The following is a 119,978-nucleotide window of genomic DNA, read 5'->3' on the forward strand; positions in this document are numbered from 1 at the left end:
ACCTTCTCCGCAGTGTGCTGGTTTAAAGTACCTCCTATGTATCAAACCTGGAAGGCTTGCTTTATCAGCTCATCTTTCTCCGGCCTTTCGTTTTCATTTCCTGCACTGCATGAAAATCTAGAGCCTCACCTGGGCCCTCGCTCTGCAGCAGCAATCTGACCATGGACCTGGCCCCCAGTACTTCAGTCTCCTGGAGTCAAGTCCATGACCACATCACCCTCAAGGCCAGTTTGAGCTTGCTCAAGCCACCCTGCCAACTCTGTCTTCCCAGACTCATTTATTCAGCCCTCAATTCCTTGTGCCCAAACTCTGAGACAGAGCTCTCCCCTCTCCTTCACCTCTGTGTGAACCTTCTCACAGGAACCGGATGCTCTGTTGGGAACTGCTCTGCTCTAAGCTCACATTTCCTCTCTTCTTCTCTAGACAGGGGCTCACTACAGAGTGGTCAAGCGCGTCTGGAACTTTTCGGCAAACGACAGATGTGAAAACAGTGCCTCGTGCTCAGACTGTTCCAATGTCGATGTTTGGATGAAGAGGATTCTTTTCTCTTTGCCATGGAAGATGAATTCAGGTGATGTGGGCCAGGCATCCTCGTTGGAAATAAGGATGTGGTAACTTGCCCTAGACGGGGAGATGAGGACAGGATGGCAGCCAAGCCGGTTCTTGGCATCTGCTTGCCTTGAGATGTGCTGTGGGGCTGAAAAGTGAAGGAGAGCTCGCTCCTATACCTCAATACAGTCTCACAATCAGCATAAGCCGGCAGACCCAAACCCGGGCAATGCCAGAGGAAAGGACTGCCACGCTTCACAAAACTCTAAGCAACTCTGTGGAGCCTTGTTTCCTGACAGTTATTTCAGTCCACCTGCCAGATCATACCCACGGTTGTGGGTGGGTATGACAGCTAGTTTGTTATTAATGGGGAAAAAGAAAGAGGTTGCTTATTCAGTGTGTCTAACACCATTCCACACTGGATTTACCCAACACATTTCTGCAAACTGCTCAGAAGTAAGTCTCAGGTTCATGTTCTGTTCAAACGAAACCTTCATCATTTATTACCAATGAATTTATTACCTCATAAATGACTATCTGTTTATATGGCTTATATAATATAATCATTTGTTATAATTTATACTTGTGTTTGACTTTCTCTTGGGTGGCGCACACCTTTAATCCCAGCACTCGGGGGGGGGGCAGAGGTAGGCGAATCTCTGTGAGTTCGAGACCAGCCTGGTCTATAAGAGCTAGTTCCAGGACAGACTCCAAAGCTACAGAGAAACCCTGTCTCAAAAAATAATAATAATAATAATTTTTAAGTGTGTGTGTGTGTGTGTGTGTGTGTGTGTGTGTGTGTGTGTGTGTGTGTGGTGATGGCAATGGCACATATCTTTAATCCTAACACTCACGCTCAGAATGCAGAAGCAGAGGATCTCTTAAGGTCCAGGCCAGCCTGATATATCTGGTCTAGCAAAATCCAGGGTAGCTAGGGTTATAAAGAAAGATCCTCTTTCCAAAAAAAAAGAAAGAAAAAGTGCATGATGCTATTGAGTAACTCTCTTTAAAAATTACAGTCATGATGTCACAGCACAGGTGTGGGTTCACAAGTCCGTGTAATGAAGACTCAGAGAGAGACACCCTTAGAATGAACTTAGCCTGTGGCGACCGCAGGGTCCCCACCCTCAGTGGACTGAAGTACATTCCCTTTGCCCAGGGCATTACTACTTTTCCCATAGTTAGCCAGTTGATTTTCTTATGCTCAAAACAACCCGACTGAAGCTTCCAAAAATACAGCCAAGTGCAAACTCTTGATAAATCACATCATGGCTTTCTGGGTTCCTCCAAATCAAGTTTTGCATAGGGTTTGTATCCTTGGGAAACTCTCAGACAAGATCCACATAGGGCAACAGAAGGTATCTGTAACACAAAGGATGGATTGGGGTTAGGTGTTAGTTGCTAACTCTCTGGCACCAGGCCAACAGGAAATTCTGCAACAAATATATTTCCAATGATTAGTCAATGTGTATAGATTTAGAATAGAAAACATATCAAATACTAGAAAAATACTCTAAATTGAGTTCAACTCAGATATGGCCAATTTTATTTAAAACTCTCGTTTGAATCTTCAATGTTCAATACATATTGTCAACAAAAAAGTCATTGTTCTAGTCCTACCTCAGTAATTTCTAGATGTCCTCAGACAGTGTAAACAGTACTGAACTCCAGTTCATAACATTATCTGTCCTCGTGTAACAAAGTGTCCGCCCCTAACAGAGCTGCCCCAGTAGAGCACAGTTCCCTGATGCACGAACAGTGCGAACGTCACTGTGTGAGCCTGAAAACACATGGCAGCGAGCACTCCCATGCCTGTCCCAGTGAATAACCAGCTTGTCCCAGGACCAACTCTGGTTGACGAACTTTGAGGTCACAGAGGCACAAGTGCCACATGCCAAGGTGGAGATGGTGGCAACAGCAGCTGCAGCAGCATGGCAGGTTTCAGGTATCCCCTTTCCTTCTGTGACAAGGCCCCCTGGAGGTTCTGGAGCAGGATTCCATGTGGTCAAAATGATACCATGTCCTGGAAGATCTCCCACTAGGCCTGCTGTGACCAGAGGAACCGGTCACATTTCTCAAGCATGCCTTGTATCAATGCTCTGAAATCCCACAAAAAGAAAACAGCAAATTCAGTTGTCCAAGTTCATTCTTAATAGCAAAGCAAAAACTCTAAAGACTTAAGAGGATTCAAGCACTGTGGTCAAAAGACACAGGCAGAAACCAGCAGAGTGGACGAGGACGTCATCACTCGGGGAACTGGAACGTGGCCAAGCATGGACGAGGCCTCGGGGTCAATGACCAGTGTTGGGTAAAAGAAAGGGATCAACAGAATGGACAAGTGATCTGGAATAGGAGAAAATATATGCAGACCCCACCTGGTAAGAGGCATCTAGACATTTAGAAAACAGTAGAATTCCACAATCAAACTAGCAACCTGATTCTACAGTGGGCAATGAACTTAATTATCTCCCTAAGGATAAAAGTAAGCATAAATGTTCAATCAGCATCACCAATTGTTAGGGAAATGTAAACCAGTTGAGCAACTCTAATGTAAAATTCCAAAATATTCTCAAATCTAAAAATTTCCAAAACCTGAAATGCTTGTGTTCCAAGCTATGTTAGCTATGGGACATTAAACCTATGCTGTGACTCAACACAGAGTCAAATGGTCGTCAGGGCTCTGGGAATGAAGGCCTGTTTAATAGCTATGACACGTCAATTCAGAGGAAAATATGCTGGAAACTGGCTGCCCAGCAACATGCACACACTAAGTGACTAAATGCTCTAGATGGCATTTTCACATGGGTTTGCTTTTTCCTTTTCTTCTTCATACAGTCCAGGCTGGCCTTGAACTGCTAATCCTTCTGTCTCCACCTCCCCAGAGCTGAGATTAAAAGTGTGTGCCTTCTCACTTGCCTTGGTTTTTGTTGTTTCTACAACATCTATTTTACAACAAACAGAAAAAGAAAAACTAAACTAAAATGACTGCGTGTGTGCACGTGTGTGTTCTGCCCTGTGTTTTAAGCTGGATATTGAACGCAGGGCTTAATATATAATAACTAAATCCCTGCCTCTAAGCTACATGCTCAGCCCCTTTTCACCTTTGAGACGGATTTTACTAAATCTCCTGTGTGTCTTTGAACTTGTGGTTCTCCAGCATTGACCTCCTAAGCAGCAAGCTCACAGATCCAAGCTACCAGGCCTGGCCAGTAACAATACCATTCTACAGAACTGAGGTGCATGACAGTGGGGCACTCACATTAACCTGAAGAGTACCCTGATCATGGTGAGGAGGAAAATTTTACTGTGGCCTCCTCTTTTACACCATAATCCGCAGATGTGTCTCAGTCTCCTCATGAGCTAGTGAGGGCTTGAGATTACATGATCTCTGCACTCCCATCTACCTACTGTTGAAAGTCTCAAGTAACATGCTCAGACACCACAGACAGTGTGTGGCAGGCTGGCATTACCTCTGCCTTCTCTCAGCGATCCTCAGGATGTCACAGGTTCTGGTAAACTTTGCTGACAACTCAAGGGCCAGACCACATTCCTGTAGCAGTGACCAGGCCTGATCTGGGCCCAAGGCCTTAGCTAACAGGAGTGCCACATTCCCCACATTGATGGGAGCAGGCCCATCACTCAGGCTCCCATTTAGTGGCTCCTGAGGAGTTGGCCTTGTGCTCCTGTTCTGTAGTAGATGTAAGAGAAGCTTCCATTCCTCCAAGGTCTCGGGGATCCACCCTGCACACAGAAACACAGAGCACACAAGCTCCATACATGAAGTGTGAGAACTGTAAGAACACAGCAAAACAAACACATTCAAGAACAGCGTCTGTTCACTTCAGCACAAACCTTCTGAATTCACAAAATTAAAATCATCCTCAAACTTTCTGGATATGCAACAAGGAAGAAAACAGACACATATGTGAGAACACATGAGCAGGTGTCCATAGAAGCAGAAAGGGTGTTAAAGTCCCTGGAACTAGGATCATAGGCGAGTGTGATGCACCCAGCATGGGGGGATGGGAACCAAACTCTGGTCCCCTGCAAGAACACCATGTGCTCTTCCCTGCTTTGCCATCTTCCAGCCCTCTTCTTCTTTCAGACTCATTCTGGCTGCTGAAACAGAAAGAGCTTCAAAGTGGGCAAGAATGAAAGTCAGAGGTCCAGTTGTGAGACTCCATCCCAGGAGTGATTTCCTTTACAACAGCATATGAAAACACGGGGTAGCGTGCTTCAAACGAGAGCAGTGGTTAGACAGAAAAGATGCTGTAATATACCAAAGGCTAGGCAAAGTCCCCACAATTTTAACAGCTATCTCAAACTGTGTAGACAACAACTAAAATGTTCAAATATGCTTGCTGAGCACTGAGGAGAGACTTCCAGAACACCACAATGAGGAGTTGGCAGTTGGGATTTCTATACCTTTGTCCCCTTCCATCAGACTTATGTCGTTCAGATACACAATGGTGGTGAAGGCCTCCCTCCTCCTCTCCAGCTCCAGACACAGTGTAAGATATCCAGGCCAGAAACTTAAAGGGAACAAAGTTGATAAAAGGAGTAAGTGCATGAATGTCTATGACTCCCCTGTTCATATTAGCCATATGTAGTCCTTAAAGCTTAAGGTAAAAGTAAATAAAAATTAAAACTCAGAGTTAATTTGTTGTTACGATAATCTTGTTTGTTTGTTTGTTTCTAGAGACAGGGTTTCTCTATGTAGTCCAGGCTATCTTGGAACTCGCTCTGTAGGCCAGGCTGGCCTCAAACTCAGAGCTCCGCCTGCCTCTGCCTCCCGATGCTGGGATTAAAGGCGTGCGCCACCACCGCCTGGCTCTGAAGTCTTTATTTCAGATTTATCTATTTTTAAAAATTTTAAAATTTTTTATGTGTATGGGTATTTTGTTTAAATGTATGTCTGAATATCACATGTACCTGTTGCCCAAGGAGTCCAAAAGTAGGTACTGGATCCCCTGGAACTGGAGTTAGAGACAGTTGTGAACTGCCACGTGAGTGCTGGGAATTGAACCTGGGCTCTCTAGAAAGTACTCTTAACCCCTGAGCCATCTTCCCAATCCCAAGATTTACGTATGTATGTATGTATTTACTGCTTTGTATTTGTTTGATTTTTTTCGAGATAGGGTTTTTCTGTATAGCTCTGGGTGTCCTAGCACTCACTTTGTAGGCCAAGCTGGCCTCAAACTCACAAAGATCCGCCTGTCTCTGTGTCTGCCTCCCAAGTGCTGGGATTAAAGATGTGCACCACCACCACACAACCCAAGATTGATTTGTATATTATGTGTATAAATGTTTGTCCAGATACATGTTTGTGCATAATGTGCGATTCTGGTGTCCCCAAAGGTCAGAAGAAGGCATCAGATCCCCTAGGTCTAGAATTACATCAGTTACGAACCTCCACGTAGCTGGGAATTGAAACTAAATCTTTTGCATGAGCAGCAAGTGTTCTTAATTACCGAACCATCTCTCCAGTCTCTAAAGTCAGCCTTGTAATTAAAGATTGGTGATCACATGTGGCTAGAGGGCCGTGCAGTAGAGGATTCCCATCATCACACAAACTTCTACTCGACAGCCTGGATCTAGTATGAGTAAGAAACAAAGCTTTGTGTACTTTGTAAGTAGTTTTGTTTTTTAATTTTATTTTCATTATGTATAAGGCTTCTTTGCCTGCATGTTCCATATGCGTGTCTGGTGCCTGGGGAGGCTAGATGAAGATATCAGATCCATTGGAATTGGAGCTCCAGAGGGTGTGCTGGAAATCAAACCTAGACCTTCTGGAAGAGTCGCCAGTGCTCTTAACCCCTGAACCATAACGCTATCTCCAAATCCCAGTCCATGGACTTTCTCCTTGGTGCTTCCTAATCACCAACCCTCCATCCTGCAATAATTCACAGAACATCTTCCTGCAGGCTTTCCTTTCTCATGGACAGCACTAGAAATAATCTCCAGGGAGTCTGAAAGATGGCCAGAGAGATGGGTCAGCAGGCTAGTGGACATGCTGCCTACCTTGACAGCCCGAGTTCTATCCCTAGAACTCATACGGCACAAGAGAACCAATACTAGAAGGCTGTTCTCTGACTACCACACAGGTGACATAGCATGCACTTGCCACCCCCCAAAATTAAATTAAAAATAAAACAAATGGCTATTTATTGTTTAAGTTCCAAAGAGTATCTCATGATCTCACTAGCTGCCACCCGCCCAGTCAATGAGTAAGTAAGTATCACATAGCTGTCACTGCATGAACTCCCTCTAACGGAGCAGAAGCAGAGGGCCCCCGCCAGTGAGCAACCCTGTCAGTTTTTCACCCCATCCTGTTTCCCTCAGCAGACTCATCCCACTCCACAGCCTTCAGGACTGACTACCAATCCCCCTTCTTCCTGAGCCCTTCACCAGGAAACCTATCCTGATCTCTCCCTTCTGGGAAGTCTTTTATCTGTTATAACTGGTGTGGACTTAATAAATATCAGCTGGGGGAACTGACTCAGCAACTGAGCAGAGGAAGTACAAGCACCTAAATACTATCCCTTAAATCATGGGCTAGAAAGACAGCTCAGGAGTTAAGCTCATTGGCTGCTCTTGCGGAGGACCTGTCTGTAACTCCAGTCCCAGGAAGTCCTGATGCCCTCTTCTGGACTCTGTGGTGCACAGACATTCATTCAGGCAAAACGGCCACACACAGAAAGTAAAAATTTTAGTATTAAAAAAGTTACATTTAAGCATCAAATTTAATCCTTGCATAAAATAGAGCACAGCAGTGCAGGACCCTGACTAGAGGTAGTTCTGCATCCCAATCTGTAAACATCCTCACTTACCCATAGCACCTACAGATGTCAGTCATTTTCTCTTTGGTTGTAAAGTCTGCAGGAAGTTTAATCAGAAGTAGGATCAACTGACTATAACCCCAGGAAAGCAAGTGTGAATGGGGCCTATGAAATGAAAAAATGCAGGAAATTAGACAGGAAATAAATTCTAGAAAGTACTTCATAGTCATCTAATAGGAAAGACCGCAGTTGAGGCATTACCACTATTACAGTTTCCAAATATTTCTATTTTACTCCTTAAAAATTTAAACATAACTATATTATTATCTCTTGTTCATCTCAAAATGAAATAACAAACAGAAATGGGGCCTGGGGCTGTATCAATGCTAGAATGTCTGCCTAGCATGCAGGTACTAAGTTTAGTTCTAATTCTGATTTAATCCAATTTAATCCTAATCCTTGATTCCACCACCCACAGCCACTGCTATCTTCCTAGGGTTTTTTTGAGGAGTAAGTCAAATAAATTAGGCATTTGGCAAGAGGAAGTGCTTTCAAAAGGCTTCCCTTGGGGAGAATACAAGACTGCTTCTGAGTCATGTACTGGTCATTTTATTTGCAGATTCTATTTTTTCAAATCCTCCGGGTAAATTCACAAATTAATTGACATGTCTTTTGAAAGAAAACATATATGCATGCACACGCACACACACACTCACACACACACACTGTTTTCTTTAAAACCGGCCAATCCAGGGTTCACTGTGGGTCTCCAAAAGAGCTGCAGGAAGACCAGTTTAATTCTTTGGTGTTATGTGCAAATTTTTACATGAATGTGCATTTTTCTGAAAGGAACTGTGAGATTCTTAAAGGGCCATAACCTCACGCTGTTCAGAACCTCTAGGATGTACATGGATACACAATCTTGATGCTCCCAGTACCTGGTTCAGTTTTTTTACTGCTGTTCCTGAAGGGAGCCCGAACACTACAGGGGAAAATTAAGTTCCACTTGGAGGGAGGTTCACAGAGGAGGACTGCTTACCTGGGATGTCCTTCATCATCTACTGTACTTGTGCTTGGTGGAGCATCATGGGACACTGCCAAAAGCAGCCAGTCAAGTCTTAAAGACTCTGGTTGTAGAAGGAACTCAAGGAAGGATGGCCTGAGGGCAAGACGGGGTGAAAAACTATTAATTTTCATGAGAGAAAACAAAGGAGGTGGATGTAAAGAAAACAATAAAGGACAACTTGGAATCTCCTCTGGCACAAAGGGCTAGAAAGGCTACTGAGAGTACCAGTCTACTAAATGAGTAACCTAGGTGTAAGGCGATTAGGAAAAGCTAGAGGGAGGCAGGGAAAGGGGAGGGAGAAGGAGACTGGGGAAGGAGAGGGGTGGCCCGGTGGCAAACACAGGGAATATAACTCAACGGGAGCTGACTGCATGGAGAGGACAAATGATGGCCCAGCCTGAAAGAAAAGAAGCAGGACCGCAATCCGATCCTGAAAGCCAGGCTACTGTAATGAAAAGCACTCACTGGCAGGGGAATAAAAATCTTGTCTGCTTTGCATGAAATCCTGTTGAATCAAGAATTTGTTTTCTTTTTGAAGATTATTTATTTTTATTTTATGTGTGTGTGTTGCCTGCACCTATGCACACCATATGAGGCCACTCAGATCTCCATAACTAGAGTTACAGACTGTTGTGAGCTGTCACATGAATGCTGGGAATGGAACCTGGGTCACCTGCAAGAGCAGCAGGTGCTCCTAACTGCCTAGCCAGCATCTCTGCAGCATGAAGGACTGAAAGTTATGCCGAGAATCTGAGACTCTCTCAGAGAGGAGGGGAAGTGTGTGCTGAGGGTGTAAAAATGCCCAAATCCTCATCTTCCACAGTAGGTGCCTCACCCTCCTCACAGCTCATACAACAGAAACAACGTTCCACCTAGAACAGAGACTACACACGCCTTCTCACCACTGATCTTCAGGCCTTGACTTCACCAGACTGTCGAGATAGGCCAAAAACTGAGCTGGATGATGACGGCAAAGCTGTGCGATGTCTGAAGGCGAGATGGATGGGTAAAACTTGATGAAGGCTCGAAGGGCAGACTCCCCAAACCTATCATACAATCTGTATTTGAAAACAGCACATCAGTCTCCAACTTCAATGCCATATGATTTGGTTATACTATGGACTCATTAGAAATAAAAATAAATATTCTAATAAGAAGCTGCACAAAAAGCCAGGCAGTGGTGGCACATGTCTTTAATCCCAGCACTTGGGAAGCAGAGGCAGGTGGATCTCTGTGAGTTCAAGGCCAGTCTGGTCTACAACAGCTAGCTCAAGAACAGCTAGGGCTGTTGCACAGAGAAACCCTGTCTCGAAAAAAAAAAAAAAAAGAAGCTGTACAATATGCAAATGCGCCAAACTTTAGATACTAATCCATAAAAACATTGCGAATGTTTAGGGTCCCACAAACAATGTACAGGACTACCCACCGGGTGGCAAACGCGATCAACAAGGGGCTATCTGAAGGGACCGAGCCATCCAGGAACTGTAATGCTGTGGGCAGGTCTCTGTCTTCCATCTCCGTGTATGCAGGATTAGAACTTGCCATTTCTGAAAAGAAAGAAAAAAAAACAGCCTTTCCCTTCACCTCTTTGCTGCAACTATTCTTGCACACATTCATTTAACCGTCTTCACCACACCCGACTGTCACCCACTAGTGTCAACCCAATTATTTGTTAAGCATTGCAGGAGACAAAAACAGAACCTGACAGGATAAACTCTCAACTTTTTAAAACCATAAAGTTAAATTGGGAAATAAAACTCACTAGTATAAACTTTGTATATGTGTGTGCTGGGGTACCTAGAGATCAGAAGAGAGCATTGGATCCCCTGGAGCTGGAGTTATAAGCCATCTGATGAGGATGCTAGGAATCAAACTCAGGTCCTCTACAAGAGCAGCAAGCACTAGTACTTAGCTTCTCCTCTTCAGACTCATGTTCTGAAATTTTCAGAGAACAAATAATCTCTACTATGCTTGAAAAATAAGTTTATAGGCTGTGTACCATATATATACATATGTGTATGTATGTATCTGTGTGTGTGTTTGTGGTATGTGTGTGTATGTGTATGTGTGTGTGTGTGTGTGTGTGTGTGTGTGTGTGTGTATCACAAGCCAGATATCTCTATTATCAATGCCAAACTGCTCAGGCTTTACAGAATTAGTATTACCATATCATCTCTTAGAAATAAATTCAGTAAAGTTGATTTAAAAATAGTTCACCTTTAAAAGTGAAACCAAAACAAAGTCAAAAACAATATTCAAGGAAATATTCACCCTAAGTAGGAAGAACTGACTTTGAGGAGCAGCCAGAAATCATTTACAGATAAACTTACTAGATGAAGTGAGTGACAATCTTGTTACAAATCTCTTTAGGGTTAAAAAGAAAAAAGGCACACCTTTGAGCCTAGTACTCAGAAGGCAGAGGCAGGCAGATCTCATGAGTTTGAGGCCAGCCTGGTCTATGTAGTGAGCTCCAGGACAGCCAGGACTCTGTGGAGAGACACTGTCAAGAAAGAAAGGAAAGAAAGGGAGAGAAGGAGGGAAGGAGGGAGGGAGGGGGGAGAAAGGGAAGGAGGGAAGAAAGGATGAAGAGAAAGAGAAAGAAAGAAAGAGAGAGAGAGAGAAAGAGAGAAAGAGAGAAAGGGTATGACTCTAACGTAAAATGAGATTTTTTTTTCCCAGTAGTTTTCAGTGGTCCTAAGACACATAATCAAGAATAGTTTCAGAACCTGCCTTCCATCAAGAAAACAGTCAGCTTGTTGTGATGCGGGAAAAGAAGGGCTCACTCACTGTGGCAGGAGTGCAAACTGTCAGTCGCTATAACAATTTACAGGAGTTTTCTCACAGAGCTGGAACTGGATCTGTCGTATGACCCGGGTGCACCACTGCTGGGATTTCACCCCAAAGATCCCAAGTCAACACACCAAGATACCAGCTTATCCATGTCGTAGCTGCAGTGTTCACAACGGCTAAGAAACTGAACAAGCCTGCATGTCCATCAGCAGATGAATGAATAAAAAGATGGTACATATAAAGATAGAATTTATGTAGTCATAAAGGAAAATGCAATTAAGACATCTGTGAATGCAATTGGAAATATGTTAAGCAAAACAAGTCAGACTCAAAAAGACAAATGGCATATGTTCTCTCTTATATTGATACAGAGAGAGCAATAGAACAGAAGAGAACTAGACAGGGGGAAAGGAAGGAGAAAATATATGATGACACATACGTGACAATGTCATGATGAAACCCTTTACTGTCTGTGGTAACCTAGAAAATACCAGTACTTATTCTCAGCACGTGTTTGCGTGTGTGGGAGGGAAGGCATGCCACAGCATGTACATGAACACATGGTGGAGAGTGTTCTCTCCTTCCATCTTAATGAGTCCTGGAGATGGGAGTCACAGTTCCAGCCTGGGACAGCAAGTGCTTCTGCCCTCATAAACATCTCCCTGATCCTCAAAACCATTAAAGACAAAACAAAATAACAAAACCACACCCTCCAACACTGGAATATTATCAGACAGGTGGCACCTGTCTAAAGTCAATTTTCAGCTTCTAGGAAAAGGAGAGCGATTGCCCCCATGCTGCCTTCCATTTCACTGTGTCAGACAAGAACTTAAAGAGCAGAAGCGGCTTCATGCTGGTACCCATGACTTCGGCTGCACACCGCATGCTCTAGCTAGGACTGCTATAGTGGTCGCCAAGCACTCAAGACTTTCCTGCCAATTTCTGGGATCAAGGCTGAAGATGACCACACAAGGGAAAAGACGCAGTTTAAGTTAGGAGTGCTGCTGTTAGACACTCTATTTGAAAACAAGTATCTTGCTTATGTCACATCAGCACAACCTGTGCTTTGAAGCTGCTGTGTGTGACCTGGAGCAGAACTGTAACTGTAGATGTGATTTCGAGGAAGTTTGGAAGACCTTCGAGTGAGATGACAGGCAAGTATGTCACTACCTGTGGCGACTGACTGGGCAACGAAGAAAAATTGTGTTTAATGTCACAACACAAGCTACAGTCAATGTGGCTTCTGTTACTCAAGCAGAATTTTGAAGGCAAAAAAAACCCCAAAAACCAAAACAAAAAACTTCAAAAATAGGGTAATGCAGCAGAGAAGAGCAACAGGTATGAATACAAATCTGTACGGGCGGACAGCAGCTAGTGTGCAGTCATCCAAGCCGGAGCAGTAGTGGCACACGCCTTTAATCCCAGCACTCGGGAGGCAGAGGCACGTAGATCTCTGAGAGTTCTAGGCCAGTCTTGTCTACAGAGCATACTCCAGGACAGCCAAGGCTACACAGAGAAATCCTGTATCAAAAAACAAAACAAAAGAAAAGAATTTTTTTTATAACAGAGTAACACAGTAAGTCAATGTTTGAAGAACTATTAAAGCTTAAATGGGTAGAACACAGGGCCATTGAGATGGCTTAGTGGAAAAAGATGCTTGTCACCAAGTCTGATGATACCTGAGTTCAATTCTGGGGACCCACATGGTGGAAGGACAGAACTGATTCCAAAATTGTCTTATGATCTCTAAAATTGTGCCATGATACATTCGCATATATATGCAGGCATATGCATGCATACACACATACATTCACACATACAAATAAAAAATTTAAAAAGACTGGGGGGGCTGGAGAGCTGACTCAGTTAGAAGCACTTGCTGCTCTTGAGGAAGACATAGGTTTTGTTTCCATCCACCCACAACCACCTGTAACCCCTACTTCAGGGGATCTGATGCTCTCTTCTGGCTTCTTCAAGCACTGCATTATACGGCATATATACAGACAAAGAGACACATATACATACAAAAAAATACAAATGATTTTTTTTGTTCCTTTTGTTGTTCTTTTGTTTTGTCAAGACAGGGTTTTTCTGTGTAGCCCTGGCCGTCCTGGAACAAATCAATACTTTTTTAAAGGAGTCAATAGTTGGGCAGTGGGAGCACTCACCTGTAATCCCAGCACTCAGGAGACAGAGGCAGGCGGATCTCTGTGAGGCAGGCCAGCCTGATCTACAAAGCATGTTCCAGGGTATTACACAAAGAAACCTTGTCGAAAGAGAGAGAGAGAGAGAGAGAGAGAGAGAGAGAGAGAGAGAAAGAGAGAGAGGAATAGATAGAAAACAAAAGGGAGGGGAGTGCTGGTCAGCAGAGGCACGTTTTCTACTCAAATCTTTGTCAGGCCTCCACATTATAAAACACCTCTACAAGTGGTAATGACATCTGACTATTACCTTTCAGTCCTTCAACAAAAGTGTCCCAAACACAAGGGCTGTTGGTGTAACTTAGCTTGATACTCTCCCTTGCTCTCTTCAAGTCCAGGAGAAAAAAATACTTCTTCAGGAAACAGCAAGCCAGGACCTCAGGAGACAGCTGCTGTAAAGCGCAGTCCACATGTCCCCCTGTGCTGTCCACTACAGAAGTCAGCACACCTAGTTCCAAACACAGTGTTGTCAATTCTGCCAGGTCTTTCTGAAGACTGTTCGATATGGTATATGGAGAATATACTCGAAAAATGTCGCCCAAGGGCTCACTGAGGCTGCTTACAGATTCACAGGCTGTATGACCACCAGTTTCTTCAACGCCCAAAGAATTCCTCTTTTCTTCTTCACTGTCTTCATCTAATCCTCTCTCTTCTGACTCACTAAGGAGGTGCACATCCGGGCTCAATTTCACAGGCAGACTGCTGCTACTGGAAATGTCAGCAGAGCCATTCAAGGCAAACGTTTTCTCTAATTGTGAAAGCCACTTCTGTAAAACTGTTCTTAGTGACTTGGGTTCAAATAAAACCAGAGGGTCCAGTAACTTGGTCCTATGCAAAACAGATGAATGTGAACATTGTCTCATTTGTTTTTAAAAATTAGATTATTTCAGAACAAATCTAACTGAAAAAGCATACTCTTCTAGAATAAATGTTGCTTTTGAGTTCTTTAAATGACAATTATCCCAGAAGTCCAATGAGACAGACATCACCGCCTCTCGAGTACATTACTGACTCCTGAACATCCATGGCAAATACCTCTGACCTAGACAGTCAAGACGACTACTGATACTGCCCAAGGCCAACCCCACTCAAGGTAAATCCTCCACACTCACATTGCTTCCGCTGTCCCTGCTCTGAGTTCTTGAAGCCTGTCTTCTTCAGGAAGTTGACTAATTTCTTTCTCCCTAGAAAAGCATAAAAAAGAAATAACCCTATTCACAAGCATTAGGGGCAACCAAAGCTTTCTTAGACCACGACTCCTATCCACTGCTTACTAAATGGCGAGTGTGCCACATGTTACACTGCCTTAGAGCCTTTCACTCCTGTTATCTTTACCAAACATTCCGTTTCTATCACTACGGGATAGCACATCCTAGAGCTGGCAGGCCAGGCAGCATTAATGACTTAGAGTTTAAGCTATTCAGAAGAGCTAGGACAGGACCTGGATCTCAGCCACCTCCTCTTAATCTAACACTCCTCTGACATTCCAGGAAGGTGACAAGACGACAGAGAGGGAGAAAGGTGAATGAGATACGAAACTAAAACCCTGTCTCAACAGAGTTAATTCCTCGTAAACTAGAATTTACAGTTTCTGAGCTACACAACAATCTTCAGTGAGCAGCGTCATACATACAGGGTCTCTCACAGTACAGTCTCACACATTCACAATGGCAGTGGTCTAGCATTTCAGACTCTGACATAAGGCTTACTCAGTGTCTTCCTCTAGATGGCAGGTAACTACATTCACTTCCTCTTTGTGTGCTTGGTCAACATCCTTGGATTCAAATGTCTCTTTCAGCTCCGGGCTTGCATGAAGGGTGCCAATCTTCTCAGTTGTTTTACGCACAAAGCAAGAAACACTGGAAGTCAAATATCAAAAACCTAACATGAAAATGTATCAACACTGTCAAGAGTGAAAAATCTGGTTCCTGACGTTCCTGTTTCCATTAGTACTACATAGCCAGCTTGAGTTTAACAACAAGACAGGTTGCTTAAAACAATTTCTCTGAGCAACCCCATTTCACATGAGGCTCATATAAACTTATAGTAAGATGACTCACTGTGTTTGTAAAACTGTCCTGAGGCCAGTGAGTCAATGCTAAAGGGTAGGTTTCCAGGGCAGTTTTCTCTTCAATGTAATGTCTCTTTCAACTCAGTTAAGCATGTGATCATCAGTCACTTCCTGGTCAGAGAATAATAAGGAACAGACCCTTCTACAGGAAGAATGTGCACCCAGAAAGACACAGGCAAGTAGCTGGGCAGAAGATACATCTTCTCTCTCATTATCAGTGCCAAGATTGGTTTCATACACAGACTAAAAAGAATTCTCAAAAATCTCCAGTTCTGGGGCTGGAAAGATGGCTCAGTGGTTAAGAGCACTGGGTGCTCTTTCAGAGGTCCTGAGTTCAATTCCTAGCAACCAGATGGTGGCTCACAACCATGTATAATAGGATCTGATGTCTGATGTTCCCTTCTAGCATGTAGGTATATATGAGGAGCACTCATACATAAAATATTAAAAAAAAAATTAAATCTCCAATTCTCAAGGGCTGGAGAGATGGATCAGCAGTTAAGAACATTGGCTGCTTTTCAAGAGGATGCAGGTTCAATTCCAGTCACCCATATGGCAGCTTACAACTGTCTAACTTCAGTTACAGGGGATCTGACATCCTCTCACAGACATACACACAGTAATTAATGTTCATAAAATCTCCAGTTCTCCTAGGTGTGGTGGTGTGCTTTTAACCCCAGCACTCAGGAGGCAGAGGCAGGTAGATCTCCGTGAGTTTGAGGCCAGGCTGATCTACATATGGAGTTCCATGCCAGCTAGAGCTACATAGTAAGAACATGTCTCAAGAACGGGGGAAATCCTCCAGATTAACCCATTAAGTGAGAAAGGATCAAGAAATAACTAATAGGCCAGACAGACACCTCAGCTGGTATAGGGTGTTTGCTACTCTTTTAGAGAACCTTGGTTCAGTCCCCAGTACCCATATAAAGGTCACAACCGCTTGTGACTCCAGTTCCAGGAGATCTGACATGGGTTAGCCTCCACAGGCAGCATGGTGTAAATGAACTCACACAAGTTCACACACATCAATACAAATAGATAAATCTTCACACACACAGAAAAGACTAAATGGGCCAGAGAGGGGCTGAGCAGGTAAAGGCACTTGCCACCAAGCCTGACAAGATGAGTCAGACCCCTAGACTCCACACGGAGAAGGAAAAACTGATGAGATGAAGTTGTCCTCCACCTCCACGTGGACACACTAGGGCGCACACCAGGGAAGACGCTAACATACTTAGCTGTGCCACGTCTGTAGGGGCTCATCTACGACTAAACTACTCAGCTACACAAATGAAGAGGAACACTCAGTTCACCCAAGGTTAAAGGGAACACAGTTCACATTAACTGATTGTTAGAGAAATAGCGTGAGACCTTCTATTTAACATTTAAAATGCCTTCTCCTTCTCAGTATGTCATGTGACAACTGAAGCAAAATGGCATGGCTGGTTCATTTACCTTTCTTTAACAGCCTGAAGAGACACCAGCGGAGACGGGGAACGAAATGGCAGTGGAATGCTGAAGGGCAGAAAAGCTTCACTCTTATCTGTCTCAGACATCACTGGACCATGGGAAACATTGTCTAATAAACAGAATCAGGGAGAAATAAACATCTAATCACATGCAAGTTTTTTATACAAAGCTAAACAAGTTCAGCAATGAATAAACCAAAGGAAATGAAGGATTCAGTACCAAAATCATAACAGACCCAGATACAAATGAGCACAGAACACAGGTTTCTGGGATGCATGGATGGTCCACATGAAACACTGAGCCGGGTACCTTTATCAACTACTAACCCTGTATCCCCACAAGTCACAAAGGTAGTTTAGAGTTTCTACTAATCTCTTCTCAACAATTCAGTCACAGGAATGCTGGAACATTGAAAAGGGAAGGCAATGGCTCCCAAAACTGGAGCTATCTTTCATTCCTGGTGGAAAATAATGTGGTTAGTTATGGTTAAAAAAAAAAGTATTCATTATTTTGGCTAATGATCAGTCTTAACCTGTCCAGCATTTTGATACATGAACCAAATTAGACACTTTACAAATGTTAGTCCAAACAAGAGGTTAAAAACAACCTACACATCACTATTTCCGAGTGACCAGCAGATCTATAGGTGGCTAGTCTCTAATACCTTAAAATTTACTCATAACTGACAGAAACTCTCTGCATAAGACTATCCTGTCAATTCACAGAGAGCACTGTCCCTCATCAGTGACCAACAAGAGATGCACTCATCACCGTCATTTCTGTTTGCTCCACAGTCCTGCTCTGGCTGTTCTTCTTCCTGGGGTGAGGCGAATTCTCGAAGTCTTTCATCTTCTGAGAAGGTCTGACTGTGAAGGGAGCAAGAGTCTTCTTCGGACTGACTGCCTCTTCTACTACTGATGATCCGATAAATACCGGAGTCCAAGATGCTAAAACTTTCCTAAAAATGAAAAGAATTCCCCTCAAAATCAAAGTTCTTCTGTGTAAGACAGCACGTCTTTTTCGGAATAAGACCAACACTGGGCCAAAGGTCAGCAGTCAACTACAGTTATCGGCACACACTAGTGGAGAGTGCGGGCACCTAGCATGGGCTCAGATGAGCAAGTGACACCATGTCTTCCACCAAATTCTCAGCTTGGCTTTGGAAAGCAGGCAGTGAGGAAGGGAGTTGAAATGAGACAGTCCTGAGTAGCACTGAGACCTCAGGTGACATAAAACATCTGAAATCCCAGACTGAAAGTCACCACACCTAAACAGGAAGCTATGTGAAGGGCATTTGGGAACGGCAGGCAGTAAACAGTGACATAAACAAATGCAGCTTCAAAACACACTTGACTTTCCTTAGCTGCCCATCATGGGAGAAAGCTCCCCTGCTATATTTTGGATTCTATGGTGCCACTGGGAGGTGGTAAACCTTCAGAGGTAGGGCGCAGTGGAAAGTTAGGTTACTGGAGGTATGCTCTTAAATGTGATACTGGGGCCATTCCCTCCTTGTTTCTCTCAGCTCCCGGATATCATTAGGTGAGCAGCTTTCTTCTACCATGTTCTTCTTGCCAAAGGCCTAACGGACAATACCAGCTAACCATGTACTAAACTTTCTCAAACCACACACCAAAATAAGCTTTCCCTTCTTACAAAGTGTTCAGCTCAGGGAGTCTGAAAAGTAACAAAAAAGCTGACATCTCCATGACACTTTCCCCAAAAAATTACTCCATGGAAAGCAAAACAGATCCTTGGACTTGCTCATTTCCCTGAAAGATCCAAAAACTCATCAAGGAGTTACTGGACTGGCAGAATGGCTTAGTGGGAAAAGGCACCTGATGCCATGTATAATGACCTGATTCAATCCTCAGGACTCGGATGGGGGAAGGAAAGAGCTGATTCCTGACACCTGGCCTCAGACCTCCATTTGTGTTTGCTGGCATATGCATGTCCCTTCCCCAACACACACACTAAACAAATAAGCTAAAAAGAAAAGCACTCACATGTGATGAAATGGAGCTTCTTCTACTGCTGCAAGCTGAATCCAAAGGCTCAAGTTTTAAGATCAGTTCATCCAGGTGAGAAATTAGTTCACTGCAGGTTATAAGATCCAGCTGCGATTTCAAATGCTCTAATTTATCGGCGGTCAATGTTTTTCTTGCCTAATAAAAGGATTAAAAAAAATCCCAAGAGAACAGCTTACTGTTTACAGCCACATCTATATCTAAACAGCCACAGTGCTCACACAAGAATAAGGTGTTTTGAGGTTTAGTAAGCTAGCAAGACTTAATCAGTACATATTATATATTAAGAGTTACCATATGCACAATCATCCTCTTTAAATCAAGCTCTGAAATTAAAATATATTTGTAAATTAATCTGACTTTTTGCTTGCTTTTTGTTTTTCAAAACAGGATTAGAGACCCTGCTAGTCCTTACTGTCCTTGAACTCACTTTGTAGATCAGGCTGGTCTCAAACTCACATAGATCCACCTGCCTCTGTCTCCCACGTGCTGGCATGCACCACCACACCCAGCTCTGATATTTTCTTAAAACCAAAAATTCACCATCTTTATTACCCTTCACAGATATAACTGCCAAGCTTTCTTTGAAGACTTTAACTGTACATGTGTAAGTCATACAGAACAGTTAATAAAGATAAGCAACTTTATAACAATCCGGAAGGTAGGATGGTTTGACCAACCCATAATTAACAATGACAGGTAAGCTCTAACTCACTCTGCTGGTAATGATAGAATTCTGGAAGAGACAGCACGTGCGAGCAGCCAGGTCCCACAGGCCTCTCCTTAACAGGCGTTCCACACAGCGCTCAACAGACAACAGGGAAAGATGGGAGATTTTCCCATTAAAGTGTAAACAGAACAACTCATTCTTGTAGACAGCTACATCCTGAATATCTACAAAAAACAAAAACAAAGGTGAACAGACAAGACATTAATCAAATACCTCTTGCTCTTTTTTTAAGGCCTGGGCTAGGGAAGCAGCTTAGCGATTGGGCCCTTGCCTAGAATGTTCAAGGCCCCACTCTTGATTCCCCAGCAGTGGAAGGGAAACCCTATCATTTTTACATGAGCTAAAATCAGACTTACAAAAATCTTAAATAAGATTTTGCTTGCCAAGCTGTGGTAGGGCACGCCTTTAATCCCTGCACTCGGGAGGCAGAGGCAGGAGGAGGATCTTGTGAGTTCGAGGCCAGCCTGGTCTATAGAGTGAGTTTCAGAACAGCCAAGGCAACACAAAGAAACCCTGTCTTGGAAAAAATGATTTGGCTCAGTGTAGTTTCATTTCTTTTTGTACTTGTACTTCAATGAAGAAATCATAGTTAGACACTTTTCGAGGATTAGAAAACAAATGAGCTTTCTGATCTAAAATCCTAATTTTAAAATACTGACTCCTGTGAAAAGGAATTGGGAGTACAAAAGTAGAGTGTATGCTTTGAGTCAGACTATAACAATCGAGAAGATTACAACCTGGCACTCACATGAATAGATTTTAACAAGTATATGAATGGATGAATCTTGCATGAGTAGGTATGAGCACCATGAAAGAATTTAACATACTAATTTGCAAGGGACATCCTCAATTGGTGGAAAACAACCTATAAGAAATCAATGTGGATCAATCATGACCTCCCTCCTTTCTCTGCAGAAAAGATTCTAAAAGTCAAAGCCAAAGCACTATCTTACCAGCTATGCTAAACTTTCCCATATTTCTGGTTTCAACCATGAGCACAGGGACTGATTTTCTGTTAGTCACATATAATGACTATTCCCTGCATTTTCAACTTCTCACATTATAAAATAATCATAATATAATTAATTTTCACACACAATTAAAAGACTAAAAGTTACTTAAGAAAGAAAAATACAATTACCCTTGACTTCACTCCAAAGAAGAACTTGAATATTCTGAGGAATGAAAATATAAATTCCTTTTTCTGTCCATGTCAGCACACAGTGTTCACTGGAAGAGAAAATAAAAGAGGTCAAAAACAAAACAAAACACCCTCATGTACACTAGAACATAGAACTTTAAAATTCTCTGGACTCAATCTCTCATTGGCTATTAAAGTAAAATCAGACAATACAAAGGAAATACAGCAGTGGCCCAGCTGATTCAACCTCACCATCTTCTTCCTAAGCCCGATAAAAACATAGGATCAAGTGGTGTCAAATTGGGAAAATTTAGGCACAAACACAAATAGCTTCTATGAAAAAAAAAGAGACTGATCTCTGGCAAAAGAAAAACCTATTAAGAGGGAATTATGTGATCATTATGCAACTTCTCAGATAAAACAGACAGACACTCATTTAAATAGACCAGTACTCATAGTCAATCAACTCAGGAATCCCTATCAAGAAAGGCAAAATTCTGACTTGATCTGTGTATCTAGGTGAACACAGGCTAAGAAGACCTGGCCAAGTCCATCCGCACCAGAAGTATTAAGAAGGGCTCCGGTTATATTCTCTAATGAGGCCCATTAAGCTACAAAAGTGCTATTTTGTCAGAGAGGTAATCACATGCCAGGGTCATTCAGCGTGAAGGCAGAAGACCTCACATTTAGACTGCAGAGTGCAGCCACCAAAGCTGGAGCTTCCCTCTGAACCTCACGGGACTTTCTCCCTCGTTTGCCACCAGAAACTCTGGCCCTTTCTTCAGTACACACCCCTGACTCTCTGGCTGTCTCCCCTATATCTACAGACGTCACTTTCTCTCGCGTGACTGCCAGGTTGTTACCAAGCACACATGCTCTCCCAGTCTAGCCACTCTCCCCTGATGCCCCACAGTCCACAGTCTAGAACCTTCTCCTGACGTGGCTACTTCTTAAAGAAACATCTCCAACAAGATTATAATCCTGAGAACTTACAGCTTTTTTCCATACATATCCAACAGTATATAATCACACGCCTAAGATCATAATCAGTAAAATTGGTAAAAACACCTTTAAGAGCCAGAGGGGATGTTCAACTTGTACAATTTATTTTTTAATTACATTTTTTGTTTGTTTTGTTTTAGCTTTTGTTTTTCAAGGCAGTGTTTCTCTACATAGCTGTGGCTGTCCTGGAACTCAGAGGTCTGCTTGCTTCAGCCATATGGGTGCTGGGACTAATGGCATGCCACCACAACAGGCTAAAAATTCTATTTTTATTTACTTTGTGTGTATGTGTATGGGAATGCGTGTGACATGAAACATTTGTGAAGGTTAGAGGACAACTTACAAAAATCTGTTCTCTCCTTTGACCATGTGGATCTCATGGCTCAAACTCAGGTAATCAGGCTCGGTAGTAGGCACCTTTATCCACTGAACCATTTCAGACACCCAACTTGCAAAATGCCCTATATGTAATAATCCAAGGGCTGAGAGAGGGCTCGGTGGTTAAAAATATTGATTGCTTTCCCAGAAGACCCGGGTCAATTCCCAGCACCCACATGGCAGCTCACAACTCTGTAACTCCAGTTCCCGGGGCTCTGACCCTCACACAGATATACATGCAGGCAAAACAGTAATGCACATAAAATTAAAAAAAAAAGGAAGAAAGAAGAAAAGAAATAATAACCCAAAGGCTGGAAAGTTAGTTCAGTGGTTAAGGGCATTCTGTTCTTCCAGAAGTCCCAAGTTCAGTTCCCAGGACCCATGGCCAGCAGCTTATAACTGCTGCCAACTCTAGCAACAGGGGATCCAATACACTATCTTCAGACTTCCTTCACCACCCCACACACAGAGCATTTATGTAAACACACACACACCTAAGTGAAATGAATATAAAAGAAATAGCAGATAGCAGTCTGGATTACATGAAAGATACAAAGGAGACGTAAGAGCCCATACTTATAATTCATAACATTCTTCATCCTCTCATTCCTTCACTGGTAATAAACCAGGTCACAAAAGCTAAAAGAATTGTTTAAGGAGTCAAAGAAAAAATATAAACAAAAAAGTCAAAGAAGGCTGGCCATTGTGCCACACACCTTTAATCCCAGCACTCAGGAGGCAGAGGCAGGTGGATCTCATTGAGTTTGAGGCCAGCCTGGTCTACACAGCAGGTTTTAGGCCAGCCAGGACTACACAGAGAAAGCCTGTCTCAAAACAAATAGATGATAAATAGGATGGATAGATAGATAGATAGATAGATAGATAGATAGATAGATAGATAGGTCAAGGAAGCTGGGCACAAGCCTATGATCACAGCACTAAGGGAACTAAGGCAAGAGGATTGTCACAAGTTCAAAGCCAGCCTGTGCTACAAAGCAAATACAGGGCTAACCAGGGCTATGCAGCACTCTTAACAGTAACAACAACAAAGTGACACCAATGTACCTTCAGAAAATACAACACATAAGAAGCTGGCAACCATCTATAGCTCCAGTTCCAAGATATCTGCAGGCCCGAGACACACGTGGGTCATATACACACATATAGAAAGAACACTCATACATATTAAGTAAATATATCCAAAAATATTTTTTAGAGAATGCCTCCATGTGAGATTTTGAGGGGGTACCCGTAGAAACACCATTAGACACAAATGTGGGGGCAAGAATAAACATACAGAACAGAAGCAGCTTGCCTGCTATTGTTTTTCAAAAGCAGCCTTCATCGAATGAACGACTGTCTGATGGTCTAATGTGTACTTAGCACTGTGATGCTCAAATGAATACTGACAGTGGCAATGAGTGAGGGATGGACATAGTCTGAAGAGAGGACAGAGAAACAAGTATCTAACCCACGCCAGAGCAGTCATGAAGGCAAAGCAGCATCAATTACTGCTGAGAAAGCTAAGCTTGACCCTGAAAGGCCTGGCTTCCTGCAGCAAGGGAGGTAAGAGAGTTCCCTTTAAATTACTAAATTCAAAGCGACAGTCTACCTGGAGAACCAAGCATGCTCCTAAGAAGGAATACATTCTTTTTACCCCAACCCCACCCCGGAGCTGAGGACCAAACCCAGGACCTTTTGCATACCTAGCAAGTGCTTTACCACTGACCTAAATCCCCCACCTGAGAAAAAAAATACAATCTCTAACATAGCTAGGTCACGATGTAACATCTCACTCCACACATCACATATTCAACAAATATTTATAAAATGACTACCATCTACCAGATACTATGTCAAGAACTACAAACACAACACTGAATAAAGTAGCCACAAACCCACATGGAGCTTACTGTTTAAGGGTAAGGAGGGTATAAATATTTTATGAACACAAAATTATAAACACTGATAAATGCTATGCAAAAAGAGCAATAATGAAGGGAGTTTTTAAATATGATTTATGTAACTATAGCAAGTAAGTGGCTGCCTTTCTCCAGCAACTTTCAGAACAGATTATTAATTTCAGAGTTAAAATACCTATAATTCACTTTAAATACCTTGGTGTCGATGTTGTGACATGAGCTAATTTAACCTTTGGGGGGGGAGTTAACATTTTCACTATATTTTGAAAGAGCAGCTAGTTACCTTTGAAAAGCCCCGGTCTGTAGACCACATGGCAGAGCACCTATAAAAATCACTATCCTTCTCTGAGTTTTCAGTCAGTTATATTAACTAGCAGAAGGGATATTAGGAATAACTTCTCACAGTAAAGTAAGCGGAGTTCAAGCACAGATCCCACACTGCACCTCTGCCCATGCACAGCTGCTGACAGAGTAGCACTCCATGCTGCTTAGTATTTAACTCTGGGCCTACTGCAATGAGGTAAGCTAACCCTTACATGCAAATGAACTGAGTCGGCCTGGAGCAGATCTTTCATGCAAGTTACTTGTTGGAAAAACCTAAAAGGCAGAAAGCCGAAGTTTCACTGAGCTTTCAAAAACAGGTTCCACAACTGTTTATGTCCTGTATGCTAGCACTGTGAGTTTATAAAAGAATGAGTACCCTCCAGTGAATATTAACTGCCAGAAAGCACCCTGACAATTATAAACTCTCCTTCTAGTTTGGAAAAGGATCTCTTCATTTATCTTACTGCTGAATATTATATGCAACACAATCATGTACAAATGTCCCAAAGATAAATTAACATAAAAACAACCTTAAGAGATGAAAGTGGCTATCCCCCACGACCTCAGAGGAACTCTGAAGCACAGGCTGCGACTGCACAGAGAGGACCAAGAGGTGAGTGATCACCCACCTAGCTGGACACGCCACTCTCTAGGCCCTTGTACCTGGGCCTGGGGCCCCTCCCCCAACTAACTCAGCTTCTCTAGCCAGCCAGCAGGCAAGCTTCCTGCAAGTAGGCTATTCCAACACCCCCAATCCATTGATTGGACCCTGTAAGTTACAAGTCCCACTCTGTCCCCAAATCCTCCTATCCCCCGCAACCTCAGAGGAACTCTGAAGCACAGACTGTGACTGCACAAAGTGGACCAAAAGAGCAGACCTACAGAGGGGGCCAAGAGATACCTCAGTGGCTGAGACACAGATCGCAATAGGACAAAGCAGATCGAGAACAGTTCCCAAAGACACTGCCAGCACCAATTGGAGAAAGAGATGGGTTGGCACCAATGCAAGAATTCATCCAACAACCTAAAAAGCAACTTGGTAACACCAGAACCCAGTGGTCATACAATAGGAAGACTTGATCATCCTAACCCAGAAGAAGCAGAAGAAAACAATTTTAAATGTAACTTTATGAGGATGATGGAGACCTTTAAAGAGGAAATGAAAAAATCTCTTAAAGAATGGAAGAAAAGAAAAAATTGGAAGAAATCAATAAATCTCTCAAAGAAACCCAAGAAAACTAAGAAAAAACAATCAAACAGATGAAGCAAATAGTTCAGACAGTTCAAGACTAGAAGACTGGTCTGAGCTCCCAAGGTCCAAATGAGGAGCAGAAGGAGGGAGAACATGAACAAGGAGGTCAGGACCGCGAGGGGTGCGCCCACCCACTGAGACAGCAGGGTTGATCATTGGAAGCTCACCAAGGCCAGCTGGACTAGGACTGATGGAGCATGTGATCAAACTGGACTCTCTGAACGTGGCTGACAAGGAGAGCTGACTGAGAAGCCAAGGACAATGGCACTAAGTTTTGATTCTACTGCATGAACTGGCTTTGTGGGAGCCTAGTCTGTTTGGATGCTCACCTTCCTAGACCTGGATGGAGAGGGGAGGACCTTGGACTTCCCACAGGGCAGGGAACCCTGACTGCTCTTGGACTGGAGAGGGAGGGGGAGGGGGGAGGGGAATGGGAGGAGGGGAGGAAGTGGAAATTGTTAATTAAAAAAAAAGAGAAGAAAAACATTTTAAAAAAAGACTAGAAGACTGAAATGGAGGCAATAAGACATAAACGGAAGGGATTCTAGAAATGGAAAATCTGGTAAATGAATGGGAGCTACAGAAGACAAGCATAACCAAGAGAATACAGGAGATGGAAGAGAGAATCTCAGGTGCTGAAGATACTGTAGAGTATAGATACATCAGTCAGAGGAAATGTTAAATCCAACAGATTCTTAACACAAAACATCCAGGAAATCTGGGACACCATGAAAAGACCGAACCTAAGAATAATAAAAATAGAAGGAGAAGAACTCCAGCTCAAGTGCACAAAAAATATATACAACAAAATCATAGAAGAAAACCTTCCCAACCTAAAGAAGGATATCCCTAGGAAAGAACAAGAAGCTTACAGAACACCAAATAGACTGGACCAAAAAAAAAAAAGGGCCCTCGCGATATAATAATCAAAATGCAAAACATACAGAATAAAGAATAAGAAATAAAGAAAAAGGCAGACCTATCAGAATTACATACACCTGGTTTCTAAATGGAAACCATGAAAGTCAAAAGGTTCTGGGCTAGACGTGCTGCAGACATTAAGAGACCACGGATGTAAGCACAGACTACTATCGCCAGCAAAGCTTTCAATCAACATCAATGGATAACACAAGATATTCCATGACAAAACCAGATTTAAACAATATGTATCCACAAACCCAGCCCTATAGAAAGTACTAGAAAGAAAACTCCAACCCAAGGAAGCTAACTGGATCCCAAAACACACAGTCAAGAGATAACTTCCCATCAGCAACCCCAATGAAGGGAAACGCACAAACACTATCACGGAAAATTAACAAGAATTAACAATGACTAGTCATTGATGTATCTTAATATCACTGGACTCAATTCACCTATAGAAACACACAGGCTATAGATATAGTAGGGAGGGCCTTGGACCATCCACAAAGCAATGCACCTTACCCTGGCTGAGGATTGGATGGGGGTGGGGAGGGAGGGTATGTGGAGGGAATGAGAGAAGGGGAAGGAGTGGGAAGGTATGTATAATGAAAAGAGATAGTTTGTTTTCTTTTTTAGAAAAGAAATATATATAAATAAAAAAAGAACACAGGCTAAGAGAATGGATACAAAAGAAGGATCCACTCTTCTGCTGTATACAAAACACACACCTCAACGTCAAAGACAGACATTACCTCAGAGTAAAGGGTTGGGAAAACATTTTCCAATCAAATGGACCTAAGAAATAAGTGGATTGGGCTGGAGAGATGTCTCAGCGGTTAAGAGCACTGACTGCTCTTCCAGAGGACCCAGGTTCAATTCCCAGTACCCACACGGCAGCTCAAACTGTCTGAAAATGCAGTTCCATGAGATCTGATACCTTCACACCAATGCACATAAAATAAAGTAAATCATTTAAAAAAGTTAAAAAAAAATGAGGGTGTAGCTTTCCTAATATCTAACAAAATAGATTTCAAACTAAAATCAATCAGAAGAGATGAAGGAGGACACTTCATACTCATCACAGAAAAAAAATCCATCAAGATGAAGTCTCAATCTGAATATCTATGCCCCCAATACAAGAGCACTCACATTTGTGATAGAAACATTACTAAAGCTTAAATCACACATCAAACCCCACGCTAATAGTAGGAGACTTCAACACTCCACTCTCGTCAATGGACAGGTCAACCACACAGAAACTTAGCAAAGAAATAATAGAACTAACGGGGCTAGAGAGATGGCTCAGAGGTTAAGAACACTGACTGCTCTTCCAGAGGTCCTGAGTTCAATTCCCAGCAACCACATTATGGCTCACAGCCATCTATAATGAGATATGGTGCCCTCTTCTGGTGTACAGGTTTATGCATGGAGGCCAAATGTTGTATACATAATAAATAGTTCTTTTAAAAAAGAGAGAGAGAACTAACAGATGACTCAAATGAACTTAACAGACTTAATAGAACATTCCACTCAAACACAAAAGAATGTACCTTCTTCTCAGCACCTCATGGAACCTTCTCAAAAACTGACCATATACTCAGTAACAAAGCAAACCTCCACAGATACAAAAAAAAAAAAAAGAAAAAAGAAACTGGAATAATGCCTGTATCTTATTGGAATACTACAATGAACCTGACAGAGGAGAAAGTGGGAAGTAGTCTTCAATGCATGGGCACAGGGAACCACTTCCTAAATATAACCCCAGTAGCACAGACACTGAGAGCAACAATAAATAAATGTGACCTCCTGAAATTGAGAAGCCTCTGTAAAGCAAATAAGACAAAAAGGCAGCCTACTGAATGGGAAAAGATCAGACAAAGGACTGACCTCCAAAATATAGAAAGAACTCAAGAAATTAGATATCAAAATACCAAATAACCCAATTAAAAAATGGGGTACAGACCTAAATAGAGAATTCTCAACAGAAAAATCTCAAATGGGGGCTGGAGAGAAGGCTCAGTGGTTAAGAGCATTGCCTGCTCTTCCAAAGGTCATGAGTTCAATTCCCGGCAACCACATGGTGGCTCACAACCATCTGTAACGAGGTCTGCTGTCCTCTTCTGGTCTGCAAACACACACAGATTGAATATTGTATACATAATAAATAAATATTTAAAAAAAAAATCTCAAATGGCCAAAAGACGCTTAAGGAAATGCTCAACATCCTTAGCCATCAGGGAAATGCAAATCAAAACAACTCTGAGATACCATCTTACACTTGTCAGAATGGCTAAGATCAAAAACATCAATGATAGCATATGCTGGAGAGGATGTGAAGTAAGGGGAACACTCTGGGAATACAAACTTGTATAGCCACTCTGGAAATCAGTATGGCAGTTTCTTAGAAAACGGGGAAATCAAACTACCACAGGATCCAGCAATACCACTCTTGAGCATATACCCAAAGGATGCTCAATGATGCTACAAGGACATTTGTTCAACTATGTTCACAGCAGTATTAATTTTAATATCCAGAACCTGGAACAACCTAGATGCCCCTCAATTGAAAAATGAATAAAGAAATTTGGTACATTTACACAGTGGAGTACTACTCAGTGGTTAAAAAAAAATGGCATCTTGAAATTTGCATGCAAATAGATGGTATGTACTCACTCATAAGTGGACACTAGCTGTAAAGCAAAGGATAACAAGCCTATAGTCCATGATCCCAGAGAAGATAAGTAACAATAAGAACCCTAAGAGAAACCCTGGGAAGGGGAAATAGACAACATATCCTGAGAAAATTGGGGGGAGGGGGGAAAGGAAAGATTGAAGGGGAGGAAGAAGAGACAGAGGAGAACTTGAAGGAATGGAATAGTCAAATGGGGGAAGGACAGAATCGGAGAGCAAGGAAAGAGATACCTTGATAAGGGAGCTATTATGGGCTAGCAAGAAACTTGGCACTAGAGAAGTTCCCAATAATCCACAAGGATGACCCAGCTAAGACCCTAAGCAGTAGAGTAGGGGGTGCCCAAACTGGTCTTGCCCTATAATCAGATTGCTGACTATCTTAAATGTCACCACAGAACCTTCGTCCAGCAACTGAAGGAAGCAGAGGCGGAGACCCACAGCAGAGCACTGGGTGAGCTACCAAAATTCAGTCGCAGAGTAGGAGGAGTGAAAATATGAGCAAAGAGGTCAAGACCATAACGGGGTCATCCACTGAAACAGCTTACCTGAGCTAATGGGAGCTCGCCAACTGTGGCCGGACAGGGAAGAAATCAGCATAGGACAAACTAGGCCCTCTGAATGTGGATGACAGTTGTACGGCTGGGACAGACTGTGGGGGTCACTGGCAGTGGTACCAGGATTTATCCTTATTGCTTGTACTGGCTTTTTGGAACCCATTGTCTTTAAATGGATACCTTGCTCAGCTTAGATATAGTAGGGAGGGCCTTGGACCTTCCTTAAAGCAATGTGCTTTACCCTCTCTGAAGAGTGGATTGGGGGGTAGGGGGGAAAAGGTGGAGGGAATGGAATGAGGGGAGGGAATGGGAACTGGGATTGGTATGTAAAATGAAAAGCAATAGGTTTTTTTTAATAAAATTTAAAGAAAAAAAAGCTGGAAGCGGGACTAGAGATATAGCTCAGGGGTTAAAACTACTAGCTGCTCTTCCAGAGGAAATAAATTCAATTCCTGGCACCTACACAGTGGCTCATAACTGTCTGTAACTGCAGTTATAAGAGAGCTGGAACCAGTCATACAAGTGGTGTACAGACAAATATACAGGCAAAACACTCATGTGTAAAGTAAGACTTAAAAAAAAATCACACACACACACACACTAAAGTTGAAAGGCCTGGATGTAGTAACAAGCAACAGTAGTCCCAGTTACTTGGGAAACTGAGAAAGGAATTACTTGGGCCAAAGAATTGGAGGTCAGCCTTAACAACACAGCAAGAATCTATCCTGGGATTCAGCTCACTTGTAGACTGCTTGCCTAGCATGCATAAGACCAAGTCTGATTCCCAGAAACACATAAAAAAATTTTTTAAGCTGACTGGTTGGAGTTTAGCTTATGGGAAGAAGAATCACTCAGCTATACAGGCCCTGTATTCAAACTCTAACATCATTTTTTAAACAATTGAAAAACAGGCTGGGAGGTAGTGGCACACACCTTTAATTCCAGCATTCAAGAGGCAAAGGCAAGCAGATCTCTGAGTTCGAGACCAATCTGAACTACAAAGTGAGTTCCAGGAATGCCAGGACTACATAGTGAGACCATCTTGGAAAAAATGAAACAACAACAAATCTGAAAAATATAAAAGCAAATACTTCTGAATAAAGAGAAAAGGGCAAAGGAAAAACTTACCTAACATGCAAGAGTTTGGGGAACGACAAAGACTGGGAGGATCCAACTGCAGGATCATACTGAGGCTCTGATCTGGAAGGCAAACAAACACACCTGCTGACGGTCTGATTACAACCTAAAAGTACTTTTTGAAATATAGAGAAAATTTCAACTTGAAAACCACTTCAAGAGTCTAAATTGCACCTCACTTTACTCAAGTCATTTTAGTCATAAGAAAGACAACTGCTTAAGGACTGTTCTGGTATCTCTAAATCTTCTGATAGAAATTATACCTCACTCTCACAAGGTATAGTCAAATCTTGGACATTCCACAACACTAGATTTTAACCCAATGCTCCAGGAAGTCCCATGCGGAGAATGGCTACCTTGTAGTGATCACAGGAAGGGGTGGCAATGACAAGAGCTTCTTGAACTGGTGTGTACTCAGCACTTCCCCATCAAAGTTCACTTCCCACATCCTGGAGCCCGGGCGTGCACAGTAAATCAAAGGCTGCTGGCCCCCAGCAAATTTTCCGGGGAAGAAACAAGCTCCATATTCTCCATCTCTTTCCTTGTTTCCAATTTTCCAAAACTTTTCCCTAATTTCCAGAAACAAAGACAAAGTAGGTTTATTTACAAAAAAGAAATGTTAGAAACAATCATATTAAGGAACTGAGAATAGCACTACAAATCAGCACGGCCATATAACCCACACACCCACACGTCCTTTTCCTCTTTCTGTTCTCTGTACTACCCCAGAAAACAGTGGCATGGATTGGTCCAAACAGGGCTGGTTACCGTAACCACTCTGTGACAGGAAGCCAAGATCTTCATTTCAGTGCTGTTTATTATCAAGAGAATGAGGAGGGCCTGTTTCAGATCCAAAAGGCATTACTGCTAAAAACCACTCGGTTCACCTGTGACCCTTACTGACCGCTTTCCAAGTCACTACGTATAGCACAATTCTTTGGACATTCCATGCAGGCTCTTCCTCTACCTTTCCAAATGTCTCCAAGATCTTTCCTCACTACAAATATCCAATGAACTCTTCCTTTTCTTAAAATCTTTTGAAATTCTGAGTCCTAGAACATTCTGCTCCTTAGCAGTCCATGAGTTAGATATGAGAGCTAAGCTGCATGGGAAACAGAGTGATAATGATCAGCTTCTTCCTAAAAACTCCTGTTATCGAGCTGGAGAGATGGCTCAGAGGTTACAAGCATTGCCTGCTCTTCCAAAGGTCCTGAGTTCAATTCCCAGCAACCACATGGTGGCTCACAACCATCTATAATGAGATCTGGTGCCCTCTTCTGGCATGCAGGCAGGCATGGAAGGAATGTTGTATACATAAAAAATAAATAAATATTTTTTAAAAAAAGACTCATGTTATCTATTCTCTTTTTGTTTCTTGTCTTTGGGTTTTGGCTTTCTTTGTTGAACCAGGATCTCCCTCTGTAGCTCAGGCTGACCTAGAACTTACTATGTGGCCAGGTTAGATTTGAACTCTCAGCAGTTCTCTTGCCCCAGCCTCCCAAATGCTGAGATTACAAGCATAACTTTCTTTTTACAAACAAACTAACGGGTTCCACTCTGACATTTCACACATGTACGCCATGTACTCCGCTTGTAATTACCTCCCCATTAGCCTCTTAATTTCCTCTCCTACTAGAGCCTTCTCCATCTGCTTTGACAAGATCCAGATGCAGTTAAACAAGTACATATGCTTCTTTACTAAACATCCATATATAATTCTAGACTGCACATGAGCGACAACGTGTAGTGTTTGTCCCTTTCCTCCCTCTAACAGTCCGCCTTCTCCTCTGGTCATTCATGTATAAGCATGTGTGCATATATGTTTTTATTCAAGTCTAGATTCTACATCTGTCTATTTGTTTTCTGTTAAGTCTGCTTCATGATTTGCCTGCATCATTTTTCCTTTGAAAAATGTCCTAGGCTTCCATTTGCTCAATTATCTGTTTTTTACACTCTGCTTTTGCAGCAAGTACCACATCACACATGGCAGTTGAGTCTACTTGAATGGTGGACTATGAATTACAAATACAGGGTCTGGTCTACAAAAAGCACTCAGTAGTTTTGTTTTGTTTGGGGCAGGGTCTCATTACGCAGTCCAGGATGGCTTCAAACTCAGTCTGTTAGTCCCCATCTCTGCCCTCAAATACTGAAATTACAGGCAGGCTCCAGCTCACTAGGCTCACGACCTCAGTCTTTTGTTTGTTTGTTTTCTGAAACAGGGTTTAACTGTGTAACATTCTGGCTGTCCTGGAACTCTGTAGACCAGGCTGGCCTTAAACTCACTGAGATCTGCCTGCCTCTGCCTCCTGAGTGCTGGGATTAAAGGCGTGCGCCACCACTGCCAACCTCAGTCTGTTCTTGGAGAATGATTAGCAGTACTTGACCCGAAAATTCTGAAATTCTAGACAGCTGATGTTGTAGCCGGTTAGTATACCTCTCAGTGTCACACAAGAAGGATCGAGTCAGTGAAGACACAAGTAATCTTCCATCCAGATAATCTAACTGGACAACACAGGAGTCGACTGTTATTATTGTCTGAACAGGAAACATCACAAAGGCAGCAGCTGCCTAAAAGGGGTGGGTGTGAGAAGGAAATACATTCACAATGGTGCACACAATCTCTCTGTCTGCCCTGTTAAAACACACCAGGAGTGGTGGCACACACTTATCGTCTCAATACTCAGGTAATCAAGACAGAAGGACTCCTATGAGATCAAGGCCAGCCCATGCTATGAAGGAAGACCCTATCTTGATAAATTAGAAAAGAAAAAGTTCAAAACAAATGTTCAAAAAAAATAAAGCCGTGCAGGGTGACTTATACCTTTAATTCAGCATTTGGGAGGCAGAGGCAGACGGATTTCTATGAGTTTGAGGCCAGCCTGGTGCACAAATGAGGTCTAGGACAGTCAGGTTATGTAGAGAAACCCTGTCTTGATGAATGAATGAATGAATGAATGAATGAATGAATGAATGAATGGCAGTTAAAAGTACTTATTCTTGTGGAGGTCTAGGGTTCAATTCCCAGAACCCACATAGTTCTTTACAACAGTTCATAACTCCAATCCCAGAATGTACAAGACATAGGAACACATTTGAGTAAAATACTCATGCATGTAAAATAATATAAATAAAATAAACCAGAATTTAATTTGTCTACAAGGACATTAAAGTTTCCCTCACTTAAAATTTGTGAGGTTGAAGGTGGTAGTACACACCTTTGACCCCAGTACTTGGAAGGCAGAGGCTAGAGGATCTCTGTAAGTTCAGGGCCAGTCTGATCTACCTATTCAGTTCCAGGACAGCCAAGGCTACATGAGAAACCCTCAAAAGAACAAAATAATTAAATAAAAATTTGTGAGATAGGGCTGGAGAGATGGCTCAGAGGTTAAGAGCATTGCCTGCTCTTCCAAAGGTCCTGAGTTCAATTCCCGGCAACCACATGGTGGCTCACAACCATCTTTAAAAAGAGGTCTGGTGCCCTCTTCTGGCCTGCAGACATGCACACAGACAGAATATTGTATACACAATAAATAAATAAATATTTAAAAAATTGTGAAATAATTTGATAGCTAACTACAGAAATTTCTCAATGTTCAGTTCATTATTATCTACTTGTAACTTGGAATGAAAAAAATATTAGCTTTGAAATATATGAGACAATTTTTCTCCTAATGACAGTATCTCTCCTTTTGAATAAAAAGCAAATAAAGTCTTAGCTATATGTAGGGTTTCAACTGCATTTTTTCCTTTTGGTTTTTTAAGATGGGATTCCTGTGTGGCCCTGGCTATCCTAGAACTCAGCAAGCTGGTCTCAAACTCAGAAATCCTCCTGTCTCTGCCTCCCAAAGTGCTGGGATTAAAAGCATGTGCCACACTGTCCAGCTCAATTGTATTTTGAATCAGACATGTATCAGGAATCAAATAATAACTTTGATGGGTCATGATGGACAAGCCGGAAGATTCTGGTATGTCCAGTTAAACAACAGAAGCTATATTTCTTCTGCCAGCGCTCTACACTAAAACAAGTCAGTAAAAGGTAACTCTCCAAGGCTTAGGAAATACGGCAAACAAAAAACTAACACCTGACACCACAGCACAGAAGCAAGGAGCTGGAAGGTTTCCTCACCTTTGCTTGTTTCAAAGTGTTGAGTTTGATGGCAGACACTTTGCCCGCATGGTCACCTACAAAGACTCTCAGAACAGCTGTGTCCCAACAGAGGGCAGTGACTTTTCGGCCTTTGTGTTCTGAGGATACATGAATTCGCTCTGGTTTCCCACGACGTTCTTGGTTTAATTCCCAAACAACTACGAGACCTTGACTGCAAATAAGTTATAGGCAAATCAAATCACCACAAAAAAAGTTACGGCAATGACAAAAAAGATACAATTGCACCATAACATTTACCATATTAAATACAGTGTAAACTCTTGTTTACACTTGCAGGGGAAAAAGTGGAAATCAAAGCATTCACTTCTTTGTTTTGGCCATCAAATCAATAATTTAGGAAAACTTAAAGTTCTAAATTATCCGATTCCATTCTCTCTCTCTCTCTCTCCACTTGTCTGTCTGTCTTTGTGTGTATGTGTGTCTGTGTGTGTATACAAGATTAGAGATACTCTTAAGATATTTTAATATAGGCTTATACATGAAAATCAGACAAAGCAGGAGGTTCTGAGAGAAAAGTAAGACATACCCAGGTGTGAGCAGGGGCTCCTCAAGGAGAGGCGGCTCTTCCCATTTTAGATGTTGTTGCCTCAAATCAGCATTTTTCACAAACACTAAGGTGACCAAATACCCCTCCCAGATGGCTTGGGCACTGAGCAGATATGATTCCCCAGAACACGAATTTCCATTCTAAACCAGTACCGTGCTAGGTGATGTGAGACGACTGGTCACCCTGACAACAAGCACACTTGTCAGCTTAACATGCACTTAGAAAAGACCGCCATTCAAAGAGTATCTTACCTGGTAGCTACAGCAACATAGTCATCGTCATGGGAACAGCAGGCAATCTGAGTGATCGCACCTTCCTAGGGCATCAGACAGAGAACAGTTTGTCTCCATTCTTCTTTTACTCTAAATGATTGATTACATTGGAAAAGTTCACATTCAAGAAAGCATACTCCAACCAACGTGTGAATGTCCTCGTTCTTACCCGGTGAGAGAGGAACAGCCTTTGCTTCCAGCCGTCTTTCTGAATAAGATTGAGTCCTCCTCCTGTGCTGCCTAATGCCAACCATTTCCGAGACACAGCGATGCTGGTGCACTGAAAGCATGAGGAGACGAGAGTGAGATGACGGTGCCATTACCACTCTGCACTGGGATGCAGCTTGGTTGCAGGACACTTGTCTGGAACTGACAAAACATAAGCTGCATTCCCAGAACTGTTAAAAATAACCCTGGAATTGAGTGCTGCAGTCCGTGCTCACTGCATCCCTTCCCTCTCTCCCTGCCCAGGACACAATGAACGGCGCTCATTTCTAAATCTAGAATGCTGAACTATACCAGACAAAGAACATTTTGCTTTTAAACTTTTAGTTGAATCTCAAAAAGCTGAATAGGCTGACTTACATTAATGAGTAATTTTTCTTTGTTACAAGCCAATTATTAAATGGTTCATATTTTGTATAATTTGGTCAGGCCATTCCAGTGCTGACCAGGAACAAAACAGCTACTTCAATCATTTTCTCACTTAAATCATTTCTATCTGCAGAACCATCACATACACCCACAGCCCTTATAGCAAATGAAACTGGGAGGCCTCAGATGCAGGTCCTATATCGCCATGTCTCTTCAAAATCATTTTTGACTGAGCCACCAGAGCAAGGTGTGCTCATGCTGTACACAATTCTTGTGTCAAAATGTGTTAATAAGTTGACTAAAAACCATTCCTAATCCTCTTCAACTTTCTTTCCAACACAGAAGTTGACAAACCCAAGTATTCACTTTTGTAGGTTCCTTTGCTGCCATGGTGGCCAAGGTATTCAGTCCCAGCCAGAGGACTCAGCTTGCTAGAAACTTCTTGGGAAGCTTTGTCTTCTCTAATGAAAAGTAGAGTTAAGAAAATGTCCAAACCTTTGTTCTTGGCCCCTCATCCTTGCTGGAGTTACTAATATAGACAAGATGAGTAAGATCAGGCAGGATATTATATCACTACTGCTACTGTAATTAAGCCAATAGATATGATGGGAGAAGAGGGATGGAGAACATGAGTAATGTGTTCAATCACAAGAACAAGCCACACACGCAAAAATATGTTTCCATAAAGGCATATGAACAACAGCAGCTGACAGAAACTCACTCCTATCTGCTACACCTGGGAGGAGCACAGAAACATATTCCAAGAACAATTCTGTGTTTTGAAAGAACTGTCTTGTTTCTTGGCGTGTTCTCAAACACTCCAAATTCTCCCACAGTTCCACTCTTGGACTGTGTCCAACAGTACGGTGTGCTGTGACTTGCAGCTGAGAACACTGCTGATGGTGACCTTCACCACTGTAGACTGCACTGGCCTGGCTGTTGGTTCCTCTTCTCCCTTTTTTTAGAGGACTCAAATCTGCACTGGGACATCAGGCTTATGTCTGCAATCCCAGCACTGAGGAAGCTCAGGCAGGCATTTCACCATGAATGTGGGACTAGCCTGGGCTACACAATGAGTTCCAACAAATTTGGGCAATAGAGTGAGACTCTGTTGAGAGAGAGACACACCGGGGGGGGGGGGAGGAAGGGAAGGAAAGGGAAAGGAAGGAAAACGAGAAGGGTGAGTGATTTAAGGTAAGAACAAAAATTTAAGAATAAAATCATTTGTGATTAAGATTTTATTCTTCACTGTGTTTGATGAAGAATCTGAGGTTTCAGGGAACCATGTACTTTCCAAGGAGCTAACTGGCTTTTGCCTTATTCCCTACACATGGCTGTATCAAAGTTCTCCTCTTGAAGTAAGTGCAGTAATTCATGTTGTTCAAAATAGGGTATGCTCATTTATACTATTTTAATGCCAATAAAGTACATTACTTCCTAAGAGAAGACAGCAAGAGTACCAAGAAGAAGGAAAATGAGGCAACAGTAGTGTATTCCAGAACTGAGAAAGAATCAATTGATAGTTCAAAAAATAAAGAAAGAGCTACTTCCATGTAAGGTAAAACAGGCAAAAGCCCCAAGAGTCCACAAAACAAGAGGGGCGAGAACACAGGTAGGAGCAAGAATGGCAGAGCAAACAAACACATTTTTGGATATAAAATGAAAGTAATGGGCTACATAAGACTCTGTCTCAAAACAGAAGTTCACCTTTAGACGACTAGAATCCAGCCGCAAAGCTGTGAGTAACGGGTCCAGGGACTCAAATTCTGCAAGAACATGGCTGTAGGCTTCTGGTATCACTGGCACAAAAGTCATTTAGCCAGAAAGATGAAGGTTGTTCTGCAAAGGATTTCCCACTAAAACAAAATTGCAAAATATAATTTAAAATTATCACTCATTCAACAGAGAAAGAAGCAACCATCTCTAGAAATTGGGCGTTGGGGGGTAGACCTAAGTACCAATTACATGCAAAGGTTCATTCACACTGTAAGGGACATACCTAGATTATATGCAAAGGTTTATTCACACTGTGAGGGATATACGTAGGTATCAATTACATGCAAAGGTTCGTTCACACTGTGCCATTCCCTAACTCTCAGAATTTTAGGTCTGGTTTCCGAGTCCTTCCACAGTTCTATCCCACTATAGTGTGGAACAATTTAAGTAAGAAAAATGAATAGACTAGGACTTAAAAGGAAAACTGGCCAAGCTCCTCAAGGGTAAGGTAGCAATCCCACCGTTTCTTTATATCACAAATCATCTGTCTATAGGAAGCTTTTGTTAAGAGGCAACCTTGAGCTAGGAATGATGGTGCACGCCTTTAACTCCAGCACTCAGGAGGCAAAGGCAGGTGGATCTCTGTGAGTTAAAGGCCATCCTGGTCTACAGAATGAGTTCCAGGACAGGCTCCAAAGCTACAGAGAACTATGTCTTAAAAAAACAACAAATATAATGCCAAATGAAACATTTTATCTATTCAACTACTCTCAAGTACATTTTGGGAGATTGGGGGTCAAATGTCACCAATTTCCATGGGAAAAGAGAAAAGAAATTGGTGACCTTGCCGGTCTTTGTTGTGTTCTAAGATGTTCATCTTTCATATGATCAAAAATCAAATGCTTGCCATCCACTCAATCCTGACAGTGCACATGACAAACAAGGAAGCACTTGTATTTGGCGCAGCGTTCACCATGGGCATGATGCCAGAACCTGCAGGCTTTAAGCCGAGGCTCTCATCATCCTCGTGAGACTTTCCTCCACAGTGTCAGCAGTGCCATGATGGTGTATGAGTCAGGGTATAATTCTGTGAAAGCGGGAGCCCTATAACCAATCACTTCAGTGACCAGTGTGCAAGTTTTCTGCTGCCTTTTGAGCTTTATCTGTAAACAGCTTAAGAGGCGGGCTTGAGGGCTTGCCATCAATGGCAAGGAGCACAACAGAGTTGATCATAGCTAATAAATATCAAGCAGCTACAAGGCACATCGGCAGCTTCAAACCGCTCCTCACTAATTTAACTTCTCAGTCTTCTCCTACCTACCAAGTTAGTGAAGGAGGAGCAGCAGCAGCTGAGAAGACAGCACAGTGGGGAAAGGGTTTAATGCACAGACATGACCTCAGTCTGGATCTCTGGCACCCACACAGAAGCCTGACAGGGGAGTACCTCAAGGAAGACACGTGATATTTACCTTTGGCCTCCACATGCAAATGGGTATGGACACACACACACACACCAACACACACAAAAAAGAATTAAAAATTCTAAAGCAAACAGATACCATGAAAAAATTCAGAAGCATCTGTTTGTATTTTTGTCTATGCCTTGTATTTTTGACACTATTTTAGAAGCACATTTATTCATTCATCAAATATGTACTGAGCATCACTCATATGCTAGACGTTGGTCTAGAAGATCATAGCAGAGGACAAACAAAAAAATCCTAATCTTCTCAGAGCTTCCAGTGGTAAAACACACAGAAACATGTAGAAGCTGGTTTCTCTTATTTCTATGGTGTGACAGATTCAAACCCAAGATCTTTACATTCTGGGCAAGTGTCCTATCACTGAGTGTACCTGCCTGCCTTTGTGATTTTTTTTAATTATATACATGTATTCTATGCTACTATTATGTTCTCAGTTCAACTTGACCTCTATAATTGTATATTCTATATATTCTGAAACAAAGCAAACAAAATTTAGCATGACTATACTCAAAGTATTTGACAATTCCTTACCCAAGAAAAATTTCAGTCATTTATCTTTTTCTAATTAGTTTATTTTTATTTTATATTCATTGGTGTTTGTCAGATCCCCTAGAAGAAGAGCTAAAGAAAGTTGTGAGTTGTCATGTGGGTGCTAGGAATTGAACCTGAGTCGTCTGGAAGAGCATCCTCTGGAGGTCACACAGTGCTCTTAACCGCAAAGTTGTTTTTCCAGCCTCCAGTCATTTATCTTAAATAGTAAAATAACAGGGATAGTTGTGAGGACAGACATGATCAATAAAAGAATTCCAGAAACCAGTTCCAGTCAAATAAAGAGAAAATCACAAATACCATACTATATACCACAGCTCTCATAAGGAATCACAGTCAGAGAAAACATCCTAAAGGAGTACACTGTTCCCAGGCCAGCTTTTATCATGAGAAGGGGGAAGGGCTGCAGGCAGAGCTGAAAGAGGAGAGGCAGAAAGTGCTGAAGGTAGTCAGAGAATACAAGTCTTGTCCTCAGTTAAATATAAAATGGAAATAACAGAATAAGAAAGCTATTGCCATAATTTAGGCTTGAGGTACAAAACGCTTCCAGTCTTAAAGTCAAGGGACCTAAACTTAATTTGGTAGGTTGCAGAGTCACTGAAGGATTTACTGTGGAGAATTTACACAATTCCTGTAAAGTGCTACGGGCAGATGCTAGAAAACGTGGATTTAAAAGTAAGGAGTAAGTTATGAGGAGGGGAAGATGAGGCATACCCTTTACCCAGAAACTCTGTGGGAAAGAAGAAAGCCTCTCTTTTGACATTCTGAGTAGAGAAGACTTAAAACTCATTTGTTACTAGTAGTAGCTAAAAGCAAAGAATAGCTTCCTTTTCCATACAATGTTATCTCCTCAGTACTTCCTTTTTAGCTTCATCTCCTTACCCTCTCTCCTATTATTCAACTATTCTGGACTATCCTGTTCTTTCTTTCCAGAAAGGTGAACTTCTGTAGTTTTAATTATGCTGTTCGAACCAATAGGCCCTACTTTTCTAAAAAGCTGAGTTTAAACATTGCTTCTGTGTGCTAGCAGATAAATAAAATGAAATAAAAACTTATAAAAATGCCAAACTTGTAGAAGGTGGTAGCAAATGCTTGCTAAAAATCAGTGAACATCTAACATCTTTTTAAAAGGTTGGATTTCCCAAGGGTCACAACGCTCACAAAAAGTAGGCCTGAAAGTAGACTACACAAGAGAAAGGAAGAAGACGAGGAGGAGGAGCCCTGACTTTGGTCCCAAGAACTCACAGCAATTGGAAAGAGAGACCCAAATACACAAAGTTGTCCTCTATGTGTGCTGTATCATGCCACCTTCTCCCCAATAATAACAGAAAGTAGAGCACACGAAAAATGGAAACGTTTTCTCCACTTCCCCGGATTATCCTGATGATAATCAAGAGCAGTAGACAATGGCTGCTGCTTACACGGCCAGCGCAAATCACAACGCACCTAGTCCCACCAGGTGCACGGGAGGAAAGACTCCACAGAGACAAGGGTAACAAAAACTGAAGAAATTATGCAGAGGGGGATTAGCAGACTTTATTTCCAGAAGAGAATCGTCCTGTTCAGGAAATAATGATCAGGAAACTCTGCCTCAGAAAAATTAATAACTCGCTCATGCATCCATTCATGCATGCATGCATGCATGCATGCATTCGTTCATTCCACGTTGCGAGAGCCTGCCGTGTTCTAGGTCCTGGAGGCCCCGCTGGAGACGAGGGTGAGCAGAGCAGTCCCTTACCACAAGCTCTCGTCAATCACAACTACCTTTCAAACCGCCGTGACTTTAAACGGCGTCTGTCGCTGTGGAGGAGGAGAGTCTGGGACGCGGGTATTCCGAGCGACGCTCACAGAGCTGCAGGCTGACAAGCCAGCCGCGACGCCTCCAAAGCCCAGCAGCCGCTTCCGTCCGCCGGCCTCACAGACCCCACGCACTGACAGCGGAACCTCAACTCCAGACTCGAATCCTGGTCCCCACAAGTCCCACCCCGCCCTCGCCGACGTCATCCAGCGGCGCCGGGGACGCGGAGAAAGCGCTGTTAACGGCACTTCCTCGTCACGTGACAGTCACGCCCCTCCCCGCGCGCGGTCCCTCCCCCTCCGGCCGCGGTCGCGATTACGCTCCCTGCGGCCTGCAGTAGGAGAGCCGCCGCGGGCCGAGGACGCGCCGCCGATCCAGACCGGGTGATCTCTGGGCAGAACGACGAGGCAAGCCGAACCTCCGAAACTCTTCGCCACTAGAGACCGGAGACGGGAAACAAAACAGGCGGGAATCGGTGGGGGAGGGCTGGAGCTAGCGGAAGGTGTCATGGCGGCCGCAGCGGCGGTCACGTGCCCCGGAGGCCCGCCCTCGAACTTCCGGTCACGTGCCCTCAGCGCCCTCGCAGCCAGCGATGGAGGCGAGACCCCCCGGCAACAGAGGCGGTGGCGACGGCTGCGGCGGCTGGGTTTCAGCCTCGCCCCTGCAGCGGCTGTGAGGAGCGCGGCGGAGCTAACTGTGACCGGACGTGGTTCCCGGAGCCCAGGCCGGAGGCAGTAGCTCCCACCTGGTGAGTTCAGACCGAAGAATGGGGGTGGGCGGGCGGTGAGGGTCTGACAGGCCCCGGGGGCGCGGGACGGCGCGGGTTCGGCCCCTCGCTGTAGAAGTCTTCACGGCCCCGCAAGCTGGCTGGGTGGCTTGCCCTCCTTAACCCGAAATGGGAAGGAGGTGCCCTGACCCTTAAGCGACTGCCTGAAGGCATTCCGTTCTTCCGGCGAGACGGACTCGAAGGTTTTACCGGGTCAGACTCACCTCCCGAGAATGCAGGAAGTGAGGCCTCTCCGGGACACTCAGGCCCTTCCCGTTAGAAAGCCTGCCCGGGAGAGTCTTTCGGTTCTTGTAGGAGAAGTCCCCACCTTGGTGGCTGCGTGCCTTTTTGCTCCCACCTGTCATCCCGCTCTTCAAACTGTTAATTAAGTGTGAGCCATACACCCAGTTTTAGTTATGACCGGCTTGACAGCCATGGAATGGAAAGTGGACCGATACATGGCAATGTGCGATTATTTTTGTAAATTCTCCGGTGTTCTCAAAGGCTAAGTTGCGGCGAAATTGACGCTTACATGCCCATTTTTGCCATCTGTAAAATAAGGGTGGGAGAAAGATGTTAAAACTTGCCCAGGGCGGCGGTGAGATGGCTCAGCTGGTAAAGGTGGCTGCTAAGCCTGAGTTCCATCTGTGGGACCCACGTGTTGGAAGGCGAGAACCGATTACCGGAAGTTGTATCCTCACATAGACACAATTTAATCTTACTTTTGTGCGTTTTCTTTTGGTGGTTGTTGTTCATTCAAAGACTCCAGTTTAAAACAGGGTAAAACAGAGGTTTGTGAGTCAGGAATGCAGCTCAAAGTTAGTGGTGCCTGCTGGACATGTGTAAGGTGCTGGATTTCGTCACCAGAACCGGCAAAGAAAAAAAATAGAGGACTGTGGGTCCAGCTCAGTGCAGGCTGATAAGCATGCAGGCCTGGGCACAGAAAAGTGACAGGTCTGAAAACAACCAGGTCTGGCCCCGTACAATATTCTCAATAGCCAAACTTGGGGTTTCCTTCTTTTTTTTCTTTGTTTTTTGTTTGTCTTTCGAGAAAAGGTTTCTCTATATTACTGTCTGTCCTGGAACTTGTTTTGTAGACCAGGCTGGCCTCAAACTCAGAGATCCACCTGTCTCTGCCTCCTTAGTGCACCACCATACCCTACCCCTGTCCCTGTCCCTGTCCCAGACTTGTGATTTTTAAAACATTTTAAAGAGAAACATTTTTCCCATGAATTTTTGTCTGGAATTCCAACATAAAAAAAATCAATGTGCTGCATTGAATCTGAATTTAGGTGGGTCAGCATCTTATCTCTAAGGACATCCCCTAAAAACACCATTTGGAAACCACTGAGTCACAGTTGTCAAAACCTTAAGTTTTGTTTTTTGTTTTTGTTTTTCGAGGCAGGATTTCTGTGTGAAACAGTTCTGGCTATCCTGGAACTCAAACTCACGAGTGCTAGGATTAAAGGCATGTGCCGCCGCCACCCCGCCTAATCAAAGATTCTTAAAATCCAAAACCAGAATAGCCACATGACGAGATCGTAAAACGGGGATATAACCTCTGGTGGCATCCTGATGTCTTATAAGGACAACTCTGGAAAGAATTTTGTGCCTAAATTAGCTAACAGGCTTGAATCTTTTTCGAAGCAGGGTCTCCTGAGTGTAGTAAAAAGTGTCCTTGAACTCAATAGAGACAGTTCTGCCTCCTAAGTGCTGGGATTATAGGCTTGAGCCACCACACCCAATTTATTTATTTATTTATTATGTATACAGTATTCTGTCTGCATGTATGCCTGCATGCCAGAAGAAGGCACCAGATCTCATTACAGATGGTTGCGAGCCACCAAGTGGTTACTGGGAATTGAACTCAAGACCTTTGGAAGAGCAGGCAGTGCTCTTAACTGCTGAGCCATCTCTCCAGCCCCACCACACCCAGTTTAAAAGGAGAGATCTGTTGTATTTACTTGGCCAACTGAATGAGATTGATGGGTTTGAATTTCTTTTACAGTAGTTACAGAAGTACAGATATATAGAAGCAGTTTTAAGAGCTAGGCCCTTAGTCCAGGCACCTGGTGGGTAGAGGCAGTGATTCTCTTGCGTTTGAGGTTAGCCTGGTCTACATAGTAAGTGCCAGGCCAGTCAGGACTACGTATTGAAACACTGTCTCAGAAAAAGAAAAGTATAGGTGTTTTCCTGTTCTAGCTGCCTGCTCCCAAATAACCGACTCAGAGACTTAATATAAATTATAAATGCTGGGCTAATAGCTCAAGCTTGTTACTAATTAGCTCTTACAACTTAAACCATTTTCATTGATTTTTGTGCTGCCCTGAGGCTTGTGGATTTTTACCTCTATCCCACTTTGTGTTTCCGGCTCAATCTAGCTGGCAACTCCTGACTCCACCCTTCCTCATCCCATCTTTCTCAGTTTGGCTTTCCCACCTAACTTTATCCTGCTTAGCTATTGGCCAGTCAGTTTGTTTATTAAACCAATCATGGTGACATATATTCACACAGTATTCAGACGGAATATTCCACAGCAGAAATAAGTGAAGTACAGAGGAGTATGTGTTCTTTAAAAATACCTGGAAGATAATTGCAGTCAAAAAAAGAATCAGTTAAAAGTAGTAAAGCAATGGGTATGGTGGTGCATGCCTTTTGATCCTAGCACTGGAGTTCTCTTAAGTTTAGTGATAATACTCTATCAGCATGCAGTTTTTTATTAGTGGGTATTTGCCTATTTCCTTCTATCGTGCACTTAGTATTTTCCTTAGTACTTCGTTTGTGAAACCATGCTTATAACAATAACAGTCCACTGTGGTTTCCTTTTAATTTTTGTGGTTTTGTGTGGTTGTTTTGCCTACATGTATGTGTGTGCCCCCACTACCTATGTGCCTGGTGCCTGAGGAGGCCAGAAGAGAGACCATCAGATCCCCTGGAATTGAAGTTGCTAGCAACCAAATCCAGGTCCCCATCAATTGAGAACAGCAAATGCTCTAAACTAATAAACCATCTCTCCAACCCCTGTGGGGTTCCTTTGCAAAAAGGAACCTCCGAGGTTTTATTTCCTGTGTTGTTGTACTGGTAAAACATTTTTTGATTACTCGATAGCAAGCATTCTCGCTCTCTTTTCACTCGTTTTATTTTCTTTTTTTCCCCACTCATTTTCTTTAAGATGGGATCTTACCATGTATCTCAGACTGCCTTTGAACATGGCAGTTCTTCATTCTGCCTTTGATATCCTGAGCAAATACCATGTCTTAGGCTAGTAGATATAGCTCACTCTTGTATACCTCCTTCCCAGGAAACAAGAGTGCTAAAGATAAAAGAGTTTATCTTTCTGTATACTTTGATAGAAGAGGTAGGTAATGGAAATTTAGAGACATTCAAAAATTAAAGATTTCTGTTGAACCATTGTAAATTTTTCCTAAAATGTTAGGGCCAGATCTTTCTAGGGCAGGATCCAATTTCAGGAATCTTAGTGAAAAATGACTGTCTGGTCTATGAATAGAAAGCTATAGTATCCTGTAGTTGAGTTGAAGATAGATATGTATAGATTTCTTGTATCCTAGCAAGGCTGAATTCTTCCATAAAGATTTTCTTTCAATTTTATAAGTACATAATAGATCCTTTTGAGGATTATGCTGTGCTGCTGGGTGCTATATTATAATGAACACAACACATTGAACCTTGATCTTTCTAAAGCTTGCAGTCTACCAAGGGATATATACATGTTTTTTCACATATTTAATGCTGGAAGGTAAAATATAGTGCAATTTGATCCCATTGTTATGGATCTCATATTGTTATGGATTTCATGTTATGATTTCCAATATTTCAGAAACCTTTGGAAGTCAAGAGAAGTATTTAAAGTATACACATATCCTAAATGCCAACTTGGGCTGCTGGTTCTGAGAAACATGTAACAGCAGTGTTAAATATTTCATGCCAAACAGTGCCCACTTCAGGGACATTAGGGCTGAGAAGAGAAAAGTGAAACTTTACTCCTGGGTTCCATCTCTAAGAAAAACATGGTACTATGAACCCAAACTGCATTTAATATACAGAGCTCAAACCACAGCCAGTATGATCTCCGAGGCTTTAAAACAAATGGTAGTTTACTTGTGGTGGAATTTGAAAATATGCTTATAGTTTTGAAAGGGGGTGGTGTTTTTGTAAAGTTTTTAGTCATACCTTTACATTGTAAAATATTAAGGAAATATGTTATATAGACATACATGTTCAGCACATTTTGCTGAAAAGCGGTGTATCCTTTAATTTTGTATATTATAAGATCTTGGTTTTGGAGACTATTTTGTGTCCTCCCCCTTTTTTTTAATTAAATGATTTTTTCTTTTATTGAGAATAGATTTTTTTCCCCTCACATAATATATTCTGATATATAGTTTTTCCTCCCTCTTCTCTTTCTAGTTCTCATCCAGATCCACTCCCAAGGGATAATAACAAAATAAAATATAGTAAGATTTTTTTAAAAAAAAATTTGTCAGAATTTGACAAAACAAGCAGAAAGAAGAAAAGAGCCCTCGAGAAGGCACAAGAAACAGGCCCACACTTTCACATACTCAGGGACCTCATAAAAACACAATTCAGGAAGCCATAATCTATCAGAAGACCTGGTGCAGAGCCATGAAGGCCTATGCATTCTGCTTCAGGAGAATTACTTAACTTTATTAACAAGATGGTGGTGATGCAGACCTTCAATTCTAACACTCAGGAGGCAGAGGCAGGGAGATCTCTGTGAGTTCCAGGCCAGCCTGTACTACAAAGTAACTTCCAGGATGGCCAGAGCTACATAGAGAAACCCTGTCTCAAAACACCCCAAAGTAAGTGCTATGAGGAGAATATTAGAAAAGAATAATAACTTCAGAGATTAGAATCCACTCAAAATAAAATTGATGAAACCACAGTTGAGCAGAGAGAGAAAACTGTATCAAGTCTGAGAACAAAGACATACACATGCAGCTTCGTGCAGGGTTTTAACTGTAAAGAGTCTTATGACAGATAATTCCATAAAATAATACATCTTTTCATTGACCGCATTGGGTTTAAAGTAGCCTACAGCAGTACTTTTCATAAAAGAAATATTATAGCTCTTACGGAGTTCTGTGGGGAAAAACACAAGGAAATTCCTCCAAGGAATCTGAAAATCACAGAAGCCATTGTAGGGTGACCCCAGTGGGTCTCTTAGCTCTTCCAAATGTGTCCTGTTTATACTAACAAAGATACTACAGATGACCAGAAAAACTTGGCAAGCAAATTATCTGAGACAATTGACAGTTGTGCCTACTGTTCAATAACTTATTTCTGAATTTTTTAATTTTTAATGGGGAAGATTAAACCAGGGCCTAGAGATAACATTCAACCTCTGAGCGGCATCTCAGCCTTGCTTCAAATAAATTTTAGTGGAAATAGATTCTGTGTTCTGTAGGAAAGGCCATTGTTAAGTACTAAAACTCCGTTCTGTTGATGTACTGAACTCTTTACTTTCCAGATTTTGTCTTCACTCCATTTGTTTTCTTACCTTCCCCGCTGTTGTTTTTTAAGCCCAGTTCATTGGAAGCTTCTGCTATAGGCTGTCCTTGCTGGAGCTTTTCTTCAAACTACTGATTAACATTATTGGGGTAATTATGTAGTAACTCCCTCCTAACTTTTCTCCAATCTTTCACGGGTTTTGATTGATGTTTCCTGAAATGTGTTTTGTATAGTGCATAATATCATTTTACAATCTGTAGTCAGGGTGAGCATTTAAATTTTTCCTAATTACTTGTTAGGGATATCTATACAAACTTGATATTAAGCATTTAACAGATGCCAGGCAGTGGTGGCACAGGCCTTTAATCCCAGCACGTGAGAGGCAGAGGCAGGCAGATCTCTGTCTTTGAGGCCAGGCTGATCCGAGTTCCAGGATAGCTCTGCTATACCAAAAAACGGGGGGAGGGGGTGTTCGTAGCTCCATAAATGTTACAAAGTAGATATTTACTCTTGCAAAATTAAAAATAACTAATGCTTTTTTAGTTCTTACCCACATGTTATTCTACATTTGGTTTTATAAATATTCAACTATTGGTAAGACTTTTTTATTCTGGCTTTAATCCGTTTGAGCCACGGTTTCCCTATATGTAGCCTTGGTTGTCCTAGAGCTCACTATGTAGAATAGACAGCCATCATTTAGCCTTCTTCCCCTAAGTGCTAGTCATTTTTGATAAGTCATGGATCCCCAGTTATTGGGTTCCTCCTCTGAAGGGATAAGCCAGATCAAACTTATTAATAAATCCAGATTTAATAAACAGAGCAAAGCAAGGCAGAGCACTTCCTGTGACTTTTAGGAAGGCAGGATGGGGAGAGCATGTGGCAGGTCTAGCGGGTCTTAAATAGCCTGTAGGGGGTCTTGAGTTCCAGAGGAGGAGGAAATGCTGCTGATGGCTTGGTGGGCATTCTCAGGGGTCTGGAATGGGAGGAATGGAACTGGGTGGAGCTTCCCAACAATTTTATTCAGTCTATGAGTGCATGTGTGCATACCAACTCATAAAATACAGCTTACCTTCTGGAAAGTCAGAGGACAGCTGTCAGGAATCAGTTCTCTTTTGTCATCTTGTGGGATCCAGGGAAATCAGCTCCTGCAATGCAAAAATTCATGGTTTTGTAGATAATCAGGGGAAATAATCAACTTGTCTGTCCGTCTAGTCATACATGTAGAACATACGTGACATATGTAGTGTAACTGTGAGGTCATTTGGATGCTTCAGAAAAACATCTTGGTATCTCACAACAGTTTTCTTATCTATAAAACTTAACTAACAATAGAGGCTGCTTCAGAAGATTATTAAGTAGAGACTAAATGAGATTAAATAAAGTTTATAATGGCACCTTGTATAATCTGCCATTGCTTCTTCTTCACGACACGCCCCACCACTCTTGAAAACTGTCTTACTATTGTGCACACTGGCCTTGAACTCTGATCTTCCTTCCTCACAATCCTGAGTACTAGATTACAGGCATGCTCATAGCATGCCATTACTAGCATTCCTGTGCTAAAAATAAAATTGGGATAATACAAATCGGGAATTAGCTGCTTGAGAAAAGAATTGACTAGAAACAAGCATGGAGAAGCATTGGGGGTGTTCTAAAAATGTTCTGTGTGGTTTGGATTGTGGTATGTAGACATACACAATTTTTAAAAGAGTCAGAATGCCCTTGGTGTGTTAGTTATACATCTATTTATTTTTAATTTGTATGGGTGTTTTGCCTCCATGTATGTATGTGAACCACAGGTACATTATGCCTGCAGAAGCCAGAAGAGAATATTAGATCCCTGGAGTTTGGTCAACCTGGAGTTACAGACAGTTATGAACCACCATATGGGTGCTGGGAATCCAGCCTGGGTCCTCTGAAAAAGCACCATGTACTTTTAACCACTGAGCCATCTATCTCTCCAACCCCTATACATCCATTTTTATTTACTTATTTTTAACCTACATTTATGTACTTGATTTTTCTCCCTCGCCCTTCCCCCCAGTAGCACCTTATAGGCATCATGGCAACTTCATCTGAAGAAGTGTTGCTGATAGTGAAGAAGGTTCGTCAGAAGAAGCAGGATGGAGCACTGTACCTCATGGCAGAAAGAATTGCTTGGGCACCTGAAGGCAAAGATAGATTTACAATCAGCCATATGTATGCAGATATTAAATGTAAGTCATATGTACTAACATCTGATGTGTAGTCTGACAGTTTTATATTTTATATTTGAAGAACATACAGTGGTAATTATAAAATAGGATCATCAAATACCTTGCAGATTTACATAGTGTAAACCTATCTTTATTTAAAAAAAAAAATTTTTTTTCCATGTGTACTTTGAAAAGTTCCATAATATTGCTTTGAGGTGATATGCATGCTGGTACATAACTGTTCTCTCTTGAAGGACAATTAAGGATTACTTTAGAATCTTTTACTACAGATAGTTTCACATAATAAAACTATGTACTAATATCTTTGAGATTTTGTAGGTAAGTTGGTAGAAGATGGCAGATTGTCCCTTCACCAAAATATTGCATTTAGGCAAGTTACCTAATTTTGATATGGCTATTATCTGTTGGAAAAAGTAGATTCAACTTTATAACAAAGGTAGATGGAGGTATACGGAGCTTTTGAGGTCGCAGTAGGAGCCCTTGGGGATCAGACACAAGGACTCTTTGCGTTCTGGGTGCACACTCTACCACTGAGTTACAATACCCTACCCAAGAACATTGACCTTTAAAGGCTAAAATCAACATACCTTCTTTTTCCGTATTTGCAAGGTTATCTTGGAATTTGCTCAAAATGTATAGTATTTTGCAGTTGAACAGTAGGTTTAAGTGCATCAGAAATTTGGAATCTTTAACTTGAAAGATATTTCTGCAATCACCTAAACTGTGGGGGGGGGGGGGTCTTGAATAAGAATAAACTTAGGAGAGTCCTTAACTGTGACCATTAGTATAGATCCACTTATTTATAGGAGTTTTCTCATAGATAAAAGTCTTGTAGATTTTGCGCTAAAACTAAAAAGCAATGAACATGCCAATAAACATCCTTTGTGTGCAAGTAACAGTCCTTTCCCAGCGATTCAGCTCCCTATGACAGCTGGAAATGACCGAGATCCCTACCTGTTTTTTTCCGTTGAAATAACTTAGGATCTTAATTTCCCAAAGAAATAATAAAAAAAACAATTCCTTTTATAACTGGGAGCTACTTGTATTAGTATTGCTTAGAAATAGGAAATAAAGGACTGGGTGGATGGTGTAAGCCTTAAATTTAGCACTCAAGATTCAGGGACAGGCAGATCTACATGGCAAATTCCAGGTCAGCCATGTTTCAAGCCAGCTTGGACTACAAAATGAGAGACATTCTGAGTATATGTGTCTGTCTGTCTCTCCCTCACTCCATACACACACATATCAGAAATCTATTTACGTTAAAGTGAGAACTCTGTACAGTGTGCCACACTGCCATGAGTTGCCTGCCAATTTAGTGGGACAAAGCCCTCCGTCTCCAACTCTTTGAGGAAGGAAAGCACTGTTGCCATGACAGCCATTTATTAAGAACATGGGTTCTGGGACTAGAAAGATGACTCAGATGTTAAAAGAGTACTTGCTGTTCTTGCAAGAAGACCCCATGCCGGCTCCCAACCATCTGTAACTTCAGTTTTGGGGTGGGATCCAACACCCTCTTCTGGCTTCCTTGGCACCAGGCCATACACATGGTGCACATACATACATGAAGACAGAATACATAAGAAAAAGAACACAAGTTTTGCTGTGTACATATAATTAAGCAATTTTAATCTTCAAATGCTCATGGTGGTAGTGATGATGATGAAGATGAAGAAAATCTTCAGTGACTAAGAATGTAGCTCAGTAGGTAGGGCTCTTGTGTAGCACGTACAAAGCCCTGAGTTTGGTCCCCAACACTACATAAACCCAGTGTGGTGGCACATCCTAGCACATACTACATAGAGGAAAGAAGATCAAAAGATCAAGGTCATCTCTAGCTACAAACAGAGCTTGGGAACAGCCTGGGCTATAAGAGGCCCTGCCTCCAAAGAAAAAGGCCCATTGATTGTGGACTCTGACCTCTTCCAAAGTATAAAATATTCTCAATACCTGTATGCTTGGGGTTTGTTTAGAGACAGGTAAGTTTTTGCATTGCTGAGAATCACATGTGCGATCCTCATAGGAAATGAGCAAGAATTCCACTACCTGTTGCCATCTCCCAGGTTGTTCCTTAATCATTCACTCTCAGTTTCACTCTCTTTTTTTTCTTCATATTAAAACTTTTTTTGACAATGTCATGCATTTATAGAATGTACTCGGGTTATTCTCACTTCCATTGTTGCTTACTTGCTTTTAAGGCAGGATCTTCTGTATCCTAAGCTAGGCTCAGGCTTGGTGATATAGCCCAGGTTGTCCTTGAAGTTCTGATTGTCCTGCTTCCAACTCCCAAGTGCTGGGATTACAGTCTGAGTGTCCTCGTCTAATTAGCTTCATGCTTATAGGCCAGAAAATCAGTCCAGAAGGAAAAGCTAAAATTCAACTTCAGCTGGTCCTGCATGCGGGGGACACAACAAACTTCCATTTTTCCAATGAAAGCACAGCGGTGAAAGAACGGGATGCAGTGAAGGACCTGCTTCAGCAGTTACTGCCCAAGTTCAAGCGGAAAGCCAATAAAGAACTGGAAGAAAAGAACAGGTAAAAGTGTAGATTCTGCTTCCCCACTCTACTAAGGGCTTGGCACATTCCCTTCTGTAGGAAAAAAGGATCCGTGCAGTCATTGCCTCTGATTCTCTACTTTTAACATGTGTTTGCTGTGTGACTTCTGACAAGACCGTGCAGCCCTAAAAGTTACTGCATCAGGTCTATCATTTGATTAGGAGACCTGACATTACACTGGTTGTTTGCTCTTTCCCCAGTTCTTATAACAGAAGATACTAAACTATTAGAAGTATGTTTGTGAATAAGAAGCCCAGAATCCATATTGTGGGGTTTCAGAGTTCTGAGTCATCCCCCTTCACTCTCCCCACCCACCACTACCACCAGAGGCTCTTTCTCCCTGTGTGCTTAGTTTTTTGTTTCCTTATACCCTAATAAAAGCCTTTATTCAATTATTTAAAAAACAATTTAAAAAAAAATCATAGTGTGAAAGATAAAGATAAAAAAGCGGTGAAATTTTCTGGAAATAGAAATTATTTCATTTAACAATATCTGTCCAAGTTATTGGTACTTATAGTTCCTTGTGCTTGTTAAAATGATGAATGAGTACTGTGAACTCTGACTGTTCCTTCTCTTGTTCACCTTGTGTGTGGGGAAAATACAGTACTGTTCAAATACAAAGTGCACTTTGTATTGTAAGCATGCAAAGATGTATAAGACCAGTTCTTTGTTTTAGAAAATTTAGTCTGCTTCTTCGCACTTCCTTCCCTTTATTTGTACTTCATTTATTACTCTAAAAATTATCTAATCCAGTGAATTCTACTGCGCAACCATCACAAAATGAAAGGAGTCATGTGAATATCACAGAAGTTTAATTACATTTACTATATCTATCACCAGAATGCTCCAAGAAGATCCAGTTTTATTCCAGCTCTATAAAGACCTTGTTATGAGCCAAGTAATCAGTGCTGAGGAATTCTGGGCCAATCGTTTAAATGTGAATTCAACAGATAGTTCTACATCCAGTTACAAGCAGGATGTTGGCATTTCTGCAGCATTTCTGGTATGTGACCTTTCTAGATTTCTGAAGGGAAAACTAGGAATAGGAAAACTCCAGCATTTTTATAATAGGGATATTTAGGGGTTGGAGGAACGTATCTGTAATACCAACACTTAGGAGGTAGAGGCAGGAGGATCGGTAGTTGAAGAACAGTCTCAATATATTAATATTTTTCTATAGCTGTAATAAAACACTATGACCAAGGCAGCTTATAAAAGAATTAAATGGAGCTTTCAGTTGCAGAGAGTTAGAGTCTATGATGAATGAGCAAAGGCATGACAACAGGCTACCAGAACAGGGCCTGAAAGCTTACATCTCTGGGATTGGTGTGAAACTTTTGAAACCTCAAAGCCCAACCGCAGTAAAATACTTGGTCCAGCAAGGCCATACCTCCTAATCGTACTCAAACAGCTGCTAACTGGGAACCAAATATTCATATGTCTGAGACTTAGAGAGCCTCGCATTCAGACCCCCACTCAATTATGTGAGAAAATGTCTCAACAAAAAAAGGGAAAATCCTCTGGGTTTGGGGGGGTGTATAAATACAGGCACATGTGTGTGTGCCTTAGTGTGCATATGGAGATCAGGGGATAGCTTTAGGTGTTGGTCCTTACTTCTGCTTGTGAACCAAGTCTCTGGGTTTCGGGGTTTGTTTTTTCCTGCATCTGCCAGGTGTCCTGGCTCAGTCGCTTCAGAGCTTTTCCTGTTTCCCCCTTCTATTTTTCTGTAGCAGTACAGGGATGACACATGCCCTGCGGCATCCAATTTATCTTAGTTTGTTCTGGCCATTGATACTCAATCTTCCTGGACTTTACCCTCTGAGTCATCTTTCCAAGCCAAAAAAGCAGTTTCTCTTGAAAATTTTGGCATTTTCTTTGAAGTAGATTGGTGAAAATTTTATTGTCTCTAGATGTAAGGGCAAATGCCTTTAATCCCAGCACACGAGTCAGGTGGCAGGTAGATTTCTGAGTTCAAGGAAGCCTGGTCTGTATGAGTTCCAGAGCAGTTACATAGTGAGACCTGGTTCAAAGAGAAAGGAAATTTTGTTGTCAATGGTAGTCTTCTAAAATAATCTTTTAAATGTAAATGGTATTTTTACACTGAGGTAAGATCTTACTGTATACAGGGCTATAGCCCTGGCTGGCCTCAAACTTGAGTCGATCTTCCTGCCTTTGCTTCTAGAGAAGTAAGATTACAGACGTGTGTCACCACACCCAGCTCTGGTACTTTTGTAAAATGATGGCTGTATTTCACTCATAATACAGACTTAAATGTACAATCATTTGGAAAAATGACCATGAAACCTATCTAATAGGAAAATTAGGGCTGCATTATCTTTTCAATTAAGAAGTGGGTCTTTTTTTTATAGGAAAAGGATGAGATCAATATTTACTCATTAACAAGAATATGACTAGGAAGCCAGGAATGTGTGTACCTGTAATCCCTGCACTTGGGAGGCAGAGGTAGGAGGATCTTGAGGTCGAGGCCAACGTGGACTATTTAGAGAGTTCCAGCCTAAGCTGGTTCCAAAGAATCCCTGTCTCAGCAGACAAACTAAAAACTATGAATAGCTGTTACATGTATTTAGTATGTTTCTGGGGGATTAGCGGTGAGTCAGATTCATAGATCCTTTCCTAAGGAAACCAGTTAGCCAGTGTCCATTTAACTACTAGCCAATGTTCACAGAGGCTTTGGCAGCTATACACAGACTAGATCTCGATGTTGGCCACTGTTGAGCATGTCTTTTTAACCATTTCAGACTTACAAAGAAGCAGGCTTACAAGTCTCCTGGAATCTGACAAACAAGTCCAGGCTTATTTAAGCCCTATCCTATGTATAGGGTTGGTGTATGGGGCTTGCTCTGTCTACAGTTTGCTCACAAGTCTGTTTCACCTTTGTATTATCCTTTGGGAGCTTAGATATACTCTGTGAATATCTAACAAATGTATGTAAGTACCTATATTTGTGGTCTTTGTTTTAGGCTGATGTCCGGCCCCAAACAGATGGCTGTAATGGTTTGAGATATAACTTAACTTCTGATATCATTGAATCTATATTTAGGACCTACCCAGCAGGTAAGATGACTCAAGTTTTGGGGGGGTTGGTTTGGGTTTGGTTTGGTTTGGGTTGGGTTTGTTTTTTTTTGTTGTTGTTGTTGTTGTTGTTTTTTGTTTGTTGGTTTGTTTGGGATTTTGGTTGTTTTTGTTTTTTCAAGACAGGGTTTCTCTGTGTAACAGCCCTGGCTGTCCTGGAACTCACTTTGTAGACCAGGCTGGCCGTGAACCCACAGAGATCTGCCTGCCTCTGCCTTCCAAGTCCTGGGATTAAAGGTGTGCATCACCACTGCCCAGCCCAGTTACTGATTTTAACTTTAGATGATTAAAGGAATTGTTTAGATGAATTCTATTTGTAGAAATGAAAAGCCTATCAGGGGCTCTTTAGCCTTCAGCACAGCTGGAGTAAGTGAATGCTGCAGATAACAGTAAGTGTGCTGTTCTGCCCCACTCCCAGCTCATCCCCTCACTCCTGCCTTGACCCCAGCCCTGATGGCTTGTGGTACGCAGCCAAGAATGAGAGCCATGGCTTTCTCAGTTACTCTACTCTCTAAATAGTATTCCTTGAGTCAGATACTGTCTGGTCTTACCTATCCAGCGACGGCTGCTTGCCATTTCTAGGACAGTAGTTCAACTTTCTTAATGCTGCAACCCTTTAATACAGTTAGTTACTCATGTGGTAACCTCCAACCATAAAATTATTTCGTTGCTACTTTATAATTGTAATTTTGCTAGTGTCATGAATTGTAATGTAAATATCTGATATGCAGCCCCCAAAGGAATCATGACCCACAAGTTGGGAACCACTGTTCTAGAATATTAGCACAGACTTTAGTGTTCCCTTTGTATATATATTTAATCATCATAAATATACTATGAAGTAGGTACTAATAAGGAACTAATGTACAAAGAAAACAGTTTGCTCTAGGATGACCTAAACAGTAAATGGCAGTGATTCTAAACACTGATAACTAAACTGGAAGCTTCCAGGGGAGCTGAACTGGTAGTGCCATGAGTGTTAACAGTTTCATTCTCCACCAACTAACATTTTCTTGTATTAGTGAGGTCTGATTTCCAAGTATGCTATTGAAAAAAATGTTTGTGGTTTGTAAATGATGTCTATAGTTTGTAAAGATTCATAGATGGTACCTCACCTAAATCTATTAAATTTTATTCCATATTTATAATCCTGTAGTATATGAGTGTCATGAAAACTTTCAGTATTTATCCAGTTCTTAAGTTGAAAGGTTCTTAAGAAATAGGAACTCATTATATAAGATCTTATGTGGGGGTTTTTTTTCTCCCCACAGTAAAAATGAAATATGCAGAAACTGTACCACACAACATGACGGAAAAGGAGTTCTGGACACGTTTTTTCCAGTCTCATTATTTTCACAGGGACCGACTAAATACAGGATCAAAGGATCTCTTTGCAGAATGTGCCAAAATAGATGAAAAGGGTAAGCGTCTCTCTCTGGCCCTTTGACACTCACCTCGCCATTCTTGACTCTTAGACCTACTAATAATATCTTTTAAATATATCTGAGAAAGATGAGCTTTAAACCTGTGTTTTCATTGATTTTTCTAGGATTAAAAACAATGGTTTCATTAGGAGTAAAAAACCCAATGCTAGATTTGACAGCTTTGGAAGATAAATCGTTAGATGAGGTAAGAAGTAATAAAGAGACAAAATGATCTTTTCTTGGTTTTCAGTGTTTCTGTTTTAAATATGCCCTAAATTAGATAATCCACTTGTAATACCCTAAACTAAAAAGAGTACTGTTAACGTGTCAGAAGTGCTTTTCAGTATTCAACAAGCCCTGAGTTTGAGTCTCCATCCTTTTTTTTTTTTAAGTGGGGCGGGGACTTTTTGGTACTGCTATTTGCCATTAAAATTGTCTTAGGCTACCAATGAGTTAACTCAATGGAGCGAAAGTACTTGTTTCACAGGCTGACCTCCTGAGTTTGAGCCCCAGATCCCACAGTGGGAGGAGAGAACCAGGTCACAAAAGTTGTCCTGTGACTTCCACGTGAGCACCCGTGCTCACCACACACATAGATCATACACACATGCTTTAAGAAGTAAGTTAAAGGGGCTGGAGAGATGGCTCAGAGGTTAAGAACTCTTCCGGAGGTCCTGAGTTCAATTCCCAGCAACCACATGGTGGCTCACAACCATCTGTAATGAGATCTGGTGCCCTCTTCTGGCCTGCAGGCATGGAGGCTGAACACTTTGTACATAGTAAATAAATAAACCTTTAAAAAAAAAAGAAGTAAGTTAAAATTGCCTTAAAGAACTCAGTTCTCGGGCTGGAGAGATGGCTCAGAGGTTAAGAGCACTGCCTGCTCTTCCAAAGGTCCTGAGTTCAATTCCCAGTAACCACATGGTGGCTCACAGCCATCTGTAATGAGGTCTGATGCCCTCTTCTGGCCTGCTGGCCTGCAGGCATACACACAGACAGAATATTATATACATAATAAATAAATAAATTTATTTAAAAAAAAAGAACTCAGTTCTCTGTGAATTGCTTAACCTTTTTAGAAATAATTTTTAAGCTTTCCCCATGAGCAGTTCTCCAGAAACTGAACTCGCTCCCATTGTTCTAGTAAACAAGCATACATCTATTTGCTTATCTGCCAGCCTCTATTGGTATTAACCCATACGGTTATGACTCCAGGCCTCTTGCTCATTTCTGTGAATACTAATTACGTAATGATCTAACTCCAAAGGTGCCAAATCATTTACTCAACTGTAAGATTGGTATTTATTTAAATTTTTATGAAAAAAAAATTTAGTTTGCCTACCTGCTTGTTTGAATGGGTGCCATGTACATGCAGGTAATGTGCCCATGAGTGCAAAAAGAGGGCATCCAATACCCTGGAACTGAAGTTACAGACAGTTGTGAGTTGCTATGTGGGTTCTGGGAACTGGGCCTGTACCCTTTGCAAGTGCCCTTAACCATTGAGTACTCTGTCTGGTTCCTCTGCTTAGGTATTTCATATTCAGAATGAAACAAACCTTTGATGATCCTCACGGACCTGTTCTTGGCTCTCCTGTGTTTTATTTAAAAAGCATTAGCATTTGCTTAGGTAGTGGCTTGAACCACCTCCCCTCCAGTAATGCTGATCATGTACCCTCATAGCTCCTTTATTTTCTAACCTTAACAAACTGGCTGGCTTACAGGGTTTTAATAATTTATCAAATAATTACAAAAAAAATTATACCATGTGCTAGGGAAGGCCACTGAGCAAGAGTAGGCTGACTCAGGGCAGCTACATTTTTTGCTGAGAACAGATTGAGTGGCAGTTGTCAAATGAAAAATTGTGAAGAAAACAGTAAGGATGATATGGATAACTGCAGGGGTTGGGACTGGTTGTAGTTAGACCTTAGAAAGTTGATCACATGCCCTGACTAACAGCTGGAAAATATAATAAAACCAGGAGTTGAATCTGCATCTTCTTGTTTGTTCATTTTGAGCCTGTATGTGTTTGTGTGCACGTGTGTACAGGGACAGGTGCAACTTGAGCCGTTGTTCCTTAGCTTCCATGCACCTTGTCATTTTCTGTTTCTTTAGATCATTGTGTGCATGAACATGATGAATTTTAGTCATGTTCACTCCAATACCCCTGCTGTTCCCCTCTCCTGATGAAATTTCCCAATAAGTCTTCTACTTTCATGTCTTTTGTATGTTTGTGACCCACTGAGTTTTGTCAGGGTTTCTTTCATGACCATGGTAGTTTATTTACTGAAGCATGGGCAGCTTTTCAGTAACTGCACTACTGAGAAAAATGACACTGTGATTTCAGGGGTTTTTTTTTTTTCCTTTAAGATTCTGGTTGTTTTAAAGACAGCATTTCTCTATAGCCCAGGCTGGCCTTGAATTTAAGAGATCCACCTGCCCCTGGCTCCTGAGGGCCAGATTAAAGACATTCTCTATCAAACCTGGCTTTTTTTTTTTTTTTTTTTTTTTTTTTTTTTTTTTTTGGACTTTGGGAGGTTTTTGTTGGTGGTGGTTTTGGTTGTTGTTGGGCATTTTGTAGGGAGTAATTGTTTTGTTTTGAGGGTAATTTGATGAATCTGGCACTGTCAATATATGGATGTGGACATGAGACATTCAGAAAATACTTTAAATAGTAGCGGTTCACTGCTTTGCACCTGTGATTTCTCAAATCACAACTTTTGATTAGGTCTTTTGTATCAAGCATGAGTTGTTGCCTGTGGATGTGGATCAAGCCTGGAATCCAAGCAGAAAACAGTTAACTACCCATATAATACTTGTGCCACTATGAGACCAAGAGTGTAATTGTGCCAGGTTATTACTTAGGATCACTGACCTGATAGTCTAGACCAGATCTCTCATTGGGTGGTATGTGCTGAATGGCAAACAAGTCCCAGGATTTCACTTCTTTCTGTGTCCCAACAGAAAGTGTGTACTCCATATCTAGTTACCCAATTGTGTATTCCATAATAAGTCAAATTTTTATTTTGGTATTTACTTGTTTCTCACAGGGTTATGGCATTTGCTCTTTGCCATCTACTTCCAATTCCAAATCCATAAAGGAAAATAGTAATGCTGCCATCATCAAAAGGTTTAACCACCACAGTGCCATGGTCCTGGCTGCTGGTCTCAGGAAACAGTTAAGTATACTTGTAGAGACTGTCACTGACCTTTTCAGGATAACCAGGTGAAATGGTGATAGTGTTCAGTTAAGCAATTTTAACATGAGCTTGTTTTCCATTTGTTTTTAAGACAAGCACAAAATGGACAGAATGGTGAGCCCAGCAGCATAGATGGAAATTCTGGAGATGCAGACTGCTTTCAGCCAGCAGTCAAAAGGGTATGGACATCAAGTTAAGCCATTTGGGGATTGCATTTCTCTGGGTATAAGTATCTAAATTCTTTATATTGCTTATTATTTCCTAAGGCTGGTTTTGATTTTAACCAAGAAGAGGCATTACCATCACTTGCAGAACATTATAAAACTCAGTGTCGGCTTAACCAGCAAACTTTCCATTGACTCAGTTCTGATCAGTAGTTTTTATTCAATTTTTCCTTCCCTGTGTGTACATATAAATTGTGTATGTGTGTGATTCTGTTTTCTGGGGGAAATTTTTCAACAAAGACAGTAGATAAAAAGTTTCATGTATTTGTTTGCAAAGAAAGTTAATTGTTCCTAACATTAAACTAGTATTTCAAGGTTAAAAACATTCTCTCCTTTGAGAGAATGAGGAATTGTGGATCAAAGTAGCTACTTGCTCATTATTTCATTGCATTCTAAGTCCCTTCTCCTGTTTACAGAAAGGATACTTAGAGACCAGTTAAGCAGTACACATGAGAAGTTTAAAGGTTTATACTCTCCTATTCCACACATTTATGGAAAAGATGGGAGCAGTGTGTAAAGATTTAGATAGAAATACCTAACACAGGACTGCAGTCGAGACAAAAGCAAAAAGTTGATGTCTTTAGCATATTCATACAGATGAGGTATATGCGGCCATTGTAACGTTGTTAGAATTAATGGGGCTGAGACATAACATAGTGGTAAAGAATTTACTAAGAGTCACAAGATGCTGGGTTTGATTCCTCGGCACCAAAAAAAGAGGCATATAGATGAGCCCCCATGTTACGATTACGATTTTTATGATAGCCTTATCAGGATTTTAAACACATTTTCAACTTAGCAATATTTTCAACTTATTATAGTAGGATATGTATGGCCTAATTCAAAATGGAGAATGTCTGTATTGCTTCAAAAAGAGCTGATAGCACCAGATATAATAGGTACACCTGCAATCCCAACCTTTAGCACACTGAGATAGGATCAAAAGTCTATATATCATATACTACATATCATTCATACACATTTTTTAAAGGCCAGGTATGGTGGTGCACCGCTTTGATATCAGCACTCAGGAGGCAAAGGCAGGTGGATCTGGTTAAATTTGAAACCTGCCAGGGATACGCAGAGGAACTGTCTTAGTTATACCCAATATGGCTTGACGGTGTTGCATGCCTTTAATCCCAGGGCTTGGGAGGCAGGGGTAGGCTGATCTCAGGGAGTTCTAGGCCAGCCTAGTCTACAGTGTGAGTTCCAGGACAGACAGGGCTACACAGAGTAACCCTGTCTTAGGGGAAGGGGGTGGAGACGAGCACGTCACAGTACTTCATGTTTATTATTGGTAAGAACACCAGCTTAGCCATTTCTAGCTCCGTGGTGGGAAGGCTTCCTTTTTCATTCTCGGCTTAATTTTAGTTTTTAGTGAGTTTCTGACAAAATTAAAAATACCTTGTCAATTGTAGGCGAAGCTACAGGAGTCCATTGAATATGAAGACTTGGGAAACAACAATTCTGTGAAAACAATTGCACTGAATCTCAAGAAGTCAGACAGGTCAGTTTGGCTGATAGAAGTGAAACACTTATGTCATAGTCAATACAGAATGTACTCTGAAAGTCTAAAGTCAGTTTGGCTGCTATAAAAGTACAGTATACAGTTTTCTTTTTGAATGTTTACTTTGTGAACTGGGTATGATTGTCCGTTCCTGTGACCTCAGCAAGAGGGAGGAAATAGGAGGAGCAGTAGTTCAAAGATATCTTTGGCTGTGCAGCAAATTGAAGGCCAGCCTGGACTAGTAAGACTCATCTGGAACTCCAGTTCCAGGAGATCTGACTCGCTCCTGACCTCTAATCATACCAGACACATGTGGTGTGCAGACATACATGCAGGCAAGACATTCATAAAATGGGTCATTAAAAAAAACATAGCTGGTGGTAGCGCATGTCTTTAATCCCAGCACTGGGGAGGCAGAGGCAGGCTGGTCTCAGGGAGTTCTAGGCCAGTCTGGTCTACAGAGCAAGGTCCAGGACAGGCAGAGCTGTACAAATACACCTTGTCTTGAAAAACCAAAAAGGGGAGGGGGAGCTGGAGAGATGGCTCAGAGGTTAAGAGCACTGACTACTCTTCCAGAGGTCTGAGTTCAATTTCCAGCAACCACATGGTGGCTCACAACCATCTGCAATGAGATCTGGTGCCCTCTTCTGGTGTACAAGCATACACCCAGGCAAAACACTGTATACATAATAAATAAATAAATCTAAAAAAAGAAAGAAAAAGAAAAAGAAAGGTGTGTGTAACCACCTGAAATGCATTCTAAATGATTAAAGCCAAGAACTAATTTTTTTGTTGTTTGTTGTTGTTTTTAGTTTTTTGAGACAGGGTTTCTCTGTAGCTTTGGAGCCTGTCCTGGAACTCATTCCGTAGACCAGGATGGCCTCAAACTCAGAGATCCGCCTGTCTCTGCCTCCCGAGTGCTGGGATTAAAGACATACACCACCACTGCCCAGCAAGAAAACTATTATTACACTTATTGGTATATATGTATGTGTGTCACAGAAGTGTGGAAGTCAGTATGTGTGAATGTCACAGCAAATGTGTAGAAGTCACAACAGCTTGGGATCTGTTTCCTCTTTTCACTTGGGACCCAGCTCAAGTCGTCAGACTTAGCAGGTACCTTTATCCTCTGAGCCACTTCACAGGCTCAAATTTTGGATCTTCATGCTATTTTTTTTTTCTTACTGCCTTTTATAGAAATTAAATTATAAGGGCTGGAGAGATCACTTCATGGTGAAGAACACATGTTGTTCTTAACAGAGGACTCCAGTTTGTTCCCAACACCCATATCAGATGGCTCCCAACCACCTGTAACTCCACCTCCAGGGGATCCAACACCTCTGGTCTCCACAGGCACCTGCACTTACATGCGCCTACCTGCCTACCACCACATAACATACATATTAACTCAAATAATAACAGTAAAATTATTTTAAAAAGAAATTAGTAACTTTAAATTTTTCAAGTGTGGTATCAGTTTTTGACATGGGGAATGAATGTTTTGTTTATGCTAAAATATTTGAAAGACTGATATTGAACACCTTTTCTATGTTTAATCGGTTATTTCTTCTGTGCTAACCTCCAGGTATTATCATGGTCCTACTCCAATTCAGTCATTACAGTATGCAACAAGTCAGGACATTATTAATTCTTTTCAAAGTATTAGACAAGAAATGGAAGCTTATACACCCAACTTAACTCAGGTAGGTGACTTTTACTGCTTGAAAGCCAGAATTCTTGTAGCTGCTACCCCACATTATAAGCACAACTGGAGTGAGCTGTGTAACAGAACATTTGTTTATTTGTTTGTTTTTCTACTGGGTTACAAGAGGCCCTTTTCAGTTAGGAAACTGAGTGGGCCTAATGGTATACACCTTTAATCTCAGCACTGGGGAGGCAGAAGCAGGTGGATCTCTGTGAGTTCCAGGAAAACCTGGTCTACAGAGTAAGTTCCAGGACAGCCAAAGCTACACAAAGAAACCCAGTCTCAAAAAAAGGGGGGGGGGGGGCAAAGCAGTTGCATAACTAGCTCAAAGCATACAGGGCAACCTGGGGTAGTCAGTTCTCTCCACCATATGGGTCCTGGGATTAAGCTCTGGTTGTCAAACTTGCCAGCAAGCACCTTTACAAACTGAGCTATCTTGGTGTCACCTATTTAGTTTTGTCAGACCATAGTTGACTATAAGAAACTAAAACCTCAAAAATCAAAATTGCGAAGGCCAGAAAGATAGTTATGTAGTTCAGAGACTAGTAGTATATGCTACTCTTGTTTCAAAGGACTCAACATCTGGCTCCCATAACCCACAGTGGTTAACTCTCACAGCCACTTGTAACTCAGCTCCATGGGATCTGATACTCTTTTCTGGATGCCAATGGCACGCACACACACACACACACACACACACACATATATATATTCACTAACACAGACACACATATATAAAAAGTAGTAGTAAAATCAATTTTTTTCAAAGGTTCTGTTAAGGGATCTACTGTATTCCTGGTATATGGGGTTTTCTACACAGACCATTTCTAGCGTCAAAAAAGTGTTTCACTCTGGTTACTGTTCATAACATGTTTGCATAGGAATAAAACTGCTATAAGACAAATGCCGAGCTGGGCATGGTGGTGCACACCTTTGGGAGGCAGAGGCAGGTGGGTCTCTGAGTTCAAGGCCAGCCTGAGCTACAAAGCGAGTTCAGCACAGCCAAAGATAACACAGAGAAACCCTGTCTTTGGGGGGAGGGGGGGAATTCCAAAAGGATGCTAAGTCAGCTTCTAATTCATTTCTTTCAGGTTCTCTCAAGCAGTGCTGCTAGCAGCACCATCGCAGCCCTGTCACCTGGAGGAGCACTTATGCAGGGAGGGACACAGCAAGCCGTAAACCGTATGTTCTGGGCCCTTCTCTCCTTCCCTTGTTTAGTACTAAGGAAATGTAAGCGTGTGATGGCTTGCCTTTTCTTTAATTGACTGCTAAGTTTCTTTATTGGGAGTAGAGAGGTTGTCTGAGTGTTGACACATGTGGAGGTCAGAACAGCTTACAGAGTCAGTTCTCTCCATCATGTAGGTCCTGAGCTCAGGTCACCAGGCTTGGCAGTAAGTGTTTTTATTCACTGAGCCACCTCACCAGTGCTGTATTGGCTTTTCTTTAAAGAACTGGGCTAGTTTGCTAAGAGTAAGTGGGTGTATGGGAGTGGGTTGGGGGTGATAACCCAGACATGTTCTGCATGCTCTACACTGCTGAACTGTATGCTCAGCACCTAGAGTTTTAGGACTGCACAAGTGCTGTTGCCCTAGGACCTCTTCTTCCTGTTGCAGAGATGGTGCCAAACGATATTCAGTCTGAACTGAAACACTTGTACGTGGCTGTTGGAGAACTTCTGCGGCATTTCTGGTCCTGCTTTCCTGTTAATACACCATTCCTAGAAGAAAAGGTTAGAACCGATTGTAAATACAGCCAACTACTGTGGTAATAACAGAGCTAAACATAAGTTACTGTGTGCCAGAGTAGTACAACTGTTAGATTCAATACCCATGTCATAGGTTAGGAAACTGAGCCACAGCAGTTACATAACTCTGAGCACCTACCTCCAGACCATAAATAATTGGAGAATAGACATTCAGCACAGGTCACTGTGTGTTTGGTACATTTAGTATTGATAAAATTAAAACTAAAGGGGCTGGAGAGATGGCTCAGTGGTCAAGAGCACTGCCTGCTCCTCCATCGGTCCTGAGTTCAATTCCCAGCAACCACATGGTGGCCACAGCCATTTGTAATGAGATCCGGTGCCCTCTTCTGGCCTGCAGGCATACATGCAGACAGAACACTGAGAATACTGTATACATAACAAATAAATAGATTTAAAAAAAAAATTAAAACTAAAGACTGACATCAAAGGCCAGGCGGCGGTGGTTTATGCCTTTAATCCCAGCACTCAGGAGGCAGAGGCAGGCGGATCTTTGTGAGTTTGAGGCCAGCCTGGCTGGTCTACAAGAGCTAGTTCCAGGACAGGCTCCAAAGCTATAGAGAAACCCTGTCTCAAAAAAAAAAAAAAAAAAGACTGTCATCAACAGTACTCCTTTTTGTTTTGTTTTGCTTTTTCTTTTCGTACTGCTAAGGTTAACCCCAAAGACTCACTCGTGCTACTTAAGTGTTTTACCAGTAAACTACATCCTAAATTCCCTTGTTGCCTATTAAAAAGCAGTTAACAAGGAAATATTTGTTGTATTGTGGTAATACTAAGTGTCCTGTATAAACTGCTCTTTGGGCAGACATTAAGGGGAAGATGGGACAGGTGGTGGCTCAGTGTTAGAGCATGTGCTTTAAGTATGCTTGAGACATAGGGCTCAGTCAGCAGCAAAAGAAGAAAGGGAAAACGTTTTGGTTTTGGTTTTAAACTTTTTTAAACAATGGATTAGAAGGGGCAGGCATGGCATGCTGGTGCACGCCTTTAATTCCAGCACTTGGGAGGCTGAGGCAGGCAGGGAGTTCCAGGCCAGCCAGAGATACACAGTGAGATCCTGTCAAAAAATTAATTACTTGGGGCTGGAGAGATGGCTCAGCAGTTAAGAGTATTGCCTGCTCTTCCAGAGGTCCTGAGTTCAATTCCCAGCAACCACATGGTGACTCACAACCATCTGTAATAAGGTTTGGTGTTGTCTTCTGGCCGGCAGGCGTACATACAGATAAAATATTGTATACATAACAAATAAATAGATATTTTTTTTAAAAAAGTTTAATTACTTAATAAAAACAATAGGCAGCAGACCTAATAGACAGTACGCAACTGATAGCCAGGCATGATGCATACCTGTAATCCCAGCATTGAGTCAGAAGAGATAAAATCTGAGTTCAAGATCTAGACTACAGCTGGGAATGCCTTTAATCCCAGGATTCAGAATTTGAAGATAGCCTGGTCTACCTGGGAAGTTCAAGTCAACCAGTAGTATATAAGGAGACCCTATATTTAAAAAAAAAAAAGAGCTCCATATTGAGACTAAATAAGAACAAAAGGCTGAGCATTCAGCCCTTGTTTAGTAGGTGTGCAACCCCAAATTTGATTCCCTGCACCACCAAAGTGGATGGGGAAGGAAGAGTACTGACAGCTGAGCTTAGTAGCAGTTTTCGTAGCCATGTGCAGGATGATCCTTTACCAGGGAGCAGTGGAGCCAGGTAGCTCAGACTCACTCAGATTTCAGTAGAAGAACATTTTTCCTAATAATTTACTAAATAAGTAAAACATTTGGTGTGGTTACTAGTGCTGAATTGCTAAGAGAAGAGTCTGTTTTCCACAGTTATAAGCATTCTTTGACTTAGAATTCATTGTTTAAAAATTTGCCTTAAAGATGGGACTGGAGAAACAACTCAGCAGTTGAGAGAAGGATCTTGAGAGAAGTTGCAGAGATCCAAGTTTGTTTCCCAGCACCCATGGTGGCTCACAACCATCTGTAATTCCAGTTCCAATAGATGCCTTCCTCTGAGGGGACCAGGTACACACAGGGTGCATAGCCATACATTCAGGCAAAATATTCATGCATAAAATAAAATTTTAAAAACATTTAAGAGAAATAATAAAAATTTACATAAAAGAAATTAAAATGTGAATAAATATTTACCTAGAGAAATGTTCCGGTGCCACCATGTAAGACTCAAAAAGTAGAAATGGCTCAAATATCTACCAAGAAAATTGGCTAAAGAGAAATTTTAAAATAGTAAAAACTGCTTCTCTGCATGTGTTGATGCACACATGACTAAATGTGTGGAATGTGAATTATAGACGTTATTGTTAAAGATGACTGAGGCCCAGGGCCTGTCATTAAATATTTAAAATAAAAAAAAATGATGAGTAGTGAAATATAAATGTTTATATTTAACAGAAGTCACCTTCTTAGAAGATAACATTTTTCTCTTGGTTCCTACAGGTTCTTTGCAATTTCTCTATAATTCATTGTTTTCTCGTCTTTTTTAGGTAGTGAAAATGAAGAGTAATTTGGAACGGTTCCAAGTTACAAAGCTCTGCCCATTCCAAGAAAAGATTCGGAGGCAGTATTTAAGCACAAATGTAAGTGTTCTGCCTTTTTGTATTGAATGATGAAATTAACTTTGCTTTTGTTTAAATGGCTTCATTGTTTTATATAGTGTTGGGCAGGACAGGTGTGTGTGTGCCACACTCAGAAGACATCTTGCAGAGTCAGGTCTCTCCAGACTAAGTGGGACGTGGGGATCAAACCCGGATTGTTAAGCTTGGCTCCAAGTGCCTTTAACCACCAAGCCTTCCTTATTTTTCTTGATAGATTTACTAAGTGTATAATCCTAAAAATCTGTTACTAAATTTGGAAAAACCAAGTAGCATTCACAAACCTGCTAGTGAAGGATAGACACTGTTGATGACAGGAAGCTCAGCTGTCCCTGAGTGGTGCTTTACAGCAACGAAGGCCAGTGATTGAGCACGGTTTTTTGCACAAGGTCTTTAGCGTTGTTCCCAAGGAAAAGTAGAACAGATGAAGAAGAGATCCCTTCAAGAGATACTGATTTGGTGAGAAATGGTTTGTGCAGACATAACATCCAGCATTTCAATAATTAGGATGATCAGAATGGGATTTTGCAAAATCTTCATCACTTAATATTTTCCCCAGTAAGCCTTCAGTGTCTTACAACAGGCCAAGAACACTAAGCAGGTGCTCTGCCCTCTGTGCCACCTCAGTTGATTGTGTTTGCAGCACCATGTGAGGATTCTCGGGCCACGTGTAGCCGTAGAGTAGGGTGTGGAATGCATCTCACTGTTGCTGTAAAGCCCCTGCTACTGTTGAGAGAAAGGAGACAGAGATAATGACACATCCTTCTCTCCTTCAAAATGGGACTAGAGGTGAGGGTTGCTAAAGATTGAATCTGCACTTTACACATCCTACGCAAGCACTGCTCTGCGCTGCCTTGCCCTTCCAGCCAGGGTGGGGGCAGACTTAATTCTCTATTTTAGATCGGTCACTGACTGCTAAAAGGACTTAGGACTCCAACTGTCCCCCTCCTCCTAGAATGATAAACCTAACCATTTCAACACTCAACACCTTTACGGAAACACATTCCAAGGCTTTCTAACCTCAAGAGTTGGTGTGATGTTTGATGTGACTTAATAGAACTGTGGAGGCAGAACCCTTCAAAGGAGTGTAAAGATGAGTGTTGAGTCAGGGATGAAGAATGGTGCCTACCTGTGATCCTGCACTCAGACAGGCCAGCCTGAGCTTCCCACAGTGAAACCATGTCTTAGAAAAAGTATTGCCACTGCCTTTTTTTTTTTTTTTTTTTTGAGAAAAGTTTTCTCTGTAGCTTTGGAGCCTGTCCTGGGACTCGCTTTGTAGACCAGGCTGGCCTCAAACTCTGGAAATCCGCCGCCTGCCTCTGCCTCCCAAATGCTGGGATTAAAAGCATGCACCACCACTGCCCAACTATGACCTTTCTTTAGCTGACTGATGTGTAAATCTAGAGATCACCTTGGTTTGGCTCTCATTGCACAAAAGAAGCAAGCCTAGAATGCAGTGAAAGCTTCCACATCCTATGCTGGTTAATGACCAGGTGGAAATCATGACCAGACAGAGCAGGTGACTGTCCAAACCCTGCACTGCACCCACCATCTGTCTTCTGCATGCACAGTGTGTGCTTATACCTTTGCTGAGGCCTTGTTAACTGAGACATGTGCTAGGAAGTGTGTGCCAGGTTTGGATGTGAAGCATCAGCCTCCTTGACTGCTCGCTCACTTCAGTGTCTCCCTGTGACTTTCAGCTGGTAAGTCATATAGAAGAGATGCTGCAAACAGCCTACAACAAGCTCCACTCGTGGCAATCACGGCGTCTGATGAAGAAGACGTGAAGCATTCGTGGTACTCACAGGTTTTGTGGGTTGAAAAACACTGACCTGCAGTGACTCTGGAAACCTGGCTGAAGACAAGCAGATGCTCACACCAGGGAAACATCTGCATGCCGATTCCCAGAGCTGATGTTATTGTACTTGCACATAAGAACCGAAAGAAGGAAGGGGCGGGATTCACCTAACTCTAGGCAGGCAAACTAAGGCAGAACCAAAATGAGCTAAGTTGCGAATATATATGTATGTGTACATGTATATGTATTTAAAGACTGTTTACTGCAGTTACTCAGGAACTGCTTTTGATTTACGTTAAGCTGCTTTCAAAAATTAAAAGAAAAAATAATTTTAAAAAAATTACTTAAAGGGTGCATTGATAAAATCTGAGGGTTTTTTCAGTTTTGTTTTCTGGGTAAATTTTTTTTCCCTAAGTTTATGGCACAGGGTAGCCCTAAGTATCCCTCCTCCATCCCCCACCAGGATTCTCCAATGTTTCTGAATTCTAGTTGTCCCTTACATCAGCACGTTAAAGAGAGTACTTTAAACAAGGCCGAGGGAGGCTGTTGCTCAGCCCTCAGGAAGCAGTTGTCAGAAGACACCACTGGTCCTGTGTTTCCTACGGAAATAAGTGTTGCACTGAAGCCTGTGCTCTGGAGTTCCCAGGTTAAGAGGCACATCTACAGGAGTCAGTGGCTTAGTGCAGAATATTGTCGGGCGACAATGATGCTGCATGTATTTCTTGGGTGCAAATGTATATTGCTGAGAATTTTTTAAAGATGGCATGTGCTTTGAAAAGAAGAAATTGCATTTTTAAGAGTTTAAAAATCTTACAAGTGAGAAATATAAGAATTGCTTATTTTCACCTGTTTAGAAGAAATAAAGGAAGTTTCTCATACCTGCTCTTCTTGGTGTCTTGACTGCTGCTGTCTTGGTGAGTTGGTAATTACTGCAGAGTCCCAGAAGAACCTAAGTGTGACAGTGACATTGATAACACACCTGCCATGTTTCCAGAGTCTGTGCCCCATTCTGTTCCCCATGGGTCACCTCCTGCATCTCTGCAAACCATTTGTATTAAACACTATAAGCCTTTACAGGTGCTGTGCCCCTTTAACTGGGCACTGCTGTGGTTTCTTGTTCTGTGAGAACCTAACTGCTTTTCTCTCTCTCTCTCTCTTTTTTTTTTTATGAGGCAGGCCACCATATAGACCAGGCTGGCCTCGAACTCAGAGATCTGCCTGCTTTTGCCTCCAGAGTGCTGGGATTAAAGGGGTATGCCACCAGTGCCTGGCTCCACACTGATTATTCTTTTGTTGTTGTTTTGAAACAGGGTTTCTCTGTGAATCCCTCACTGTCCCGAAACTCAATCTATGGACCAGGTTGGCCTTGAACTTAGAGATCCACCTGCCTATGCCTCCTGAGTGCTGGGACTAAAGTCCTATGCCACCTCGCCCTGCTTATCACACTGGAAGCATAGGCTCTGAATTGGTAAATGGAAGAGAGGCCAGAGTGCTTTTCAGCTGTGTTAGTAAGACAGTTGCTCAGGGTGATAGCAAATAAGGAAAGATGTCTGTTGAGAAAGACAGGCATAAGCACAACTGTGGGGTGTCGTTAGAGGAAATGATGGTGTGGTGGCTCTCTAGAGGCAGAAGCAAGTGGAGCTCTAAGTTCGAGGCCAGCCTGGTCTACCTTGATAGTTCCAGGACAGACTGCCAGGGCTACATAGTGACACTCTCGCCAAGAAATAAACAAAGATGAAATGGTACACATAAAGGAGCTTAAGGAAGAACAAAAGTGTAGGAGATTGGAGTAGACACCATTAAACATTTTTGGCATGCATGATAGAACATTTCTGTAGTCCCAGCACTTAAGGTGGAAACAGGAGGCTCCAGAGACCCAGACCAGTCTGAGCTAGGCAGTAAAATCCATAGGGAATTAAGGCTTTGTGAAGGAAATCATTTGTTTTAGGGAAGAGCATGGTAAAGGTTTGAAAGACACTCAAGTGCTAGGAGAACAAGGAAAATGTTAAAAGTGGAGACTTGGGATTGGGGCTAATTGATCAGTTTGAAATGGTCTTACTATGTAGCTTAGACTAATGTGGAACTCACTGCATACACAAGGTGGCCTCGAACTTACAGTGTCTCTCTCTGCCTCTTGTGCGTCAGAGTTACAGACATGAGCTACCATGCCTAGCTTGGTTTTAATTCTAATTGTAAATGACTTTTAGGCCATTTTTATTTTGTGCCCAGGTCAGAAATCCAGGCCCCATGTGTTAGGCATGGCAGAGCTAGAAGAAAAGGGTTTGACTATGAAGTTGTTTGTATGGGTTTATGATTTGAAGAAAAGGTTTGACAGATAGGGAAGCAGGATATAGCACCCTCCTGACATCAGAGACCCTAGATTCAGTCCCAAGTACCATTCCAGGCATGGTGGTGCCCTGTAATATGAGCACATGAGGGGGTAGAGGCAAAAGAATCAGAAAATCAGGGTCTGCCTTAGCTACATAGCAAGTCCAAGGGCTACTCAAGCTTGTCTTTATATATGGAGAGACCCTGTGAAAACAAAAAAATAATGATAATACATGTATGTAACCATGTCCCAGGAGTGTGAAGGGATCAAGAGAAGCAGTTCTATTTTATGTCTGTCTTATGCATGAGATAGTTTGGCTTTGGGATCCTTTTAAAGTAAACTTTAGGGACTGGAGATAAGGCTGCAGCAGTCAGAGCACATAATGCTCTTTGAGAGGACCTGTGGTCACTTCCCAGCACTGGCTGAGGCAACTGTCAGTACAGCTCCAGGGGGATTGATACCTCTGATCTCGTGAGTACCCGCACTCATGCACATACAAGCGATTAAAAATAATTATTCAGCTGCGTGTGGTTGCACATGCCTTTAATCCCAACACTGGGGAGGCAGATTTCTTAAGTTTGAGGTCAGTCTGGTCTATAGTGAGTTCCAGGACAACCAGAGCTACATAGAGCCTGTCTCAATAATCGTATTTCTTTTTCTTTTAATGTGAACTTTAGGAGCTGGAGAGATGTGTCCGCAGTTATAAGGGCACTTGTTGCGCTTGCAGAGGACTCAGGTTCAGTTCCCAGCAGTTCCAGGGGATCCAGCACCCTCTTTTGATGTGTGAATATACGTGCAGGCAACACACTGATAAATTTTTTTCTAATTATAATTTTTTAAAAAAATGACCAGCGTGGTCTTCAGAGCAAGTTCCAAGATAGCCAAGGCTACCCAGAGAATCCCTGTCCCACAAAAACAAACAAAAAAGAACCTTAACCATCCACTTGCAAAGCCTAGTATCACCCTGCCTCCCAAATTCTGGGCTGTAATGGCCGCTGGTGACAGAGTGGCACGAGCCAGCCCTCTCCAGAACATAGAACTGCCATATCTCACTTCCTTTTGAAAATAACCAGTGAGGTAGAGGACACTAAAAATTGTTCAGATTAGAAGTGATTTGGAGGGGCTGGAGAGATGGCTCAGAGGTTAAGAGCATTGCCTGCTCTTCCAAAGGTCCTGAGTTCAATTCCCAGCAACCACATGGTGGCTCACAACCATCTGTAATGAGGTCTGGTGCCCTCTTCTGGCCTGCAGGCATGGAGGCAGAATGTTGTATACATAATAAATAAATAAATATTAAAAAAAAAGAAGTGATTTGGAGTTTGGAGGGCCGGAGAGATGGCTCAGTCGTTAAGAATGCTGCCACTCTGACAGAAGACTCAAGTTTGTTTGCTTCGCAGAAGCCACGTGCCAGCTCAACTGTTCATTGCTCCAATTCCAAGGGATCTCTTTTGGGCACCAGCATGCATGTGGTGCACTTACATGCAGGCAGCACACTCATAATACAGAAACATACACACAATATAGACATAAAGAGGAAATATAAACATCTGTAATTTGATCAGGTTCCCTCTTCTGGCATGCAGACAATACTGTATACATAAATTTTAAAAATAGAATAAAATTTTAAAATATTTTTTTTAAGAAAAAGAAAAAATAAATAGTCTTAACTAAGTAACTGACTTTAAGTCACAGTTGGGATATACCCCGAACTGCAAAGCATCCCCCAGTCACTGAGGAATGACGGACGTATCTGTGACAGCAGTAATCCCCAGCCCAGGCTGTCACACGCTGGCTTTTCATGTGGCCATCCTGCTGTACCCTTGCCTCTGGTTTCCTTCTCTGCAAAGTACATCCCAGGGTCCCCTGGTAGGAGAGCCCACGAGCTGCAAGGTGCTGTGGTTCAGAAAGCTTGTCTTCCCTTCCGCAAAGAAGCTGATAGAATGAACTAAGGTTAGATGGCTTAGTCAGCTCTGAAGTCACACTGCATGACCTTGTGATATTTCCTTTGGTCTGAAGCATTACGAGATTGAAAGTTCACAAGGTAATGGGTTGCTGGGTCCCCAGGAAGTACCTTCCTGTGCTATGGACACCAGGGCCAGGATGGAAAGCTGCCTGTTTTAAACTTAGATCTCTGTCTCCAGTATCATGTCTTGCCTGGGATTCCTCAGGGTTACCTCTGCCCTTTCCCAGTTTAGCTTGTTCAAGACTCAGCTGTTCGAGTTCTAGAGGCCAGGGCAGTCTTAGTTATTTTCAGCCCTTAAACTGCCCAGAGCTGGGACATTGCCTTAACCTGATTAAGGAGTGATTAGCCTTGTGTGTAATCCACCTCCCTATTTGGGTGTGTATTAAAGTCACAGAAAGACTGGGAACTTTGCCATCTAGTGGTTCTCAAGCTTCATAGTCACAAAACTTTGTTTTAATACAGTCTTTCAACAACAAAAAAAAAAGTCACCTAATACACATGACAGACTGTAGGTTAAGATGCAGCCCCTTGCCAGGCAGGATGGCAAACACCTGTAATTCTAGCGCTAGGGAGGCAGAAGCAGAAGGACCACTACATGGTTCAGGCCAGCCTAGTCTCTATCATGAGTTCTGGGCTATCCAGGGCTATGTGGCAATACCTTGTCTTTAGAAATAGGGGTTCCTAGACCAGGCAGTGGTGGTGCATGCATTTAATACCAGCATTTGGGAGGCAGAAACAGAGGTATCTCAGTTCAAGGCCAACCTGATCTACAGAGCGAGTTCCAGGACAGGCTCCAAAGCTACACAGAGAAACCCTGTCTCAAAAAAAAAAAAAAGTGCAGATAATCCTGTTTTATTACTAACCTGTTATCACAGAAATAAATAGCAAACTTGCAAACCTAAGTCCTAGTGCACCAATTACAGTAATCATAAGCAAATCAAACAAGGCTCACCTACATGCTGGTGATAGTCAAGAAATGTTTGATTTCCATGGATTTGCCTTCTTGTCAGCTGTCAGTTCAGCTTCACTAGATGTCAAAGGCCTTCATACTCTAAAATGTATCCTCTCTACTGGCTCAGCAAGGAACAGCTGTGAAATACCTGCTAGTGCCCAGTGGTATCCACTTAAAAACTCTGGAGCTTTGAAGCCTGTCCTGGAACTTGCCCTGTAGACCAGGCTGGCCTCGAACTCACAGAGCTTGGCCTGCCTCTGCCTCCCAAGTGCTGGGATTAAAGGTATGCACCACCACCATCCAGCACTTAAAAACCTTTAATCCCGGTACTTGGAAGCAGAGGCAGGCATATCTCCCAGCCTGAATGAGTTCCAGGACAGCCAGGGCTACATAGAGAAACCCCGTCTCCAAAAAAAAAAAAATTACTAGGTGTGGTGATGATGTGCTTGCAACCCCATCAGCAGGCAGGAGGGTCAGGAGTTCAAGGCCATCCTGTGTGCTGGCTGGTGAGAAAACACTGCTACCACACTGGCCTGGGAGCCATCTGTGATGACTTTTCCTTATTGCTGGTGGAGGGCCAGCTCACTGTGGGTGGTCCTAACTGCTCCAAGGAAGCAGGCTGGGCAAGCCTGTAAGCAGCTCTGTGCCCTCTGCCTCAGTTCCTGCTTCCAGGTTCCTTCTCTACTTGAGCTCCTGCCTGGCTTCCCTGGTTGGTAGACTGTTATCCAGAAACATAAGACAGGATAAACTCTCCCCAAGTGCTTTTGCATAGTAGGTTTGTGGCAGCCTACGTTATATGGGACTGCCACACACACACACACAAAAAAAAAACCTAAACAAGCATAGCTAATGTTTTAAGTAAGATGTAATAGTGAAGTAGAAAGACTCTTACTTCAACCTCGGGCTCACACTGGCTCTAATATAGACAGTTCTCTGTATTCTGGTGGGTTTTTGTTTTTGTTTTTTTGAGACAGGGTTTCTCTATAGCTTGTCCTGGAACTCATAGAGATCCTCTTGCCTCTGCTTCCCAAGTGCTGGGATTAAAAGGCGTGTGCCACTACTGCCTGGCTGAATTCTGTTTTCTAACCTGAAGCCTGAGATTTTCAATCAGCGACACCTATGCACGTGGCCCTTGGATAATCCTTGGCAAAGGGGCTCAGCTCTGCAGAGGGAGGGATCCGTTAGCAACCCTGCTTCTCCAAGCCAGGCTCTTGTGAAGTCCTACCCATTGCGTTCTGGCACCTGTTCTTATTGATGCCCAGACTGACACAAATCCTGGAACTTTTGTTTGTACTAACAGATCCTTACTGTTCTGCATTTGAACCCAGAGATTGGGGAGCAGAGAGAAGCGTGAGTAACCGATGCCTTGGCCGCAGGAGAGACCTGGCATTACAGAGCTGGCCAACAGGGCACAGACTCTGGACTCTGCTAGTTTGGATTCAGTCCCAACCACTAGCTCACTGGCTTTGTGACCTTGAGCAGTTTCCCCAGCCTGCCCACAGCCTGTGCTGGTTTAACCTACAGAAACGGTCTGATGGTCTCTACTGGACAGGGCTGTGAAGTCACTGTTCACCCAAGATGCCTCATGTGAGAGGAGCCCATCCAAGATGCTGGCACCGGGGATGTAACTTACGTGGAGTGCTTGCCTGCATCACTGGGGGGCCATAGTTACTCCACAGCAGCGATGGGGTAAGACTGTGACGTTAACTGGAAACCCACCTGGACACCATTCAGTGGTCCACAGGGCTTATTTTCAAGACCATCACTCAACATGTCCTGAGATCTAAATACGGGGTTTCACATGATAACAGTAACGTAGGCAAGAAGGAACGGTCTTGCAAAACCAACCTGATGGTCCCTCCGTTTCCTCCTTTTTAAGACGGGCATGATAGCATGACTCAGACTCACTGTAAAGATTAAATGAGCTAATAAACCTGAGGCACGGAGATTAGTGCCTGGCCCCAGATGAGAGGTCCATACATATCCTGTAGTTTATTTGCTATTACTGTCTCCAGGCTGCAAGCCAAAGCTGAGTAACTCTGCCTGGTGGGGTGCAACCGTGGTGGAGAGCTAACTTTTTCAGCAAAGCTAGACGGCTGCATAATTTAAAAGGTCAAAGGGGCCAAAGGGCACATGTGAAAACATCGTGTCTAGTGACCTCCTGCCCCCACCCCTTATCTCTCGTCAGCCGCTTCATTCTGGCAGGCTGGCATGCCATCTTTATTCCGTTTCTTTATCTCCTGACTGTGAGGGCAGCTAGATTGGCCCTGTCCTTAAACCCCACTCCCTTTCCTCAGGCCTCTCAGAAGTAATGTCAGACTTTTTCAATAACAGCACATACATGTTTCTAATGTAAAATAATAAAAGGATCCTGGCACTTTTAAACTGAGTGGTTTGTGGAGACCCCTCAGGGGACTGTTGCACACATAGGGAACTACAGAAGCCATGTAACCCAAGCCCAGGCCCATAACACATTTGGAAGGAGGTGTGGTCTGTCGCGCTTTCAGAGAGGACGCCTCTCATTCTCCGAACTCCTAGAGCATGGGTTGAGCATCTGTGTGCTTGCTTTCAGCCAGTCGCCCACACCCCAGAGTGCTGTGGAAAGGGGAAGATGCTAGCCCTACAGCTAGTCAGGGCACCTTCACAATCCCTAGCTGGCCCTTTTTATTTATTTATTTTTTATTTTTTTTTCCAGAGTGAAAACAGATTTACTAAGGAACAGTGAAAAAGAACTGAGAGTTGGAGGGGCTAGGGAAGAGGGCTGCATCTACACAATCCCTGTAAGCTAGTTGCCCTAAGTTAACCATATCCAAGCCTCTTAGAAGCTCAGAAGGTGGAATGCTTTGCCTAGCAAGCAGGAAGCCCTGGGTTCACTCTCCACCACCACACAAACTAGGCACTGCGGTGTACAGTTGTAATCACAGCACTTTGGAGGCAGCAGCAGGGTCAGGAGTTGAAAGACATCCTCCCCCTCACAGCAAGAGCAAGGCCAGCCTGGGATACTGGAGGGCAGTCGAAAACAACAGCAAACCCTCTAACTAGCTCATGCTTCTAACCTCACTAGCCCAGTGTTGTCTAAGTCTTGTTTGACAAAATTCAGTATTAGGAATAATAAATGCAACTGGGCCATGGTGGCACACGCTTTTAATCCCAGCCCTCAAGAGGTCGAAGCAGGTGAATTTCTGAGTCTGAGGCCAACCTGGTCTACAGAGCGAGTTGTAGGACAGCCAAAGCTATCCAGAGAAATAAAACAAACAGAGACAAAACAAAAAGAATAGTAAATACAAATTAATGTGCTTTATTATTATTATTATTGGTTTTTCGAGACAGGGTTTCTCTGTAGCTTTTGGAGCCTGTCCTGGAACTAGCTCTTATAGACCAGACTGGCCTCGAACTCAGAGATCTGCCTGCCTCTGCTCTTGAGTGCGGGCATTAAAGGCGTGCACCACCACCGCCCGGCTATGAATATGCTTTTTTAAATTAATTTTATTAGGGCTGGATAGATGACTCCGTGGTTAAGAGCACTGACTGCTCTTCCAAAGAACCTGGGTTCAATTCCCAGCACCCACATGACAGCTCACAACCATCTCATGACTCCCAGTTCCAGGAAATCTAACACACCCACACAGACATACGTGCAGGCAAAACACCAATGCACATAAAAACAATTGAATCTTTTCATGTTTTTATTTACTTTGGAAGGAACACACACGTGTAACAGCACACATGCGGAAGTCAGAGGGCAGCTTGTGAGAGCCGGCCAGTCCTCCATCATGCGGGGCACCTGCCTCTGCCTCTGTCTCAGCCTCCTGAGTGCTGGTGTTAAAGCTGTGTGCTGCCACCGTCCTGCTCATAGTTACGTATTTCAACTCTACATTTTGTTTTCATTTTAGTTATTTTGGTTTTGAGATAGTGTTTCTATGTGACAGCTGTGGCTGTCCCAGATCTCACCGTGTAGACCAGGCTGGCCTTGAACTCACAGATCCACCTGCCTCTGCTGCCATCACACCCACCCAGCTTTTAACTCTAGTCTTAAAAAAAGAAAATGTAACAAGTAGCTGCGCTGTGGTGGCATGTGCCTTTAGTCCCAGCACTTGGGAGGCAGAGGCTGGTGGATGTCTGTGAGTTTGAGGCCAGCCTGGTCTACAAAGTTTGTTCCAGGACAGCCAGGGCTGTTACACAGAAAAACCCTATCTCTAAAAACCAAAAAGAGGCCGGGCGGTGGTGGCATGTGCCTTTAATCCCAGCACTTGGGAGGCAGAGGCAGGCGGATCTCTGTGAGTTCGAGACCAGCCTGGTCTACAAGAGCTAGTTCCAGGACAGGCTCCAAAACCACAGAGAAACCCTGTCTCAAAAAAGCAAAAAAATAAAATAATATAAAAAATAAATAAATAAATAAAAACCAAAAAGAAAAAGGAAAGAAAAGAAAAACTCTGTCTGGAAAAAAAAAAGTAACAAGCACCTCAGGTGACTTGTGCTTTGCTGAGGAGGACTGACAGGTGCAGGTGCCCTTCAGGATCAGCAAAGACTTTTGAAGCTCAACTCCAGCCTCAGGAGTCTGTAAGGACTGCAGCAGCCTCCCCAGCAGCCACTTTCCCTGCTCTGAGGCTCTGGCGTTTAGCCAGGGGGTAGAGGAGGAGCTGGTAATTGACAATTAGCTGGAAGCTTCCTTCCTTCCTGGTCTCAGAGCCAGCAGCTGACAAGGCAGCAACAGGTTAGGTTGCTAGGCAGTGGTGTCAAAGGTCTCTTGAGTGTAGACTCCTGAGAGCCAGCTAAGAAGTGTGTCATATTCAACATCCCGCACCGCTAAAAAGGATTTGAAAAGGCTACTAAAATTAATTGAACACCTATAGGTGCCTAGATCTTTACATTTAAGCCTCACAACTTATTAAATGTTATTCTCATTCAATACTGACCCTACAAAATCAAGTAAATGGCCAAATTCTCCGAGGGAATGGCGGAGCCAAGAATCCAACCCAGAACTTCATCAGGCCAGAGTATAGGGGTGAGCCAGAACTGTATCCCTCACTCTCCCTGCTGTGTGACAGTTTGTGACTGCACCCTTCTGATCATAAGGGAAGCCACAGCCTCTCCTGCAGAAATGCCTTTCTCAGTTTTTGTGAGGGGCAGCCAGTGTGTGGCAATAGCCATAAACACTGTGGCATTTACATCATAGATTAGGGATGCCATTTAAAAACAAAAAATAGAACTAGGAAGCCCCTCCCTCAGTCAGCCCAAATCTGCCCTATAGGACTCCACTGTAATCTATTCCTCCTTTTTTTTTTTTTTAGATTCATTTATTTTGTTTACAATGTTCTGTCTGCATGTATGCCTGCAGGCCAGAAGAGGGCACCAGATCTCATTACAGATGATTGTGAGCCACCATGTGGTTGCTGGGAATTGAACTCAGGACCTCCGGAAGAACAATCAGCGCTTAACCTCTGAGTCATCTCTCCAGCCCTCCCCCCCTTTTTTAATATATTTATTTAACATGTATTGGTGATCCGGGTGTTGGTGGCACATGCCTTTAATCCCAGCACTCGGGAGGCAGAGGCAGGCGGATCTCTGTGAGTTGGAGACCAGCCTGGTCTACAAGAGCTAGTTCCAGGACAGGTTCCAAAACCACAGAGAAACCCTGTCTCGAAAAAAACCAAAAAAAAAAAAAACCATGTATTGGTGTTTTTGCCTGCATATGTATATGAGGGTATCGGGTTTTGGAATTACAGACAGTTGTGAGCTGCCATTTGGGTGCTAGGAATTGAACACAGATCACCTGGATGAGGTGCCAATGCTCTTAACCACTGAGCCATCTCTCCAGTCCAATCTGTTCCTCCTTAAGAGGAAAGAAAGATGGGGAGAGCAGGTTCTGGGGCAGCTCTCACCTGAGCAAGCAGTCAGAACAGATCTTCGTGCAGGACCAAGATCTCTGAGCTTTGCGGAGGTAGTGAATTGCCAGGAGCTGGGGGCTAGCCTAAGCTGCTTAGTAGTAAATTCCAAGTCAACCTGGGCTACAGAGTAAGATTCTGTTTCTTAAGTAAGTAAATAATGAATAACTAAAATTCAGAGTCGCATTGGTAGTCCGAAGTCGATAAACTTTAGAAAAGTGACCACAGACTCCGACCCATTTCTTACAGGATAGCCTGCACCAGGTCTGTGTTTTCCCTAAATGTAACTAGGTCAGACTTGGGTGGGGGTGCACACCTTTAATTCCAGCGCTTGGGATCTCTGTGATTTCAAAGTAAGCCTGGTCTATATAGCAAGTTCCAGGCCAGTCAGAGCTACCTGGTGAGACCCTGTCTCAAAAACAAAACAAACATACATCGAATAACGATAGTAATAATAATGACACTATGAGGTAGGGCTGTTTTCATTTCCCAGACATAAAGGATGTACCGTGTTAAATGACTTGCCTAGAACACAAGCCAAGAACAGTGTGGGTAAGTACCCGTCTAACTCCTCCTTCAAAGGCTGCCCCTGTGGGGACAGTGCAGGGTGTTTGGGGGCCCTACTGCCTGCACCCCCTTAACCCCTGGAAAAGTGAAAGCTTCTCTCCCTGGTGTGGGGAAGAGGAGCCATGTCCATATTCTCAGAAATCTGGGCATGAATGAGAGAGACAGAGAGAGACCCTCATTGCTTCATCAAGGTGTGCCATCCTGGGCCCTGCATCCCCCACCTGCCCTGCAACCACCCCCGGGACCCTGTACACACAGTCCCACACCCTGCACCACCACCACCCCGCCCTGCACATGACCCCCAACCCTGAATCCTGCCCCCCCAGCTCTGCATCTCTCCCCAGGCCCCACATCCCCCTCCATCCTGCATCTCCTCCCCCGAGGCTTGCACAGCCCCCCTGACCCTGCATCCTGCCCCTTGCCCCTTGAACTTGATAAGCATCTTTGCCGGCAAGAACTGTTCCTGAAGGTCGCTTGGGCCAGCGCATTCCTGCGGCCCAGCTCAGTGAGCCGCCTCCGCGCAGCTGCACCTCCATTTGGCCTCATTGATTTTTCTGCTTCGTTAGATTTCTGAGAGGCTCTTCAGTGAGGCCTGGCAGTTCACTTGGGCGCTGTGGAGAGGCATTGTCTCTGCTCTGGGTTTTTGTTTTTTACCTTTCATGGGGTTTCAGTTTGGCTTTTTTTTTTCTTCTTTGTTTTTGTTTGTTTTGTTTTGTTTTGTTTTGGGACAGAGTCTCATATAACCCAGGCTGGCGTCCAACTCTCTGTGCAGCTAAGAATAGCCTCCTCTACCTCTGCCTCCACCTCCCCAGTGCTGGAATTGTAGGTGTGCACCACCCCAGTTTCTGAGGTGCTGAGGGATTGAACCTTGGCCTTGTGCATGCTAAGGGGGTACATCTACTGCCCTGTCCCAGCTCTCATTAGAGACCTGGTCTCCACAGAGAACACGTGCCAAGATTACATGGATTTCAAGTCTTTGAAATTTCATTTCATGTCTTCATTTTCTCTGTCACATCTGACTTGGTCTAAAATTCTCACCCTGGAACCCAGTGCGACAGGCCATACCTCAACAGAATAACTGGAAGAAAGAAAATAGATGCTGCATTTAAAGGGTTACTGCACATGAAATGTCCAGTGAGTCTAAGGGATTATTACTGAAAATCTTTTTTTTGCCAGGCGGTGGTGGTGCACTCCTTTAATCCCAGTACTCAGGAGGCAGAGGCAGGTAGATCTCTGTGAGTTCAAAGCCAGCCTGAGCTACAAGAGCTAGTTCCAGGACAGCCAGTGCTACAGAGAAAAGAAGAAGGAGAAGAAGAAGAAAAGAAAAAAATTTTCATAATTTTTTTCTTTTAGTTTATTGTGAGTGTCAATGCTCGTGGATGTGCAAGCACAGGCTCAAGTGTGTAGAGGTCAGAGAGCAACTTTTATTTGTTTGGGTTTTTTTTGTTGTTGTTGTTATTATTATTTTTTTTGGTTTTTGGGGTTTTTGGTTTTTTTTTTGTAAAGGTCCAAGAGCAACTTTTATTTGTTTGGGTTTTTGTTGTTGTTGTTGTTTGGGGAGTTTTTTTTGTAGAGGTCAGAGGGCAACTTTTGTTTGTTTGGGTTTTTTGTTGTTGTTTTGTTTTGTTTTTTTTTTGTTTTTTTTAAATTTTTTTTATTTTTTTATTTTTAATTTATTTATTTATTAAGGATTTCTGCCTCCTCCCCACAACCGCCTCCCATTTCCCTCCCCCTCCCCCGATCAAGTTTTGTTTTGTTTTGTAGAGGTCAGAGGGCAACTTTTGTTTGTTTGGGGTTTTGTTTGTTTTGGTGTCCAGACAGGGTTTCTCTGTATAACCATCCTGACTATCCTGTTACTCACTTTGTAGACCAGGCTGGCTTCAAACTCACTGAGATCTGCCTGCCTCTGCCCCCCAAGTGCTGATATTAAAGGCGTGTGCCACCACCCAGCTTGTTATTGCAGTTCTTACAAAGAATGGGCCCCCTGAGGTTTGGTCTCCTGTATGATGTGAACTCCTGAAAGGAAGCTGCGTTTGCAGACTGACTGATAGAACTCCAGTACTTAGAGATGCTGCATTGCTGGTCCCAGAGGTTAGCTGCCTTAACTGGGGCTAGCTCTAGCCCTCTGGAACTGTCATTTCTGGTCCACCTCTGTGTCAGAGCTAACATCTTGTGACTAATGGGTAGCTTTCTCAAACCGTAAACTCAGAAAGTGCCTCAGGCCTAGAGAAAAATGTTTGGGTGGAAGCTTCACCATATACCCAGATTCTGGAATGTTCAGGTGGAAGTTCCACTCCAAGCCCCCTCCCCCATCTCTCTCCAAACCCTGCTGCATCATCTCAGAGAGTCCACCAAATGATGACCTCTCCCCTAGAGATGCTCAAGATCACTCCCAGAGGGGACTTAACTTAAACCGCCCTCCAGAAAACAGATGCGTGGTTTTCTGGGCTTCCTTCACCGTCTCCTCTCTGGGGGGGCTGGAAAATCATCCAGGAGCGTTTTATCCAGTAAGCCTGGGCTTTTTCTAAATCAGTTTGATTTGCTTTGATTTGGATTGTTGACATTGGCGGAGAGGTTTATCAGGATACAGAACTTTTTTTAAAAAACTACCCCATTTTTCTGTACCTGCCTCTCTGATGAACCTACAAGTGAATTTTAAACTTGCCTTGATTTATGCTTCCGTGTTGGAACATGGAATTTAGGATAACCTTAATCTGTGTTCCCAGACCATGGCCGCTCAAAATGATTCCAGAATAAACTATCTCATATTGCCTTTAAGATGAGAGCTGTGAATTTTTTTTAAATCAATAACAGAATAAGAACAATCAAAAAGAGCCGGGCAGTGGTGGTACACAACTTTAATCCCAGCACTCGGGAGGCAGAGGCAGGTGGGTGTCTGTGAGTTCATGGACAGCCTGGTCTACAGAGCAAGTTCCTGGACAGGTGGGGCAGTTGCACAGAGAAACCCTGTTTTGAAAAAACAAATTAATTTCAAGCTATATGTGGTGATGCATGCCTGTGATCCTAGCACAAGGATCCTGAAACAGGGTCCTGGGGACTGTTATACCTGGATCTATGAAGTCCCCCAAAAACCAACAAGGAAACCAAGTCCTATATGTAAAAGCAAAGAGCCTTTATTTTATACAAGCTTGCAAACTCGGTCTCTCTGTATGTCCACCATATTGGACATACAGAGCTCAGTTAGAATAAGGTTTTATAGTAGTAAAGGTCGGGGTGAGGGGTCTCTGAGGTTCAGGACCCCTGATTGGCTGACACTTGGCTAGTGGTGTCTTAGTGAGTATGCCGGAAGGTGATCCTGTCTACAGAGGTTGGAACTTTAACTATTTCCTTTGGATGGTGTGTTCTTAGGTGATGCCTGGGGAATCTCAGTTTGTGGTCCTTCCTGCAACCAGGTATTGCTTCAGGGTAAACTGCTGAGATCAGGCCTCCATTAAGCTTATCTATGGTGGGTCCTACACTGGCAGGCGATAATGGCTGGAAGTTAAGGATTCCTTTGGGTGGTCTGCTCCTATTAAGCTTATCATGACTGGCTGAGTCCTACAGGGACTAAGGGATTTATTACAAGATTTATTAATGTCATGGGTAGACAGAGAGAGGGTCAACAGCATCGTGGGGGCTCTGAGGAGTGTTCAGGTCCTAGCGTCAGTGACAGACATCATGGCAGGGTCTCTGAAGAGAATCAGAGATCCTGAGGCAGATGCAGGAAACTCCTCTAGTCCTTTCTGAGAAAGAGGGGGTCCCTTGGTTAGGCTTTGTGATGCCTGGGCAGGAAGGGGGGCCGGATGAGTGTGATTCTTCAACCTCAACTCACTTTCCAGGTAAGAAATCCCATCTTCGGGTCCCAGTAGGTGCCTGTCAATAACTCAGACCAGGAGGACCAAGTAAAGCTGTGGCTAGATCCTAACACTGTGTTCTTACTTTGGGAGGTGGAGGCAGAAGGATGAGGAGTTCAAGGACATAGCAAGACCTTGTCTCAAAAAGATGTAAAAGGGCTGGAGAGATGGCTCAGTGGTTAAGAGCATTGCCTGCTCTTCCAAAGGTCCTGAGTTCAATTCCCAGCAACCACATGGTGGCTCACGACCATCTGTAATGGGGTTTGGTGCCCTCTTCTGGCCTGCAGGAATACACACAGACAGACTATTGTATACATAATAAATAAATATTAAAAAAAAAGATGTAAAAATAAAATAAAAATAATTCCGAACAGCTCAAATCCGTGGTTTTCTCTACAAAGAGTGGAGAGGCCCCATTCTTCTGAGGCCCTTGCTCCTCGGGATGATCCCCCCCCAAGTCTTTATTATGTCAATTACCAGCCCATAGAGACCCAAATCTTCCTCCCTGCTGTTCTCTAAATCCGACCCCAATTTCTGCATCACAGACCTCCAGAAAGCAAGTGAAACAAAGACTCAACTCTCCCTGAAGGAATGAGAAAGGAATTGAAGAGGAAACAAAGGCTTGCCCTGGAAACTGGGAGCTATGACTGGATAGCCTCCTCCAGGGCTGGAAGTCAAGGAGTCAGGCGCCAAGGGCCAAGAGGAACCCGGCTCCTCTAGCTCCTCTTCAGCCTTGTTTTCCTGTTTCACCCCCACCCCTTTGAGGAGCTGATTTGCCAACTAGGGTGCAAATTAGCTTGGCTTGACACTTCTCTCTCTCTCTCTCTCCTCCCCTCCCCTACTGATCACTTTCTCTCTCTGGAGTCTTTAATTGAACACGGATAAGCAGCCTGCTGAGAATCTGGCATACTCTACAGCCCAGGGGCCTTTTGATGGAATGGAGGTGGCCCAAGAATTGCGGTCCACCTCCTGCCGTCCTCATTTCCATGTCCAGGGAGCAAAGTCTAAAGCCAACTAACAAAGTGGAATTTTAACTTTCACCCATTGCCCTGAAAAAGTCTAAACACTGGAGCCTACCTTAGCCTACCAAGAGAAATTAGTTGGGCCAACTCCAAAAAAAAAAAAAAAAAAAAAAAAAGTCAGTTCCTAATCTTTCCCATTTCAAACCTTCCTCAAACAACTCTGAGGTCTTCAAGGCAACCCCCAGTTGAATCGCCTCCTTAAACACTGGTCCATGTGTTGGTAGGGTGTGTGGTCCTGGGCTGGGGGCCACAGCCAAGCTTGGGATCTACAAGGAAGCCCTACGAATGTGCAAATGCTCAATACAGGCAGAATGGCAAGAAGCTGTGAGCCCTGGTTGCCATGGAGATGCTGGCATAGCTTGGACCCTTCTACAATTGAGAAGCAGCTTCTTGTTTTTAAAGGGGAGGAGGAACTTGGTGCTTGAGAATCAGCTCGGTTTAAGGGACCAGGAGAGGTAGCCTCTAGGCCGGCAGCCTTAACAGCTGGGGTGTGGCCTCCTGCGGAGCAAATCCTCAATGCCCAGTTGCCACCCCCGCCACCAAGCAAGGGCTGCTACAAGAGACCTGATACGGTGGAAAAACCCAGAAGCCAGAGACTAGCAGCAGAGCCACACCCCAAAGCCAGGAAGAAAAGCCTGGACGCGCAGATTCACAAGGGAAAGCCCAAGCCTGGGTCTGAGAGTCTGGCCTCTGAATCACCACCGCAGACAAGCGTACCTCACTTCCCTTCTCTGGGTCCCCTGAATTAATAATGTCCTCTCTGGGGGCCAAGTGAAGCAGAGCCACAAGTCCCTCTGATTCAGTAAGTACAGACATGTCCAGGCTGTGAAGATCTCTGAAGCGTCTGTCTCACGACTACAACTGGGGCACGAAGGACCTTCGGATGTGCTTGGATTTAGCCTTAGGCTGCAAGCGTTTGCACCAAAGGCAGGGCTTGGCGCTGCACGCACGCGGGTCGTGCAAGATTCAGGAGGTGCCAGGAAAGGGAGGCTGACTAGATGACCTCAAAGTACCCTTGTGGTCTGGTGAGCTGCCTGTGCCTTCCTGCCACCACCCTGGGTGATTCTGCTGGGCAGGACTGGTCACCTTTGCCACTGGATATCTAGAGAGCAAAGGGCAACTGTTTCCCTACTATCATCCGGGGCTGCTAGGCAGGAGAGTCCAGGCAGTGACGCTGGCCAAGGAAAGCTAGTAGAGAAGTTTGAAATGCATGTGGTGCGTGATCTGAAGCCGTTAAATACTGTGTGCTTTGGTAATAGTATCAGTACAACGTCCACACTCCTATTCTGGTTTTGGAAGGTCTCCAGATTAGGGTCAAAAGTCTTTGACAGTGAAGGGGGGGGGGGACTATGGATGTGTCGCAGGTGATAGAGTGCCTTCACACAGACACAAAGACCAGTGATTCATTGATAGTGCTACATAAACCGGGCCTGGGGGTGCACACCTGCAATCCCAGCACTCACCGCGTGGAAGCAGCAGAATCAGAAATTCAAGGTCATTCATGGTTACATAACAGAGTTCAAGGTCAGCCTGGGATAAATGAGATCCTGTCTCAGTACAAAACATAAATAAATAAGAAGGCATGGGGAAGCTATCATGAGCCACACACAAATAAAAGACACAGTGAACCTAATAAGGTTACAAACAGAGCCTTCTCCTGTCAGCCCCGCCACAGCCAGAGGTCTCTGCTGTAGGCACTGGGGAGCTTCCCTTTAGGCCTTGAGCAGAACCACAGACCTGCCCCTCAAAAGATGTTAGACTGCCTTCTAGGGCAGGAGACCTCTGAGCATGCTCAAGGAACAGGGCAGAGAGCTTTGCCTAGCTTCACGTCCAGTTAGAACCTGCTTTAGGAGACGTGACCACACAAGTGTTGTGTAAACAGTTTAAAGGAAAAGCAGCCAGCAGCCTCACAGCTCAGTCCTTGTCCCTTCCCCTTTCAGCCCCAGGAAATGACAAATAGACCTCTACGACTGTATTTCATACTTTTAATTGGGTTGGATCCACCCGGTATTTCTCAATAGTTTACCCTTGCTTCTTTGAGCCAAGACTCCGAATATACTTCTCCATTCTCTAGGAGAAGGTTAAAACAATCTGTATAGAGTTCAAAGAATGATAGGTTCTTATCAGAAGTCTCTCCCCACCCCCACCCCATAGCCCAGCTGGCCTCAAATTCACTGCAAAGCTCAGATTGCCTTTGAACTCCTGGTCCTCTTGTCTCTGTCTCCCAAATGCTGGGCTGTGGATACGCACCACCATGCCTGCTCTGAACACAGGCCTCGAGACACCCGCCCCCACCCTGCCTGCTGGGGGGGGGACTCGAGACACCCGCCCCGCCCCGCCCCCACCCTGCCAGTGCCTCCTCTTAGGCAAACCGAACACTTCACTCGTCTTTTTAAGCCATGTCACCCAAAGTAGCAGAAGGAAAGACTGTCACAGGGTTCAGGACCCTCCTTGCCATCTTTTGATATGGGACCCCACACTGGGGACTAGTGGGGTTTGGGACTCCCTCTGCAGCACTGACCTCAATTTGAAAGTCACTTCCGGGGACAACTTCATCTGGGGCCTGCCAACGGGACACCCCTGTTCTCCCAGGAAGCGTGGAGAGCAAAGGACACCGTTGTCCCTTCTCCCCAGGGTAAAACCTGGTTGGAGGGGCATAGAGTCCCTAAGATGGAGTCTCTTAGGGAACCTCAGAGAGATTAATGAAAAGTCCAGTCCAATAGGAAACAGAGGCACCATTTAGCACTGGCCTAGAAGAGCAGAGGGGAGAGGGGAAGGAGAAGGCGTTAGGATCCTAGGTGATATCATCCAGACCCCAGGAGGTGGCACCAGGAAAGCCTGAGAAGCTGGGGCGGAGTTTTTAGATTTCACACCCCTCATGGGGGGTGGGGGGTGAATGGGCTGGGGACTGCGGGAGGGGGTGTGTGACACAAAGCAGTTTCTCAGGTGTCACTCTCTCTCTCTCTCTCTCTCTCACACACACACACACACACACAGAGAGAGAGAGAGAGAGAGAGAGAGAGAGAGAGAGAGAGAGAGAGAGGAACCTCTACTTTGGCAGGCACACAGCACTCCCCAGCAGGTCAAGGACACACAGGCACATGAGGTCCTCTGCGTCTTGGGCCCTGCATCTCAGGAGAGCCATCGGCCTTGTCGTCATGGACAAGGTGAAAACAGGCAGACTGGCAGTGAGTGTTCAGAGGGGCTGTGGGGTGTGGAGGGTCCTGGATAGATGCGGCTACAGGCCTCCGTATGTGTGCTGTGTATGGTCACCAAACAAGGCACCCTCTTTCCGACAGCTTTTCAGACACCTTGCTTTCACCCTGTCTTTCCCATTCTCTAGAAACTTCAGTGACTTCTGACCACCAAAACCCGAATCAGCGTTCTAGCCTGACACTGGAGGCTAAAGACGTCCCGACATGCCATGTAGCTTGTGGTCTCAGCATTGCTTCATCCCTTTTTCTCCACTTTCTCAACGCTTAATCCACATAGTTGAAATCCTTTTCTCACCCAGCTCTGGAGCTGCCTCTTCCAGAAAGCCTTTCCTGGTTTCATCGTTTGGATGACCTCAGCTGGTGCTTTCTCCTCTGGTACTGTGATACTGTTTTGCTTTGCTTGCCTTTGTTTGCTTGTTTTATAGACCAAGTCACTGTGTAGCCAAGGCTAGCCTTGAACTTCTGATCCTCCTCCCTCTACCTCCCGAGTGCTGGGATCACAGGTGTGTAAAGCACCAAGACTGGCTTCCATCTTGGATTTTTACTACTGAGAAGGATGTTGTCGGTCCCTCTATCTCGGTCTTAGAAGGCAGAGCTTGCTATGCTGTACAGGTTGGTCTCGAACTCATGAGCCTAAACTATCTTCCCAGCTTCTTCTACTCCTCATGAGTAACTGGGAACTATGAGTGTGTGCCACAGCTGACTGTCTTGCTCATTTTGTATCCCTGGCACTTAATATGGCCCCTTTACATAGTAGCCCTTTAATGCAAAATAAAAATTAAAGTTAAACAGAAACTGTCTGTGCCAGGGCTATAGAGATGAGCGGGAAAGCTCCTTTTGCACTAGTTCACAGAGTGTGGTGACACAGAGAGATGCCCAAACACAAGAGTCGATTTTTAAATTTTTTTTTAATACTTATTTGTTATGTATACAATGTTCTGTCTGTGTGTATGCCTGCAGGCCAGAAGAGGGCACCAAACCTCATTACAGATGGTTGTGAGCCACCATGTGGTTGCTGGGAACTGAACTCAGGACCTTTGGAAGAGCAGGCAATGCTCTTAACCTCTGAGCCATCTCTCCAGCCCCATTTTTTTTTTTTTTTCGAGACAGGGTTTCCCTGTGTAGCTTTGATGCCTGTCCTGGAACTAGCTCTTGTAGACCAAGCTGACCTCGAACTCACAGAGATCTGCCTGCCTCTGCCTCCCGAGTTCCGGGATGAAAAGCGTGTGCCACCACCGCTCTACTGACAAGAGCCAATGCAAAGTTCAAGGAACAGTACTCGGTCTCTGACTATGTGGGCTCGGGTAGTTAGGTCTGGTGACAAGGTAGGGGGTACTCAGGTAGAGGGAACTGCCTGGGTGGAAGACTGGAAACGGGACAGTGCATGATACATTTGAGGGGTGTGAGGAGGGCGGTGCGCGATACATGCGTGACGTGTGTGAGGAGTGGGGCGGTGCGCGATACACGCGTGACGTGTGTGGGGAGTGGGGCCATGCGTTACGTGTGTGGGGAGTGGGGCGGTGCGTGATACACGCGTGAAGTGTGTGAGGAGTGGGGCCGTGCGTGATACATGCGTGACGTGTGTGAGGCGTGGGGCCGTGCATGATGCATGCCTGACGTGTGTGGGGAGTGGGGCGGTGCGCGATACATGCGTGAGGGAGTGCAGCGGTGTGTGATACACTTGAGGGATGGGGGAGTGGCCCTGAGCCTGGTACACAGAAAGTACAAAGGAAAGTAGGAGATGAGGTCAGAGAGGGCTATAGGTACTGCATTATGCAGGATCTGATGTACGGTCCAAGAATTGGACTTTGATCTCAAGGACTTACTGGAGGCCATTGGAATTCCAGTGGAAGAGAGACACGGTACCGTTTCGGGTGGGCACCATCCTTTGGCTAAGCCTATCTTAGGAAAAACCTCACAGTACATGCTGGGTACCAGCCATTCTTTGAGCCCAGACAGTACCTGAGTCGAAGGATTTCTTTGTAGATTTTCCCTTGAAAGAGACTGTACCCAAAGAAGAGCTGGCGGGGCCCAGGCAGGTGCTCTGTTCTGTGATAGGTTTCCCAAACCATTTTATGAGTTCAGTGTGGGTGTAGAAGGTCTACAGTATAGACCATATATCGGTCACATTTCTCCAGGCAAGCAGATGCGACAGCAGAGCGCACAGATTCATTGTGAGGGCTTGGTCACTTGATTGTGGGGGCTGAGAGGTTCCACCATCTGCCACCTCCAAGCTGGAGACTCGGGAAAGCTGGTGACAGAAGGTCCTGTCCAATCCGAAAATCAGAACCAAGATAGCATCAGCCCAGGGGAAGTCACTGCTGAAGCAGGCAGATAGGCAGAGACACCCAGGGCCACCTACGTGGCTCCTGCATCTAAGACTGGCTTGAGCCCCCTGGGTAGTTTCTTGTCCTATGCAGGGTTTTGTGAGCATAAGGCCTTGGAGAGAGAAAGACAGGCTTTGAGTCAGTGAGTGCCAGGTTAAAGTCCTGGCTGAAATCGTTTAGAAACTGCACAAGCTTGGAAAAGTCAGTACTCTCTCCGAGTCCTGGTTTTCTCATCTGGAAAACGGGAATGCTCTTGTCTACCTCAAAGAGTCAGTGAAGGCAAGCGAGGAGACGCCTACCTTTGGCCCCTGCAAATGCCATTCTTGTTCATCCTGGAGTCAGAAAGCGGCTGATGTGCTGGAGGAGGGAGGCCATGCCTGGAGTGGCTGTTGCTGGGTGTCCTGATGTAGGGGACTCGAACCTGCCTGAGGTACCTTCACAGGTCTTTCCTGCAAGGCTCTCAGCCCCAATCCACTCTTGGCTTTCCGCCAGTCTCCTCCTTCCAACTGGGACAGATTTAACAAGCTGACAGGTCCCATCCTTGACTGAATAAGGATATTGTCCCACAGGCCTAGACACCTGAGTTATTGTTGAAAGCTGCCCTGTCCCTGGTTACCTCGGGACAACCTGTGTCCACCCCTCATCTGTGTTTGTGGTCTCTGGGCATCCAACAGTATCATCTAGAATCAACTAAACAGATGGCCTGGTTTTCTGGAAGCCGGGTGAATTTTCCCTTCGCAGCCCAGAACCCCACAACTATGGATCTTTCTGGAAGCTGCCCCTGAGATGCTGATGAACAGTGCAGAGAGGAAGTAGGCCCATCTGTGTCTCAGAAAGGGAGCTGAACTCTACCCCCTTAACTGCAATGGGGTCCCTGAAGGGTATACAGGCCAAGGGGTGTGTGTGTGTGTGTGTGTGTGTGTGTCTGAAGATGGACTCTCCACTCTGTGGGTATACAGCAGGTGGCTATAAAAAAAACAAGCATCCCTCCCCAGAATACCCCTGGGGACAGACGTGTGAGTCCATGTATTTTCCACATAAAGCAATTTCCTCCCACATGAACCTGGACAGGGCATCCTCAGCTTACGCTCCACTTAGAGCATTGTACCGCACAGGTTAACAGCTTAATCTTGTAAGAGGTCCTCTCCTGAGACCATTATCACAAGATTGTGTGACCTGTGCTTCTTCTGCCCAGCTACTTTAAACTGGGGTGTTCCCAACAGCCCCCCGCAGCCTCACCAATGGCTTGGCTGGTTCTTTAAACTCATAAACACACCTTTATTGTTTATTTTAAGAGTTGAATTTCATTTCTCTTGTTCTGACTTTTTTTTAAAAAATATTTATTGATTTATTACGTATACAATATTCTGTCTGTGTGTATGCCTGAAGGCCCGAAGAGGGCACCAGACCTCATCACAGATGGTTGTGAGCCACCATGTGGTTGCTGGGAATTGAACTCAGGACCTTTGGAAGAGCAGACAATGCTCTTAACCTCTGAGCCATCTCTCCAGCCCTTGTTCTGACTTTTTAAAAAAAATAATTTTAATTACTGTATATAGGGGAGGGATGCTCTGTGAAGGCCAGAAAAGGATGTTGGGTCCCCTGGATCTGGAGTTACAAGCTTTCGTGGTCTTAATGGCAGAGTCACCTCTCCAGGTCCAATTGTTGTGACTTTTAATAGTTTATTTCTATTATGCTCTGCTGAAGATCAAACCCAGGCCTTTGTGCGTCCAAGGCAAGTGTCCTGGCCCTGGCCACACTCCTAGACTGCTCGGCTTATTATAAAAGATATCACAACGGACGGAAAGCACCAGATGTAAGACAGGCAGAGGGCAAGTAGGGTCTTCTGAGCGTCATACTCTCTGGGAGTTAGTGTCCGCTGCAGCTCCAGCGCCCCAAAACCGGAAACCCTTCAAATACTGCTCAAGATTTTAATAGCCCTTCATCTTCAGTGAACACCTCCCTTCCTGGGAGGTTGGTGAGCTGGGCCGAAAGCCACAATTCACGAGGTTCTTCCTATCACTTAAGGGCATTTGTAAATTATATTTTACATCCTGTCCCCAGTGGTGGACTACCTGAAGATTCACACACGATGAAGGAGTGGCTGGGCGAGGAATAGGAACCCGTAATAAGTAAAGGCCTATAAAAAAAACGTTTAAAGACAGAGGGGGTGTGAAAATTGGGCGCAGATGCTGTTTGGTAAGGCTGAAACACAAATGCCTGTGGGATGGGGTGGTAGAGTACAGACCCGAGTCACTCGCAAGCCCTCAGAAGCTGGGGTCCCTCTTGGCTTGGCACTTGAAAGTAGCAGGAGAAAGGCCCTGTGCAGGGATGGCATGTGCTTTCCCTCAGTGTTTACTGAGAGCCTGCTGCACGCCAGAAAGGGCTGGGAACAGCAATGGACAACGTGACCAGGGTTTCCCCGAGTCCCACAAGTTTTACGGAAAAGGAAGCGAGGATCGATGCTTTTCGGGATCCTGGTTCCGAGGCTGCGGACCATGTGAGTTTGGCAGTTCCTGGACTTGTCCCGGCACACGTGGGGCCGTGGGGCTGCGCGCGCTGCACTAGTCTCAGCAGGGCCCCGCCCAGCTGGACGCCCGTCCCAGGCCTAGCGTACACGTGGGTTCCCGCACGTCCGCTGGGCTCCCACCCTGACGTCACCCCGAGCTTCCATATAAGGCCCCGCCCGCGAGCGGCTCGGCGTGCTGGAGCCTCTGTAGCCGAACCCTGACCACGCTGCTGTGCGCCCAAAGCTGTTCATCGTGCACTAGCGGTATGGTTGAGCCCCACGCTGCCCGCACTGGAGCTCCCTACTCGGGGTGGAGGTACAGGGTCCACAGGCCTGGCCAGTGGTCCGCGCGCGTGAGCTACTGCGCTCTAGGGAACGGAGCAGGCGACCGCACCCTGCCTGGGGCGGCGAGTCTAGTGGCTGGGGAACGCCTAGGGGGTGACTGGTCTGAAGGGTGGGAAGGACCCAACAGGTTAATCTTGAGGTCCGGTTGCTCTAGCCCATAGGGACCGAAAAAAGCCTCAGTGCGTCCGGGTGGGTACTTGTGAAAAGTCGTGAGGGTTGCATTTCCTTTTGCGTGGGCTTGGCGCAGTGGGTGCTTTCTGCAAATTGTAGGGCGCTTTGGGGCCAAATTACGAGGTTCCTGGTGGGTCTAGGGATCGCGGTAAGCTGTGTACGGAGATAGAGCAGGAAGAGTCACAGCCCTCTGCACCCCAGACAGAAGGAGGAAACCTGTAGCTGAGGCGCGGCACCCATGGGGTCACAGGTGGAAGTAGACGCACCCTACCCAAATGAAGCCCGGAACTGAGGTTTGGGTGAGGCCGGTTCTCTGCAGGAAGAGCTCCCCCTCTCTGCTCTTAGCCTGCAGAAACCCTTTAAGAATGTCTAGAAATAGCAGCGGTTGTAAGGAGACCGGATTCCAGCTTTGGTGGCCCTGGGCTGCCTGCCCAGAGATCTTGACCGGTCCTTTTGTGTTTTGGAACGATTTCAAAGACAGGTGTAGGGCTTGCTGGGGGAAATGTGCCCCTCGTGGTTCTGGGGGTCCAGGCCTTAGATCCTCCGTAACTGTAAATTTCTCCTAGCGGCCTCATCCTGGGTAACGAGGCTCCGCCTTGGCGGGTGGGTGGTTAAAAGCACCTGGTTCCTGGTATTGGCATTTGAAATCTGACCCTGGCGGCAAGCCCTCCTCGGGATGCTTACATGTGCTTTGGGCTTTAATAAGGTCCGAAGTTTGATCCCGAACTGCCTGCTTGGCAGTCTCATCCATGGCCAGCAGCCACCAAACCTATCTTACTACCCTGTTCCGAAATTGCGCACGCGCACCGGCTTGTCCGTCCTGTCAGTCCTAGGAATCCAGGCTGGTCATAAAACTTGTGGGGGGGGCGAGCCTGCGCATGCGCAGGGCTCAGCACGTTGCTTTGCCTTAGGGTCGCTTCTGGTGGCCGTTAATTGGCGCCCTCTGCTCTTGATTTTTGGTACTTCCTGGAGCAACTTGACACCCTACTTACTGTAGGATTCTGGGTGCTCAGAGAAAAGTGGGAGGGCAGTTTTGATCTTGTTCGAGGAGAGGCTACCCCTCCCCTTTTGTGGCTAATCAAAATGAGTAAGTCCTCAGGAGGCTACACTTACGCGGAGACCTCGGTATTACTTTTACATTTCAAGGTGAGGACCTGCTGCACGGCCACTTTTTCCACTTCTGCGCTTATTAGTCACGTGTTGTCGTTTAATAGAATGTAGTCCAGAGGATGCAAAGTAAGGCTGCGACTTGGTGATTATACCTTGGAGAGGCCTCAGTGACACGAAATGCTTCCACCTTAGGTCCCAAAAGGTTCAAAGTCCGACAAGATGGCAACCCTCAAGGACCAGCTGATTGTGAATCTCCTTAAGGAAGAACAGGCCCCCCAGAACAAGATTACGGTTGTTGGGGTTGGTGCTGTTGGCATGGCTTGTGCCATCAGTATCCTAATGAAGGTAAGTGGGGGTTCTTCATGCCACAAGCTCATGCGTGGGGGGGAAGCACCTCTCCATTATGACATCAGGTATAAAACTTGAGGTTCAGGCACTCATTCAAAGGAGCCTGCCTGTGAAACATTTTGCAACATAGTGATACACAAAAAGGATTATCCAAAGTAACAGTATCAGAGGGTATCAGACCCAGGCTTATTTAAAATGCCCTGCCGTGTTTTCGCATGTCCTACGAACAAGAAGAGTCCCTTTAATTATACCTTTTCAGTGCAGGGAGTTGAATAAACCCAGAGTCTCCCACATGCTAGCTAGGTAACCATTGAACTATATGCCCACTTCAAAAGTAATTTATTTTTTATTTTTTTTTTATTTTTTTTGCTTTTTTGAGACAGGGTTTCTCTGTGGCTTTGGAGCCTGTCCTGGAACTAGCTCTATAGACCAGGCTGGTCTCGAACTCACAGAGATCCACCCGCCTCTGCCTCCCGAGTGCTGGGATTAAAGGCGTGTGCCACCATCGCCCGGTGAAAGTAGTTTTTTTTTTTTAATTATTTATTTATCATGTATACAATATTCTGTTTGTGTGCATGCTAGCAGACGAGAAGAGGGCACCAGGCCCCATTACAGATGGTTGTGAGCCACCATGTGGTTGCTGGGAATTGAACTCAGGACCATTGGAAGAGCAGGCAATGCTCTTAACCTCTGAGCCATCTCTCCAGCCCTGAAAGTAGTTTTTTAATTGAAATTTATATGTATATATGGTAAAAATTAAAGTCCTACTGAATGGGATACCTTGAACTTCTATCCAAACCAATTGTTCCCTGGCTTGCAGCAGTTTTCTATGGAGGGAAAAAGTGTGTGAGCACACAGAAGTCGACATGTGTGGAGGTCAGACGCAGCTCATCGAGCTTGTGTGCGGAGTGCTTTCACCCCGTAAACCATCTCCGAGCTACAGGTTAATTAGATGACTTTAGAATTGAGTTGGAAAACCTTTTTAGAGACAGGTAAATGTTCTTGGTTCTCATGTATGTAGCTCAAGCTATCCTCAAACTTGAAGCAATCCTCCTGTCTCATCTTCCTGGGTATTGGGATTATAGGTATGCAACTTCACCTGTCTTTAAAGAATGTTACATTATTAACTAAAACCTGGTTTATATATTAAAAAAATTAACAGCTTAAAACACACATGTATGTGTGTATATATGTGGGGAGGGAATTGAGACAGTGCAGCTTTCAGCCCTGTGTACACACCCGTGTTTTTTTCTCTACCTGAAGACAGGGTTTGACTGTACATGGCTCCCAAGTGATGCTTTTTAAAGTGTGCATTGCTGCACCTGGCTTTGCATGTTTTATTAGTTCCGGGTCTCTCCCCTCTGTCTTATAGTCTCGCCCACGCTAGGCAACAGTATGGTGCTGGACAGTAGTGACCAGCTGCCCCCCATAGAAAGCTCCTCCAGTAGGGAGGCTGCAGGAGAGCAGACTAGAGTCTGCTGCATGGCGCCATCTGGGAAGCAGTGAGATGAATGGCCTGCCTCAACTTCCAGTGTATCCTGACAGAGACTCCTATGCCTGGAATACAGAAGAGTGCATGTCCTGAAAACTAAAGTTTCTCATTTACCTAAAACTTTTGTCTTTTAGGACTTGGCGGATGAGCTTGCCCTTGTTGACGTCATGGAAGACAAACTGAAGGGAGAAATGATGGATCTCCAGCACGGCAGCCTTTTCCTTAGAACACCGAAAATTGTCTCTGGCAAAGGTTGGTTGGGGCCACCTTCCTTTAGTCCATATTAGTCTTTTAAGTTTCAAGTTCTTTCTTAGGCCTGAAATCCCACCTCTCTAATTCTGTCTTTCATTCAAGGCAGGAGGGCAGGCCTTGGGACAGGTGCACTAGCTCTCAATCCTTGCCAAGGCTTCAATTAAGGAAACCTAATTGCACATATATGGAAATATATGAATTAGTAGGTAGCAAGTTCTGAATCTACATTGTAGCAAGTGTGTGTTGCTAGGATGGAGCCCCAGGCAAGTGCTCCAGCTGCTGAGTGGTAGCCCCACCTGCCTTACTGCAAGTGGTTAAATGTTCTTCTGGCTTGCATGTATCACGTGCTAGCTAACACAGACTCAGAACTTCACCTTAGAGGCCTGTGCAGCCGAAGTTCTTTACGTGACCTTTTTACACTTAGCTGCCACCAGCCAGGAACCCAGGGTTGAAAGTCTTTGACCTCTTACCTAATAGGCAACTCTCTGGGTCAGCCGCCCTGTGCCACAGGGCCTGCAGGAGCAAATGAGAACAGAGAGGAAAGCGGAGTAGAGAAGACGGCTGAACTCTCAGCGCAATAGCGACTGGCTGAAAAGAGATGTGCATGTCTTTAAGGCCAGGCAGAGGAATGTAGTGCATGCCTCAAGAGGAGCAGGGGAGAAAGAAATATAGACAGGATGAGATAACCTGAATTCCTTCCCATTATGATAAAATGGCTAAACGTGAAGTGTGAGAAAGGCATCAGTATTACCTTTCCAGTCTTTAAGAGGCCACACTTAGAAACAGCGCATCCAAACAGATCTGAACAACATCAACAGGTCTCCATCTGCTGCGTACAAAGGTTTACGGAACAAGTTTTTGCTGGGTAGGTCAAAGTTCCCTGAAGGGATCTCCATCTCTGGTCTTTTCTCTAGACTATAGTGTGACTGCAAACTCCAAGCTGGTTATCATCACAGCGGGGGCCCGTCAGCAAGAGGGAGAGAGTCGGCTCAATCTGGTCCAGCGCAACGTGAACATCTTCAAGTTCATCATTCCCAACGTGGTGAAATACAGTCCAAACTGCAAGCTGCTTATTGTCTCCAACCCAGGTGAGGCAGTTGCCGTAAGCAGACACTCGGGATGTCAAGTTCATGGCGATATGTGCGCATGCGTTCATTAATTTATAAAGTAGTTCATCTAAAACATTTAATGCCTCTGAATGTAGCTGCAAAGTTTCTCACTCGTGATCTTGGAGAAGTAACTGAGTAATGCTGCCTTAATTGGTGCAATGTTTTAAATAATGCTTTGAATAATTGGACGTGAGTTATATAGTAAAGATGCTAACAAAAATACTGAACTGTCTTTAGCGGTGTCAAAATCATGTCCTGTAGTCTTTTGTTATCTAAATTCTTTTTTTCTTTTTTTTTTTTTTGTAGTGGATATCTTGACCTACGTGGCCTGGAAGATAAGTGGCTTTCCCAAAAACCGAGTCATCGGGAGTGGTTGCAATCTGGACTCAGCTCGGTTCCGTTACCTGATGGGAGAAAGGCTGGGTGTTCACCCACTGAGCTGTCACGGATGGGTCCTGGGGGAGCACGGAGACTCCAGTGGTAAGTCTCTAATATCAGTTCACTTTCTCATTTTGAAAACAGAAGGATAGTACAAACATCTAAGCATTTCTTTACTGAATAAGACTCTTTGAACTTGGGCTGGGGAGATGCCATAGAGATTAAGAGCACTGGCTGCTCTTCCTGAGTTCAGTTCCCAGAAACCACATGGCAGCTCCCAACCATCTGTGATGAGATCTGATGCCCTCTTCTGGTGTGTAGGCAAACATGTAGATTTCAATATTTTGAGGCAGGGTCTTCTTCTGTAGCCCAGGCTAGCTTGGAACTCAACAGTCCAGCCTTTCTGTTGACTGGGAATTTCTGGCATGAGCCACCATGGTTCATCCTTAGGCTGGCGATTGAACCCAGGACACTCGTGTACTTAGCACACACTCTGCTGAGCTAGGCCCTCAGCCCCTGGACATGTTAACCATGGTTCTTCAGATAACTTCAGTTATTTGCTTCATGCAGCAGTTTAAACTTGACTTGAATCCCCTGCGCCTAACAAGATCAGCCAGGTCTGGTGTGGGGGAACCCTGTTGGGTTGCAGTTGATCTAGTTATGTTTATGTGATCCTCAGGTTCTTATGTTTCCAGTGTGAATGCTTTCTTACTGATGGTAAGTGCCCGCACGTTTCAGTAGGTTAGGAAAGCAGGTTAGGATATGCAGTTCTTAGCCAGGCACTGGTGGCGCGCGCCTTTAATCCCAGCACTCGGGAGGGGGATCTCTGAGTTCCAGGCCAGCCTGGTCTACAAGAGGTAATTCCAGGACAGACACCAAAGCTACGGAGAAACCTTGTCTCAAAAACAAAACAAAAGAATATACAGTTCTTGCTTTTATGCTCTCTAAAAAAGTCAAGGCTTTGGTAATCTTGACCATCTTTGAAAGGATGAGGGTAGAAAGGTGGCTCAGGGTGGGGGATGCATAGTTACTGTGCCTTGCTGTGGTGTGGAAACAGTGGTGTAAGCTGCTGGTTTCTTGCAGTGCCTGTGTGGAGTGGCGTGAATGTCGCTGGTGTCTCCCTGAAGAATCTGAACCCAGAACTGGGCTCCGATGCAGACAAGGAGCAGTGGAAGGAGGTTCACAAGCAGGTGGTTGACAGGTAAGAGACTGAAAGTGTGTCTGTCTGGAAGGTTACGATGTTTAAAAGCATTTCATTTGAGTGCTTTTTTAATTTAATCATAAACAAAGAGACTAAAATAAAAGCAGCACCAAATACAGGTGGGAGGTGCTGACACTGGTTTCTTGACATTTGCGATCCTCCCATTCCCTTGATGGAATGTAAGGTGTTCCATCTCCGTGGAACCTAGTTCAGCACTTTTACAGCTGGAAACGGATTTGCCACGCACAAAAAGGCCTTTGAAAGCGAGGTCAAACAAGTTAGTTCTACCCTCGACGATACATTAATTCACTCAGAAAGGTCTTTAGAGCTCTTTACAAGATGTACTTATGGGTGTCCTGCCTGCCCGCGTCTGTACTCCATGCATGCAGTACCCGTGTTGCCCAGAAGAGGGCACAGGATTCCTTGGAACCGGAGTTAACAGACAAACCTAGGTCCTGAAGGGCTGCCTCTCCAGCCCCCAGAGATAGGGTGTTTGTAACAAAAATATCTTATTTATGCTAATACTAATAGAAGCACAGTCAACTTCTTTATTTGGATAGTATGGGTATAAGTATGCTCCAGATTCTTTCCGTTTGTTTTTGGGGGGTTGTTTCTCTAGACACTTTGTCTGTGTGGCCCTGTATAGGGACCACACCTCCTAATCCTTCACCAGAAAGCTATCAGCTGGGGAGCAAATGTTTGAAAGCCCTATGCTTATGGAGAACATGTCATTCAAGACACCACACTTTTTCTTTGAGGTGCTGGGAACAGAGTCTCATGCATCCTAGGAACACATTCTGTAACGGGATACGTTTCCGGTCCAATTACGATTTCACTTTTGTTTTTCTGCCATGAGTCCTAGTCTTAGCCTCTGAACCCTCTCACCTGCTCCTCCATATTTCATTTCTGAGAATCACTAGTTTTGTTGTTTTGACAATGTAATATTCCTTCTATCAATATACAAGACTTAGTCAATTGTGGGGGTGTTAAACGTTTTGCCTTCCTTTTGCCCTTACTGTCAGAGGTCCTGCTTAACTATATAACATGTCTTGGTGGTATTATTGAGTATAAAATGTGTTTGGTAAAGCCGTTATTTTCCTTGACCTTCCTTACCCTTCTTTCCCTTTTCCAATCCTTCCCATTCCACAGCGCCTATGAGGTGATCAAACTGAAAGGTTATACGTCCTGGGCCATTGGCCTCTCTGTGGCCGACTTGGCAGAGAGCATAATGAAGAATCTGAGGCGGGTGCATCCCATTTCCACCATGATTAAGGTAATGGGTCTGCAGAGGCATATGTATTTTACAGATTTGTTTCTTGGCCTTGCAAACTCTTGAGCAGACTAATGGAAGCCCCCAGTCACTGAACAGAAGTAAATTCATCCATTCATGATTTTCTTTTGGAAAGAAATAGCTGACCTGTGGAATTAATGTCCCGTCAGCACTGAAAGTATCTAAGTTACACTGAGTTAGGTGGAGGCCCTGCTCAGTTACCGGTCTTACAGAAATTGGCAAGTGTGGTTTATTGTGTACGTTAGTAAGACTTGGGTTTTGGTTTGCTTTGCTTTTTTGAGGCAAGGGTCTTAGGTAATGTCTACTGGCCTGGCCTTGAACTTGTTATGTAGCTGAGGATAACCTTGAACTCCTACCTCTAGCTCTCCCGTACTGGGATGACAGGCATGTGCCAAGCCTAGCTGTTGCTGTCTTGATGACTTTCTATTGCACTGTTCATTATCACATCATAGCTGGGCATGGCATCTCTGGATTAGGATAGATCAGCACTTGTAATTGTGGAAGGTCTAAACCCCAGGAAACCTGAGCATGTGTAGACAAATCAATCTCTTGTCGTTTTGTGTCCAGGGTCTCTATGGAATCAAGGATGATGTCTTCCTCAGTGTCCCCTGTGTCCTGGGACAAAATGGAATCTCAGATGTTGTGAAGGTGACTCTGACTTCTGAAGAGGAGGCCCGCTTGAAGAAGAGTGCAGACACGCTCTGGGGGATCCAGAAAGAGCTGCAGTTCTAAAAGTCCCCAGATGTCCTAGCGCTTCACTGTCCAGGCTGCAGCAGGGTTTCTATGGAGACCGCACACTGTCTCCTCATCTGAGCTGTGGTTAGGGCGGCTGTGTTCCCACAGCTCTACCCTGACGCTAAGTGGTACTTGTGTAGTGGTAACCTGGTTGGTGTGACACTGCCAACTGTGTGCAGGCTTCAGTTACCCTGTGAACCTGCTGTGTCTGTGCTGTGCACCCTCACCAGACATGCCTAGACCAGTGATTTCCCAGTTAGTCATAACCTGGCTCCAGTGTGTAAATCCATTATGCATATCTTGAGCATAACTGTTCTAAAGGATATTATTTTGTGTATTATGTATTTGTAGTGTACATTGAAATATTGTGTAAAGATCTTCATATGGATGATGCAACCGACTACCCAAGTGTCATGCCAACGAAAACACCAAATAAACCTTGAACAGTGATTGATTACTCCTCATTTTTTTAAGAGACAGTTGAGCAGCCAGTCAAAGTGGTGCGTGCCTTGGATCCCAGCAGAGGCAGGTGGATCTCTGCAATTCATCCAGGCTGGTTTACATAGTTTAGGAAAGCTAAAGATACATAGTGAGACTATTCTAGAGAACAAAAGGTAAAGCTGGGCTGAGGAGGCACTCAGTTGGTAAAGTGTTGGATCCCTGGGACCTAAAGGCACTGGAAAGGTGGAGGGCTTGTTGGTTAGCAAGAATTGTGAATTCCAAGATAACAGGTTCAGTGACTGTCTTAGGGTTTCTCTTGCTGTGAAGAAGCACATGACCACATCAGATATTATAAAGGAAAGCATTGAATTGGGGCTGCCTTACAGTTCAGAGGTTTAGTTCACTATTGGCATAGCAACATGCAGGATCAGCCAGCAGTAGGAAGAGACTGGACCTGCTTTGAGCATTTAAAACCCCAAAGCCACTTTGTGACAAACTTCCTCCTACAAGTCCACAGCTAATGCCACTTCCTAAGCATTCAAATATGAGTCTGTGGAGGTGATTATTCAAGGCACCATAGTGAGGGATTATGTCTCAAAATGTTATAGTAGATAGCCTTCAGTAAGACATCTTAGGGATAACCTCCATACTGCGCAGTCATGGGCATATACACAGACATAAAACTGCTCTTATTGTCAAAATGGGAAGTAAGTTCTTGATCAAGGTTTTTTGTTTTTTTAATGTGGATGGGTGTTTTGCCTGTATGTAGGTAACCATGTTCACAGACATTCTGTACATTGGGTAGAACCTTGGCAACTGACCATAAGAAGGAGTAGCCCATCACTAAGGAAGAAGACAGACACATGGTGTTGAAGAATCCTAATCTAGGTCCGGAGAGATGGTTCAGCAGGTGACGGGGATTACCACCCGAGGCCCTAAACCCCCAAAACCCACATAGATAAGAACTGATGGGTGGGCTGGAGAAATCAGGTTAAGAAATCAGGTGGGCTGTTCTTCCAGAGGTCCTGAGTTCAGTTCCCAGCAACCACATGGTGGCTATCGTTGAAACTCACGTTGTAGACCAGGCTGGCCTCGAACTCACAGAGATCTGCCTGCCTTTGCCTCCCGAGTCCTGGGATTAAAGACGTGTACCACCACCGCCCAGCTTCACTTTACTTTTAAAGTCTTTGAAAGCTTCTTGTATTTAATAGAGGATTAGGTAGTAAGTTCAGAGACATTTTCTCAGAAGGAAAGAGAAGTTACCACTCCTAACAACAGGGATGTGGGCTTCACTGAAACACATTAAGCCAGTGTGGCCGTGCATGCCCTTGTTACCAACACAGAGACCAGGGAGAGATTTCTGTGATGAGGTTAGATGGTCTGATGGGTTACCCTGACTCCACACCTCCTCCTGTCTGCTACCACATCCTGTTGCATGAACTGGTTTCTCCCTTCTGAGAAACAATGCTTGTAAGAAGTTTAACAATCAAAGGGTTCCTCCTTCCTCGCTTGGAAACCTGAGAGGCAGAGGTAAGCAGATCTCTGAGTTCAAGGCCTGCCTGGCCTATGTAGTAAATTCCAAGGCTACATGAAAAGCCTCTATCTCAAAATAAATTAACTCAACTAAAAAAATAAAAATAAATAAAAAGAATAAAGAAAAAAAGAAACCCCTCAGCCTGTACCTTGTATGATGCAATTGTGGTTTTAGCTTTGTAAACCGTACACTGCCCAACTTCTGGGTTGAGAGTTCGTTGTGGCAGGAACCTGCTCTCAGTTGCTGGCGTTAATTTAAAAAAGAACTCTTTTTTTCTTTATTTCTTTTTTTAAATTTGTTTACTTTTATTTTATATGCATTGGTGTTTTGCCTGCATGTATGTGTATGTGAGGGTGTCAGATCTTGGAGTTACAGACAATTGTGAGCTGCCATGTGAGTGCTGGGAACTGAACCTGGGTCAGTACTCTCTTAACCACTAAGCCATCTCGCCAGCCCCTCTTTTTTCTTTTTCTTTCTTTTGTTTACTGAGACAGAGTTTCTCCATCTAGCCCTGACTGTCCTGGAACTGAAAGAAACCCGCCTGCCTCTGCCTCCTGAGTGCTGGTATTAAAGGCGTGCACCACCATCACCCAGCTAAGAAAAGACTCTTAATTGCCCTTGTATTCAACAGTGGTCTGTAACTTTGCTTTGCGGACCAGACATGTCTACATGTTGAATTCTAGCTCTGAGAGTGGGGGCCTGCTCTTCCAGAGGGCCTAGGTTTGATTCCCGCCCTTCATGGTGTTATGGCTGCTCAGATCCATTTGTGACTTCAGTTCTAGGGGATCCAACATCCTCTTTAGGCCTCCCACACACAACAAAAAGATCCTGTGCAAAAGCAGCAAGTGTTCCTAACCGTTGAGCCAACTCTCCAGCCCCCAAAGGGATGTTGGTACACTATATTAATGACATTATGCTGTTTAGATCAAGTGACCAGAGGTAGCAACCACTTTGGATTTGTTGGTAAAATATATGTACATCAGAGGGTGGGAAATAAATCCAAGCAAAATTCGTGAACCTTCCATCTCAGTGAAATAGGAGGCATGCAGAGATATGTCTTCTAAGGTGAAAGACAAAGTGTTGAGCCTGGCCCTGCCCACCACCAAGAAAGAAGCACAGCATTTAGTTGTCCTATTTGGATTCAGGAGATAGCACATTCCTCGCCTGGGAATGTTACGCTGGCTCATAGACCAAAATATGGGAAAGATGCTAGGTGTGAGTATGGGGTCCTGGAACAGGAGAAGGCTCTGCAGCAGGAGGGCTGTGCAGGCTGCTTTGCTGTGGGAGCTCCTTCTGCTCCTTCAGCCAGTAGCCTTAAAGATACCAGCCCATCGTTTTACTCCCAGAACTTCAGTGTCAATTGCAAACACCTGATTCAGGAGGTACCGTGGTTTTCCAGGTTGCTCTCAATCAAGTTTTGCATAGGCTTTGTATCCATGGGAAAGAAACTCTCAGACAAGATTCACATAAGGCAACTAAAGGTATTTGTAAAACAAAGTATGGGTTGTGGCTGGGTGACAACTCTGGAGCTAAGCCAGGTATGGCCCAGGGGGGTTATGACTAGCGGGGAGAGGGGGTTGCTTGCTATATCTCTGGCACCAGGCCTGTAGACATTCTGATACAGAGTCACCAGCCGGAGGTAGAGAAAGCAGGACACGTAGGAGGAGAGGTCAAACCACAAGCTATACGGCAGCATATAGATGAATAGAAATGGGTTAATTTAAGCTATAAGTGCTAGTTAGAAATTTTCAAATTGGGCAGAACTTTCGGAGTACACATAGTCATACATTTTGCTTGAAATGAGAAGTGGCCAGTTGAGCAATTGTTCACTGACTTATGAGCCTTAGCCAATAGACTTGCGGGAAAATCAGAGTCTTGAAAACAGCAGATTAGAAAATTGGGAGAAAGATATCTGGAGAAGTATGCGCATAGCTCTCTACAAACGGGCAAAGGATGTGAAGATACGGCTGTGCCCTGTAAATGCCCATCCAAAGACGACATCCGCAGAGGAGGAGTTCAGTAAGCAAGTAGAGGGAATGACCTTGTCTGTGGACAGTCAGCCTCTTTCCCCATCCATCCCTGTCATTGTCCACTGGGGCCATGAAGAAACTGGGCATGGTGACAGAGATGGAGGTTATGCGTGGGCTTGACGACATAGACTTCCACTCACCAAGGGTGGTGTGATTGCAACCACTGCTAAGTGCCAGATCTGACAACCACAGAGACTAACACTGAGACCCTAATATAATAATACCATTCTCCAGGGTGACCATCTAGCAGATGCCGAGGCGCGAGGTGGACCTCGACGGGTGAGAGCCAGAGATCTCATGATGGGCAAAGAGAGCAGGAGTAGGCAGAGCTTGGCACTTAAAGGGACCTTTTGCACCTGCATACAGACTCTGTAGTGTAGTCATGTAGCAGCCGTAGGACCCTGGGCTGGCCAGGTTACTGCCAGAGGAGCGTATCCTGCCTGGTGACAGGGGCCAGCATAGTGCCTGAGTCCTAACATTGTCTACATTGGACTACTTTCTTCATGGGAAAGACAGTTTGTCCTTAATGGAGGAGATTATACTGGTTTTGGATTTGCCTTTCCTTACACGTAATGCTTCTGCCCAAACCAGCATCTGTGGACGTACAGAACGCCTTCCTTACCTACAGTCATAGTGTTCCATACAGTATTGCTTCTGACCAAGGAACTCACTCGGCAGTCAGAGAGGAGCAACGGTGGGCCCACGATCGTGAAATCCACTGGTCTTACTTGCGTTGCAAGCCCTATGCAGACTGGGCCACCTCCCAAGACCAGCAGTTATTTAAATGCCTACAAACAGATGTAAGGGCAAAAGCATGGAGTATGCCCCTTAGTCTCCAAGTTCTGCATTTCCTTGCAGCAGAAAGATAGCGCAATTCATGCAGGGCCTTCAAGGAGGCGCTTTCTAAGCTGACTGCCATCTTCTGTGTGGTCTCAGTGCATGCAGACCTTCCCCTAGCAGCTTAGGAAACCTCATAGAGGTCCTCTTTCAGACTCTGAGGATGCACCAGTGGGCATGCTTGCTTGCACCAAAGTACCTGGCTGGCAGAGGGCGGAGCTTGCATGTGACGTAGAGTCTGGCGCGTTCCTCGTTCGTTACAGCCTTGGCTTCCGAGCCTAACGGTGATCCTGGGTGTCACACCTGTGCTGTGCTGTCAGCGGAAGGGTGTACTTCTACATCCTCAGAGGCAGTGGGCAGTGGCTTCATCCACCTGGGAAAGAAAGCCTTTGTGGGTTCTAGGGAAGGGAGGAGCCTGCTGGGAAGGAGGAGCCAGCACGCAGGGAGGAACCTGTCTCTGCTTCACCAGGCTTCACTTTGTTTCCACACTCCAGTAGGGAACTCTCTGGCTTCCCTCCTTCCCTGGCTCCTGCAATCTGCAGACTCAAGAGGTAGCTCCTAAACCAGGTATGGTGGCACGGGCCTGTAATCCCAGCACTCTGAGTGGCTAAGGCAGGAGGATTGCCATGAGTTCAAAGCCAACCTAGACTTTCTGGCCAGTCCTAGATACAATACAAAACCTTGCCTCAACTCCACTTCCTCACCAGAAAAAAAAAAAATAGATTGTTCAATGTCTTGGCTGTAGGGCTTGTGTCCACTGAAATTTTCCTCTACCCTTTAGGCTCAGCATGTCCACTGTCAAGGAGCAGCTAATTCAGAACCTAACTCAAGAAGACAAAACCTCCCGGTCTAAGATCACCGTGGTTGGAGTTGGGAATGTTGGCATGGCTTGTGCTATTAGTATCTTACTGAAGGTAAGCAGGAAAGCCATCTGTGCAGGAAATCAAAGACGCTCTTAGCTCAGGGTTGCAGGGCTGATCCCTTAATGGAAATATGGAAAATCTGTCATGTTGGCGATTTAAACATTTGCTAGGTGTGGTTGTTGGTGCATGCCCGTCATCCTAGTACTTGGGAGGTGGAGGCCTAAAAGGTCAGGTCAAGATCATCCATTGCTACAGATCAAGTTTGAAGGCAGGCTGGACTGTGTGAAATCCTTGGGCAGAGGAGGAGAGTTGGTGTGGTAGCTCACGCTACGGTACCGGGCCCAGGTTGTCTGAGCACAGATGCCACGGTCTGTGGGCTTCACGGTCATTTAGATCCCTTTTGAAAAATAATTGATTTTTAATTAATGTCAATTTGTTTTTCCTGTGTGCACATCTGAAGCCCTGGAACTGGAGTTATGGATAGGTACGGACTGCCATGTGGGTGCTGGGAATTGAACCTGGGTCCTCTGGAAGAGCAGTCAGGGCTCTTAACCACAGAGCCATCTCTCAGCCCCATGTCACTTTGATCAGTGTTGGAAACTTGTGGAGGGAGAGAAGAAGCAAAGTCAGCTCTTACCCCCGAGTCATCTCTTCAGCCCTGAGAATGCATTTTTGTTTGTTTGCTTGCTTGTTTTGTTTTGTTTTTAATACAGTCTCACTACATAGATAGCTGCGGCTGGCTGGAACTCGTAGACCAGGTTGGCCTCAGACTCACAGAGATCTGCCTGCCTCTGCCTCCCGAGTGCTGGGATTAAAGGCATGGTTTTTGTTACCACTGCCTGCCTGAGAATAAATTTCTTTCTTTCATTTTTTTATTGGTATTTATTGAGCTCTACATTTTTCTCTGCTCTCTTCCCTGCCTCTCTCCTCCCCTCTTCAATCTTCCCACAAAGTCCCCATGCTCCCAATTTGCTCAGGAGATCTTGTCTTTTTCTACTTTCTACTTCCTACTTCCCATGTAGATTAGATCTATGTAAGTCTACATTGTTGTCTAAGATCTCTGTGATTGTGGTTTGTAGGCTTTGTATTTAAAACCAACTATGAGTGAGGGCATGTGATAATTGTCTTTCTGTTTCTGGGTTCCTCACTCAAAATCATGTGTTCTAGCTCCATCCATTTTCCTGCAAAATTCAAGCTGTCATTTTTTTTTTTTTGCTGTGTAGTACTCCATTGTGTAAATGTACCACATTTTCCTTATCCATTCTTCGGTCGAGGGGCATTTAGGTTGTTTCCAGGTTCTGACTATGACAAACTAACCTGCTCTGAACATAGTTGAGCACATGTCCTTGTGGCATGATTGAGCATCCTTTGGATATACACCCCAAAGTGGTATTACTGGGTCTTGAGGAAGGTTGTTTCCTAATTTTCTGAGAAATCGCCACACTGACATCCAAAGGGGCTGTACCAGCTTGCATTCCCACCAGCAGTGCTGAAGTGTTCCCTTTTACCCACAACTCTCCAGCATAAGTTGTTATCAGTGTTTTTGATCTTGGTCATTCTTACAGGTATAAAATGGAATCTCAGAGTTGTTTTGATTTGCATTTCTCTGATGACTAAGGATGTTGAACATTTTCTTAAGTGTCTTTCAGCCATTTTAGATTCTCTGTTGAGAGTTCTCTGTTTAGATCTGTACTCCATTTTTTTTATTGGATTATGTGATCTTTTGGTGTCCAATTTCTTGAGTTCTTTGTATATTTTGGAGTTTAGACCTCTGATGTGGGATTAGTGAAGATCTTTTCCCATTCTGTAGACTGTCGTTTTGTCTTGTTGACCATGTCCTTTGCTTTAAAGAAGCTTTTCAGTTTTAGGAGGTCCCTTTTATTAATTGTTTCTCTCAGTGTCTGTGCTGCTGGGGTTATATTTAGGAAGTGGTTCCCTATGCCAATTTGTTCAAGAGTACTTCCCACTTTCTCTTCTGTAAGGTTCAGTGTGTTTGGCTTTATGTTGAGGTCTTTGATCCATTTGGTCTTGAGTTTTGTGCATGGTGATAGATATGGGTCTATTTGCATTCTTCTACATGTTATATCCTGTTATGAACCAGTTGTTCAATATGCTTTCTTTTGTCCATTTGATAGTTTTTGCTTCTTTATTAAAGATCAGGTGTTTGAAAATGTGTGGATTGATATCTGGGTCTTCTATTTGGTTCCATTGGTCCTCCTGTCTGTTCTTATGCCAATACCAGCTGTTTACAGTACTATAGCTGTGTAGTAGAGTTTGAAGTCAGGGGTTGTGATGTCTCCAGAAGTTCTTTTATTGCCTAGGACTGTTTTGGCTATCCTGGGTATTTTGCTTTTTCATATGAAGTTGAGTGCCATTCATTTGAGGTCTTTGAAGAATTTTGCTGGAATTTTGCTGGGCATTGCATTGAATTTGGTTTTTTTTGTTTGTTTTGTTTTTGTTTTTCGAGACAGGGTTTCTCTGTAGCTTTGAAGCCTGTCCTGGAACTCAGTCTGTAGACCAGGCTGGCTTCAAACTCAGAGAGATCTGCCTGCCTCTGCCTCCCAAGTGCTGGAATTAAAGGCATGCACCACCACAGCCCAGCCTGAGCACTTGCTATTCTTACAGCCCCTCCATCAAGTGGACTCACTACCTGGAATTCCAGCTCTGGAGGATTGGTGCCCTCTTCTGGTCTCTGAGTACTTACTACACACATGTTACACATACACACCATGCAGATACCCACATACAAATAAATGTAAATAATAAAATATAATCTCTAAAAAATGTAAAGATGCAATTCTATAAAATTCTTATGGTTTTGTAAATGTAAAGCAATTGATACTTCTCCTGCATTTGCCTGTTCACTTGGACCTCTGGTCACTCTCTGCATATTCAGCAACTGTATCATTTTTACCAGGAGGTGGTGGCACATGTCTTTAATCTCAGCACTCAGGAGGCAGAGGCAGGCAGATCTCTGTGAGTTTGAGGCCAGCTGGTTTACAGAGAAAATTGTAGTTCAATCAGGGGACACACACACACACACACACAGACCCTGTCTTAAAAAAAAAGAAAATCAATACAACACAAAAACAAAAAATCCCACAAAACTAAAAACAAACAAAACAAAAGCCTACAAGATTTCATTGGTTATAAAGTGGACATATAACAATTTGTCATTATTATTTCAGTGCTTGAGATCTGGCTTGGCTTCACACACAGGGCAGGCACTTTGCCAGTGAAGCTCTGCCCTCTGCCCTGGAAGCCTTCTTGGTCTCCTAAAGGTCTGGGCCATGGTATCTGTGATGTTTCTGTGTTTCAGGGTCTGGCTGATGAACTCGCTCTTATTGATGCTGATGCAGACAAACTGAAGGGAGAGACCCTGGATCTTCTGCACGGCAGCCTTTTCTTCAACACTCAAAAAATCGTCTCTGGGAAAGGTTGATTTTAGTGTGATAATTTCACTTTCAAAGATTCGTAAGAAGTACTCAATTTTGTCATATGTAACGGCTTGGATACTTTATAATCCCAACATTTGTGAGGTGGAGGTAGAAGGATGATCAGGAGTTTATTCCAGCCTCAGCTACGTCCTGAGTTTGAGATCAGCCTGGACTACATGAAACCCATTTCAAAAAATCAAAAAGAGTGGGCTGGAGAGATTGCTCAGTGGTTGACTGCTTTTCCTGCTCTTCCAAAGGTCCAAAGTTCAGTTCCCAGCAACCACAAGGTGGCTCAAAACCATCTGTAACAGGATTTGGTGCCCTCTTCTGGCCTGCAGTGATACATGCAGGCAGAATACTATATACATAATAAAAAAAATCGACCAAATTGACTGCAATAAGTATATAATTAAAAATATCACTGATCTGAGCAGTGGTGGCGCACGTCTTTAATCCCAGCACTCGGCAGGGAGAGGCAGGCAAATCTCTGTGAGTTCGAGGCCAGCCTGGTCTACAGAGTAAGTCCAGGACAGCTAAGGCTGTTACACAGGGAAACTCTGTCTTGAAAAATCAAATTAAAGAAATTTTTAAAATACCATCATACATACATAATACTTCATTAGGACATACAATTTTAAAGCTAATTTCTGCTTGATTTATTTATTTATTTTGAGATAGAATCTTAGTATATGGCCATGGTTGACTTGAAACTCACATAAATGTCTGCTTCTGCCTCCGGAGTGCTAAGATTTAAGGTGTGTTCCACCAAGCCCAGAGTAAAGATTTAATTAATTAATTCATTGTTAGTTGTTGTTTTTGTTTTCAGACAGATTCTCTCTAGCTCTGGCTGTTCTAGAACTTAGTATGTCGACCAGGCTGACCAAAAACTCACAGAGATCCAGCTGCCTCTGCCTCTTGACTCCTGGGATTAAAGGTGTAAGCCACCACATTTGCAACCTGATTGTTATTATTTTTAAAAAGAATATTAAATTGCAATGGGGGAAATTTGGAAGGCAGAACAATACAAAACCCCTTTGGGGCTGGAGAGATGGCTCAGTGGTTAGTGATGCTCACTGCTATTGTAAAGGATTGGGTTTGATTCCCAGCACCCACGGGGTGTCTCACAACCATTTGTAACCCCAGGAACAAGAGATTTGACGTCTCCTATCAGACTCTGAGGCATTGCACTCATGAGGTATATCGACATACATGTAGGCAAAATACTCAAGCCCATAAAATATTAAATGAGTAAGTCATAAAATGACCACCACTCACAGTAGTTTTTTAACTAAAAAGTATCCTAGAGAAGCACCGTAAACACTTCATATTGACCCAAAATATGTAACTGTAATTATTAGTTAGTTTGCTGATTTTTCTGTGTGTCTATCTATCAACTATCTGTGTGTCTGTCTATCAACTATATGTCTATTATTACTATTATTTGCTTTTTTGAGGGTCTTTCTACATAGTTCTGGCTGTTCTGGAACTCAGTATGAGACCAGGATGGCTTCACACTCACAGAGAGCTCCCTGCCCCTGCCTTCCAAACGCTGGGACTAAAGGTGTGCAGCACCACAACCTGCCTATTTTTAGTATTATTTTTAAAGATTTATTTATTTATTATGTATACAGTATCTCAGTATTCTGCCTGCATATATGCCTACAGGCCAGAAGAGGGCACCAGATTTCACTACAGATGGTTGTGAGCCACTATGTGGTTGCTGGGAATTGAACTCAGGACCTTTGGAAGAGCAGGCAATGCTCTTAACCACTGAGCCATCTCTCCAGCCCCTATTTTTAGTATTTTAAATGATGTGTCTGTGTATACATACACATGTAGATGCATGTAGTTATGTGCACGTGTTTGCAGGGACTTGTGGAGGCCAAAGGCATTGGATCACCAGATCTGAAGTTAGAGGAAGTTGGGAGCCACCAGATATGGGTGCTAGGAACTGAACTTGGGTTCTCTAGAAAATCATGAAGTGTTTTTACCACTGAACCATCTCTCCAGCCCTGAGACCCTGTATTCATTGTGGTGGTTTTAAAAGTGTGATAAAGGGCTGGAGGGATGGCTCAGCTGTTAAGAGCACTGACTGCTCTCCCAGAGGTCCTGAGTTCAATTCCCAGCAACCACATGGTGGCTCACAACCATCTATGATGAGACCCGGCGCCCCCTTCTGGCCTGCGGGCACACATGGAAGGAATGCTGTACACATAATAAATAAATAAATATTTAAAAGTGTGATAAAGGCCCTTCTTACCAAGCCTGATAACCTGAGTTCAGTTTGAGAGACCCATTTGATAGAATGAGACACTGACTCCCCCAAGTTGAGGGACTCATGACAGAATGAGACCCTGACTCCCCCAAGTTTAGGGACCCATGTGAGAGAATGAGACCCTGACTCCCCCAAATTGAGGGACCCATATGAGAGAATAAGACCCTGACTCCCCCAAGTTGCTGTTTGATCTCCACATGAATTCCATGGCATGGCACATCAACACACACACACACACAAATAAATGAGAATGTGAATGTCTTAGATACTTAAGGGAATTGCTATTTGAAAAAGCATCAAATAATGTTTAATAATGATAAGCAAAGCTTGTCTTATTGGGGTTGGATATAGTAAGTGAAATAATTTCCAGGCTGGTAATTACATTTAGTAATATTGGTGGTTTATTACTTGTGTGAATTAGAGATCTGACTTATTTGTAATCTCAAATATGGTTTCTTATAATAATTAAAGGTAAATCTGTTCTTTCCTTTAGAATCCTAAAACAGATACAGGAATTTCCAAGAGTTCTAAACTTCTTTTCTTTGATTTTTTGAGATAGGGTTCCTCTGTGTAACAGATCTGACTGTCTGGAACTCACTCTGTAGACCAGGCTGGCCTCAAACTCACAGAGATCCACCTGCCTCTTCCTCCCAAGAGCTAGAATTAAAAATCTGAGCCACTGCCACCTGGCGAGTTCTAAATTGGGTATTGCTAAAATGTCAGGGCACTGGGGATTTAGTTCAGTGGTGGCATGGCTGTTAGTTCAATTCCCAGCAACACAAGAAAGCAAAAACTGAAGCCCGAGAGCTGCTGATTTCCTTGCCTTAGGCCTTTCTGACAACTGGGAATGTGGGTTAAAGCGGGTCGCGATTAGGAAATGGCTTTATGAAAGCTGGCAACAAATCTTGTTTGCCTTATACTACAGTGTGGGGAGTCTTGTCTTTTTTCAAATCCAGGATGTGGAGGTACAGATGCTTAACAAGTCAGGCACAATGGTGTCAATCCTGATCCAAACACCGTTCTCTGCTTCCTTCTTAGATTACAGTGTCTCTGCCAACTCCAAATTAGTTATCGTCACAGCTGGCGCCAGGCAGAAGGTGGGAGAGACGCGCCTTGACCTGGTCCAGCGCAACGTTGTTATCATGAAATCCATCATTCCCGGCATAGTCCAAAACAGCCCCGACTGTAAAATCCTGATTGTCTCAAACCCAGGTAAGGACCCCGTCCCCTCTGAGGTGATGATTGGCCTGCACCATTCCATTCTAAACTCCGCTAAGGTTGCATTTGTGGGTTAATTTTCGTCCACTCAAAGTCTGCCATGCCACAAGTTTTAATAGATGCCATCATGGTCCCATCCCAGTAAGATTGGAAGCATCCCTGTCACCGCTGCAGGGTCGTTTGACACATTTCCTGTAACTTCCTAAACAAAACCAAACCAAACAAAACAAAACCAAGCAGAGAGTTCAAGCTTTTCTACCCAGCCTCTTTTATAGCACAGTTATTTTAGGTTCGTGTGTGTCTGGGATGTGTCAGGAATATATATATATATATTGGTTTTTCAAGACAGGGTTTCTCTGTAGCTATGGAGCCTGTCCTGGAACTAGCTCTTGTAGACCAGGCTGGCCTCGAACTCAGAGATTCGCCTGCTTCTGCCTCCTGAGTGCTGGGATTAAAGGCGTGCGCCACCACCGCCCGGCCACTTGTTAGCCTTTCCAAAGTGTAGCCCCAGTGTCTTATTTTTGAGGATTAGTCTGGCCAGATACTGTATGTTGACACCCTTGCTACTATCACATGTGTTTCCTAGCTCTGTTAATTTTTCTTTATTTTATTTTATTTACATGAGTATTTTGTGTGCATGTATGTCCATGCACTGCATGCAAGCCTAGTACCTCTGTCAGAGAGTGGTGTTGGATTCCTTGGGACTGGAATTACAGATGGTTGTAAGTTTCATTTGGGTGCTGGGAATCAAACCTGGGTCCTCTGGAAGAGCAGCCAGTGAGTGCTCTTAATCGCTGAGCCATCTCACCAGTCCTCCACAAAAACATTTGCGAGTCAAATCCTCCTCACCTCCAAGTCTGTTGTGGCTTCTTGAGGTTGGGTTTCATGAGTCTGCAGTCTGTAGATTTCGGTTACAAGGCACAGGAGTTTTTATTGCGTTTGTTTAGTGACCAGTTAATGACTGGACAGAATTTTCTTTAAATGCCTAAGACCTTAAGCAATTCCCCAAACCTTCCTGCCCTCCTTTCTTGGGTGTGTCTTCGGGACCCAGCTCAGCAGTTTTTGACTGTGCCTTAGCCATCGCGTTTCTGTTTCCTCTTGCACAAGCTGCTGTGATCTTTCCACATTGCCCACACACCTGCAGCCTGCGCTGGCTGTGCCCACGCACTGTTCTAGGTAACGTTGATAGCGCAGGTGGCAATAGAAAGACGAAATCCAGGAGGCTAAAGAGGCAGAAACTGACCCATTATTAGATTTGCTGAAAAGCCCTTGGAGTATCTCAGAAGATGCTGTAAGACTTGTACGGGCGAGCGATTTACATGAAAGCCCCGAGCGTCTCTACTCTTTAGGTCCACTGTCCTTTAAACTCCGATGAATCTGCATTTGACTCCAGACAATGTATCTTTTTATAAAAGTGCCTGTCAATAGAAATGGCTATGGATCTTTCTCTAACGCTGTTTGAAACTGTTCTTCCTAGTGGATATTTTGACTTACGTGGTATGGAAGATAAGTGGCCTCCCTGCAACTCGCGTAATTGGGAGTGGCTGTAACCTAGACTCCGCCCGTTTCCGTTACCTGATTGGAGAGAAGTTGGGTGTCCACCCTGTAAGTTGCCATGGCTACGTTCTTGGTGAGCACGGAGACTCGAGCGGTGAGTATAGCCAGTGGTGGTGTAAGTGCCCTTCCTGGGTTCAGTAACGCTTCTCTTCAGAGCCCGTTCTCGCCAGGATAGACGAATCATTTTTATTTTCTTATTTTCTTTGGTGTATGCTTTTTCTATTTGTATGCTTTCCAGACTGGTTTTAATTGAGCTAGGCATGGTAGTGTCTACCCGGAATCCCAGAACTTCAGAGGTAGAAGCAGGAGGCTAGCTAGTTCTAGGCCAGCCTGGGCTACAAAGCAATACCCTGTCTGAAACAATGAAAAACATTTGTTGATGCATACTTATGCACATGGGGAGAGTACATTGAGGTGTCTTGATCCATATGTATGTGACACGGTGATCAAGTCAGCATCTTCAGCTTTGTGGTCACCTTATAAATCTATCATATCTCTGGGCTGAGAACACTAAAAAACCTAGCTAGTTTGAGATAGACGACATCTCAAAATTATTTTTATTAAATTACATTATCTGTGTGTGGGTATGTTCACCTGAGTGGAGGTGCCTGCAGAGGCCAGGTATTGCATCTCCCTGGAACTGGGGTGGAGGTGGGTTGTGAGCTGTCTGATGTGGGTGCATTATCTGTTCCTCACTGCTGAGCCTTGTCTCCAGCCAGAGACCATACTTGCCTTTTTTAAAGACCAGGTCTCCTGAGTATCAGGCTGGCCTGAACCTTGTCCATTAGCTGAGAATGACCTTGAAGCTTGCTCCCCTGCCTCTGTTTCCCACTCTCCCAGCCCAGGACCACATAATCACTGACTACAGTCCCCTGATTCTGCAGTGGAGCAAGGGCGCTCTCCTCCCTTCTGCTCAGAAGTGTGTGCCGCCCCTTGCCTTCCTTTCTCCTACCTTCCCCAGTATCTCATAACCTCCCTTCTCCCCTGTCTCAGTGTGCCTTTTTAGATTTCATATTTAGATGACATCACTCCAGTTTCAGGGGATCCACTTATGTGCACAACCCACATACCAAACACACATGTACCCCTAAGTAAAACTCACAGTAATACAAACAAAAATGATAAAATAAATCTTAACAAGAAAAACCCTAACTTCTTGTTTTTATATATGATTTGAGCCAGCACCCTAACATTAAAACCCACATAAAAATACATCTGGGCGGGCTGGAGAGATAGCTCTGTGGTTAAGAGCATTGCCTGCTCTTCCAAGGTCCTGAGTTCAATTCCGCACAACCACATGGTGGCTCACAACTCTCTGTAATGAGGTCTGGTGCCCTCTTCTGTCCTGCAGGCATACACACAGACAGAATATTGTATACATAATAAATAAATAAGAAAATACATCTTGGTGCAGTGGTGAACACTTGTAATATCAGTACTTAAAGGCTGGGACCTGAGGATCAGGGGTTTGCAGACATCCTCAGGTACAAAGTTCAACACTCTCAACCAACCAAAAGCCAAAAGTGGTGATGTATGCCTAAAATCTAATAATTTGGGGGAGGTGGGGTGGAGGCAGGCAAGTCAGAAGTTTGAGGCCATCTTTGGCTGTACATGGGATTTGAGGCCAGCCTTTCTTAAAAACAAAGAACAAGTGGTTGGAGCAATGGCTCAGAGGTTAGAAGTACCGAGGTTAGTTCTTCCAGAGGTCCTGTGTTCAATTCCTAGCAACCACATGATGGCTCACAACCATCTAGAATGAGATCTAGTGTCTTCTTCTGGCATGCAGGCACACACTCAGGCAGAACACTGTATACATAATAAAATAAATCTTAAAATAAAAAGAATACCTGTCAGTCAACTCTAGCCAAGTGTGGTGGCAGATGCTTGCCATCCAGCGCCTAGGGCAAAGGCAGGAAGATAGGAATTGGAAGGTAGCTGGGTCCTTTCTCAAAAGAACCAAACCAAAAGCAGAACAGAATCCCCCGCCCCCAACAAAACACCCCAGCACTAAACTCAAGCAACTGACTCAGCTTTTGGCAAGAGGAGCAAAGAGGAGAGCTGTTTTTTTGTTTTGTTTTGTTTTCTCAGTGCCCTTTTGGAGTGGTGTGAACGTTGCTGGCGTATCTCTGAAGTCACTGAACCCAGCATTAGGAACTGACTCAGACCAGGAACAGTGGAAAAAGATCCACAATCAGGTGGTGGAAAGGTGACTGCGGTTATGTTATTGTTAATGCCCCAATAATTATTATTATG

The 119,978-nt window shown here is 43.9% G+C and overlaps 4 protein-coding genes across 6 annotated transcripts in view; 3 read left to right on the forward strand and 1 right to left on the reverse strand.

Moving 5' to 3' along the window:
- Window positions 1-2,069: 2,069 nt before the first annotated feature.
- On the reverse strand, window positions 2,070-42,430 carry Hps5 (HPS5 biogenesis of lysosomal organelles complex 2 subunit 2). 2 transcript variants are annotated; one of them, XM_075952969.1, is made up of 23 exons: window positions 42,097-42,430; window positions 38,291-38,439; window positions 36,159-36,269; window positions 35,969-36,033; window positions 35,129-35,321; window positions 33,437-33,570; window positions 31,359-31,571; window positions 30,994-31,065; window positions 20,822-20,910; window positions 19,666-19,844; window positions 18,930-19,088; window positions 17,698-17,884; window positions 16,912-17,035; window positions 15,095-15,244; window positions 14,498-14,569; window positions 13,636-14,213; window positions 9,821-9,941; window positions 9,297-9,452; window positions 8,368-8,487; window positions 7,380-7,493; window positions 4,975-5,081; window positions 4,020-4,290; window positions 2,070-2,648 (listed from the first exon to the last, which is right to left on the reverse strand). In XM_075952969.1, the coding sequence occupies exons 2-23, from the start codon at window positions 38,396-38,398 to the stop codon at window positions 2,588-2,590; spliced, it is 3,384 nt and encodes a 1,127-aa protein (XP_075809084.1). In that variant the 5' UTR covers window positions 38,399-38,439; window positions 42,097-42,430; the 3' UTR covers window positions 2,070-2,587. The 2 variants fall into 2 exon arrangements, with proteins under 2 accessions (XP_075809084.1, XP_075809085.1); XM_075952970.1 differs by lacking the exon at window positions 42,097-42,430 and adding an exon at window positions 40,449-40,518.
- A 156-nt stretch (window positions 42,431-42,586) lies between these two features.
- On the forward strand, window positions 42,587-71,356 carry Gtf2h1 (general transcription factor IIH subunit 1). 2 transcript variants are annotated; one of them, XM_075952971.1, is made up of 15 exons: window positions 42,587-42,878; window positions 50,434-50,602; window positions 52,945-53,137; window positions 53,999-54,161; window positions 56,140-56,233; window positions 57,523-57,672; window positions 57,801-57,880; window positions 60,723-60,850; window positions 60,964-61,051; window positions 62,515-62,603; window positions 64,189-64,306; window positions 65,400-65,490; window positions 65,922-66,037; window positions 68,573-68,665; window positions 70,381-71,356. In XM_075952971.1, exons 2-15 carry the CDS (start codon window positions 50,449-50,451, stop codon window positions 70,465-70,467), a joined length of 1,644 nt encoding a protein of 547 aa, XP_075809086.1. In that variant the 5' UTR covers window positions 42,587-42,878; window positions 50,434-50,448; the 3' UTR covers window positions 70,468-71,356. The 2 variants fall into 2 exon arrangements, with proteins under 2 accessions (XP_075809086.1, XP_075809087.1); XM_075952972.1 differs by having other exon boundaries at window positions 42,690-42,878; window positions 50,431-50,602.
- Window positions 71,357-95,180: 23,824 nt separating this feature from the next.
- Ldha (lactate dehydrogenase A) lies at window positions 95,181-103,983 on the forward strand. Its single transcript, XM_075952429.1, has 8 exons — window positions 95,181-95,365; window positions 96,920-97,072; window positions 98,702-98,819; window positions 99,734-99,907; window positions 100,235-100,408; window positions 101,390-101,507; window positions 102,657-102,780; window positions 103,366-103,983. The coding sequence occupies exons 2-8, from the start codon at window positions 96,947-96,949 to the stop codon at window positions 103,528-103,530; spliced, it is 999 nt and encodes a 332-aa protein (XP_075808544.1). The 5' UTR covers window positions 95,181-95,365; window positions 96,920-96,946; the 3' UTR covers window positions 103,531-103,983.
- Window positions 103,984-108,822: 4,839 nt separating this feature from the next.
- The window catches only part of LOC142837364 (L-lactate dehydrogenase C chain-like), a 14,601-nt gene continuing 3,445 nt past the window's right edge, over window positions 108,823-119,978 (forward strand). Inside the window, exons 1-6 of the mRNA XM_075952420.1 lie at window positions 108,823-108,942; window positions 109,157-109,289; window positions 112,558-112,675; window positions 115,989-116,162; window positions 117,646-117,819; window positions 119,814-119,931. Of these exons, the coding sequence (XP_075808535.1) occupies window positions 109,164-109,289; window positions 112,558-112,675; window positions 115,989-116,162; window positions 117,646-117,819; window positions 119,814-119,931 (710 nt within the window). The 5' untranslated portion in view covers window positions 108,823-108,942; window positions 109,157-109,163. The remainder of the gene's footprint in view (window positions 108,943-109,156; window positions 109,290-112,557; window positions 112,676-115,988; window positions 116,163-117,645; window positions 117,820-119,813; window positions 119,932-119,978) is intronic.

Source organism: Microtus pennsylvanicus, chromosome 18 (genome assembly GCF_037038515.1).
Source record: "Microtus pennsylvanicus isolate mMicPen1 chromosome 18, mMicPen1.hap1, whole genome shotgun sequence".
In the NCBI taxonomy this organism is placed as follows: Eukaryota; Metazoa; Chordata; class Mammalia; order Rodentia; family Cricetidae; genus Microtus; species Microtus pennsylvanicus.

Coding starts and splice junctions, on each gene's coding strand:
- Ldha (XM_075952429.1), top strand. CDS start 96,947: ATGGCAACCCTCAAGGACCAGCTGATTGTGAATCTCCTTAAGGAAGAA. Junction 97,073..98,701: donor CCATCAGTATCCTAATGAAG/GTAAGTGGGGGT, acceptor TTTGTCTTTTAG/GACTTGGCGGATGAGCTTGC. Junction 99,908..100,234: donor GCTTATTGTCTCCAACCCAG/GTGAGGCAGTTG, acceptor TTTTTTTTGTAG/TGGATATCTTGACCTACGTG.
- Gtf2h1 (XM_075952971.1), top strand. CDS start 50,449: ATGGCAACTTCATCTGAAGAAGTGTTGCTGATAGTGAAGAAGGTTCGT. Junction 50,603..52,944: donor TATGTATGCAGATATTAAAT/GTAAGTCATATG, acceptor TCATGCTTATAG/GCCAGAAAATCAGTCCAGAA. Junction 61,052..62,514: donor TTCAGCCAGCAGTCAAAAGG/GTATGGACATCA, acceptor TGTCAATTGTAG/GCGAAGCTACAGGAGTCCAT.
- Hps5 (XM_075952969.1), bottom strand. CDS start 38,398: ATGACTTTTGTGCCAGTGATACCAGAAGCCTACAGCCATGTTCTTGCA. Junction 19,845..20,821: donor TCTTTGGAGTGAAGTCAAGG/GTAATTGTATTT, acceptor TGTTTTTTGTAG/ATATTCAGGATGTAGCTGTC. Junction 5,082..7,379: donor GACATCTGTAGGTGCTATGG/GTAAGTGAGGAT, acceptor GTTCCCTTTAAG/TTTCTGGCCTGGATATCTTA.